The sequence below is a fragment of the Hippocampus bargibanti genome, linkage group LG10 (assembly GCF_051943395.1).
Source record: "Hippocampus bargibanti isolate YZ-2025 linkage group LG10, ASM5194339v1, whole genome shotgun sequence".
Taxonomy (NCBI): domain Eukaryota; kingdom Metazoa; phylum Chordata; class Actinopteri; order Syngnathiformes; family Syngnathidae; genus Hippocampus; species Hippocampus bargibanti.
Genome location: NC_142743.1, coordinates 14,908,786 through 15,052,964, shown reverse-complemented (window position 1 = coordinate 15,052,964; position 144,179 = coordinate 14,908,786). Strand labels below are relative to the sequence as shown.

At 39.7% G+C, this 144,179-nt stretch overlaps 6 protein-coding genes across 10 annotated transcripts; 4 read left to right on the top strand and 2 right to left on the bottom strand.

The window, feature by feature from the left end:
* Positions 1-31,199: 31,199 nt before the first annotated feature.
* Positions 31,200-59,814, bottom strand: ccdc85al (coiled-coil domain containing 85A, like). Of its 2 annotated transcripts, XR_016116299.1 has the most exons (6): positions 59,192-59,814; positions 57,194-58,277; positions 38,664-38,721; positions 33,475-33,677; positions 32,116-32,181; positions 31,200-31,990 (listed from the first exon to the last, which is right to left on the bottom strand). XR_016116299.1 is itself a non-coding variant. In XM_089006829.1 (4 exons), exons 1-4 carry the CDS (start codon positions 59,435-59,437, stop codon positions 33,659-33,661), a joined length of 1,407 nt encoding a protein of 468 aa, XP_088862955.1. In that variant the 5' UTR covers positions 59,438-59,814; the 3' UTR covers positions 32,626-33,658. The 2 variants fall into 2 exon arrangements, 1 of the variants encoding a protein (XP_088862955.1); XM_089006829.1 differs by lacking the exons at positions 31,200-31,990; positions 32,116-32,181 and having other exon boundaries at positions 32,626-33,677.
* A 625-nt stretch (positions 59,815-60,439) lies between these two features.
* On the top strand, positions 60,440-74,281 carry sec23b (SEC23 homolog B, coat complex II component). Its single transcript, XM_089005423.1, has 19 exons — positions 60,440-60,578; positions 61,631-61,935; positions 62,893-62,950; positions 63,031-63,117; positions 63,448-63,684; positions 64,029-64,111; positions 64,225-64,369; positions 65,538-65,696; positions 65,806-65,921; positions 68,093-68,216; positions 68,367-68,447; positions 68,520-68,609; positions 68,922-69,028; positions 69,366-69,519; positions 69,629-69,706; positions 70,168-70,329; positions 70,437-70,523; positions 71,084-71,305; positions 72,538-74,281. Exons 2-19 carry the CDS (start codon positions 61,715-61,717, stop codon positions 72,625-72,627), a joined length of 2,301 nt encoding a protein of 766 aa, XP_088861549.1. The 5' UTR covers positions 60,440-60,578; positions 61,631-61,714; the 3' UTR covers positions 72,628-74,281.
* A 3,837-nt stretch (positions 74,282-78,118) lies between these two features.
* LOC148892599 (germ cell-specific gene 1-like protein) lies at positions 78,119-86,382 on the top strand. Its single transcript, XM_089005424.1, has 5 exons — positions 78,119-78,835; positions 81,504-81,551; positions 82,980-83,132; positions 83,924-84,035; positions 84,692-86,382. Exons 1-5 carry the CDS (start codon positions 78,547-78,549, stop codon positions 84,984-84,986), a joined length of 897 nt encoding a protein of 298 aa, XP_088861550.1. The 5' UTR covers positions 78,119-78,546; the 3' UTR covers positions 84,987-86,382.
* Positions 86,383-86,525: 143 nt separating this feature from the next.
* tmc5 (transmembrane channel like 5) lies at positions 86,526-96,268 on the bottom strand. 2 transcript variants are annotated; one of them, XM_089005422.1, is made up of 21 exons: positions 96,118-96,268; positions 95,218-95,320; positions 94,724-94,944; positions 94,565-94,642; positions 94,082-94,192; positions 92,894-92,996; positions 92,641-92,716; positions 91,598-91,858; positions 91,273-91,415; positions 90,879-91,023; positions 90,295-90,447; positions 89,923-90,089; positions 89,095-89,170; positions 88,913-89,010; positions 88,741-88,836; positions 88,596-88,671; positions 88,128-88,261; positions 87,776-87,949; positions 87,525-87,603; positions 87,339-87,431; positions 86,526-87,266 (listed from the first exon to the last, which is right to left on the bottom strand). In XM_089005422.1, exons 2-21 carry the CDS (start codon positions 95,286-95,288, stop codon positions 86,691-86,693), a joined length of 2,931 nt encoding a protein of 976 aa, XP_088861548.1. In that variant the 5' UTR covers positions 95,289-95,320; positions 96,118-96,268; the 3' UTR covers positions 86,526-86,690. The 2 variants fall into 2 exon arrangements, with proteins under 2 accessions (XP_088861548.1, XP_088861547.1); XM_089005421.1 differs by lacking the exon at positions 96,118-96,268 and having other exon boundaries at positions 95,218-95,330.
* Positions 96,269-98,124: 1,856 nt separating this feature from the next.
* On the top strand, positions 98,125-105,902 carry tmc7 (transmembrane channel like 7). 2 transcript variants are annotated; one of them, XM_089005827.1, is made up of 16 exons: positions 98,125-98,281; positions 99,489-99,753; positions 99,835-99,983; positions 101,103-101,258; positions 101,340-101,425; positions 101,502-101,647; positions 101,724-101,871; positions 101,983-102,165; positions 102,247-102,392; positions 102,634-102,748; positions 102,839-102,936; positions 103,068-103,251; positions 103,329-103,459; positions 104,004-104,159; positions 104,245-104,323; positions 104,864-105,902. In XM_089005827.1, exons 1-16 carry the CDS (start codon positions 98,266-98,268, stop codon positions 105,056-105,058), a joined length of 2,253 nt encoding a protein of 750 aa, XP_088861953.1. In that variant the 5' UTR covers positions 98,125-98,265; the 3' UTR covers positions 105,059-105,902. The 2 variants fall into 2 exon arrangements, with proteins under 2 accessions (XP_088861953.1, XP_088861954.1); XM_089005828.1 differs by having other exon boundaries at positions 98,138-98,281; positions 99,574-99,753.
* Positions 105,903-105,933: 31 nt separating this feature from the next.
* nomo (nodal modulator) lies at positions 105,934-121,923 on the top strand. Of its 2 annotated transcripts, none has more exons than XM_089005825.1 (31): positions 105,934-106,227; positions 106,525-106,614; positions 106,690-106,735; positions 106,806-106,906; positions 107,995-108,101; positions 108,795-108,867; positions 109,937-110,089; positions 110,180-110,317; positions 110,404-110,493; positions 110,581-110,686; positions 110,789-110,939; positions 111,404-111,578; positions 112,383-112,524; positions 112,610-112,741; positions 112,975-113,111; positions 113,190-113,277; positions 113,354-113,417; positions 113,550-113,645; positions 114,348-114,569; positions 115,009-115,091; positions 115,284-115,443; positions 115,875-116,001; positions 116,685-116,798; positions 117,100-117,227; positions 117,328-117,469; positions 117,640-117,723; positions 118,484-118,594; positions 118,704-118,805; positions 119,131-119,250; positions 119,330-119,422; positions 119,509-121,923. In XM_089005825.1, exons 1-31 carry the CDS (start codon positions 105,934-105,936, stop codon positions 119,638-119,640), a joined length of 3,801 nt encoding a protein of 1,266 aa, XP_088861951.1. In that variant the 3' UTR covers positions 119,641-121,923. The 2 variants fall into 2 exon arrangements, with proteins under 2 accessions (XP_088861951.1, XP_088861952.1); XM_089005826.1 differs by having other exon boundaries at positions 106,033-106,227; positions 110,792-110,939.
* The last annotated feature ends 22,256 nt before the right edge of the window (positions 121,924-144,179 follow it).

Sequence of the window (144,179 nt, the reverse complement as noted above, 5' to 3'; positions counted from 1 at the left end):
GTCCACTGCTGAAGAGACGCTTTGATCCTCTCCTCTTTCATGTGGAACTGCTTTGTATAACAAAGAGAGTACAGAAAGTGCTTCAGAATGAATGACTCTCTGTGTCTTTGTGTTGTCATGTTATTTGTTATTTAGTTTTTTTTTTTGTTCTTTTGACTTCAAGACGGCGCCGCGAGAGTGGCTGCCTTTCCAGCAGCTCATGTATTTTGTTTTTCTACTTTCATTCCTTTCATAACTTTGCTGCTGGAAAATGTAAATTTCTCCACTGCGAGACTAATAAAGGCAAACCCAATCCAATCTAGTGTCAAGCATTCATCCTTCCATCATGATTGTCGATTGCTGTGTGCATCAAAGGGAAAGTTGCTTAGAAGACAGTAATTGTGTTGATTAATATATTTTAAGGCTGGATACATCCATATGTGAACTAAACTTCTTTAATATGGACTTAATTAATATGGACTGTATATTGGTACAGATATTAGCTGGTGTTCCGTGTCTTATCCAATTATGCTTAAGCCTATTTTATTTCGGAACAATTTTGTTTGGTATGATGAATGTATATTGTTTACACTCATACACTTAAGCCAGAGCACATTATTGCATGTGTTTTTTGGGGGAGTGGGGCACAGCTTGGTTGACCTTATTTTTTGCTGAGTCAGTGCCTTACCTGGCTTCGAATAACAGGATGATGGAAAGCAATGTGCGTTAAGTTGAAAGATTATGTTGCTATCAGCAAAACCTGAAGTATTTGAATTTGGGAAGCAATGTAATTATTCCTAATAGTATTCAATGTGTTAGCAGGCAATATGATAACACGCTCAGATTTGTTTTCAATACCTAAGGTGTTGGCAGTTCTCCAACAAGACAGGATGCAGAATACCTCTGCCAGGGAATGTGATTGTGGCTCTGCTGCAGTCTACCAGTTTAAGCCGGCCATGCTGCATGTAAATGTGAACAGCTCTGTCAGAATGACTGACTATCCAATTCAGCAGGACCTCAACACTGTATGTGTGGTTCTGCAATTCAAATCATCATACATGAATTGCAAGCAAGCTTTTCATTTGTGTCAGTTCACTATAAAAGAGTCAGTATGTTAAACTGTTGTATACACATACACTGTTTGGACTAAAGTATTGGAACTGACCATTTCAATTAAGGGAACTGAAAACTAGAAGTATATATAAATACACTCTTCACTCAGAGTGAGTAAGGTGTATAGTTGGTGGTGTAGTTTTACTAACAAATCAAACTTTTAAATGGTCCTGTTCAGAATCATAAGTGGTTAAGTAATCTATTTTAGGACATTTTGGTCATGCACAATTTACAAAAAAATGAATAATTGCATTAAAAAAATCTATTTTAGGGCGGCCCAGTAGGCGAATGGTTAGCATGTCCACCTTACAGTGCAGAGCTGTGTTTCAATTCTGGCTGTGTGGAGGTTAATGGGTTGGAAGTGATCGTTCGTTCCTGGTTCATAGCTTTTCAGGGTGTTGATGGCAGAGGATGGTTAAATCAGCAGGAAGCCAGGTGTTGGACAGAATGAGTTAATTTAATCTTATGGACAAAAGGGGCATCGCGGCGTATCGGCCGAGGAGGGTCAGAAAGGAAACAAGAGAAAGGAGGAAGAGGGCAGAGGCGCGGACTGGGAGAGCATTTAGATGACAGACAGGGTGCGACACAATAGGATGTGACGTAATGGGATGTGACATCATGTAAAGGCAGGCAGGATGATGTATCAGGAAGTCCAAACCAAAACAAAATGATGCAAATAGATGTTTAAAGATGTTCGTATAGCGAATTACCCCAACAGAGATCATGTCCCCCGCACCACACCTGCACAGGTTTTATCGACTCTGGTTCCCTCACGCATTCCAAAAACACAAAATGCAAGTTAATGGAACACTCTAAATTGTTCCCGGGTGTGACAGAAGACAGCTGGGATGGGCTGCAGCACCTGCACATCCTCTTGAGGATATATGAATCAGGCAATGGATAGATAGATATTCCCAGGTCATATGGTAACTCAAATCAGGGTCCAGGCAGTAAAAACCCTGCCACAGTTTGGCTTCAGCCAAAGTTTCTTTGACTCAACCGAGTGGTTGTGCCAGAACAACAAATGACAGAATGACCAACAGGTGTGCAGCTGCAGGCAGAGTCTTTCAGTGCCATCTGTTGGTCACAAACAGAACCATGACAGAAGACAGTTGGGATAGGCTCCAGGATGCCATATGACCCTTATGAGTATAATTCAATGGATGGATAATTCAATTACATAACTTGAAAAAGCATGCCACCAGTCATGTGCGTGTGCGGCTCCAAAAAAAGGTACATATCGAGTTAAGTTGCAGTATACCGTTTGTCCATCTGAATGGATTACTCGCAGATTTACAAAGGGTTAATTTACTGCTGGATTATGAGTCACACTCAGCTCATTTAAGATCTTACACCCAACAGAAAACAGCAGTGCCCCAGAACAACAGGCACCAATGGTAGTAAAATTATGCTCAGATTAGAATCGCATTGGCAGCATTGCAACATTGTAGGTTTTATGACAGCAGCAGCAGCAGCCCCGTTTTATCACTCACCATTATAAAATGTGAGAGATTGTCAACCATGAAGAGAAAATTACAACAAAATCCACTTGATGTTCCATTTGAGCACTGTCTTTTGTTTTCGTTGATTCATGAGAGCAAGCGGGAGATACACAAAAATCTGGAAGTACTTTGTAATAACTGTAGTAACAAATCAGAATTGGAAACTGCAGTTGGCGATTAGAGATGAAAGCAACCGGCTCAAGGGGGTAAATGGATGTGAGGAAAGAATGGGATGAGTAATGGTAATTTATGACTGCCATGTGGCCCTGATATCCATTAGGAGCGCTATAACAAATGGTTGGTCGCTGGAAGTGACACCTCCTGGAGCCTGGCCAGATTAAGATGTGATCAAAGCAGTCCACTGTTGCTGCCTGCAATGCTAGAAACCCCTCAGTGGATGACATTTGTACGTCATTGTACATTTATAAAGTCGGCCCTGGCTTTTACCTTTCTCGCTGCCCATCTATCCCTGCTATTTGTGTCAATTTTTTACCACCTTTTTTTACCCATCTATTTTATCGAATGGTGCTGTGTCATTTTCATGGAGAAATGGAGGCTAAAAGTATAGGCATTTTTTGAACTTTAAATAATTTAATGATGTTACCCCCGTGTTAAAATTAACCCCTACCAATTGAGGAATTTCAAATATTTGGACTCCATTGGTATGTTCTATGCAGATGTATGCCAAGGACAGTCATTCATCCTCGTCAGGTGATGTTTGGTGACAGAGCTACATGAGAGCCAGAGGTTATCACAAGCACTTCGCTCCGGTCTGTCGGCCTCTTGTTTTATTAGTGTAATATGTGTTTTGGCCTTGATCCAGAGCAGGGAAGAGCAGCTATAATACGATTATGAGTGAGTCCAAATTCCATCACCTGTATGCTGCAGTGATGGCAAAGATAAAGTGTTGAAGTCATGAATGACCTAAAATAACACGTGAGAGCAAATTATTGAGCTTGATTATGAAAGAATTGTGAATTGAGAATGAAATTATTATGGGCACTATAAATGGCTTTTCTTTACCATGTTCTTATTTTTTTCAAGCTTCTACCATAAATCGTTCAAAAGAACTTTAACGTGGAACCTTTGTGGTCAAAACGATCTAGTCTTTCTAGACTTTCTTATGCTACAGTAATACCCCAGCTTACAAAATTAATTGGTTCCTAGAAAGTGTGTGTAAGGCGAAAGGTTCGTCTGCCAAACATTTATTTCCCATAAGAAACCATTAAAAATGAGGATAATCCGTTCCCAGATCCCAATAAAACATAGTTTTCTATGAAATAAACCTTCAAACTACACAAAATATACCTTATTTTATGTATAATAAATGTGATATTGTATTGTAATTAAAGAAATAAACTGTACTATATAATAAAGTCAGTTTATTTACCTTGAAGTGAAGCTTTCTCGGCGATAATACCCTCACTCACAACCCTGCTAGCTTCTTTTCGTTAATCCAAATCAACAGAAGTTTTTCAACCTCTTCTATTGCCTGAGACCCTTGCTTATACAACACAGAAACACCCTTAGCCACAAGTAGCAATGGTCGACTTAGCATACTAGTAGTGAGTCACACAAACGCACATCTCGTTCGTGTTTTTCGATGATCTCCTTCTTCTGCTTGACCGTAATTTTCTTTTGTGTCCTCTTCGGCTGAACACTAGCCTGTGATGGGGTCTTTTTCGGTACCATAATATCAAACGTATCCTTGATACCAAACCACATATGTACTCAAGGAAAGGGGTGATGAAAACTAGTCTGCCAGCCACCGTGGCGCTGTTCGACCATGTGGTTTGGTGTTCTTCCGCCGAACACTAGTCCGTCAGCCGCTGTGTTACTCCGTGACGTTTGGTTCGTTTGCCGAAATCTAGTTCGGATGCCAAGATTATATTCGTGCAAATTTAATGTTCGTAAGGCGAAAAGTTTGTAAGCTAAAGTGTTCGTAATGTATTTCTTAATGTAATACGTCTGTGTAAGCTCTCAGTCGTACAGGAGTGGTCCATCGATGAGAAGGTTTATTCAGCCGTCATCTGTACAAAAGTGAAGGTTTCGGACGTTTCGCCTCCTATCCAAGAGGCTTCGTCAGCGAACTAAAGTCTGACTGGTCGTATCGGCCCCATTTATATATCCCTAATGTCCAGACCTGGTGGCGCCGGACACAGCTATGATAGGTCCCTACTCTCAGGTTGGGGGAGGCGCGGGACCCCCCCCTGTGGCCCCACTGATTGTTCCTACATTCCTGACTAACGATTGGCCTATTACACCCACTCCCCCCGGTATCACCTCATCAGCATAACGACCCTCATCAGCATTGCGAAAGTTGCCTAACCTGTTTTGCCTGAGCAGGCTATTGTATGAACGATCCAAATTGAACCTCACACCACCAGACCGGTTTAATGAAGGATTTTGTTGTTTTATAAGAATCGCCTCTTTTACCCCCCTTTCAAACCATCTATGTTCTTTCGCTAAGATTTTAACCTCATTGTCGTCAAATGAGTGGTTAGTAGCTTTTAGGTGCAAATGTACTGCCGATTGATGTAATGTCTTAATGTAATGGTTTTTTTTTCATGATTTAATACATACACACACAAAAGTCCCTACTCGGGACGCACATGCACACACACTCAAGCACGCACACACGCACGCACCCACGCATACACACGCTCGTCATAGGACGTGCAGGGTCTGAGGGCGGCCAAGGGAGGTACACCGTCGAAGCAGGGTTATTGGGCGGAAGCAGGATGTGTGGTGTGGGAGCAGGTCGAAGTGACAGATGCAGTAAGTGCACCCCTGGAGCAAGGTCAGGTGGCAACCGCAGGACATGTGATGCCACAACATGGACAGGAGATTGTTGCAAGTTGGGACATGGACTGGGCACAGAACATGTCCACCTGTGCAACCAGGCTGTTCAAAAGCTACTACTGTGTTACATCACCTTTCCTTTCAACAACACTTAATAAGTGTTTGAGAAATGAGGACTCTTGTGGCCTTATTTTCAGTCATGCACAGTGAAGAGGTTTTTTTCTTCTTCTATTATTTTCATGGACCGGTACAATTACAAAAGGGAGTTTTAAACTTTTGAGGGAGTTAGCACTGCAAGCTCACTTCCTTGCCAAAGAAAGTAGTCATGCAAAATTGGCCTGGGCATCACAGATCATCGCTGTGAAGGGGGCATAAGGAGAATGCCTTCCACCATGGTTTTTCAGTGACACTCCACAGTGATGACACAGTTGATGGCAGTTTTTAATTTAATGCCACCTCAGGGATTGAAGGTCCCAAGGCATTCAGTTTTGGTCTGCAGTGCGTTTATGTGCAAGAGACTTCTCAAGAGCCTCCAAATATTTTCATGATATTATGGACATATTGTGAAATCCCTTAAAACGTCTGGCAGTTAAGCGTAAGGAAACGTTCTTAAACTTTTCAGATTTGTACACAAAGTGTTGAAGGTTCTTGGTCCCTCCTTGTTTTTGAATATACGATGTTTTGAAAATCATTGCATTCTGTTATTTTATGTATATTTTTGTGGATATGTGTCTGCGTCTCTGCTTGCCAATTTATCATTGCACACTTCAGTTGCCGAAGTGGTGAAAATGCACTTTCTGTTTGTGTGCCAACTCACATAACGCAGAATATGCGTCAGCTCTTGGAATCATGGAACCACATTTAATTTCTCTTTTCATAACACAATTATTCTTTAACACTGAGTAATTCTGACAATTCTGGGGACTAAGTAGTATTTTCAACAATCAGCAAAATTGTTTCATCTTATTTTTGGCATAAATAACGTATTTTTCTCCTTGTCACAATTTCTCAATATAATTTGGTAAATGTATCCGTTTTTGGGTGCTCACAAAAAAAGAGTGAAAAGAAACACACATTTGCTCTGCATTTTACTGGCGTTAAGAAGAGCCCCTGTTCATCCAAAATCGTCACAAAATGGCATGTTTGTTCAATCATGACAATAGCATTGTCTCAGAAAACAAGCCATTTTCATCACCAGATTGGTCAGTGATTTGTAAAAATAACAATCACACATGAGGAATTAATACTGATGTTTTTCTAGCATTGCAGAAATCTTTTGCTTCAGTCTTTTCCTTTGTGTATTAAATTTAAGCTACACAACATTTGAGTGAAGTTGTGAATTACTTTGAAATTGAACAAGACGTTCTCTTGGAGAGCTGCAAAGCCACTTCAAGGTGGAGGCCAATCTCTGTTCCTCAATCACCCCTTGCCCCTTACAATACACATTGCTTTGTTGAACATTCAGGGTTAACTCTCCTCCAAATAACAGAAAATAGGGGAAAGAATACGGGGGGAAAAAAATCAATATTGGCCAAGGTGGCTTTGGTCGAAACTATGTTTTCTTTGCAAAACTATAAATGAGGTGGAGGAAAATGAAACCAATCTGCAGTCAAGCATTTTTAGAGAATACATCCACACAAATTATTGGCAAGAAAACCGAAAGTATATTTTACGTCTCTGCTACTCTAGTAGAATAAGAATTCTTGTTATATCAATGAAAAAGATATAACATAATTCAAATTTCATTCTTCTAAGAGGCCATATATGTATATATGCTTTATAAACTTCCAAAGTAAGAACTCCTGGTGATCATGACAAATGTTTTTAAATACTTTCCATCTGGTCTAGTTGATGAGAAGGTTTCTTCAGCCGTCATCTGTACAAAAGTGAAGGTTTCGGACGTTTCGCCTCCTATCCAAGAGGCTTCGTCAGCGAACTAAAGTCTGACTGGTCGTATCGGCCCCATTTATATATCCCTAATGTCCAGACCTGGTGGCGCCGGACACAGCTATGATAGGTCCCTACTCTCAGGTTGGGGGGGGGCGCGGGACCCCCCCCCTGTGGCCCCACTGATTGTTCCTACATTCCTGACTAACGATTGGCCTATTACACCCACTCCCCCCGGTATCACCTCATCAGCATAACGACCCTCATCAGCACGTCTGTGTAAGCTCTCAGTCGTACAGGAGTGGTCCATCGATGAGAAGGTTTCTTCAGCCGTCATCTGTACAAAAGTGAAGGTTTCGGACGTTTCGCCTCCTATCCAAGAGGCTTCGTCAGCGAACTAAAGTCTGACTGGTCGTATCGGCCCCATTTATATATCCCTAATGTCCAGACCTGGTGGCGCCGGACACAGCTATGATAGGTCCCTACTCTCAGGTTGGGGGAGGCGCGGGACCCCCCCCTGTGGCCCCACTGATTGTTCCTACATTCCTGACTAACGATTGGCCTATTACACCCACTCCCCCCGGTATCCCTCATCAGCATAACGACCCTCATCAGCATTGCGAAAGTTGCCTAACCTGTTTTGCCTGAGCAGGCTATTGTATGAACGATCCAAATTGAACCTCACACCACCAGACCGGTTTAATGAAGGATTTTGTTGTTTTATAAGAATCGCCTCTTTTACCCCCCTTTCAAACCATCTATGTTCTTTCGCTAAGATTTTAACCTCATTGTCGTCAAATGAGTGGTTAGTAGCTTTTAGGTGCAAATGTACTGCCGATTGAGGCCCACTCGTATTATCCCTGCGATGTTGATAAAGTCTTTTTTTGAGAATTTGTTGAGTCTCCCCAATGTACTGCTCTTTACAATTTTCATTCTTACAATGTATGGAACTACATTACTTTGTTTTTCATTTGGTAGCCTATCTTTTGGATGCACTAATTTTTGCCTTAACGTGTTTATCGGTTTGAAATAGGTAGGAATTTTATGTTGCCAAAGGACTCTTTGTAATTTTTCAGAAACTCCTGCAATGTACGGTACTGCTACTCCTCTCCTTTTAGAATCTTGAGAATTATTGGTTTCGTTCGCTATTCTTTCTTTCTGACATTTGTTGAATGACCACTGAGGGTACCCACAGTTAGTGAGTGCTCTCCTGATATGTTTTGACTCCTTTTCTCTACCTTCAGTGCTAGTTGGTATTAGTTTAGCCCTATGCTGGAGGGTTCTTATAACTCCTAGTTTATGTTGTAAAGGGTGGTTAGAGTCAAAAAGTAAGTATTGGTCAGTGTGCGTAGCCTTCCTAAAGACTTCTGTTTTTAGCGCTCTGTCCTCTTTTATAATTACTTTACAATCCAAGAAGGCCAGTTGGTTCTCTTGAATGTCCTCACGAGTAAATTTAATGTTGAAGTCTACAGAGTTGAGATGATCTGTGAAGGATTGAATTTCTTGTTTCTTAATTATGACAAAAGTATCGTCCACATATCTAAACCAGTGTCTAGGTTTTGTCCCTGGGAAGGATGTGAGGGCCTGTTTCTCCATCTCTTCCATGTAAAGATTAGCCACTATGGGTGAAACTGGTGAGCCCATAGCACAACCATGGATTTGTTTATAAAATTTTTCCCGAAATTGAAAATACGTAGTATTAAGGCAGATTTCTAATAATTGGCAGATGTGATCCGGTTTCAGTTTGGTTCTTTCATGCAGAGAAACATCCGCCAGCAGCCTCGTCCTCACCACTGAGACTGCTGCTGGGGTTGGGACAGATGTAAAGAGAGAAGTCACATCGTATGATGCCAAAGTTTCCTCAGGTTCCAATATGAGGTCTTTGATCCTCTCTACAAACCCTGTGGTGTTCTCTACGTGGTATTCTGTGTTACCAACCAACGGAGCTAAAATAGTTTTTAAATATTTGGCTACATTGTATGTAGAGGAGTCAATGCTACAAACAATGGGTCGGAGGGGGAACCCTTCTTTATGTATTTTTGGCAGGCCATAGATACATGGCGTCAAGATAGGCTACCAAATGAAAAACAAAGTAATGTAGTTTATTCCATACATTGTAAGAATGAAAATTGTAAAGAGCAGTACATTGGGGAGACTCAACAAATTCTCAAAAAAAGACTTTATCAACATCGCAGGGATAATACGAGTGGGCCTCAATCGGCAGTACATTTGCACCTAAAAGCTACTAACCACTCATTTGACGACAATGAGGTTAAAATCTTAGCGAAAGAACATAGATGGTTTGAAAGGGGGGTAAAAGAGGCGATTCTTATAAAACAACAAAATCCTTCATTAAACCGGTCTGGTGGTGTGAGGTTCAATTTAGATCGTTCATACAATAGCCTGCTCAGGCAAAACAGGTTAGGCAACTTTCGCAATGCTGATGAGGGTCGTTATGCTGATGAGGTGATACCGGGGGGAGTGGGTGTAATAGGCCAATCGTTAGTCAGGAATGTAGGAACAATCAGTGGGGCCACAGGGGGGGGTCCCGCGCCTCCCCCAACCTGAGAGTAGGGACCTATCATAGCTGTGTCCGGCGCCACCAGGTCTGGACATTAGGGATATATAAATGGGGCCGATACGACCAGTCAGACTTTAGTTCGCTGACGAAGCCTCTTGGATAGGAGGCGAAACGTCCGAAACCTTCACTTTTGTACAGATGACGGCTGAAGAAACCTTCTCATCGATGGACCACTCCTGTACGACTGAGAGCTTACACAGACGTATTGCTGCCAACTTTGGGAGAGACATCCTTCTGCTGGTACGTAACTTAGAAAAGGCCACCTTTAAATTAGCTGATTTAAAGAACCACCTCAGATTCAATCTTAGATGTAGACAGAGCCGGTTAATTCCTAAATGCTTGAAGCAAGCACCCCTGGAACCCGGATACTTAGCCGATAAAATGCAACAAAATTATACCAGGAAAATTCTAAATTTGCGAATTAGGAGACTTAACATAGAGATAAAAAACAAACAGTCAGAAATAGAAACTTACTATCAGCGATTACAAACTAATCTTACCCACAAAATCTATCAGGAAGTGTGTGAATTTACTAAATCCGGTTATATGAGGCACCACAGCAAAACCAAAGAGAGACAAAAGGGTAAATTTCAAAAATTACTTTTACTGAAACAATCTCAGCTACTGGTAAACACGCGTAAAATTAGGTATGAACAGTTTGCAAGGGAGAATTGGATCAAAAATTTGTCAGACAGAGATCTCTCAGAGACAGAAAAGGCGGTACTTACCAAAGGTTTAAATTTCTCAGTGACTCCTAAAACTATACCTACAATAGATTATATCACAGCTACTGAATCGGCTATTAAAAATAACAAACTTTCGTATGCAGAGGCAGATGATCTACGCATTAAAATATCAGCTCTTCTCAGTAGTGCCAAACTTCCTCCGTCCAACATAACATTAGAAGAGAGAAAGGCGTTAACTACTCTACAAAAAGACAAAAATATTACTATTTTGCCAGCAGACAAGGGCAGATGCACAGTGCTGCTCAACACATTGGATTATGAAGACAAAATAAATAGGTTAATCAGTGATTCTAACACGTATGAGCAACTAAAAAGGGACCCTTCCAATAGATACAAGAAAGAAATGATTGACTGTCTCCAAAAGCTAGAGAAAGGAAAACATATAGACAAACAGATGTATTTTAGATTATACCCGGGAGAGGCCACGCCATGTATCTATGGCCTGCCAAAAATACATAAAGAAGGGTTCCCCCTCCGACCCATTGTTTGTAGCATTGACTCCTCTACATACAATGTAGCCAAATATTTAAAAACTATTTTAGCTCCGTTGGTTGGTAACACAGAATACCACGTAGAGAACACCACAGGGTTTGTAGAGAGGATCAAAGACCTCATATTGGAACCTGAGGAAACTTTGGCATCATACGATGTGACTTCTCTCTTTACATCTGTCCCAACCCCAGCAGCAGTCTCAGTGGTGAGGACGAGGCTGCTGGCGGATGTTTCTCTGCATGAAAGAACCAAACTGAAACCGGATCACATCTGCCAATTATTAGAAATCTGCCTTAATACTACGTATTTTCAATTTCGGGAAAAATTTTATAAACAAATCCATGGTTGTGCTATGGGCTCACCAGTTTCACCCATAGTGGCTAATCTTTACATGGAAGAGATGGAGAAACAGGCCCTCACATCCTTCCCAGGGACAAAACCTAGACACTGGTTTAGATATGTGGACGATACTTTTGTCATAATTAAGAAACAAGAAATTCAATCCTTCACAGATCATCTCAACTCTGTAGACTTCAACATTAAATTTACTCGTGAGGACATTCAAGAGAACCAACTGGCCTTCTTGGATTGTAAAGTAATTATAAAAGAGGACAGAGCGCTAAAAACAGAAGTCTTTAGGAAGGCTACGCACACTGACCAATACTTACTTTTTGACTCTAACCACCCTTTACAACATAAACTAGGAGTTATAAGAACCCTCCAGCATAGGGCTAAACTAATACCAACTAGCACTGAAGGTAGAGAAAAGGAGTCAAAACATATCAGGAGAGCACTCACTAACTGTGGGTACCCTCAGTGGTCATTCAACAAATGTCAGAAAGAAAGAATAGCGAACGAAACCAATAATTCTCAAGATTCTAAAAGGAGAGGAGTAGCAGTACCGTACATTGCAGGAGTTTCTGAAAAATTACAAAGAGTCCTTTGGCAACATAAAATTCCTACCTATTTCAAACCGATAAACACGTTAAGGCAAAAATTAGTGCATCCAAAAGATAGGCTACCAAATGAAAAACAAAGTAATGTAGTTTATTCCATACATTGTAAGAATGAAAATTGTAAAGAGCAGTACATTGGGGAGACTCAACAAATTCTCAAAAAAAGACTTTATCAACATCGCAGGGATAATACGAGTGGGCCTCAATCGGCAGTACATTTGCACCTAAAAGCTACTAACCACTCATTTGACGACAATGAGGTTAAAATCTTAGCGAAAGAACATAGATGGTTTGAAAGGGGGGTAAAAGAGGCGATTCTTATAAAACAACAAAATCCTTCATTAAACCGGTCTGGTGGTGTGAGGTTCAATTTGGATCGTTCATACAATAGCCTGCTCAGGCAAAACAGGTTAGGCAACTTTCGCAATGCTGATGAGGGTCGTTATGCTGATGAGGTGATACCGGGGGGAGTGGGTGTAATAGGCCAATCGTTAGTCAGGAATGTAGGAACAATCAGTGGGGCCACAGGGGGGGGGTCCCGCGCCTCCCCCAACCTGAGAGTAGGGACCTATCATAGCTGTGTCCGGCGCCACCAGGTCTGGACATTAGGGATATATAAATGGGGCCGATACGACCAGTCAGACTTTAGTTCGCTGACGAAGCCTCTTGGATAGGAGGCGAAACGTCCGAAACCTTCACTTTTGTACAGATGACGGCTGAAGAAACCTTCTCATCGATGGACCCTCATCAGCATTGCGAAAGTAGCCTAACCTGTTTTGCCTGAGCAGGCTATTGTATGAACGATCCAAATTGAACCTCACACCACCAGACCGGTTTAATGAAGGATTTTGTTGTTTTATAAGAATCGCCTCTTTCACCCCCCTTTCAAACCATCTATGTTCTTTCGCTAAGATTTTAACCTCATTGTCGTCAAATGAGTGGTTGCTAGCTTTTAGGTGCAAATGTACTGCCGATTGAGGCCCACTAGTATTATCCCTGCGATGTTGATAAAGTCTTTTTTTGAGAATTTGTTGAGTCTCCCCAATGTACTGCTCTTTACAATTTTCATTCTTACAATGTATGGAATAAACTACATTACTTTGTTTTTCATTTGGTAGCCTATCTTTTGGATGCACTAATTTTTGCCTTAACGTGTTTATCGGTTTGAAATAAGTAGGAATTTTATGTTGCCAAAGGACTCTTTGTAATTTTTCAGAAACTCCTGCAATGTACGGTACTGCTACTCCTCTCCTTTTAGAATCTTGAGAATTATTGGTTTCGTTCGCTATTCTTTCTTTCTGACATTTGGGACCCCCCCCCACAGGGGGGGGGTCCCGCGCCCCCCCCCAACCTGAGAGTAGGGACCTATCATAGCTGTGTCCGGCGCCACCAGGTCTGGACATTAGGGATATATAAATGGGGCCGATACGACCAGTCAGACTTTAGTTCGCTGACGAAGCCTCTTGGATAGGAGGCGAAACGTCCGAAACCTTCACTTTTGTACAGATGACGGCTGAAGAAACCTTCTCATCGATGGACCACTCCTGTACGACTGAGAGCTTACACAGACGTATCTGGTCTAGTTATTTCCGCTCCCCTTATGTCCTAGCCATTCGACTCTCCACCTACCTATTTTTTTCATCCAGGTACGCCAAGTTGTCTCTACAAAATATGTTGTATTTAGTTGATGATTCTTCTTCACTCACGGTTAGTTCAAGGTCCTTGAGTCATCAGTATCTCGAGCTGTAGGAAAATAAAAATACTGGGTTTGAGAACAAACGAAACACCTGAAAGTTGAGGAAAGAGTTGGAATTAATTAATTAGTGCCTCCCCATTTCTTGTCTGGGTGTGCCACATTGTCTTTGCAATATGTTTTCTATTTAGTTTAACCCGTTTCATGAGTAATTAGGTTTTGCACCATCAAAATCCATTTTCCCCACTGTTTTATGCATAGCAACAGGCAAAATGAGTCATCTATGCTGTTTTACATTGGCATGCAACAGCTTTTGAAAGGAGAAGGGCAAACAGATATGAATTTGGCATCGATACACGTGACATAATGATTGTAATACCTCTCTATTTTGTTGTAATTAATCAACAGGTTAACTCAGTAAAACTTGGGGGAAATGCCTCCTTGGTCCGGTAAAACTTCGCATCATTTGCAACCGTGGATTAATCCAGGAATGAATGTCTTCAATTTTCATTTTGGAGAAATGGCCAAGCATGTCAGAACCATAATTGTGCTGCTTTTGTTCACATTTTGGGTCATATAGTAGAAGTAATCTTTAACACACCCTAAAAACACACCTCTAGTTGAATATTGTAAAACTGCTGCTGGTCATTTGTATGTCTCTCGCCAAAAAGACTGATTGAGTCAATATTTTTGAATAAAAATCCATGCTTACAACATGACTATATTTTAATTGTCGTCACTGTTGCTATTGGGAGGTCAAGTGTGGTTTTAGGTGGTACTATGTGTAGAAATGAGGGAACTACTGATTTATCCGATGGGAGCTTTGCAAACATTATTGGCATGGCTTTGCAAACATTATGGGCAAGGTCTTTGACTCATTTTCACATCAAGAAAAGTAGAAAAGTATGGCTAATAATATACAGTTTCTAATATACAGTAAAGTCTCGTTATATCGATATTCAAGGGAGTCCAAAAAAATATCGATATAACCGGGACTATCGATATATCCGACCCTGTTTGCATGTAATTTTCTCTGTGCGTGCATAGAAATAGTATCGATATAACCGGGACTATCGATATATCCGATATCGATATAACGAGACTTTACTGTATTTCTTATTGTTGTCCCTCAGCTGGCTTCAGCAGATATGGACCATGTCTGTCTGTCTGTCTGCCTGTCTGTCTGTCCAGAATGGTTTCAGCAGGTGGAGGAGGGATGGCCAAGGTTGGGCGAGTGCAAGTATCAGAACCTTGATTGCAGTGGACAGGCTATCAGGAAGTAGTCCTCAACCCAACCTAATCTTTGATTGGCTAAGACTGCGTGAATGGCTGCTGCAGATAGGGCATCGTCCTCTAGTTGTTACACAGAGGACACACAGTCTCTTCAACATCTCAAGATTCAAGAAAAGAAAAGTCAAAACACAGGGTTTCGGGACAAACGTACGGATTTCCTGAATTTGAAGTTACAGTACTCACGTTTGAGTTAACCACACAGTACCATAAGAGAGAACATTATTAAAAAGAACTATATACCGGCATACTGTCATACAGTCATGTTTTCAAAATTCCCCCTGTTTTTGTCGGATTGTAATTGTTGTCTTTGTTTCTTGTGCAGATAAAGTAACTGATGGAAGGTGCACATAACTACTATATGTACAACAAGCATACGATCATACATTACAAATCATTGATCAACATGTGTAAGTCTTACGTCTGTGTAAGCTCTCAGTCGTACAGGAGTGGTCCATCGATGAAAAGGTTTCTTCAGCCGTCATCTGTACTTCTTTGAAGGTGTCGGACGTTTCTTGGATAAGAAGCGAAACGTCAGACACCTTCAAAGAAGTACAGATGACGGCTGAAGAAACCTTTTCATCGATGTGTAAGTCTTACATTGCTGTTAAATAATATCAGCGCACGTTGCCAAATGTGCAGACAGGTCCTCCGAGAAGTACGTTCTTCAAAGCAGTACAACTGTAAAATAGTTATGTAAACCAGATGAAGTCGAACATTTGTGCCAAGAGCCCAAGATAGTATATCATTTCAATAAATCTAAGGGGTGGGAAGAAAATCACAGCCGTCAATTTGGGCTCATTTTTTACATCAGAGGGAGGCAGGCAGCTTGGAATTCTTTCTGTAAGCTTGTTGTTCCTGGCAGCAGTGTATGAGAGTGGTGGTACTAGTAGGAAGGCATGCAACTATATCTGTACCTCACATGACCAGTGTACATGTGCTGTCTCCTTGAAAAGAAGAGTTTGAGGGGAGCACAATAGTGACAGCTCTGAGATGATGTATGGGTTATTGCTCACACCGTTATTAGACTGGAGATGCAGGGATGGCTTCTGTGTGTGCGTGTGTCTGTTAAGATAATGTTATAAAGTATGTATGTTGTATCTAGGCTTTACATGATCGCAATTATTGGCATTGATAACCAATTTAATCAGAAATTGGAGCAATATACGGTGTCTAAACAATTGAAATATTTTCTCTACAGATGAAACAGATGAAACTGTTGTGAAAATCCATTGATTTTGCTCCATATTCAAAATGTGTATTAAGATAAGGTTGGGCTTTCCACATTTCGGACTCATGCAATAACAGAAACCCAAGTCACAATGCAACACAGGAATGCATACTTACTGAGCTCATGGCATTTTGGAGGAAATAAGTCCTGGCTCATTCCATGTTTTACGTGCTAAAAACGGGTACCTTATCAAGACAACAAGGTTGTCAGAAAACATCCACCATGTGAGGTGTGTGATACAGAATAACAAATATAATGGCATCGTTTGTTCATGTCTTACTTGAACCCAACTGTTACACTTATGTGTCCTTGAACTGTTTGCGAGTGTTGCATCATTAATCATTTTCATTCACACGGCTAGTTAATTAGTTCAAATTGTTTACATTGGTAGGGTGACAGAGTAACCGTACCTATAATTACCCTTGAGAAAGCAGTATCATTTTATTGGGCTTCGCTGACATATGAACAGTCAAAGTTAAATTGGAAACTGGATTGCATGAGGTGTACAGTATCTAAAAGACGGACTTCAAGGGCTCATGTTTTCTTTTTGCTTGAGACACTTTGGAGTTACAAAGAGACTTACATTTGTTTTAAGGTGCACAATGAAATGACATTATATTGCACATTGCTTAGAGCACTATTACCACCAGAGGTAATCATGTCAGCCCATTCATCGACTAACAATGATTCACCAATAAGTGGCATGTTAAGACCCAGCTTTAGGGGTAAATGGATACCAAGAAAATTAAAACAAATCCCGGTGGCACCCTGGCCTGTGACAACCTAAAAGAAATCAATCAGGGTTCTCTCATTAAAACAATAATCAACTCTCTGCAGGAGTTAGAGTGATTGGAAAACACTTTGAGTGACAGTCTTGCCAGCCTCTGGGGCAGTTCGAGATGAGTCATGGTGAGTGGGGCTTTTGAAGTATTGCGTGTCACTTGTCATCTCCTCCCTTTGAGCCGGTCGGATGCTTCAGGTTCCATATTGTGAAGCTGTCTGCAGATGATAGACTAATAGAAATGTAGAAGCTTTTGGAAAACAGCTTTTTCTGATGTCTTCACCTTTTTCTCGGACAACGTGCTTTCAACCTACTTGTCTGAATATTTTCCCACAGAAGTTATTGCACAGACTGTATCTCCCTCCAGTCATGACAGTATTGACTCATCACCTGTGAATGGCTTTGAGTTTGTCTTTGTGTGTGTGTGTTTGTGTGTGTCTGAAAGGCAGCTGAATAACAGTTCACAAGGGAAATCACTGTCAGGCTGTGGGAGAAGTGTGTCAGCCCTGACCCCAAAGGATGACGAGTTGACTTAGCAGTGTCACATGATCATTTAGTGTGTGTGGATGGCAGGACTACGTCAGTACGTGACATCCATGTGCTTCAACATGTTGGAGTTCATTGTATTCAGATGGAACACTACCAAGATTCATGCTCGCCTCCACCTTTTTAGCCGAAAACGAAGTGGATGAGGTCGCAGATGAACAACATGAGTCTCACAAAGGACTGTAGATTTCAATCGGAGGTTTTTCCCTAACTGGGTGTGTGGTTTTAACCATGGCAAGTCTAAAACTAATATTGACTGTACTGGCATGGCAAACAGATAGACTTGTGATGAGTAGTGTTTGTGATGTAGATCCTTCTAAAAGGCATCATCATTCCAGAAAATGCATCGGATACTTAAACTGCTCAACTATTACATCCTATATATTGTCATTAGCACCGAATGCAATCAGCGGCATTGCCTTGGCACTAAAACCAACAAATGAAACAACCTCTTAAGATCTGTCCCACTCGCATTCAAGTTTGTGGTTGTGTAACTGGATGCCGAGATGATTTCCTCCAGCCCAGCGGTTTCATCCCAGGCCACCACTTGGTCCTTAACTTGAGAATTTAGGCCTCACCGAAAAGTGTACACGTTCCCTTCAATGCCAAATTTGACTGCCAAAATGCTCCATGTGATGGTAAAATCTGCAACAGTTTGATTGTTTTGTGATTCAAGAGTCTACTTCTGGCATGTTTATCATTTGTGTATGTGCAATTTAGCAACATAGACCACAAAATAACACAAAAGGGTGGAGACTAAGACTAGAAAAACGCATTTAAAAAATAGCTGAATCCAAGTTATCCAGCTTCACGAACAAAAACAGCTGATAAAATACGGAACAAAAAATCTGATCGCTAAACCAGTACATAACATTTCTGAGAAAATGGTAGTAAACAATTTTCAATCCTCTTCATCTACCTTTTCTTCTGTCATTTATCCAGGGGTTACAAACGTAACAAATGATGATGCAGAGAGTATTTAAGTCTTCCGCCCATCCACTCAACCAGGCACTGGGAAATAACCGAAACCATACACCACAAAATGGTCATGACAGGAATGACTTTCTGAAAGACCCGTTGAAAAATATTTGACTGTCAGGTTATACAGATAATTTTAATCAGCAGCATGTGACAAAAAAAGCATTTATAATTTTGATTCATGGTATCAAAAAAAAAAAGAGATTATTGCAAAACACAGTGACTGCACTGACAGACTCGTGGATGGAAGTAGATAATAATAATAATAATAATAACAATAATAATAATAATAAAATTACATGTATAAGCACCTTTCAAAACTCTCAATGTCACTTTACAGTCATAGGTTAACTTTTTCTGAGGGTGAGCAGCGGCAGCCACACGCGCCAGCGTTCACTCGACCCGGAAGTAACTCAAATAGCTGCTCATTGTATCTCATAGGATTGGCTTGAGCTTGCAATGATCTTGTTGCATTGCAAGTTTTCATTTGAGTTTTGAAGATGGTTTTTGAACATAGAGGTTTCACTGTTTGTCTTAAAAATGTCTTCATTTTCTACAAATCAAACAACCCGCCTTGTCGGCTAAACCTTCTCTTGAGTATAATAAAGTGTTTGAGCCATTTTCATGTGCTAACGGAAATAGAATAACACTTTCATCGACAGTATCTACCGCTCTCCCTTTGAAAGAACCAATACATCATCCAAGTATATCACTTTGAAAGAATATTGGTTGTGTGGTGAAGCAGACTACATGAGCTTCTTAAATCGGAATCAGAATCATCTAAAGCCGATCTAGAGGGAAATGCTCATGAAAGTGCAACAAAAGTCAACTCGCAGATACTTCTTTCTGTCTATTAACCACATTAAAACACTTAAATAAGAAGAATTATCTAGCAGAATGGGGGTCAGACAACTTACTAGAGTAATTGTGACTCATTTATGCTTTGAGTTAGCTTCGAAATTACTTTCACAGCTATGCCAGCATCTCATTTAGTAACATTTACAAATAGACTTGATCATATACTGTATTAAATAAATACAGTAAAGTCTCGTTATATCGATATTCTCGGGAGTCGGAAGAAAATATCGATATAACCGGACTATCGATATATCCGATCCTGCGGCATGTACATTTTCTCATTGCGTTCATAGAAATAGTATCGTAATAAGCAGTACTATCGATATAACGAGACTTTACTGTATATGACAACAAATATTGTTGCTTCCTTGAGTAGTTAAGGGGTGTGTGGGGGGGGGTGCGTGAATGTGTGTGTGTGAGAGAGAGAGAGAGAGAGAGAGAGAGAGAGAGTGAGAGAGAGAGAGACGTTAGTGGTCATTAGTTATTCACAAGTTAACCCCTAAACGGCTAATAAACACTATTGCTAAGATATGAAGTCAAATAGAACATGGTATGTTATATTTTGATGGAAAAAAATATGTAATATATCATTAACTAATACAGTAATAGATTCTAATTTAATTAGTATATATACTAATCGAATAAAAGTAATACAAAGTAAAAAACAGATCTTGTTTCACTCTTTCTTGGTACTTTCCTTGTTATGCATTTGCCGCCTGTGTTTTCATAATGTAAAAAGCACTGATTTTGAATCTTTAATTATCATGACACATAAGTGCCCGGTTCTGTTGTAAGCACATTTAAGAGGAGCATCAATTATCCCTCTCAACATCTCATTAGATATTCTACCCACAGGGAACTTGCACCTTTGCAGGTGCAACTTCCCTTCCCCAACCACAAAGCAAAGTGCTTAGTGATTAGGAAGAAAATGTATCATGGCTTTTCTCTGTCACTCATTTTCACACCATGTTTACTTTCCAGTCAGAATTGGAAGCTGCTGTATTGTAATAAGCAACAATATGTCAAATTTGCATGTGTTTTATCATAGAGATACAGTACTTAACAACAACTGTGATTCATTTTGACCTCATTTTCAGAAGGACTTTTTTAGGGTGTTTTGCATCCCTAACTCGACAATGAAAGTTGAAAGGGATTAACCTTTGATCCACTGACTCACAATCAGTGAATTTTCAGTCCATTTGTGAACTACAGGTCATAAAAAAAAAATCACCTCTGGATGGGTTGTTAAAATGGACACCAACAATAAAACACGAGGACACCCACTACTACGTATTTCAAGGCTCACTTTTTGACTAAACCACTTGAAAAGTAATTTCTATTTAAAGCAACGTGGGGAGCTCTGTTGCCTGCAGCCATGCAGCAACTCTTAGAGCCAGGCCCTCCAGGATACCTTGTGAGCCAAACAAAGCCTGACACTCCTCAAGACAAGCATTGTAGAATTGTGTTGCAAAACAATGCAGTTAGGGCTTCATTTGCTTAAAGTTCACTCTCGTGAGCCCACAACTGAAGGGGACATTTGGACAAATATGAACAGACGGATGGGTTTCATAACACGTCAGACTGAAATAATGAAAGGTTCCGTTCACTGCTGTGGCTTACAACACTGCAGCTGTCGAGGCAGCAATTATAATTCAGACAACTTATTATCAACCAGACATGGAATTTTGTGTTGCGGATTCCCAAGAGTCCAGAACCCGTCACAGTCAAGCAGCCAAGGAACTCATGTCGCTGTTGCCATCTTCTTTGAGAAAAGGTGGTATTTAATCGAATCAGTTCAATCACATAGGAAACAATTCCATTGATCTTGCATTTTATCAATTTTGTGTTAAAAAAGACAACAAAAGAAACCACTCAGCGTACATTGACCCTGATTCATCTGTAGCTCATTCATGTGAAAAGCGTATTTGATTAGAATGGATGCTTGGAGATGGGCCAACACAAAGATGTGTCCATTAGAGCACGAATGGTTTCTTGTTATTTGATGACTAATTAGTGGTCATCATAACATTTTCAATACTACTTATCCTGTAGTTATCTCAGGTTGGAACTGAGGAAGAGCCTTTCCCGACTGGCTTTGGGTGAGAGACAGTGCCCACCATGAACACAGGGCACATCAAGACAAGTAGCCATTCACTCACATATTCACACAGTCTCTTGTTGGGAATTACACCTATGTTACCTTGACTGAAATCAAGCAGGTGACTTATTGATAAAACAAAACAATTACATAAAAATGTTCTCACAAGAAATAGCAAACACATCTGCCTCACTGTTGAGAGGTAAAGCTCACTTCCCCTATGGAGTTTGCTTGTTTTTCCTCTGATGTGTGTGGGATTTTTCCAGGAAAGTAGTCTGACTTCGTCTTGCAATCAGCTGGCAAGCAGTCCGCGTTGTACACCATCCCTCGGCCAAAATCACATTGTATAAGCTCTAGCTAATCAAAAACCAAGTGGGATTAAAGATAGACAGTAAAGAAAACGAATGCCTGTGTGAAGCAGCCCTGTCAGAAGCCAGTGCAGCTCAACTACATTACTGTCTCTATTTTGTTTTCAGCACGTTCCATAATTGTGAGGCCATATTATTGCATAGCTAGGGAAATGTGATGCATTGTCAGATTATTGTCTACATCAGGAATGGCCATTACGTCGATCACAATCGGCCAGCAGTTCGCAGAGTGGCCCCAAGGCGACCATGCGGTGTGTAGAGAAGGGAAATAAAACAACAACCATTTGAGTGCCTTGGTGCATATTAGTCATTTATATTTTTTGTGTTCATGTTCAATGTATCCGAATCATCCAGTCACACTTATTTTCACAAAATATATTTAAAATTTAAAAATCTTTAACCAACGGTGGTAAGACTCGGTTGTAAGACTCTACAATTCACTGAAGGCAAGGGAAAAGAAAAGGAATCTAGAGAGTCGCGGGAAGAACTTTAAAACTACGCTAGTTAACAGGCTGCAAAACTGCATTGCATGCCTGCATGTCAGGCTGTTGCTCAGCATCCCGTGCATGTGCACAGTAAAGGGTCGATCATGGGAGGTTGTTGAAATGAGAAGTCTCTCTTCAGTCAAAAAGTTTGGCCATCCCCCCCATAATAATAAATTAAAACAAAAAAAGTATAACTGACACGCTTATCAGATGACTCATTTTACTTTAAAAGTAACAAACCAGTGACACGTTGCAACTCGGCAATGAATGAATAATGCGAATCTTGGACATAATGAGCATATGAGAGCAGGGATCGCCAACGATAATATCAAGGGTCAGTGAATGAGACTTTGCTGTGAGCATGCATGGCAAATAGATGAACTTGATAGCATGCTCTGGCATACCGAAGCAGCAGTGGAATTTGCATGCCATGCACTCGAGTGTGTAAGTACTGAATCAGCATAGAGGAATGCATTATCTGCTCAGAGTGGGAATAAACCAGTGAAAAATCTTCTATCGTGATTATGTCCAACACAATCTCTCTCTCTCACTCTCATATATATATATATATATATATATATATATATATATATATATATATATATATATATATATATATATATATATATATATATATATATATATATATATACATGTACATACATATACATATACATACATATACATATATACATATACAGTAAAGTCTCGTTATATCGATATCGGATATATCGATAGTCCCGGTTATATCGATACTATTTCTATGCACGCACTGAGAAAATTACATGCAAACAGGGTCGGATATATCGATAGTCCCGGTTATATCGATATTTTTTCGGACTCCCTTGAATATCGATATAACGAGACTTTACTGTATATATATATATATATATATATATATATATATATATATATATATATATATATATATATATATATATATATAGTGTGTGTGTCTATATACATCGGCTCCCCACCTTACGAACGAGATACGTTCTGAGCGGTCGTTCGTTTGGTGAATTCGTTCGTAAGAATTCGTTCACACTGCTATATTTTGTATAGAATGTATGTTTTGAAATCAAACACTGAATGGGGAAGTATAAGACGCAGACGCTCTAAAAGTCATAAAATAAATTCACATCTACTGTAGTACGACGACATATATCCTTGGGTCATCAGTCAGCCATTACTGAAGCTGCTGGCGCGTAATTACTGAATTACATGCCATCAGCCATTACTTTTTGTTATACATCGCCTCCTCCTCAGAGCGTCATCTGGGAAGAGGGATTTCCTCCCCGCCCACATACTCTACGCAGCCAATCGTAAGCAAGCTCGGTGCCTGAATTCGTTGGCAACACTTCAGCATAACCGGGCGCTGATTGGTCAGCCTTGGTGTCCATCGCGTAAACATGCAGCCCTTGAAACCTCCAATGTATCTGTGTGCGTGTGCGTTAAGCACAGTTTGCATTGGATTTGGATTTGGATTCGCCTTTATTAGTCTCACAGTGGATATTTTTATATTTCACAGCAGCAAATGGTTGCCAGCCAATTGCAGGGCACACATAGTTTCTATCTCATTTTATTCAGTGCAGCAGCCTTTATTGGTCTCACAGTTGAGAAATTTACATTTCACAGCAGCAAAGCAGGCAATAGCAAGCGAGCTTGGCCGGAAAATGGCACACAATACAAAATGTAACTTACAGAATCTCTGTCCAAACATTTTTCGACATACAGTACCCACAAAAAATGTTTGTATATCCCGTTTTGTCGTAACTAGAATGTTCGTAAGCTGGGGAGCGTCTGTACTGTGGTTACTTTGATGATGTTGACAAAAATAAACATTGCTATAATAACTTCTCATGGCTGTTATGGTAAATGAAAAATCATGTGAACTTGTGCTCATTAAGCTTTTGAGAAGTATTCCTCTAGCGTATTTCAGAGGTACACAGCATAATGAAGGGGCGGGGACGAGATAGTGTAAGCAAATAAATAAATAAATAATAAATCCCTATACATGCCGATAACACACGCCGTCAGAGAAATTCAGCTGAAAGAATGAAGCATCTGCTTCTAGCTATCAGGCCTCCCGGCTAGTGCAAGCTGAATACTTTGGATTCTAATAAGGCAGGTGTCATCTGGGCAAAAGTGTGCTTGTTCTGGTCCATTTCTGGCTGTCAGGTTGTTCTTCTAGAGCACCTCAGCCTCTGCTCACAGCATCCTGACTATTTTCAAACACATCGGTGTGTTCTCATTGTGTTTGTTTGCCCTTTAGAGTCATCAGAGAGAAAATGGATCTGAAATTTATTGTCAACTACCAGAAGAATTTTTTAAATAAAAACATGTTTTACGATTTAAAATGTGTGATAAGGCAAACACTGGCAACACTGATTACTCTATGATTACTTGGCCATTCTATTCACTTCAAATGTCTTGGAAACTGCTCCAAAAACAAATGCCCCCCAAATAAACCAGTCCACCATGTTGCCATACATAACCCACAGCATACAAATCCGAAGTAGATCAATGATTTGAATTTCACTACTGTACTTTCTGCTGTTTTTTTAAAATATATTTTTAAATGTAATATTCCATCCATCCAGACCGCCTAATCATCATTAGGGTTGCGGGGGGTGCTGGAGCCTATCCCAGCCGTCCTTGGGCACTAGGCTGGAGACACCCTGAATTGGTTGCCAGTCATTCACAGGGCACACAGAGTTTCTATCTCATTTTATTCAGTGCAACAGTGCCATCAGAATGTCACGTCCGCACGAAGAGTGGCAACAGATCTCGTAGGACACCACACAGTATTTTGCCAGAAGTTTCTCATTCTTGCTTGACGATTTATTGAGTCACATAATTTGTCGCGTTCTTTTAAAATGACACATTTTATACACATCAGGAGGCATGCTGTCCATTTTGAGGAGAATTTAGATTTTTTTCCCAAAATCAGATCAGAAAACCTTTGATAGTGCCACAATGGGGAAATGTTCAATGTTCAACATCAAAATAGAACGGGGGGATGGGGGGGGGGGGTGAAAAGATAAAACCAGTATTCTGTGCATAAAGAAATGTCAGAAGACTAAAATGTTTGACTGTGCAAAAATGTTTCATAAAAAGAACATCGTGCAAGTATAAAAAAGCATATTTGATATTTTTCCCACTCCATTTGCACATGTATACAGGCATGTCATTCCCTCTGATGTAATCCGTCTCAGATGAATTACTACTAAAATAGAGCTGGAGTGAGAATCATCCTGTCATATGAATGACAAATGTACCTTTTTGCCAAAGATCATGTGCTTGCCTCTGTCCCCGGATTCTAAGCAGGCAATTAAGAGTGTAATTGGAAAATGACACTAAGGAATTTTTTTTGTTAATCACAGAATGCAAATGTGCATTGCCTCTGCCGTTGCCCCAGCTGCTATGCGTGCAGCTACCTAAGTACATCCTAGACTGTACAACAGTGCAGTGAGTGCCACAAGCTACAGTCTAATATGCACGTTCTTAATTGCTTCACATCTGGCTGAAGGCTGAGGCACTCTCTTTGAATTTGTAGTAGTGAGGAGTGTATAACACCTGTCATGGATTTGACACGTTCACGGTACATACTGTATGTGTTCACCTTGGTTTTCTCTCGCATCCAAAGACAGGCCAAAAGCGATAAAAGCAATCATATCGATGGTATGGTAAAACACGGTATTTGTTATGACCTTTTATTCCCTTTGAGACGTGAAAAATTGGTCTTAACATGTCAAATTATTCTGTAATTTGGTTTTCAACCGTAACTGGAGTGAAGGGTGGTTAAATCCAATTGCCGCACGTTTCAGATAAACATTTGTCTTGTACAGGCTGACCCAAAAAGATGCATACCCATAAAAAATTCAATTGTGGCTTTGATTAAAAAGCTATTTATTTCAAATTACAACCACAAATTATTTAGTTTATCGGAGACAATGTTGTCAATCATTTTTACACACTCCTTTTTCGGGAGGGTGACTTTTGCAAGCGCTTTTTGCTTATGCATTGTTTTTCCTGCTGTCTCGTGACCAGCGATTTTTATTTGCACTTTGTCGGTGCGCTCTTTGGATATTAAATATTTTCGCTTGAGTCTGCCTTTCTGGAATCTAAACACTTTATTTTTTTCAGTTCTGAACCGAACAAAAAATGTCTGAAATTGACTCCCTGCCTTGCACTGTATATAACATTTATGAGGTAATTTATGACTGTTATTCAATTTAATTTTCCCAAAACTGCAACCACATGACATATATTTTACTCCACTCCACTTTGAGTGAAAACATGGAAAAGAAAAGAATCAGAATAAATCACAGGTGTTGGAGTACAGTATTTTAAAAGGTGTGGTCCCTCTCCTCTGGCCTGTCTTTACCAATTAGTCCTGAGTTTGAGTTCTGTTCCAACTGCACCTTGGTGTGCCTCTACAACTGTCACCGCATATCATATCACACTTCAACTGGTTCACAGTCACACCTTGGGTCAATTTGGAGTGTTCAATCAGCCTATGGAATGTGGAAGGAAACCGGAATACTCGTGGGAAACCCATGCAGGCATGAGGATGACATGTAAACTCCACGCAGGAAGAACGGAGCCAGAATGAAACCCTGCATGCCCCTCTGCAATGTGAGTGGGTGTGCATTTGCTCCTCAGATTTTATCCCATAAGTCTTTTTGGGACAGACTTTGTACGGTTTGAACTTTATGGTCACCAACCGATCGCAGAGCATGTATAATATGAAATACGTTAACATTTCAATCACAAGCATTTTGGGAATGTTTTATGAACACGTGAATGTCATGCAAATGCCACATAAAAAGGTCTGGCCCAAAAAGTTGTTCTTTTCAATGTCAGATGTGCTTAGCGCCCCCCCCCCCCCCCCCCCCCCCCGCTTACCTCCATTGCACACATTTGAATGTGCTGTTTTCATGAAGACCAGCAACATCACAAACGGTAATCTAATTTGAACACTGATTTTTTTCTTTTTCCTCATAGGAGTCACATAAGTGTAGCAATTGTCCCCTCCAATGAAGTAGGAAAAGTTGGTTTCATAAATCTTCCATTTCGTACAAGATATGTGAAGGGGGGTAATTAGAGATCGTTTATCTCTGTTGGCCATTAGTCTTAGTGTATGAAGTAATTAACCAATGTAATTAACTCATGTTAAACTAAGATGAGAAGCATGTGGAGTTGATGTGAGTTTCTGACTGTGACCTACTTAAAAGGAGGATTTAAAATTGTTTGTTGATGCTGTATAAAGGGGACCACCATCCTGGTTATAGAGAAGAATAAAATTTAGTGTGAATCTTACACAACATGGACACATTGATGCATTTTGTAAAATTAGTGTACCATAAAAAAGCCATTTAAAGACCCCAAAGTCACACTGCAGTATGTAATAGGTGTTTTCTCCCATTACTGTTGGAACACAAGATTACCATGTATATATTAAACCCTATAACCAGTATTATCCTTTGGATTTTACAATTATTTTCACAAGAATAGAGGGTGAGACAAATCCGTGATTCGCAGATGGAACAAAGAAAAGTCAATTAACAATGTTTAAAAATCAATCATTAATAGCGTAATGGTTATTGAAAGACACAGTAGAGCAGACAATTGATCAATTTAATAACTGCTTTTGAGTTTGATCTGTTTTTGATATGCATACGAGCTCAATGTGAATATTCAGCACTACACGATGAAATAGCAAAATATTTAATTCTTTTGGCTGTTTGGTAAATTAGGAAACCCTTTTTGCAGTGCCTGAAACTCATGACAAAAAGTTACTGGACACCAGGGCAGACAACTCTGAAAAGTTGCCTGCCCGGCCAAAAAGTTGCCTACCCGATTTTTCACAACTTAAAACACAACAAGACGAATAATCGCAAAAAAAACACTGTTGCAAAGTATTAAGGATTGATAATCAGAATTAAAATTAAGTAAGAGCTGTACCTACCACAAATGCTCCCTTGCTCAATTTGTCGAAATATTCTTTGCTGATAATTTTGTCGTTTGTCCATACACTTCCCGGCAGGTTGCACAGTGCAATATTTGCGTTGCGTCGTCTGCTGCAAGCCACGTAAACTACTCTTTCCACGATGCTCTCAATGTACTTTTACGTTTTGGAGCGTCATAAATTTTGTTAGCTTCTTTTGAGTCTCTCTTCTGGGGCTGGGGTTTTGGCTTGATTCCTAACCAATTATCCATTTTTCTTGTGTTCTCTGTGCGTCTATTTTTTAAAATGATATGCAAACGTACCCGGAAGCACGAAGTTATTCGATGCAGGCTTATGATTGGCTGCTGAGTATGTCAATTGCCAAACGAACCAAAATTAAAAACTGGCAAACGAACCGAAATTCAAAACTTTCAAACCGAACGAATATTTCGAAATCGGAATAAAGCAAATGTTTAATTTGAAAAAAAAAAATCTTTCGGTTTTTTTGTAGTTTTATTTGTTTTTTTTTCTGGAAAAAGTGGTCGGCCACCCGGGCATAGAAGTTCTGGAAGTTGTACGCCCTGCATAAAAATTCCACGCCTCGGGCATCCGGGCATACGTTATTTCAAACACTGCTTTTTTGACAAAGTAATATTTTTACTGTTTGTATTGATAGAAAAACATTGAATTTCGATAAAGGTCCAGTTTTTGATGTGAATAGGAACTGAGCCCTGCCGCAAATCGTGAAAAGACATAAATGAAATGACCCCCCATATTATGATAATAATAATAATAATAATAATAATAATAATAATAATAATAATAATAATAATAATAATAATAATAATTATTATTATTATTATTATTATTATTATTATTATTATTATTATTATTATTATTATTATTATTATATATTTTAATGACAGTGCTACCTTGACCTACGAAGTGCATCAAATATTAGGAGTTCAGAGTCTTCACCCATTAGATTTTCTTTTTTTGGGGGTTGTGTTGCCAGCTAAAATTCAGTATAAATGCTAACACCAAAATATCCACCTCATTTCAAATAACATATCCATCCCACTCAAAATTTAAGGCAGAAGTGGATAGAGATAAATGCTTAGTCACAATGAAACAAATCATGATTCCCACCCTGACAAGTAAATGAGTTAAATGTGTGACAGTTGCCGGCATATTATAAGGCTACTGTGTATTTTCTGCACACAAACACTGGTAAATGTGTGTTACTTTTACAAAGCCAATATAAAACCAGTTGAAACTATTCATGTAATAATGCTATTTGCCACATTTCAGCGACAAATTAAAGTAGAAAGTAAAGTTCAAATGCCCAAGCCTGACTTTTGCATTCATCTATCACAGTGACAAATTATTGGCACTGGCATCCATTCATCCATTACCTAAACCATTTATCCTCACGGATGTTATGGGTGTGTTTCAGCGAATCCATGTTGAATAGAAATTGACTTTGTGCCAACACACCAAAGGTTTATCCATCATCATCTATGAACATTGGTTGTAATCCAATGCCTGGAATTAAATGGACAGCATTTGATTTTCAGACCTTGAAATTTCAACTTGTCCCTTTGCAGATTTGATCGAATTTCACAGCCGCTTTCGGGGGATTGTTCTCCGTACAGTGTTTTGTGTTAATTAAGAATGTCTCAGAGAAAGAAATATTATATTTCTTGATTCTGAAATAGCTTATATTCATACTCATTTTTAGCTGTGTGTGTTTTTATTGGAATGCCTCATTTGTGCATAGAACACTTTGTTTATATTTGGACCCCCCCCCCCCCCCCACACCCCTCTCAATTTTGCTGCTGCAAATTGCAAATTTCCCCATTGTGGGACTATTAAAGGCTTTCTGATTCTGATTGTCTTTGGATTGTGGTTGAGAAGAAAGAAATATGTATCTATGCTATATCTTGTACATAGAGCATATTTGACAATAAAGATCACTGACTTCACTTGACTAACATTGCACACATGTAAATTCTAAAATTTGGAAGCTGTCCATTTGCTGTGACTCCTTGTTGCCCCCGATTGTTTTAGTTGCTGTGCAATTGCTGTGGCTCTTTCATGCTATGCATTCTATCATATAGACATGATGTCTCACAGTATATAAACTGGAATACTCAGTGACAAGTTGTCTGGACAGTGAGCTTCTTACCAAAATGTCAGTTCTTTCGTAGGTCCTGCATCGAGCCCTGCGCTCTGTATTTCTTTGTATTTTTATATATACTTTTACTTTGAAACTTCCGTGTCATATGTGCTGGGTCCTAATTCCACTTCTCGTGTGACACTGTCTACTTCAAATACATTTTAAATTCAGATGATTCTATTTGGTGCAGCCAATTGACAAAATAAAATTAAGTAAATACAACCATATTTTTCCCATTGTATGCATCACTGATGTCCTGTGTCCATGGCAGGCGACAGATTTGGGTTGGTATTGAAGATTTAACCTCGTAATAGCTGGCTGTGCAGATGGGAAGGATTGACCTGCTGTGACCTTGGAGGAGTGCCCTGCTCAGCGACGATGGCGACCTCGTGATGCAAAACATGCTGCAATGCACCAAAGCGGATCAGTGCCGATGCGGACGCACACACCCAAAAACAAACACTGCCTGCTGCTCACTTTTACCCATATATATATATATATATATATATATATATATATATATGCAAACATGAAATTGAACGCTGCAGTTCTGCACTGTGAAGTCAATGTGCTTACCAGTCGACCACCGGGCCACCAAGCCTTATTTCTGCTAATCCAAAAACAAAACAAAGCCATTTTTTCCAATTCTGTAAAATTATGAGGCCCTTTGAAAGTATCAATGTGCTTGTTTATCAAGATTCAAGATTTAACAGCTTGAATCTTGCTTCTTTCTTCTTTGCTCATTTTTTGTTTTGCCAAAAGCTTAAGTGCAACTTGATAACTATGCTTTTAGCCTTCTGTTTTGTGCTCCTGTGTGACTTATTGAAGTGTTTGACATAAACTACACAACAAAGGGATTTAATATCATATGTTCGATTGTTGTATCAGACTATGAACACACAAATGAATTTAGATAATCACAAGGGTTACAAAGGTAAAACTAATTTACTTACTTTCTATATACTGCTCGCCGTGAACTAAGATACATTATACTGTATTGAAAAAATTCCCACATTACCGTACAAATACCTACCAAATACCTACCACACCCCGACTGATACACTATGAGCACACAGTATATCTTTTAGGAGTGGACTTTGCTCAAAAAGCTTTGGTTTCATAATCTTGTAAAACCACAGAAGACTGCCTCTCAAACAGGGCACTAAATGCAGTAAAGCAAATAAACACCCTCGGCTTCTGTTTTAGGAATGAGTTCCACATTAAATTTCAAGAAAAAAAAGCTAAAGAAAAAAAAATCTGTAAATGCATTACAGCTTTTTTATCGTGTTTTGTTATACGGTATAAGTATTACTCATGAGTACATTGCATCCGATATCTGAGGATACAGATGTTAAGCCCCGATTGTTTGTACAGGATGTAATGGAAGGTGATAGCTGCACAGGAAGGGGAGCTTCCTCTTCCAGTTCCATTATTTAACAGGAAATCCTGCCTTGTTCAACTCAGTTGTTTCCCACCTGGAAGAATCAAACAGGCTCCAATGTTGAGATCATATTTGCCACGAGTTGAGGAATTGCACATCAGAAAAGCTAGAATTAAACTTGTGTTCCGTGTAACGCGGGTTACCATCACTTTTCCTTACATGGATTTCCATTTGTCTTCTTAAAAATGTCTTTGCACTGAGACATGAGTTCTCCATACTGGCAGACTGTAAGAATTGCACAAAAGCACTTTTAAATACAGAAATCTGTTTAATATATGATATATATCCTATACATTTTGTTATATTAGTTCTAATACCCGGAGGTCAAAAATAATGGTCATAATATATTCATATATATTGATATATAGAAAACTAATCCAATAATCTACAATAACTTGGATGTTGTTTTCGAGTAAAAAAGAGAAAAAAAAAACACACAAAAAACATCCTAGCTTAAATTTAGGCGCTTTATCTGAGATGTTAATACAAAATTAAATGTCACCTGGGCATTGCATTTAATACAACTACAACTTTTTATATAAGATCATCTTGGTTTAAGACACAGGACAATTGTCTGAAAAAAAGATATTTTTCTTTTGACATGATTTAAAGGTACGTTGAAACAGAATAAGAAATGTATCGTGATGCTTGGCATGGATTTGACATTGGTACATCGGATGACACGTCATTTAATGTCACACTTTAAAATGAACAAAGTTAAAGAAGAGGAGAGGCAAAATGGAATCGGGTGAGATGAGGGGAAAAACATATGATGGTGCATGATGTGCTTCTCCACCAATGAGCTATTATATGTAAACAAATGGTAGGCAACACACACACACGCGCACACACGCAGACGCGCACGCACGCACACACACAAACACACACACACACGCACACACACACACACACACACGCACACGCACACACACACACACACAAACACACACACGCACACACACGCACACACACACACACAAGCCTGTTATTCTGAGAACTTGGTATAATTTTGCATGTAACGTTACGCTTTGTAATTATCAAAAATTGATAAGGAAGCAAGCATATTTTGGCGGTTACTTGACAAAGCTTGTTATACGTTTGCTGCTTATTTATTTTGAATTAAAGTAATACCAAAATCCTCAGTGTGGCTTTCAAATTATTCGAACCACAAATTGAGGTAAAATAAATCATTTCAGAACACCATGGCCGAAAGCATTTGTTGAAGTAGGGCTAGCGTTCTGTTTCTGTTTTTTAACATGTCACTGCATTTGTTTACTCAACCACATGGAGGTTGTGCAGACACAGTGATGTTCATGTTGTGGGAAAATAGTCAGTAGAGTTTAACTTTTTGTACAATTTCCTTCTACATTGTCATTAAACACAGCAAATAACACAGCTGTATCGTCCAAATCTCCCAGCATGCATCTATTTATTTCTCAGATCAGAATTGGCAAGGAGAAACCACCATTCAAATACATGTATCGGCAGCATTTTTTTAATAAACACAACTAATCTCACCCTCCCCAAAGTGCTCAATAGTGTAGTAGAGATGACAACACAAAGGCAGGTTGTTTTCAGGCGTGGTGAATGAGGCCATGGATGGACAGCAGACCATCTTTGCAGCGATCAAGTCCACGGATGCACAAAGGCTGAACCGCTGTGGTCTTTTTCCTTCTGAGGAGCCAGGCTGTCGACTGCGAGGTCAAGATGAGGCATCAAAGCTAGACATCAATTGAAGAGAAATGACAGAGAGATAAGATAAGAAGCCTTTATTTGTCTCACAATGAAGAAATTCTCAACACACAGCAGCAGAGTCATGAAAGAAAAAAGGAGAACAGCAGAAAGGAAACTATTATTAAACTAACATAGAAAGGAAAAAAATTGATGTAGCATCCATTTGTAACAAAAACAAAAAATATCTAATATTTCTTGGCATGATACGGTGTAGCTCCGCACCACTGTGAATGACAATAAAATGTATTAACAGACAGATACATTCACTGCCATTCCCAAATTTGTTCGGGGATTGAAAAGCATGACGTACAGCGCCATTCCCGAATTTGCTCAGGTTTTGTTTTTTTCTTTGTAATAGAGCTCTCGCAATGTTTTTTTCTCCCACAAGGGGCCAAATTTCCCTTTTATACAGCCTTTCAATAACTCTACAACCGAGTAAAGTCGAAAGGTCTCTTATGTTGTGATGAATATTTATGTCATCCTCAAACTCAATATTCTATGGGTCCTGCAATTTGACTTAAAATGACAAAAACCCTGGCACTGGAGTGGACACGTACTGTATTTGCACATTGTCTGGCAGTAAATGAGTTAAAACCACTGACAGTGTCGGTCAAAGAACAATATTATTAGCTTGTTAATTTTACTGAAAGCTTGTACTCTGAAAACGAATTTGACCACCGTATTTTCTGGTGTGTAAGGCGCACAGGAGTATAAGGTGAACCCAATGAATAATGTATTTTCAAACTTTTTAAAATATAAGGCGCACCGGAGTGTAAGGCATACCTTAAATGAATGAAAAAAAATCGTAATATAATTTGGAAATATATATATATATATATATATATATATATATATATATATATATATATATATATATATATATATATATATTTTTTTTTTTTTTTTTCCTAATATAAGACACACATCATTAGAAGGCGCTAAAGCGGAGGCTGGTGTTACATACTACTGCTACAAGTGGAAATGGAGTCGGTGGGCGCTGTAGTAATTGAGAGACTTGTTCTGCCTCAATATTGACATATATATGACAATAAAACTACAACAAAAAACCTGGACTCTTGCATTGTAAAAAGTCAGCCATCTTATGTCGACTCAATACAGTTACAGATATCAAATACATTTTTTTTATACTTTCACTATGTACAGTTCTTTTTATGAAACACTTTTGCGCAGTTATGCATTTCAGTCTTCTGACATTTTTTATGCATAGAATACTTGTTTTTATCTTTTCATCCATTTCCCACTGACCCACCCCTTTCAATTTGCTGCTGTAGATTGCAAATTTCACTATTGTGGGACTATTAAAGGCTTTCTGATTCTGATCACTTCACACACTGTATAAGGCGCACCCGCCTCTAAGGCGCAGGGTCATCTTTTGAACAAAATCAATGCTTTTGGGTGTGCCTTGTACATCGGAAAATACGGTAAATTAAAGCAGCCAAAGCTCCTTTTCAGAATCAGAATCATCTTTATTGCCAAGTATGTAGACCACACAAGGAATTTGTTTCCGGTAGAACACGCTGCACAAGTATCATCAGTATCATCACACAGTTCCATTTGGGCTACTGTTCAGAGAGTTAATGGTTTGGGGGAAGAAGCTGTTTAAATGTTTGCTGGATTTGGTGCGCATGGATCGGTAGCGCCTGCCTGAGGGGAGTAGCTGTTAAGGTGGTGGGCAGGGTGCGGAGGGTCCAGTAGGATTTTCCGCGCCCTTGTTTGGATTCTTGCAGTGTGCAAGTCCTCGAGAGTGGGTGCCAATGATTTTTTTCTGCCGTCCTAACTGTCCGTTGAAGTCGGATTTTGTCCGGCCGCGAACCAAACGGTGATGGAAGAACACAGGATGGATTCGATGACAGCCGTGTAGAAATGTTGTAGCACCTCCTGTGGCAGGCCATGCTTCTTTAGCAGCCTCAGGGAGTACATTCTCTGTTGGGCCTTTCTCAGGATAGAGTTGGTGTTGACCTCCCACTTCATGTCATTTAGTTTGACTATAATATGCTAACATTTACCTAACTTGTCATGAAAGGTGATTGGATATCTGATTTGAACAGTTACACCGGCACGATTCCACAAAAAAAAATGATCCCACTTCTGACACCAAGGACAACCTGGAGAGCGGTGTTACCTGGGGCCTGCCGAAAACTGATATCAACTTCAAATAAAGAAAACTCACAATACCCTTCCTGCATCTGGCTGAGTGAACTTTTATCAACTTTCCACCTGCTTGCTGTATCGCCGCACGACAATTGGTGGCAGTGGCGGGATCGTTTCACCCTGCATGAAGAAGGTGGGATCGTTACGCCTTGCTGAAGTGGAAAAGATAAGAGGAAGCCGAGAGGAAGAAGGTGGGACGAGTAAGAAGTTGTGTAGCACGGGCCAACCAAACTGGACTGAAGAGTTCTGAAGGGGATCAAGGAAACCAGAAGCTTGAGTTGCCCCAAGAGGATGCCGTTCTTCTTTTCCATGAGGCGTCTGACAGTTGCCAAGCCAAGGATGGAACTGAGCAGAGTGAGATGGAACCAGTGGTGAAGCCTAAGACTCAGACAAGAGGTGATGTTGATTGAACAGATCTAGAGATCAGATGCACCAAACAAGTAAGAATGGACATTTGACAGTCGATCTAGTCAACATTGTCCTCCTCTGGGACCGCACCCCCAGGGCGCTGACTCTCGAACATCCAGGCCAACGAACCTTCCTCCCGCACAAGAAACTCCCAAGTTGGGTTACCTAACATGCCCAACCTCCACAGTTTCATCATCTAAGACAAGCTGCAATTCCAATGCTTTCTGAACCCAGAATTCCAGAAAGAAACGGAAGATGCAGAACGTCAGGAGCTGGAAGAGGATCTCCAGCGAGAATAACGGCAAGAATTTATCAGGGAGAGATTGGCACCCTGGACAGAAGGTGTTAATATTGTTGCATATGGGATCAAGTAAGCTACTGGCAAAGTGGCAGGGCCCATACGCTGTGACTAGGAGAATAGGACCTGTCACATATGACATTCTCTGCCCTGACAACAAATGTTATTGCTGATTATTTGACAAGAATGTCTGAACTCTGAGGAGAGGGGGTGAATGATGTCATGATGCTAAAAGAAATGTTAAATAATTTTGTGTGTTCTGGATTTTGGATGGGAGAAAGGTGCACATTTCTCCCCATCCAAAACAGTAGAGTTGGGCGACCACTAATTGATTTAGACTGATTGAGAAGGTGATTGCAACCACCTGGGAATGGCCAATTGCCGCTGGGACCTGATTGGCCAGAAGCTCAGGTGAAGCACCTTTAAAGCCAGCCTGAGCCAGTCTCTTGGAGGAGGAAGAAGAGGGACAAAGGACAAGCTGGAGAGCGGTGTTACCTGTGGTCTGCCGAAAACTGATATCAACTTCAAATAAAGAAAACTCACAATACCCTTCCTGCATCTGGCTGAGTGAACTTTTATCCTCTTTCCACCTGCTTGCTGTCTCGCCGCACGACAAACATATACACTACAGGAAGAGATACTGTCCTGTATCTGCATGTGTACGCTGGCCCTTTTGTAAGCTTCTCGCAATGAATGTCTGCAAAGATAAAACTGAGTCTCAAAGTAATTTTCCCCTGGAGCCATTAACACTAGTATAGTATAACCATGTTTTCACTTAGAATAAAAGAGCATATTCATGCATCCCACTGCACTGCTTACCTGTTCATAGCAATATCCAATATTAGCAGGATTCACGCCTGCATGTTATTTCACAGCTACTGTATGAAATACATCACTTGCATGGCATATCATTGAACAAACACTGTGAACGTTACGGTGCATTTAAACTCGTCTTTTACAGCCATGTGAGCAGAAAGAGACCAGGTCACCATCACAAACTCCCCAGTTAGATTGTGTGACTTCTCAATGAGGAGTGATTTTTAAATTGATTTCAAATGTGATCAAGGAAATGTCAATAATCGGGACTTGAGTATTTGGAGAAAGTACAACAAGTTTTTGAAAAATAGTTCTGAATTGTTTGACAAAAGAAAATGGTTTTTTAAACTAATTAAAAGCAGATTGTGAATATTATTGAAGTTAAGAGAAAAAAGTACTTTTATGAAAATGTGGCAGAGTATTAGAGGTATATAAACATTTACTTCACACTACTGTAAAAAGTGGGATTATAAGTGATAGGTTACGTACAAAAAGTTTTTGAAAAATAGTTCAGAATTGCTTGACAAAAGATTTTTTTTTTATGTCAGTGACATATCCTCCTACTCCTGCCTGCGTCAAAACTGCATCAGAGAGAGGGGCTGGCCCGAGAGTTTTGTGGGCTCACACAAAATGCCAATATGTGAGCATATTGGCAGACATTTTTGCACAGGATGCAAAGGAGGCAGCATCAGGTGCTTGTTAAATTGCATAAAATGAGAGAACGAGTATCTGTCAAACGTATTGCTGTCATTATCCAAGGTAATTCGTGGCTGCTTTCCTGAAATAGGAAGAACCTGTAAGACTTTGTGAGAGGATATGCTTTTTTGTCTTCCAGTCATTAAATATTAAGACAGCCATATGACCCTGCCCCCCATTGAGGTCTGATTGAAATTTTATTGCAAATAGAGATGGGATATGTTCACCCAATACTGTGTCCTCCTGCAGTGATGAAACGAGGTCAAAACTAAGTTAAAGTCAATATCATCAAATTACCGGTACTTGAATGACAACAGCATGAAGATTTTCAGAGATCAGTTCATGATTTGTTGAAAATCTAATGAAAAAAATCATCTTTTACTTGGCAGCAAGTACAAAGTACTGCCAGACCTCTAAATTCAATCTGATAGTTTCAAAGAAAGCAGTTGAAGGAACACCACATAATGGCATTGAACTACATGACCCTAGGTGATCAGAACAGAAAGTCATTTGCCATTGTTCTTCTTATCTGATTAAAACAAAGGACATTATAGAGAAGGGGAACAAGGAAGGAAGTTCTTACCTGTCCCATAGCTTGACATTTCTGCAGTTGTTGGTGCAGCAGCCGGCTGATATCAAGGCTGAGATTAAAGACATGAAAGGGAACAGGAGTGGGGATGTGATGGAAGAAAAGAAACAGGTACATGAATGTTTCTTACACATGGGAGTAACAACTCATTAATCTCATGATTTAGATATGACGAGCTTGGAGTGCCACAAAAACAAAACTCAGTATAAATAAAACACCAGTTCTCATCAAAGGAACACAGTACATGAGGGGATATACTTTTGATATGATAGAACATGACAAATACAACATGAAACCTGATTGGTGTGTCATTTAAGGGAATATATTTCCTGCTGTTTCGACAAGAAGTGAGTATACTTTCATGTCTTAGCATTTCTGCTCAAACTGGGAGTTCAGTAAAACGTCGTTAGTTCATCACAACTGATTCTGTCTAACATGTCATCCAATATCATAGTATATATGGTGTACACAAACTGGCATGCCAGAATGACAGTTAAAAGGCTTTCGTTTGCAGTGCACCATAGTTTCAGGAGCAAATACGAAAGTGGATGCTCAAAAATCGATGAGCATGCACACGCACACACACACACACACGCACACACACACACACACACACACACACACCAACACACGCACACACACGCACGCATGCACGCGCACACACTCACACACACCACACACACACACACGCACGTACACACACACAAACACACAAATAGCATCTTAGTTAGAGGTTGCCATCAGATATCCTTTTAGTAATGTATCCATGCGGAACAGGAAGTCTGGGATGTACTTGGCTTCGTTCTATGCAAGAAAAAGAAATCAAGGTGGAGAGCTAATATAAAGCTGGCACATTATTTACTCTGGCCTGCCTCACTGGGCAATTCATATTTGATCATTTTACCTATCACGTTTCTGCCAAATGATGAATGATGAAAAATTGACAGACTATGCACTGACTGGAATGGGTTTTTGTATTTACATTATATTTATAAGCGCCTTTCAAAACTCTCAAGGACATTTTACAGTCACAGAATAAAAAATTACTCTGCGGGGAAGTAACGCTCACACCACCAACTCAATTATAAACTGGTCATCCAAATAAAATTTTGGCTGTTTTAATCTACCCTTTTGATGTCAGATATCAGTGTGTTCGTTTGATGGTCTAAAATGGATAGCATTTTTATCTATCCATCTATTCATCTATCCATCCATCCATCCGTCTATCCATCTGTCCATCCATCCATCCACCCGTCCATCCATCCATCCATCCGTCCGTCCATCCATCCATCCATCCATCCATCCATCCATCCATCCAACACCCACGCCATCCACCCATACACATATATGTGTATGGTTTTTGTCGGTCACCAGAGTGGTCATTCATCGGGTACGTACTAACGGACCATCTCAGTCCGCCCGTGACAGAACACCATTTCATTGACGACTGACGGAAATATGTTGCATGTGTCTATAATTGTAACTGGCCTTAGTACAGTATTATATTTTAGTGGTTGCCATGACTACTGAAATCGAGAATATTTGTTTGAGTTCAATCTTGTATGTATAAGTATTTATTTGTCCCATATAATCCTTCATCGCGATGGTTTTCCAGTAAAATTATTCATTTCGAGAATATTTTGTGAATGATTCGTTTGTGGTTCGTGTCATTTTCTAGATTGGGTGGGAAAGGGTGAATACTGGTTTACATGCATATTTGGTTAACACTATTGATCAAATGTTTGACTCAGTGAGATGACTGCAAACATTGATTGTGAATACTTTGGAATATTTTTGTTTGACTTTTTAGTTTAATCATGGACAAGCAATAAAACAAGTGTGGATATCTAGTATGAAGATTCTTTACCGGAGTAGAGATGCACTGCTAGTGCTGCTAATGCGAGGAACATACTGTAGTAGGTAGGAAGTTCTCAGCGCTACCGCTAATGAAGCAGAAGTTTTGTTTTTGACATGTTTAAGGCTACCGATATGTTAATACTTTAGGTCAGTTCAGATTTTTTTTTACTGAAATACTGTATGACATGTATCAGATTTTTCAATTTGATTTCAGGAGAATTCTATTTTTTTTCTTATCTGACCAAGGCTTCTTGTGTATGGAGATATAAATCACATATTGAGACTAGATTATGATACTTATGATACTGCTGAAATTCCCTTGGCCCCTCCCACTTCAGTCACTGTACTAAATTGTATAATTCTCTGGTTTTGACTCTGATTACAAGTCAAATGTTTAATAATAATAATAATAATAATAATAATAGTAATAATAATAATAATAATAATACATTTTATTTCAAGTGCCTTTCAAAGCGCTCAAGGACACTTTACAGTCATAGACAAGCATGGGTACAATAATAAATAAAATACAATTATAAATAGAAACAAGAGACAAAGCTCCAAAGAAAATGCCATTTTAAATAGGTGGGTTTAAATAAATAAATAAATAAATAAATAAATAACCCCTTCTTTTGCCATGGGGGAAAATAACAAAATAATAATAAACTGTCTCTCTCAATCTCTCTCTGTCTCCCTCTCTCTATTTCTCTCTGTCTCCCTCTCTGTCTCTTTCTTGTTTTCTCTCTCCCTCTTTCTCTCCTCCCTGTCTCTCTCTCTCTCTCTCTCTCTCTCTCTCTCTCTCTCTCTCTCTCTCTCTCTCTCTCTCTCTCTCTCTCTCTCTCTCTCTCTCTCTCTCTCTCTGTCTCTCTGTCTATCTCTCGCTCCTCTCTGACCTTCAATGGTTCCCTCCCTGTGAGTCTTTAATCATGTTTTCAGCACACTTCCTCTCTTTCTTCACTAACATCTCGCATTAAAGATTCATAGCACTCTTGTGACCGCATACTTTCCTAAAGATTCCTCAAGCCACCATTAATACTGCGGCCGGCCGGCACCTTTCCACCCATCTGTTTATCTTTGCAGAAGTGGAGGAATGAGGGACAATGACAGATATGGAAACTCCTTTAAAGGGCCATGGGCCTGTGCGTATTTGCTTTTCAAGGTCAGCGTTCTTGATGAAGGAGTGATTTTTAGGACTTGGCGAGGTGGTTTTATTTGCATAGTTAACATCACTGTTCATTGTAACAAAAAAAAAAAAAAACAATAAAACACATTAAGACTAAGATGAAAATAAATGTTGGAAGTGTATGTCTATGTTTATTTCAAGCAAACACTCAAATTCAGGGAACATTTTCTGGGTATAAAATGGGTGTACTGTTTTCGTATGATGAATGATGGGCAGTCGTTACAAGTCTCAAGTTGTTAACTTCAAGTTTCAAGCAAGTCTAATGTCACTATAAGTGGTTGGTGGCATTGGCCGTCACACAGTTCGATCAGCCTGGAAATAGACTGGCTGTATGGGAAAATCAATGGCCAACTTCAAATGAATGACTCGCACAGTTGCTTCCATCGCTGTTTGTGTTAAATCGAATCGCCACTTCACACCAACAAGTGACGGTGATTTGGGTGCCAATTTAGTGTGAATGAAACTAAAATCTTTTTTTTCTTTCTTACCAGAAAAAAAAGAAAATTCAGATTTCAAACTAGAAACAAGATGACTTTTTACTTCACGTATCGTGATCGTTCCCCACTTTGGGCTTCAAATTTTGCAGCTGCAGTGTTTGGTGTTGTTGTTTTTAATTCATGCAGAAAAATAAAAGAAAACAGGATGTTGGTTGTTGTTTCAGGTTAACGTGAGTCCAAGTCTTTGTCCACGTCCGTTCTATACTTTCATGCCCACTTAAACAAGGCACATGATTGTCTTGCGATACATCGACCAATGAGAATACAAGTGGATTTACCCCGTAAATTGATTGGCTGCACATTGTGCAGCCTCTTTCAGCATTTTGGATTACCTTACATACTGTATTTTAGAGTTGTGCTTGCGATTTTGATGACTGTAATTTCCGGACTAAAGTACGCACCTGATTATAAGCCTCACCCACTACATTTTTAGAGGAAAACCGATTTTGTACATACACATGCCGCACCTGTATATAAGCCGCATTTGCCCATATTAAATCATGTAAACATATATACAAAGAAAGACGTTTTTTTCAAAGTTTTAATAATATAACCTAACAATAATAATATACAGTAAAGTCTCGTTATATCGATATTCAAGGGAGTCCGAAAAAATATCGATATAACCGGGACTATCGATATATCCGACCCTGTTTGCATGTAATTTTCTCCGTGCGTGCATAGAAATAGTATCGATATAACCGGGACTATTGATATATCCGATATCGATATAACGAGACTTTACTGTAACTTTCTTCCCAAACAATGCCTGTGACACGGTAGCAACATGGTAACAACACGCTACCAACACAAATGCAACACAGTACCGATAAAAATCACGGTAAGCCGTCTTCATCTTCCTCCTTTGAATTGAAGCCATCGAAGTTATTGTCCTCAGTGACGGAATGAAGCAGCATCATATAGAAATCGTTACACACTCCCTCAGCCTCTCTCTCGCTGTCACTGTCACGTTTCCAGCTTCTCACCATAATTTTTTTAATGCTAAGTTTACGTGCAGCAGCTCTGTTTCCTTCTTTATCAGAAAGCTGGATTGCTTTTAGCTTGAAAGCTGCGTCATATGCCTTTCTTTTTGCATTTTCCATGGTGAAGGTATGTTCATGCTAATTTAATTCATGCACAAGACAAGAAGTTGCAGTCTTCCTCGACGCATATATTCCATCTGTCTTAATCTTACCTTTTCTACTCGAGCGCCACTGGCGGCCGTTAGAAAAATGACATAAATTGGCCGCATCAATGAATAAGCCGCAGGGTTGAAAGTTTGGGGAAAAAGTGGCCGCTTATAGTACGGAATTCACGGTAGTTAAACTGTGTCCTAACCACTTGCCACTGCCAAAGCAATGCGTCACCGCTGTGTGAGAGCATGTTAGTCCGCTTGTCAGAGATGGCGCCATCAAAAGGGACACATTGCTTCAACGGCAACAGCGGGGAGTTAGTTTGCAGCCTTGACCGGTTCAGGGAGCCTTAATTTGAAGGTTGACAGATGGAGTCAGATTTGTTTTTTTTAGTACACGTCACAAAGAAGCAGTGACTCAGACATGGGCTGAAGTGACAGCCGAAACTGTCAGTTCAGTCAGAGTTTTTTTTTTCTTCGCGAAAACATGACGACTGTATGACTGACGACTACAATTAAAATATGTATTTTATTTGATATAAAGACAGTCAGCTACTTCAGCAGAAAAGTCTTCGAGTGAACCAAAAGACTACGAGTCAAGTGAGAGCCGCATTGGACACCACCAACGCAAGCCTCTTCGCTTCTCTCAGGGAGCAATGGTGATGTTAATGTCTGCATTAGGTTCTATTGTTAATGCTTTATATATTTTAAACATGCTGATTCCAACATACACAGAGACGAAAAGGGTGGTGGGGGAAATTCTAAATTGCAGTTTTCATCTATGATGTTGGGTTTCTTGTTTTCGTTAAACACAAACAAAGAAACAAAAAATGAGGGATACACATATTTACTGGTGTATAAGGTGCAAGGAGTATAAGGTCCACCACCAATGAAAGGTATATCTTCAAACTGTTTCCATATATAAGGCACACCGGAATATAAGACGCAGCTTCAATGAATGAAAATGGTTTTCCAAATCTAACCAGTGTTTGAAATAACGTCTGCCCGGATGCCCCGGGCGTGCAACTTTTACGTTGGGCGTACAACTTACAGAACGTCTCCGCCCGGGTGGCTGACAACTTTTTCAAGGGAGAAAAAAAAGAAGTTTTTTTTTTTTCAAATCAAACGTTTACTTTATTCCGATTTCGAAATCTTCATTCAGGTTTGGAAATTTTGGAATTTCGGTTCGTTTGGCAATTTGCATAATCTTGCAGCCAATCAGAAGCCTGCATCGAATAACTTCGTGTTTCCGGGGGCATTTGCATATCATTTTACAAAGTAGACTCACAGAGAACACAAGAAAAATGGATAAGTCGTTAGGAATCATGGCAAAACCTCAGCCCCAGAAGATTCAAAAGAAGCTTACAAAATACAAGATGCTACGAAACGTAAACGTACATTTAAAGCATTGTGGAAAGATGAGTTCACGTGGCTTGTAGCAGATGACGAAACGCAAACATTGCATTGTGCAACATGCCGAACAGTGTATGGACAAACGACAACTGGAGCAAAATCATCACCAAGGGATATTTACCATAAATTAAGCAAGGGCGCATTTGTGGTAGGTACGTACATCAATTACTTAATTTTAAAGTGTTGTTCTGTTATATATTCTGATTATCAATCCTTAATACTTTGCAACAATGTTTTTTTTTTTTTTTTGCGATTAGTCGTCTTATTGTGTTTCAAGTTGTGAAAAATGGGGCAGGCAACTTTATGACTGGGCAGGCAACTTTTCAGCGTTGTCTGAAATAGCCTGCCATGCATGTTTTTGGAATGTGGGAGGAAACCGGAGGACCCGGAGAAAATCTACGCAGGCCCAGGGAGAACATGCAAACTCCACACAGGGAGGCCGGACCGGGTCTTGAACTCATGACCTCTGCACTGCGAAGCCGGCATGCTAACCACACGACTACTGGGCCACCCAGATTTCAAATATTCTTTACACAAATCAATATTATTGGTCAGTTCATATGTATTTGTGTTACGTACTATTTTTGACAATTTAATAGTACATGTAATAATAATAGATTGAATTTCGAAGCGCCTTTCATTTAATGTTAATGATTCAATAAACCTGAACTCCTCAAAAGTGTTGATTTTGGAGATACAAACCAACAACAATTTTTTGCAACGTGTTGTTTTGGCGTTATGCCTCGTGACCTTGTGAAAATTGTAAAGAGCAATACATTGGGGAGACTAAACAAATTCTCAAAAAAAGACTTTATCAACATTGCAGGGATAATACTAGTGGGCCTCAATCGGCAGTACATATTCACCTAAAAGCACCCACTCATTTGACGACAATGAGGTTAAAATCTTAGCGAAAGAACATAGATGGTTTGAAAGGGGAGTAAAAGAAGTGATTTTCATAAAACAGCTCAATCCTTCTTTAAACCGATATGGTGGGGTGAGGTTCAATTTGGATCGTTCGTATAACAGCCTGCTTAGGCAAAATAGGATTAGTAATACTGATGAGGTGATACCGGTGGAAGTGGGGCAATCAGGCCAGTCGTTAGTCAGAGCAATAGGAACAATCAGTGGAGCTGCAGGATGTAGTCCTCTGCTCCCCCCAACCCGAGAGCAGGGACCTATCATAGCAGAGTCCGGCACCGCCATGTCTGGACAGTAGGGATATATATATAGGGCCGAAATTACCATTAAGACTTTAGTTCGCTGACGAAGCCTCTTGGATAAGAAGCGAAACGTCCGACACCTTCAAAGAAGTACAGATGATGGCTGAAGAAACCTTCTCATCGATTGACCACTCCTGTACGACTCAGAGTTTACACAGACGTGACTTTTAAAGTTGAAAATGTCTCGTCTCAGTAAAAGTTGGCAAACACTGGCTCAGTGTTTGTGCCATCTTATTTTCTAGTTGAATAAGGCAGATTTGCTGGAGTTGAGATGTGTTTTGAGGAATAATAAACAATTTATTGCAAGATAAATTGGCATCCCTTGGAATAAAGCATTAGGCCTCAGAGTTGAGTAAGGGGTACACTGGCTAAAATGTATTTTGCTGTCAACAGTCATGCGTTAAAATGATTATAATCTGCTATATTCGTGAAATATACTCGCTACGCATTCAAAATCCCTGTCAAGCAAATTCCATTTTTTATGACAAGCAACAAATTCTGTCTGGGGTCTTATCAAGGATATGTATCATTTCTTTTTTATAACACCCTTGGACTGTTTTTGTGGATTTGGGTATGAGCAGGATGTCAATGGCAAAACAAAATTTAATGTGATGTCACTAGTTTGTCTAGGGGAATGATTTTGCTGTCGGTCAAAGCCTGAGTGTATAGATGACAAGATTATTCCAGAATAATATGAATCCCTCTCAACAATCCTCTACTAAAATGATACATGGGGTTGACTCGGAAGTTAGTGCTGTCACTGTTCACTTTGTAAGCAAGGATCATTCATCAAAAATATAGTATATTGGTCTATACCATGAGTTCATAATCCATTGAAGACATTCACAAATATTTTTCGAGGAGATTTAAACTCAATGGGTTAATCAATGTCCATAAAATAAGTTGATTTATAGGGTGATTAATGACAGATGACTGAGGTATAAGAACCGTTTGTCAAATCTGGTAAACTGCAGGGAAAGCCTGTGAAGATGCACCATTGATTAGCCATCTTCTGTTTATTATGATCTGAATTATTATGAAGGGCACTTATCTTACGGACTGGCAAAATAGGATAAAGTGCCAATCGCTGAATAATACTAAAACTAAAATAAAGAAAGTTTAAATAAGACTACTTTATTTTTTACATGGTATGACAAAGAAAAATAAAATATTATTTCCCATAATCGTGTTTCCTTGTATGTGTTGTCTCACTTTGAAGAAAAAGTAGACTGTAGAGAGATGAGAGCATGAAGCTCAGTCAAGTAGAGCTGGATAATTGGAACCCCGTTGGGTGATCATGCCTGAGAACACTTTGTATGTTGTACATGTACAGTTCTTTTGCCTTTGTGTTTTTATTGAAGCATGCAGCAATATGCACATATTAAATGAAAACATTCTCTTGCATCCGTACTTACTATTGATGAGTGTTTTTTAACATTTAAATGTTTTTAGGGTTGTTTGCACAAATGTAAAATTTATAAGAGAATAATAATTTGTGCATCCAATATGATTTACCTCTGGAATATTTATTGTTTCATGAGACATATGAAGTTATCTGCACACTAAAACGAAATACGTTGTGAGATTCATCACGCGATGTGTCACATAAACCTGCATTTTTTTGCTTATGTGTGTGTGCGTGTGTGTGTGTGCATGTCTGTGTTTAGACTTTTCAATGTCTGCATAAATCAGCAACTACTACACAGGTCTGTTGTGAGCAATATTGGCAGAGATTAAATAACTAAGCAAACGTTTGCAATATGAACTACTTTTTTTTCCAATTTAATATGTGAGCAACAAACAACTCGATGCTTATAAATAAAACATGATAAAGGGCATACCACAGGGAAGGTGAAGACTATGTGCTCCTACTGCATTGTTTTAGTATTTATGTTCATTTTAGATGTGTTTGACGACAGAACAATGGATTCAAATTCCGCAGTTATAAGGACCTCTCCATCACACAGAATCGCACAATGTTCTTCACCGTTAAATCGAAATTCCAGGGAAAAAGAGGACAGGAAGGGGAAGAAAAGAAATAAGTAAAAAAAAATACAGGAGCTGCTGTAAAGGCATTTGATGTTGGGCTTTGGCCTCACCGCTAAAGTGCAAATATTTCTCCAGATTCCCTGAATAATTTCATAATTTTCTCAACAGTTGATGATTAAACACCAAAATTCCTTCACAGAGTGGTAACCCTTGCTTGTAAACAGCTATGACTTTTGCAGATGCTTCCAATGACACTCACGTTTCCATTTAACCTGGTAATTTGGGGAAAGTTTTTTTTTTTTTTTACATCCGTTGACTTTCAGTCATTTCTTGACCAAGAGAAGCTTAATGGAAAGTGTTGTTGGCATCATAGTTCAGAATTTGCGAATATTTGGGGGCAGAGTTTGGGCGAGGATTAATCAGTTTGTCCATGACGTATTTATTATTATTAGGATTTGTACATACTGTAAATCCAGTAACTTGCATGTTAAGATAATAGAATACTAATATTGCTCTTTGATATAAATATGACTCTACAGGTTTGTTTGTCTTGACATGACCTGCTTTTAGATTACTGGCAGAAATTCCATTATGTACCTGGCCTCTCACCCAAAGTTATGTCAGATCGGAGCCAACTCACCCTCAATGAAGCTAAGCCATATGGCTGGATGAACAGATGGGTTTTTATGTTTGTATCTCAAGAAAATGACAAACGTGTCAATTAAAAATCAAAGCCTCTATGCCGCTGAAAGCCAGCATACTGTGCATCATGACATCAGCCTCCGCTTTGCAGTTCCACTTGTCCTTCACTCATCTGATCATCTGATGCATCCAGGCTGACAGCTCTCAGGACGGCACTCAACTTCACCTCAACCGAACGTGACACACACACACACACACACACACACACACACACACACACACACACACACACACACACACAAAAATACGGTTCCTGCTGGTGACTTTGGGACAGACGGTTTCCCTGCGGCCCAGTTGTACCCCTGCTAAATGAAAGCTATGTCGCAACTTCCAGTTAATTACCTGGCCTCGCAAGCTAATTTCCTTTCAGCTCACTGAGCCATTCCCCGATGGCACTATGTGAAAAGGACAAAGACCCTTCTCCAGTCCACTGAGGTTGCGTGTCTACCGGTTGACTGGGGTTACTGTGGAACAGTTGTCACATACCTCAGGGGTTTGTGCCGGAGTGATGCGAGTACACGGAAAGCCGCCTACTCGCAAATTCACACAGCTACTAAAGTCAGAATATTTTCATTCATTCTACATGAGTTCATGAATTATGGATGGAGTGATTCTCTCCGATTTTATTCTCAATACCAATCAAATCTTTACAGTCCAATGGTATGCTTAGACAAAGTGCTGCCCACATTCAGTCTCTGTATTTTTATTTTTGATTTCTTTACTACATATAACCACTTGGGTGACCAAATGTCTTTATTTTTATTTTTTTTCCTGCGGACGTGCCTACATCTTAACACCATGTCTGGTCATCTGGCGCCGTTTTATAACAGCATGAAAATGTCTTTAATTGTTTTACAATGGGACCAATTAGTGTCTGTTTAATTTAACAGTCATGTACTAAACAAATCACTGCAATTGGCCGGTAACTGGTCGCCCACATATTGCCTGAAGACAGCTAGGATAGGCTCCAGCACCCCAAGCCAACCATGTGAGAATAAATCGGATCGGAAAATGGATAGATATAGGCTTTTTTTAATGAGATGCGCAGTGCACTATTATTGGTGAAGTGTTTTCACCACGTGCACTCAGTAATTAGTCAGAGTGCCGTGTAGAAAATTGCTTGCTACTGCAATGGGATGGAATGGGTCCCCATTAGAATAAGCAAGGGATACAACATCAGTTTCATTCATTTGTGCTTCATCGCTGAGGTTGAAGTCACTATACCGAGAGGTCATGATGAGTTATGATTACAGTTCAGAGTAACAGCATGCAAAGCTTGCATTTTTATATTTTTCAATGTCTAATAAAGGGCAATGCTCATTTGGACCTATACATGCGCAAAACAAAGCTGTATGAGGAGAGAAAGCATCTGCAAATGTGAAGGGTTCTTAATTTTTAGACCCTAGAACACAGGATAGTGTTGAAAACAATTACGAAGAAGAAAAATAATACTGAAGAGACATTTTCAGTGCGCTGCCATGAGTATTTCAGGTCGACCTAATCTGTCCAAGTCCGAGATGTCAGTCAAATGGCATAGAGAGGATCTACTGGTACTATGCCACACACAGTTACAGGACACTTGACTTGCAGCAAAACACAGAACGAAAGAATAATAGTAACTGTACCTTTGAATCCCACAGATCTCCATGACTGAAGAAGACTTAAAAAAAACCTACTGCCATGTTGTTGTAATTTATTTGCTACTCATAGACACACCCAGATGCAATCTCAAATGTGCATCACCAGTAGACAAGGGAGCAATATCTTGAGGCAAAATGTTTTTGTTCATTTGATAATAAACATGCAACATAATAATTATTGCAACATAAATGTTGCAATAATATCGCTCTTGCAGTAGTCAACGGCCATGTCACATCGTGCATGTTTTTTTCAATATCATGCAGCCTCATTCAAATATATTAGTTGTAATTTATGGCCTCTTTGTGTAACACTTCAGTATCTTGAGGCTGGTCAGAGTGCACCTCCTTTTTGGAAATCAAAATTTGTTCACTGTAAAATCTGCGAAACTTGATTTTATGCATAATCATAATTGAGCTTCACAAAATTCTATTTGTTTCCTTGATAGTGACGTAAAACACTTTGACCCCAGTTGTCAATGCTGCAGTCTGAAATTAATGTTTACCATGCAGCAAAGAAGCACAATCACACTGGTTGTACCATTCATGAATTGGATGGAGGTGAAGCTAGCTGCATTTTGATTTAAAGGACAACCGACATAAGTTTTTTGTTTCTTAACTGACATCAGAAAAACGTTTTATAGCATCTAAAATACCCAAAACACGCAGTATGATATTTTTATTCAAATGCAAAACACCAATAAAAATGCCTTAAAGTGTCCAAAATCTGCAAAAAAATTGAGCTGCGTATTGGGCATTTTCAGAAAGTCCCGCCCCCAGTTTGTGACGTCACGCCAAGACGTCTTGCATTGCTGGAGAATCAAAACGATGGCTTCAGATTCGGAGAATATGCTTTCTTGTTACACATCCAGTTATGAATATGATTCAAATAGTTCTGAAGAGGAAAGCATACATGTCTGCAATCGATTAAATAATTTATTCCGTGCCATTTTGAGCCAACATTGAGGGGAAATGTCTCACCGAAAAAGAGGCACAAAATGGCGACCTCTTGTGGCCACCTCCGTTTCCACAGGCTGATAAATTCCTTATATGGAGCTTGGACGCCCTCTTCTGGTGGCTTTTGGGTGCAACACGAGGTCCCCAGACCAAACAAGTACAGCAAAATACATTGACGTTATGTCATTTTTTCGGTCAGTGGCGTTCCTTTAGTGACATCACATACGGACTCGTCACCAACTCAAAAACAAGACTTCCTGAATATTCAGCGCGAGTCTTAAAACGTAAAATATAGCTATATGCGGTGGAATCTTATTAAAATATGCTCAGTATAAGTCATTTGAAGCCATTTTACAAATTATGGACACAACTTGTCCGGAGACGTCGGTTGTCCTTTAATATGACAATGATGTGCATCCGAATGAGTTAACAAAATGCCCAATTATGCATTCCTAATGGCTTACATACAAGGTTGTTGGGGATAATTCATCTCAGGTGTGATACAAATTCAAATACCAAGATAGCTGTTTTAGTAACTTTTAGATAGACATCCACCTTGAGAATCTCAAGTCTCTCTTTACTGCATGCAAAGCGATTACACCTTAAATTTAAAAGTGAAATGAGCTTCAGCAGACTGTGTGGATATGTTTTAAATTAAGCTGTAGGCAATAAAAACACGAATTCATTTTACTGACTAAGCTAATCTAGACAATATCATGTTATTATTGCGAGTTTACGGCCTCGGAACAGCAGGGCTGACATACTGTAATAGCTGTCCAGATGAGCTTTTCCGCTAATAATACTACTCCATTCCAGTTCCAGCGCCAAATACTTCTCAAACAATTTTTAGCTGAGCAGCTGTGACAAACATTTGGGTTTCTTCATGAGTTGCAAAAGATGTGACACTCCACAATTTATCGGGAAGGCTTTACATCCAACAAGTGGAAAGGAAGTAGACAGAGTGGAGTGTGAAGAAGAAAGAAATAAGTGAAGAAGGCGGAAAACTGGAGGGAAGGGGATGGGAGAGGGAAAGCCATAATCCACTCAAATACATATTCAATCCTCTTCCCCTTGCTTAGCCTGCCAATCAGTCCATCCGCCCGCATCCTGCAGAAAGAGTGCTTTGTCATCTTTTTTTTTTTTTTGCTCTTAATCGAACAGCTGTATTCAACCCTACAAACCAATTATGATGGAAGGAAGACGGAGAAGGAGCAGCCAGATAAAAGCTTCTGGCCTGCAAAAGGTTTAAACTTCACTCGGCACAAAAGCAAACATTTCATTTTTATACCACACTTAACAAGTTTAAAACCAATACTGCAACCAGTGTATTACTTCATCAAAGTATACCACTCTTAATTTAGATAATCCCCTTTTATTATCCTCGGATGGGAAATTTGGGCGCGACATCAGTTTGAACAAAAATATAATGAAAATGAATGAATGAATTAAAAATGGATCAGAATCAGAAAGCCTTTAATAGTCCCACAATGGGAAAATATGCAATCTACAGCAGCAAAATGGAAAGGGGTGGGGAGGGGGGGTCAAAAATAAAAATAAAATAAAAAATTGCCCAAGCCGCTACACATAAAATAGATACTTTAAGTGATCACCACCAGCCACCCGCTATAAATGTCTTCCTATTGTTTAGCTCTCAAATGAATAGCTCAAGGTATTGCTATTTTAACATGAATGTAAAAAGTAACAACTTTGAAATCTGAATGTCTTTTGGCCTAGATGTGTGCTTTTGCACAATACCTGCTCACTGATAAACACAGGGAGTACTTTGTGGTCCTGTATTTTATTGCTGAAAAGACCTTTTCATGAAAGTGAATGGTCTATGATGCTCGGAGGAAATCTAATTTTAGCAACTGACTCAATGTGACTGATACAGTATGAAAAAAATATTTGACCTTTTTTTCATGCGCAATAGCATATTGTGTATTTATTTTATGATTTTATAATTTCGGGCCTGTCATTTGTTTTATTATATGTATTGGTACGGTATGGTATTGGTATGTGTTGGTATATGTATATGTATTATTGAGTAAATCTCAAATCCCCCAAAGCCCTGCCTAATAGAATTTCTCCATGCAGTGTTTGAATGAGATGGAAGAATTATTCTTTCAAAAGGTGGTGTTTTTGGTGGTTTGGAGAATTCCATAAATTTTGCTCTTTTCCACAAATAAATAAATAAATAAATAAATCTATCTAATCTATCTATCTATCTATCTATCTATCTATCTATCTATCTATCTATCTATCTATATATATATATATATCTATATATATATATATATATATATATATATATATATAGAGAGAGAGAGAGAAGAGAGAGAGGGGGGGAGAGAGAGAGCGATAGATAGATAGATAGATAGATAGATAGATAGATAGATAGATAGATAGATAGATAGATAGATAGATAGATAGATAGATAGATAGATAGATAGATAGATAGATGGATGGATGGATGGATGGATGGATGGATGGATGGATGGATGGATGGATGGATGGATGGATGGATGGATGGATAGATGGATAGATAGATAGATAGATAGATAGATAGATAGATAGATAGATAGATAGATAGATAGATAGATAGATAGATAGATAGATAGATAGATAGATAGATAGATAGATAGATAGATAGATAGATAGATAGATAGATAGATAGATAGATAGATTTAAATAAATCAATAAATAAACACATAAATAAATTAATTACTTTTAAGAAAATTGAGAAGCCTCGCAGAAGTTACAACAGCAGAGCAGAGGTCGGGGTATTGTTTTTGTCCAGAATTTAAAAGGCTTAAACTGGTGCACTGTTGAGTACCACAAGAACATGCGACTTTCATTTGTCAACAACAACACAGTGACAGAGACAGTCATCTCTCTCATCTCTCTCTCTCTCTCTCTCTCTCACACACACACACACACACACACACGCACACAAGTTCATAAAAATTTAAATAATACTGTGCAAAGAGCTTACGGGATTATCCCAGAAAGTGGAATGCACTACAACGTCATAGGAATTAAATTCCTTCTTCATCCCCCCCCAAAAAAAGAACATGCAAGGATGGCTGAGGGGATGACTCAAACAGAGATCGACACGACAGCCTTCAATAAATGGGTATTACTAGAACCCTTTTTAAACGTAATATTTTGAAAGATCTTGTTGCTTCATGTTCACCTTAAAAAAACAATAATGAACCGTTACATGAACATCTGTGGTAGTCTATTCACTGTTCATCAGATTTTTAGTGAGAGCTGTATATCATGATCAAAGTGAAAATATAGTACAGTGATCTACTTGGATTGGATTGGATTGGATATGCCTTTATTAGTCTCACAGTGGAGAAATTTACATTTCACAGCAGCAAAGTGATGAAAGGAATGAAAGTAGAAAAACGAACTTCTGTGTCCTTGTGAGGCCAGCGAATAGAAAGCAGTCCCAGAGGGCTCATGATTTTGGGAGATAACTCACCAGGGTAACGAATAACCATTATACAATCTGACTTTAACACAACTCATTAATGACTAACTCATGGTAGCAGGTTTAATGAAGTTCATTTGGACTTGGATAAACACTATTTGCTTCACATGTTTCTCTTTGAGTTCGATTCACAGCTGCTTTGTCAATTGGTGAATCAGATGATCTGAAAGCCAGCGAGTGTCCATAGCACTTCGATTTGACAATTGAGGGATATGGCAATCCACTTTGCACACAGATCACTTCAAGGATGATATATTGTAAAATACCAGATTAAGGAGTGCACTTTGGAATCCACCAAAAGAAGAAACAGGAAGATGACCCAAATGAGAAGTTGTGTGTGTTTTTACAATAATCCACTGCAATCCACAGAGATTGCAAAATGACAAACTGTGGAAATGTTTACAACTGTATTAGACAATAATCTCTGAAGCAAAATAGTTTAAATTCAATCCAGAGCAATTTAAGGTTTTAACATCAGGGCACTCAAATAAATTAAAGACCATGGTAACAACAAAAACTGCAGATGATTTAAAATATAAATGGGTTTTGTAAACCAAAGAACAGCATTTTCCACTGCGGAAATGAACAACTGCATTAATGCAATAACGCAAGAAGATAGGAATGTTGTAACAGATCATTGCCGATCTTTTGTTTTGACAAACCATCCTCCATAATGTTATGCATGTTTAGGATACGTTAGGACATTTCGACATTGCCTTGTGTTCCGGTTGAATATTCTCTCCATAAAAAAGCAATAAAACAAACAAACAAAACAAACTGTGTGTGTGTGTGTGTATTGTAATTAAGGAAATAAATTGTACTATATATGTAATAAAGTCGTTTTATTTACCTTTGTGATGGTCGTTGATGTCGTTGCCTGTGCTTTCTCGGCGATAATACACTCACTCACACTGTCCCCTGCTAGCTGCTTTTCGTTAATCCAAATCAACAGCAGTTTTTCAACCTCTTCTATTGTCTGTCACCGTTGCTTACACAACACAGAAACACCCTTAGCCACACGCAGCAATGGCCGACTTAGCATATTGGTACTTGGACGCTAAGTCACATAAACGAACACCTCGTTCATGTTTTTCGATAATCTCCTTCTTCTGCTCGACCGTAATGTTCGTATGGCTAGTTCGTATGCCGAGATTATATTCTCGCGAATTTAATGTTCGTCAGGCAAAAAGTTTGTGAGCTAAAGCGTTTGTAAGCCGTCATTCATTGTATCATTGTCATTGTCAATCATTGTATATGGGACTGCATAGACGAGCATGCATTTCACCTTGAGAACACATTTAGTGTCTGCTAGCTCTGTATCGCTCAGCGCCTTTTTTCCCCGGACTCCACAAATGATTATCAGCCACTGTGGGGTATTTTAACACCGGCCAACTTGGTAGGCTGCATTTGATATTTCTCCACCATATATTCTCATAAAATTGCACCATAAATAATAACTTTGCATGCTTGTGCTTTGGGTCATTGTGACATTTTAGCATAATGAGGAAATGTGTCCTTTAAGTGACACATTTTTGTGGCTTGCGTGATTATAACAAGACTTTATTCATAAACCGTAATGAAGAAATGTGTTCCAAAGTCACACTGTTCATGCTTGTGTTAGTTGTTAAATTAACTTGTGGAATTACAATTGGGGGTTTATTTCGAAAGAATTATTCCAAGAACAAGTTGTGTGCCTTGGAGGGTGTACAACACGCCACAATTGAATCTTTTGAACACAGATTAAAAAAATAAACAAAAACAAACATACAAAAAAATATTTCTTCTTGGTTGTTTGGAACCTTTTAAAGAGGAAGTAAAAACTCCAAATGCTCTTTACAATACTGTATTATATGGAGCCCCACTAGTCTAAATAAGGTATTCTCATTACCTTGTAAAATTGTGCTTTTAGAGCAATTTTTGGTGGATTGTTTCCTGAGCCCTGAGCAACTGTGTTGCCATTTTCAGTTGACAGCAAGTAGCAAAATGGGATCAAAACTGAGAGGGATCAAAACTGGTTTCCTGCTCAATTCATATTCAACAAATGCAATGTCAAAGAGACTGCCATGTTTAGACAAGTGGAGTTGCATCCAAAATATAATTTTCAAGGTTTGGATGTTTACTTCCGCTTTCAGGCCACATTGCTTTCTGAACCAAAATGCAAGTAAAGTGTCAAACTCCCATCAGCAAAATCTTTCTGGCACTGCATTTGCGAGGTTCTTAAATACCGTAAAGTCTCGTTATATCGATATTCTGTGGAGTCGGAAAAAACATCGATATAACCAGACTATCGATATATCCGATCCTGTAAATTTTCTCCTTGCGTTCATAGAAATAGTATCGTAATAAGCAGTACTATCGATATAACCGATATCGATATAACGAGACTTTACTGTATTACTTTACAATCAAAGGATTCATTCACGTGCCTGTAAACGTACCATTCATTCCGTTATAGATGCTGCGATGATGGGGTGACAACTCGTCTCCAGCGGTCCTCCTCTGTGCGTCTCTAATTGGGCTGCCGAACTTCCCATGGTCAGGACTCAAACTGTATTGGTGCCTATGAGTCTCGGGACTGCTCCTCTGGACCGCACACATTTTTTCAACATGTTCACTGGTCCCTAAATGTGCATGGCGAGGCTCAGGGCTCTCACAACCGGTACTGCTAATGCTGCTCCTGTGGTGCCTCAGGTAGAGGTCACCGCTGCCACCCGGGCTCAAGTAGTGCTGCCTCTGGCCTAAAACAAGGTCAGAGCTGCAGTGTTTTGGATGTTGCTCTGGACTACTGCGTCCTACGTTCGTTCCATATTTCTCTGGGCTCAAGCCTCGCATGGCCCGGCTGTGATCAGGCACTGATATCGAGCCGCAACGTGGTCGACAGAGTTGGGGCAAAGTGTACGGGTACTCCAGACTTGTGCTCCGGTTGCGCCCGGCCGGGTGGTCGGGGCTGGACACCTCTCTGTCTGCCATTGCTCCTCCTATGGCACTGATACTGCTACATCTGGGTTTATGCGTCAGCTCAGGACTCCCTTTTTCCCCTGAAATTCCGAGACCGCCTAATCCAACGGCCATGTGACTTTGCTTATGCTGATGGTGATCTGAGCTGTCAGCACTCCCTGCGCTAGAGGTGCTGCTCCCATCCCCAACATCCCTCATTAGGAACCCCTGCCCGGGAACCAGCAGCAAACTATTCTGACTGTCTATGGAGTTACGAGATCCCACGCCCATTCCAACACTCCCGCCACTTCCTCCACTTCCACTTACTATTTCTTTGTCCTCATCCAGGAGGAGACAAAGTTCTTTCATCTCCAGGTTTTCACGAATAACCTCCTCCTGTCGAACCTCTAATTCCTTGAGTTTTTGAAGATAGAGGGTCACCTCTTTCCGCATAATGCTCGAGCTGTAACGGCCCAGACGTTGCCACTCCCTGGACACTCGCTTTCCTTTTTGGCGGTCATCATCCAGGAAGCAGCACAAGTCTCTCAATTCGCGGTTGTCTTCCTGCAGCTTCTGATTGATGTCCTGACAGGAAGAAATCAAAGCATGAGAGGCAGGCAGATTCATTGATGTGACCCCTGGGCCCAAGGACTGGTAGCATTGTCAGAGACAAAAGACATTATACATGTGGTTATGTTTTCATACAATCTTGAATTATTTTTTTCTATGTCAAAGTACAGTGCTAAAAGTGATTTCCACTCGGATTCCATTGCATTGTTCTTTCATGCATTAACCACCAAATGCAAAAATATGTAAAGGAAACCCTAATTCTTTTTCTCTTACCCAGAATTGCACTTGTTATGTGGCATTCATTCGATAAGACATCACAAAAATCTATTGGAGCCTCGCCTTCAAGTAAAACCCTCAAACGGTGCAATTTATAACCTTGGTGCTATGCCCTTAAATGTAACCTTCTTTCCTCTTTGTGCAACAATGTAACTCTTAAATTGGGACTGTCCAGCTCTCTTGTTTCCCTCTGGCCTCCGATTCTTTCCATTGTAATTGGGTAGCTTGGATGGGTGGGAAAGTGACAATACGTATATCCTTGAAAGGCGACCGATTCTAGAGTCATGCTGCACCAATATGTCTTTCTGCTTAAACTGTAAACAATGTCCACATTGTGTCACTTTTGTCATGGTAAAATCCCCAAAAGATTCACGAGATGTTTCTAATAGTTTTATAAGAATATATTATTACACTAGCAGTGTTACAGAAACGCTAGTGGCTGAGCTATAATGTGCAGGTGGAATATTTGTAAGCTACTCTACTCGGTAAAAGTAACCACAAGCAGACCCACAGAATGGCCCAATGAACTTCGGCATAACCTCGTGTCTGATACCATGTTTACAGCTCATCACACCCACTACTGTGCGTGCACTCAGATACACCCTCAGGTTACAGCTACATGATCTCATCCCTCACGAAATGTTCCTCCTCACCTTCAGCCCCCTGATCTCGTTCAAGTGCAACTGTAAGCTGCGATTGACCTCTCGAATGAGATTTCCGTGGTCCAGAATCACGCTCATCTTGTCGGCCTCGGAGCGTCTCAGACGCCTCACGAGCTCCTCTTTGGTCCATTTGAGCAGGTCCTCGTCTGATAAACCGGAGACGTCGTCCGCCGGACTGTCGGTCTTGGCTATTGAAAGCTGCACCTGAGGCTGGGGCGGTGTAGTCGCTTTCTCCATTGGCACAGCTCCACCAAAGGGGGGGTAATACTCAGTGGCTGGGTGGTAGTCTTTGCTCGCATCAGCTCGCCGATTGATTCGTCAATAAAGGTTATCGTTTTAACATCCGTGGCATAGTTTTTCGACACGGCTGCTGCTCACCACTCTCTGCAGGCGCAACAGCTGACGATGCCGGCTCAGTGCAGGGAGGACGCTCTTGCGTCACTGCAACATCCCCACGGTCGAAGTGGATGCCTCTTTTCGTTTTGCTTCCCCCGCCCCCCAGCTACAGTTCGCGAGAACGCGAGAAAAAAGTGGCCCTTAGGATCACGCCTGCTCTCACAATGAGAGTTGGGGATGAGATTCCGCGGTCTCACTATGTATCAGCCCACTCTCTTTCTCTTTCTCTCCCTCTCTCACTTTCTTTCTTCTGTCCGATTACCTTGCAAAATAAAGAGTAGTCGCAGCGCCATCTAATGTCATCCAGTGTTTTATGTTTATCTTTGCTTCTACTGGGACCGTGCGTTTTCAATAAAAGCAGAGATATTTGTGTTACTGTTAGTTACTCTTACTGTTACTGACCAAATATTCTGCAGCTCTGATTGTTTGACATTTGTAAAATGTATACAGTAATAAAAGACATGTTCTATATTTCAAGTCACATAAGTACGTATACGATTACATAATTATAACCATACAAATTATTTTAAACGTTGAAGTGTCTAAGACACAGCTAAAGGTCAAATTTCAATTGTTGTTTTACTATACTTTAATAAAACACGGAAAGCAGTTTTTCTTTCGATTGATACTGGAAGCTCGAGTCGGGGTTGTAAATATTATTGAGTGACTTAATCATAGAAATTCCAACTTCCAACAAGAATTGGAATGTACAGTACTGTACAATCACTCGTGTTGGGTGGACGGCAACTTCCTGTTCCGAATCGTAGCAGACACGCCCCTCTACGTCACTGATATTGAAACCAATCGGAACCGTCAAATCTTAGACTTACACGTCACTTTACTGAAAAGACAAGCCGGCCGGTTAGGGAACGTTCGCAGTTGCTTGTGTTCAGTTCCTTATCGATCTTGTGTTTTAAGAGCCAAATGTTGCATTTGTTTGGATAGAATAAACGCTGATACGGACCTCAACCTGATAATCAAGGTAAGATGATTTTCACCACAAGTCAACGAATATCAGATTGAAAGTGTTGTCAGAAGACATGCTAATGCTAAATTCCGTTAGCGGTGTAGCGTACCGGAGTGCCTATGTTATGTTACAGGTCGTGTAGCAAAGCAAGGATAGAAAACGTTTTTGGCACTAGTTCTAACTATATTTTGTTCACAATAAAGCGTTTGTTACCTTTTGTATTAAAAGGATAACACGAAGCGTTCGGTCTCGTGTACTTTATGGGATGTTGATGGTGTACAGTTCTGTACTTTAGGATGGTGAAACCTTTTCCTTGCACAATATTTTTTGTGTCACGGCTTTAAATCTGAAATATGTTTTTATTATCCTCACGAACATTACGTTTGCAATGGAACATTAGTACACTCTCTGATCGTTTGGGTTATTTCCATTTTTTCAGACAGTGTATTCCACAAGTAGTATATAAGACTGAAATGTATTGCCTAATGATATAATGTACTAATATCGACATTTGAATTTCAATTCTTCGCCTTCAAACGTACGTGTACGATCTAGACATTAAACACATCTCGGCAATGTAGTGAGACAGTGCTGATGTTGCAGTAAATCCACAGAAATTGATAGGCTAACATTGCAATGAAAATAAAATGTTGACAACTGAGTACAGTAATTTGTGAGCAAACACATTAAATATCTTTAAAGAGGTGGCTTTATTCAAATGTGCCAACTTCAGGGAAATACATGTGATAAAATGGGTAACAAGTTAAGACCACAAATTTTGACAACACAAAAATTATTTTCTTGAGTTTAGTTTTTCTTCCAATCCATATTTGGGAATGCTAACAGTGTGTCCTCTACTCGCAATTAGTTTCCCGGTATAGCAGAAAGACAATAATTTCCTTGCTCAAGGCGTAACAATTATTCAAACAAAGGTGGAGTACAACATTATTAAAATGTCTCAGACACCGTAACCCGTTCATCAAGTTTTTTTGTAGGGTGCATTTGTGCGTCATATTCGCAAATTAGGCATTGAAATGTAATGCAAACACATCTTCTCTTTGTTTAAGACTAGATAAAACTGGAAGCATTTTTTTGGGAGTGCCATCTTCATATTGTCCTCTGTTGACTGTCTACTCTGCTGAAGCTTGCTGATGGCCACCTACCAGGAATTCATCCAACAGAATGAGGACAGGGATGGCGTAAGATTCAGTTGGAACCTTTGGCCTTCCAGCCGACTAGAAGCCACCAGGCTAGTGGTGCCTGTCTCATGTCTCCTCACACCACTCAAGGAAAGGCCTGACCTACCCCCAGTCCAATATGAGCCTGTCATGTGCAGCCGAGCCAACTGCAAGGCAGTGCTCAATCCACTGTGGTGAGTTATACCTGCACAACGTGTTTACTAACTCCTGTAGTTTATTTTATTTTTAGATTTTTGCTGACCCTTTGTGGTTGGCCAAAAAGGTTGAACTAATACATGGTTCCTAGTTAATATTATGATCTAAAAGCAAATTCTGACATGATACTGATGTGACACGTTTCATGGAATCTCACATCTACTGTGTGTTATGTTATGTTTTGTTGTCTGGTTAAACTCTTATTTGTTGAAACGGTGTTCTTCATTTGGAATATATGTCACAAAACAAACCAAACGTATATCACATTTTCCTGAAATACGATAAGCTGTGTGCTGACTTGACATCATGCACGTCAACAGTATCAGCAATTTATTTATTTAGCTATTTTTCTTTCTATTTATTTATTTTGGGATAGAGTTAAAAAAAGCCTTGTAAAGCTAAAGAAAATAGTTTAGATTAGACAAGTTTCTATTCTGTAAACATTTTCGTCAAATTCAGAATTATGCCATGTGCATATGACTTGGGTGCTTCTAGCGTACAATAAATATTAAGTGAGCGAAAAGATGTTTAAAATGTGTTCGTATAGCGAATTGCCCCAACATTCAAGTGCATTATTTATGATCAAAACAATTCATTTATTTTAGCTTTTTCACCTGAAACATATGGTAGCATGAGTGGAGTGTGGCATTTTGCTGAGTGGATGTGGCACGCTAAACTAGTCGGTGATTTCAAGTTTTGCTTATTGGTTTTGTTAGTAATCATTATGTATATTTTTCTGGTGTGCTTTCAAGGGAATAGCAGAAAAATACATTGTATTTCATGTTTACTTCGTTACGCGTCACATATTTACTCATCGTTAACAAACAGCAACAAATGCTGAAATTCAATTTGGCCAAAGAAGGTAAAACACATTCTACTTTCTGTGTTTAGATGCATACCAAACATGTTTGTTTTTCCATCCATTTTTTTAACAGCCAAGTTGACTTCAGGGCAAAGATTTGGGCCTGTAACTTCTGCTTCCAGAGAAACCCAGTAAGTCTTGATGGATGTTTTCAAACATAAGTAGCTTTGTCTTACTTGGTTTGTCTACGTACATCTGTGTGTGTTTGCAGTTCCCTCCTTCCTATGCGGGAATATCAGAAGTGAACCAACCAGCTGAACTCATGCCACAGTTTTCCACCATTGAATACATTGTACAGGTGCATACGACATATTTTGTTACTATGACCACATCTCGTGCATGGACCAAGGCTTAGTACAGTGTGAACCATGGACATTGTATTTTGAACATTGGCATACCACACATTTCTGAAGAATGAATGACTCTCTGTGTCTCTGTGTTGTCATATTATTTATTACTTCTGGGTTCAGTGAATGCTGGCGCGTGTGACTGCAACTGCTCACCCGCAGTAAAGTGTCCTTGAGAGTTTTGAAAGGCGCTTATAAATGATATGTATTATTATTATTATTATTATTATTATTTATTTCGAAACAATGCTGAATCGTGTGCAATTTTCTCCATTTTACAGCGGGGACCCTCAGCTCCACTGATCTTCCTTTATGTAGTAGACACGTGCTTAGAAGAAGAAGACCTGCAGGCTTTGAAAGAGTCCCTCCAAATGTCCCTCAGTCTTCTGCCTTCCAATGCTTTGGTGGGCCTCATCACGTTTGGGCGAATGGTCCAGGTTCATGAGCTTAGTTGCGAGTTGATCTCCAAGAGCTACGTATTCAGGGGCACCAAGGATCTCACCTCAAAACAGATTCAGGTGAGTGACATAGGACTGTGATGAATTAGTAACTATTGAAACATTACCCCCCCAAAAAAAGCTGAAATACATGGAAAACAGACTGAGATGCTATTTTGCTTCTTGCTAAGATGAGTCACAGAAGAATTCCTGATAGCAAGTTTGCCGACGGTTTGCACTCTTCGATTTTGTTTCGCTGCAGATTGTTGTTTCCCCTCCAACTTGAGTCAGTATCAGCATGCATACGGTTCATACTTGCCTTGAAGCAGACTTTGGTGCCACCATTTATTGCATGTAATGCTGAATACATCGATACTACAAAATGTCAAGCATGCCACATAACAAAATTTCTTCTTTTTTTCCAGGAGATGTTGGGTTTAACAAAGCCTACTGCAGCAGGACAGCCAGGACGCCCCCCTGCACCCCAAGATGCTGCAGCATCTTGCAGGTACGTACAACGGAGTAGCCACAACCCATATGCTGGATTTCCTATGTAAATGTAAGCAGTTTCCAAAAATGTCACCATTACAACGTAACAATTGTCTCATCCTTAATTTTCAGGTTCCTTCAGCCTGTGCACAAAGTTGATATGAATCTGACCGATTTACTGGGGGAGCTCCAGAGAGACCCCTGGCCTGTACCCCAGGGTAAAAGACCACTCCGATCTACCGGTGTTGCGCTCTCTGTTGCTGTTGGTCTTCTGGAGGTATGATATTCTCTTTACCAAAGTTGCAAAACAAATACAATATCATATCTATATTAAAGAAGGTGCCATTATGGGAGAGAAAAGTTTCATGATGCATTTATTGTTTGTACCCAATTTAGATAGACAATCACTAGAATGTGATAATTTTTAATCTGGCAAATCAGAGCTTTTCTTTTTTTATGGAAGCGCCATGGCCACTGTACTTTAACCTCTTTCTGTTGATTTCACCACGTGAAGTGTTCACAGTGATGCACTCTGCAGAATCGTTATCTTGTGCAGAAACAGTACATGTCATTCTCTAGCTCAAAGGCCAGTTATGTTTGCCTTCTGTCTTTTCCCTTCATTATCCTCTCATCTGTATGATTATATAATGCAAGAGCAATCAACCACTCTCCTTTAGCAAAGCAAAAAGGCCTGATTAGATTAAATTTAGGTTTCATCCACAACCTCTCACCAAATTGTTTGTCCGGAAGCATACCAGCCTTACACTCGTGAGGCAACAAAGACAAAAACTATTGTTCTCTCTAATGAGGTCTTCTTATATTTCTTCCCACATAACCTAAATTAAACATTTAAGTGCGTGTTTCACTATTTTTGCATATTCCTGAGGGCTGTTTTTGCTTAACCTGGTGTCCTGAAAGACGTTGCGTTTTAACATGCCTTCACATTGGACATCAACAAGATTCCTTCTCTCCTGTAATACAAAACAATGTCATTAATAAAATTCCAAGTGTTAACTCGGCTGCTAAAATAATACTTTAATCCATTAATCTCTATTTTGTCAATTATCAGATTAAAAAAAATGTAAACAGGACATTTCAAATTGACAGTGCTCTGTGATTCAATTGCCGATTTGTGTCAGAAAATTGAAAGATTGCTTTTCCATTGTCAGATCAGATGTTTGCAAATGTCAAGACAAAGTATGTCAGTCTGCTTTCTTAGAGGATTGCAGATATCTTCAAATATTTCCTGTTAATGTGCTGAAATGTCAAGGATTTGGGCTGTCTGAACACAATTACTCGGTTAAATAATTCTCGGTAAATTTGCTTATAGATTGAGTCATAGATTGGGCCATTGCAGCTGTCATGTTCCAATGCTCCGATTCGCTGTTTCATTAAATGTGATTCTTGCACTTGATGCCTGGATTTATGTTGTAACAATCTTGTAGGGCACGTTCCCCAACACGGGTGCTCGCGTGATGCTCTTCATCGGTGGGCCCCCCACGCAGGGGCCCGGAATGGTGGTGGGAGACGAGCTTAAAACCCCCATCCGCTCCTGGCATGACATCCAGAAGGATAACGCTCGCCACTTGAAGAAGGCTACAAAGGTGAGTCAAAACATGGCTAACACTGTTGTTGAATGATAAGATCCTTTGAACTCGACATGGTATCAAAAATATAATCCCCACTGTCTTCATATTCTTTTTTAAAATGCAGTACTATGAAGCCTTAGCCAACCGATCAGCGGTAAATGGCCACAATATTGACATCTACGCCTGCGCTTTGGACCAGACTGGGCTGCTGGAAATGAAATGTTTATCTAATCTCACTGGGTACGTCACCACATGACAGCCAAACACTTGATGCCAGGGTTTATTTATTTGAGTGTTACGTACACAAGATTATGCAAACTGACAGGTATTCCTCTTTTCTTTACTTTTGTGGTCTGTACTTGTTTAGCAAGATGGGTCAGGAAGATTGTGAAATTTGCTATCCCTCCTTCCAAATTTGGGACCCAATTTAACACATTTAACACTCTTCATTATTTCGAAATATTCCACACTTTTTATTCATCTGAACATGACTTGAATGGTATTCATATGAAATGAGCACTTCTAACAGTTATTTATAGAGCTTATTTCAAATTTAAAAACACAACACAAAAAAACTCATAAGACACAAATGCGACGTCCTCCTCACCACCTGTAGTGTCTGACTATTACTCCTGGGACACCCAACACCAATGCATAAAAGTACCACTAGGTACAATTTATAAAGATGATCAAATCAATGAAACAGATGCTGAGACATAATGTAACCCCAAACCCTAGGGCCACGGCGACTTTAATTAAATGATTAATTATACTGGATAGAGACACAGGTAACAGTACGACCACCTGTACTTACGACCACGACCCCCAGACCCTATTTTTGAAATTGTAATTCTACGCCTGGCACCGCAACGCACTAGCAGGCCGGCAACGCATATGACAATTATGGCCGGCCAGCCAGCATCTCACTCTTGCACAGCAATCGACCCTGTGATGGCACCCGATGGGGGGGGGGGGGGGGTTGTGATGGACAATAAGAAGTTATCATGTTTAAAAGTGCTTAGCTGGCCAACCAAACAATAGGCCCACAGTCAAGGCGCAGATGGCCACAGTAAATCTGAGTGAAACAGACACAGCAAGGTAAAATGGAGATCCTGCCTTGACTTGGGATACTCCTTTATCACCAAAGTTATTTACGGCTTGAACATCCTGCACAAGCATAGCCAGGTTACAAACGTATCAGTTAATGGAAAAGACAACCAATTAAAATATCTGTTTTTTTGCTGGCATTATAATCAAGAAAACTATGTTTTACTAATGTATCACCTTTACTTGCATACACTCTCAGTAAATAGCTTGGCAGAGGGGCGCAGAATTCAGACGCATGTCATGAAGACTGCGTTTCCTGCCGGCAGTAGGGACAATCTTTCTGGTTCCGAGTCTCTGTCCACAGTGTCTGACTGTCATATCCCTGACAGTTTGCGAGTTATTTAGCCTCCGAGTCTCTATTCAACATTTTAAATTGATTTCAACTTATGACCATTTTGACTTACAACCATTTGGTTGGAACGCAACTCGGTGGTAAGTCGGATGTTACCTGTATATGTATTTCAGTAACCGGTAGCCATGTATTATGGCATTGACGCAAGTATTCCCATTCATATTATTTTTTTTTTGCTCATCTTCAACATTCTTTGCCAGATTACAAAAATCAATAGGTGCCTACTAAGGCTTAGATGAAGAACCACTTAATACATTGAAACTGTCATTGTCAACCATCCTGCTCTTGTTTTACATGGGTATTTTCTGCTTTGCTCCCAGCTGCATACCTTAATTCATGATGTATCTTGTGTATGAAGACATGTGTACTCTCTTTGTAGTTGTAGTAAGTGTTATTGCTAATACTACATATGTATTTTATGAAATATTCATCGGCAGGCTCGGCTAAGGGCAACACGAAGTGTTAGTTTTTAGGTGTCAGTGTGTGTTTAATGATGTTGTATTAGTCTGTGGATTTAACTTTTTATGATTATTCAACATACTATTATTTGTATGTATGTGTTGAAAGGCTCCCCCCATCCCCACTCAAAAATGGGATGATGCCTCTTAAGGGGCTGTCCTTTAAAAAACAAAAAGTGGAAAGCACTGCGGCTAATTTGCAGATGCCAAATTGATCGGACTGGCAAAGTAAGCCATAAAAGACACCCACAAAATGTGCATGCAATGCAAACTATTTGCCAATCTGATATAGACAATCAGGACGTTTGGACATCTATCAGCCGCAAAAGCACTCTTTCCTGGAATCCATTCTGTTCTACTGCCTCTGTGTTTTGAAACCAGTGGCTTTTTGTGATGCTATGTTTCAAAAAACACGCACATTCAATACTATTAATCTGGTTCGTTAAAATGCAAACTGCAAATGATGAAAACATATATCTCTGCTCTACTCTCAGGGGACACATTGTCATGGGAGACTCCTTTAATACCTCGTTGTTCAAGCAAACCTTCCAGCGAGTTTTCAACAAAGATTATAACGGCGACTTCCGCATGGCCTTCGGAGGCATCATGGAGGTCAAGGTAAATAAGTGATGCTTTTGTTCATGATTCTCACCCAAATCTATTTGTGCGAGCAATATTCCTCTGTATAATGTTGACGTTTCGATCAGTGGTCACGTTTCCATGTTTGCATATTCCAAAGCCTTACAATGTGTCATTTTATCTGCGCAGACCTCACGAGAACTGAAGGTTTGCGGGGCCATTGGACCTTGTGTATCGCTCAACTCAAAGGGCTCCTGTGTATCAGAGAATGTAAGTTATTGTATTCTATTCCTGTCATTCGGGGGCTCGTTGTCACTCTTAACAATTCACTGTTTTGTGTAGGAGATGGGCGTTGGTGGCACAAGTCAGTGGAAAGTGTGCAGTCTGAGTCCTTCTACCACTTTGGGCATTTATTTTGAAGTGGTGAATCAGGTAGAGCATATTTGCTTGAGCCTCAAGCTCAGGAATATTCATTTATTTCGACTGCGTAAACACAACATTAGTTAATACAATACAGTTGAACCTCATTACGACGTACCGCGAGAGACATAACGAATCTGTAGTAGATAACGGCAGTTCATTGTAACTATTTTCAATAAAATGGCCACTTTTGAGGTATACATTATAAAGGTGTTCATTGCCTGCGAAATTGGAAAATAAATCACATGAAATCGAGACTTTGTATTATGAACGTTAAAGGTGTGAAAACCTAACCATAGTTATATGCTGTCTTGTTGTATGCAGCACAATGCACCAATCCCACAAGGAGGCCGAGGGGCCGTACAGTTTGTGACCCAGTACCAGCACTCCAATACTCAGAGGAGGATACGTGTCACCACAATTGCCAGAAAGTAAGAACACTTTTTTAGGGGGGAGGGGGAGAGACAGAGGGAGAGAGAAAACAAAGAAAGAGACAGAGAGGGAGACAGAGAGAGCGTTATCATCTCAGGTTTTGGACAGGTGTGACGTTAGTTTGTCTGCCGTATACAGTGTATGTTTGTCAAATATGATGCCACTAAATCATAATATTGGTGACATAAAAATAAAAACATGATCCACAGTCTGTTTGTTATAGTTTCTAAGAACATGTGTCATCATTAAAATATGTAATTGTGACAGGCCCAACCTACACCACACCTGTGTTTAATTATACTCAGTGTCTTCTTGTCCTATGTGTCCCCACCCAAGCTGGGCAGATGCACAGTCCCAAATTCAGCACATTGAGTCATCATTTGATCAAGAAGCAGCCGCGGTGCTCATGGCTCGCCTGGGCGTCTTCCGAGCAGAATCAGAGGAGGGGCCCGATGTGCTGCGCTGGCTGGACAGGCAGTTAATTCGCCTGGTGAGTTACTCATCGCACAATCTGACGAACACTACGCAATTACTCTTTAATGAGAAAAAATATACTCCGTGGTTCTGTTGTTTTTCACGTGTGCTTTCATGTGTTGCAGTGCCAAAAGTTTGGTCAATTCAATAAAGATGATCCGACATCCTTCAAGCTGTCAGAGTCCTTGTCACTTTACCCTCAGGTACATTATCTTGAGAGTTTTGAAAGGCGCTTAGAAATTAAATGTATTATTATTATTACACACACCTGTGAGTGATTCTTGAAAGTAGAAAAACAAGATTAATGTGGAGAATTTACTTGACACAAAATGGTTTCAGGCTCAACTGCTAAATCAAATGCCATCAATACTTTGTCCGTTCAAAAAGCTATGTCGGCTTGTCAGCTGAATATTTATTGAGGTGATTGATTGAATGCCCTCTTGTGTACGTAGAGAATAAAGAATGTAAAAAACAAAAATGAATGAATCTGAATTGTAATTTCTACATGCCCATAAAGATAAGATAAGAAAACCTTTATTTGTCTCACTATGTAAAAATTCCCAATTCACAGCATTTATGAAATGAAGTGCTGTCGTAGCAGCCAGTCTCGCGCCGTCACTATTTTTGTCACTAATTCAAATGATGTTTTGTTTCTGACTTGCAGTTTATGTTCCACCTGCGGCGGTCGCCCTTCCTGCAGGTATTCAACAACAGTCCGGATGAGTCGTCTTATTACAGGCACCACTTTGTCAGGCAGGACTTGACACAGTCGCTCATCATGATCCAACCAATCCTTTACTCGTACTCCTTTCATGGCCCACCAGAGGTCAGCCTTACACATTTTAGACTCTTGATCCTTGTGAGATGTGATTTGTTCGATGTAAATGTGACCATCAAAACAAATAAGACATCAGTGATTCTTCTCCCTCTCAGCCTGTCCTCCTGGACAGCAGCAGCATCCTTCCAGATCGCATCTTGCTGATGGACACCTTTTTTCAGCTTGTTATCTACCATGGAGAGGTACGCAGAAAAATACAATCCACTACATCGGAACATTTAACATAAAATAATTATCATACAACCGAACACGCAAAACATTGATGATCATATGTTGAAACGTGTTGTTATTCCTGAATTTATTCTAATGGATAAAAATCAAGATCTGAGAAGGTTCCCACACATCCACGAATTCTGGAAATAATTTTTCAAATCCTAGAAAACACATGAAAAAGGCTAAATGTCATGGAAAGGTTGTCCTGGAAAATTATTTCCCCACATTGTGTTTCTGTTTTCCATTTGGGGGAATGCAAACAGATTTAACAGATATGTATTTCTGCCTTCAGCTCCATTCAATGGGCAACATTATTGCATGATATGATAACTTGACTCGTACTGTAGCAAATGAAAAAGTCTCAAAGTCCTGGAAAATCATTTCAAGAAAAGAATGTGAGCGTGACCCTGTGAGCGTTTGTTTAATTAGTCTTGGCTCGTTTAAAAGTTTCTCTGGTTTAGACACTTGATTTCACGTGATTTCACTCAAGGTTACCCAATATCTGTTTTCGTTCTCTTTTTGACCCCAGACCATAGCCCAATGGCGGAAAGCAGGATACCAGGAAATGGCAGAGTATGAAAACTTCAAACAGTTGCTCCAGGCACCTTTGGATGACGCGCAGGAGATTCTACAGACACGTTTTCCCATGCCTCGCTATGTCGATACTGAGCACGGAGGTTCGCAGGCCCGTTTCCTTCTCTCAAAGGTCAACCCTTCACAGACCCACAACAACCTCTACGCTTGGGGACAGGTACCCTTTTTGCCTTTTTTTAAATGTGTCTGGAAATATACATACATACACTTTCATACATATATACATATACATACATACACACGTATGTATGTATGTATGTATGTATGTATGTATATGTGTATGTATGTATGTATGTATGTATGTATGTACGTATATGTATATGTCATCTGTTGTTTGGCATTACACAAATTCTCCCATTAGCACATTGTTTTGGGAACACATACACTGAAAACTGCCCTTTCGCTATTATATGCAGTTTTAATGCTCAGGTCAATTCTTCTTCTTTTCCTTTCGGATTTTCCCTACAAGGGGTCGCCACAGCAAATCAGTGTCCTCCATCTTTGGATGTTTGATCCGCATGTTTGTTTTGGCCAAGCTTTTACGTCAGATGCTCAGGTCAATTAATAACGACAAAAAAAATCACCACACGTAAATCCGGATATGATGCGCACACACACACTCAAACACACGTCTACTTGTGCACACGTGAGGAGAGACGTCAGTATGAAAAAGACACTGTGCTGCAATTGAACCGTGATCAAAGCCTAACTGTAGTCCTAAAATTGTCCCAGAAAATGCAAAAGATGGCGCCAAAGCTCCGTTGGAAATGGGCTGATTTGTCTGCTGGGAATTTGTGTCAGCGAATATCAAATAGTAGTCTTGGTGCAACACACAACGATTCACCATCACATTATTTATGTAGTTTTCCTTCTAATTTTGCGATCAACACGGTGTTTTCAGACAAAGAAAAGTACCCAAAATGCATTGTACGTCGCTTTCTCGGTCAGGGGCGTTCCGAATGTCACGTCACTTCGAGCATCATCATCAACTCCAAAACAAGACTTCATAAATATTCAGCGCAAGTCTTAAAACGTTAAATATAGCTATATGCGGTGGAATCTTTGTAAAATGCGCTCAGTAGAAGTAATTTGTCCGCAGGTGTCGGTTGTCCTTTAAAGGAGACTAGGATAAAATAAAAAATAGATTTATTCTCCAATTTGCCAAATCGAGAAATATTTGCCTGATTTGGAGTATGGCTCCAGAAGCCTTGGATTGAGATTGTTAAGTGCACTTGCATAAACTAGTCTTACTGACAAATGCATTTAGGTCAATTAAAATGATTCAAGGATTAGAGTCATAAATGAGATTGCATAGTCAGAATGAGTCGGCAAGGAGGCGGCTCCTGTTCATCATTGTTTTCATCATTTTTGTTTGGTGTGCAACTACAGGAGACCGGAGCGCCAATCCTAACTGATGACGTCAGCCTGCAGGTCTTCATGGACCACTTGAAAAAACTGGCTGTGACCAGCTCCGTGTAGACCTGTCAACATGTCACCTTACCACTGAATACAAGGACACAAGGAATTGACTCGACATTCCAGTTCAGTTATCAGCATCCACCAAGTGTCTGCCTCCAAATGTTTTTGCTTTTATTTTTCCCTGTCTCCACTCCTGTCACATTTTAAGTGTCTCAATATCAAAATCTCCCTTTTTGTTATATGGTTGACCTGACAAAGCAATGCTTGATGCAAATACAGGTTTCCTTTGTCTTGAAAAATGAAGTGTAGAAAATGTAATTGATGCTCTGAATGAATTGTAACGAATGTACATGTAACTGTGTCTCTTAAAGGACAACCGACATCTCCGGACAAGTTGTGTCCATAATTTGTAAAATGGCTTCAAATGACTTCTACTGAGCGTATTTTACAAAGATTCCACCGCATATAGCTCTATTTTACGTTTTAAGACTCACGCTGAATATTTCAGAAGTCTTGTTTTTGAGTTGGTGACGAGTCCTCACCCTACGTCACTGAAGGAACGGCCTCACCGAGAAAGGACATACCTTGCATCACCTCAATGCATTTTGCGGTACTTTGTTTGGTCTGAAAACTTCGTGTTGATGGCGAAATTAGAAGGAAAACACATAAATAACGCGATGGTGAATCGTGTGTGTTGCGCCAAGACTTCTGCAGTGTATTTGATGTTCGCTGACAAAACGTCCCAGAAGACAATTTACACAGAGCTTTGTCGCCCTCTTCTGCCTTTATTTGGGTAGTGTGAGTACGAAAGAGTTTGTCACTACATTTCTCTCCAGATGCATCAAAATGACCGGAATAAATTCTTTAATCGATTGCAAACGTGTATGCTTTCCTCTTCAGAACTATTTGAATCATATTCATAACTGGATGAGTAACAAGAAAGCATCTTTTCCGAATCTGAAGCCATTGTTTTGATTCTCCAGCAAGGCAAGACGTCTTGTGGTGACACCACGAACAAGGGGGCGGGACCTTCTGAAACTGGCCACTTCCGGGTTTAATTTGAAGTAGTTTTTGGACACTTTAAGTCATTTTTATTGGTATTTTGCATTTGACTAAGAATATCATACTGCTTGTTTTGGGTATTTTAGATGCTATAAAACGTTTTTCTGATGTCAGTTAGGAAACAAAAAAGTGACGTCGGTTGTCCTTTAAAACAGTGACCAGGCTGGTTGCACTTATTTACTGTTTGAAAGGGTGAAAAGTGCACGGCGGATTGCCCTTGAGTGTTTTCTACGAAAATTCCATCAGGGCGGATTATTGTTGCAAGGAATTGAAGTTTGTCACATCTTGTTTTGGGGGGAAAAACATTTGGATTGATTTGGAACTTAATTTGATCGTGGTCCATTCAGGCTATCTTGATTGCCATCTGGTATTTTGCACCCGATTGGTGTGCAGATATCTTTGTAATCAAACGTTTTAATTTAGTTAGAGGAAACCATATGATTTAGGATGCGTCTGGGTCATTAATGTGACCCAGTTAAATGCTTGTTGCCTCTGTGTTCCTTTAATTTTGTTCGATGTGTCTCATGAACAGTTGGTCACGATCCAGTTGAACGCTGCAAATGGTTCTATCATACAAAACAGTTTTTATACATACATACTCCAATGAAGTTGGGATGTTGTGTTGAACACGAATAAAGACACAATATAATGATTTGCAAAATCATGTTCATCCTATACTCAACAGTATTCACTGACCACTTTCGAACGACCACCATGGTATACAAAATACTATACATGAAGCAAAAACAAATCCTAAAACTGTTTTTAATCTTATTTAAAAAAAAAGCTCAAAAATGGTAAAATTAAACCAAGTGCAATGCTGAGTCAAAAGCCAGCGAATGAAAATAAAAGTGACGGATCGGCGGCGGACAAAGATCAATCCCCCCTTGGGCTGTTTCGCAGACGTGAGGCACCTGCTGGGTGTGCCGTAGATGGAGGAGCTTCGAGAAACAAGGTGGAGGACAAATCCTAAAATCTTAACGAACTCTTAAAATGATCATGGAGCCAGTGAATGCATACCAGAGTAGGAGTTATGTGCTCCATCTTGTAAGTACCTGCCAGTTAAGAGGTTAACAGCAACATTTGCATCAACTGGAGATGCATCAGAATCAGATTGAATGATAGAGGATTGGTCCACCCCAAAATAAAGTACATGTTCACCTGTGATAAAGCTCGCTTTCTCAACAGCACTTTGAAACAGTAATGTATGCATTTGTCACATTATGACAGAAGCGATTGAGAAAAATGACTGAGGGGTGACAACAGATCTTATTGTCACGAAAATTCTGGGATTGATTTCCTCTTTAACGATTGCTAAGTGTATCAATGTGTCACTGCCATCGAAGCTTTATTTCCTGTTGAGTGTCGTCCAATCGTATCAACTCTTATTTACACTAGATAAATGGTACAATTATGGTGACAGAGCATGTTTGGAATGTCACTGTGTAGTAGGGGCAGTGAGGCGGAACTAACAAATCTGCACAGAATCATGTTTATAAAAACCTTCCTTAGCCTCTGTAGGTGTCAAGTGATATTGCTCCTATTCGTTTTATTTCGAACGTTGCAATTTTTGTCACCTGGGGCTTCGTCCAACCACTGCTCCGTCCTCATCGCCAACCCATGCTCCTGTTAAACCATTGTCATGTTGTCATTTATTGCCACAGTACGCGCCGGCCGGCATGCAGCTGCAATCATAAAACCACTCGCACACCATCTACTGTCACTGTAAGCTGATTTCTGAGCACCCAGACAGTATGATTTCGAGGATCAGTGGACCACAGATTATGAGGACTAATCCTCAAGGGCTATCTGTTTAGGGGAAAATTCTACTCTTAGCAGCTTTGAGCGTGGATTGCCGCAGGAATACAAATGAAGTCTGTCTATCAAAAGCTTAGGACTAAAACGTTGCACTCTGAATCCACATATGCTTTATAAGGTATTCAAAGCCAAATAAAAAGTTGCCATGTTGCCCACGCTTAATCTCTTTGGACATGGATACTTCTTTTAGAGACATCCAATGTTGCACCATATTGAATTTAGGACCTTTTGGTACATTAACATGAAATGATTCTCTCAAGGGACAATAATCACATTATTGGTCCTGGCCTGTATACTTAATCTGTTTGTTCCTGCTGGGACATTGATGCATGCAAAGACAGCAGCTGTGCTGACATTAAGTGTAACAAAAGAGCATTACAATGTCTTTCTGACCACTTTTTTTTGGGTGATCTTTCACGATGCTCATGTGACCCACCGGCTTAGACAAAGCTGTCAGGAAATGTGTGTTTTACTATTTCCTGTCAAATCAGAAAGGATCAGTTCTCATACATCCGCCTGATGAATTGCCAAAGAATTTGTTATGGATTGTTTCCTAGCGTATGGATTAACAATGATGGGCTGCTGTCATCAGTGCATGCAAAAAAACCTATTTGTGACCAGTTATCCCCACGAGTGGCGACACCTCGTAAGTTTTGCCTTCTGTCTCTGTTCTGGTGTTCTTTCCCTTGTGTTGTGAGAGTAGAGTGACAGTACGGTGGCAATTGGGTTTTTTTCAGACAGGGTGCGTAGTGTAGGGAAGACAGCACTAATTAAAGCAGATAAAGCACTCTTGTACAGTGTGAAGGATTTATTTTTGTCTATTTGGATGTATTCTGCTGTTTGGCTTGCAACTCATCCAGGGTGTACCCAACCCCTTGCCCAAACTCATCTGGGATAAGCTGGAGAATTCAAAAGAAATAATAATAATAATAATAATAATAATAATAATAATAATAATCATCATCATCATCATCATCATCATCATCATCATCATCATCATAATCATAATCATAATCATAATCATAATCATAATAATAATACATTTCATTTATAAGCAGCTTTCAAAACTCTCAAGGTCACTTTACAGTCACAGGATGAATTTTTCTGTGGGTGAGCAGTGGCAGCCACACGCACCAGCGTTCACACAACCCGGAAGTAACTCAAATAGAATAGTAAGACAAATAGATAGAAAGCTAACGAGCAAGCCAATAGATAGCTAATAGCTAGCCAGCTAGATAGCTAGCCAGCCAGCCAGATAGTTATTGTACAGTATTACAGAAAAGACAAAGAGAATGGACGCAGCACAATATTTCTTACTAATGTCTCCATATACAAAATTCAAACAAAGAAAACTAAACAAATAACATATCACAAAGACACAGAGAGTCATTCATTCTTCAGCACTTGCTGTACCCTCTTTGTGACATGAAACATAAAGTCAAACCATTTCATATTGAGCTGTTTATGTTGCAGCAGTATTTATGATTTAAAGGACAACCGACATCACTTTTTTGTTTCCTAACTGACATCAGAGAAACCTTTTATAGCATCTAAAATACCCAAAACACGTAGTAGGATATTTTTATTCAAATGCAACACACCAATAAAAATGACTTAAAGTGTCTAAAATCTGCAAAAAATGGAGCTGGGAATTGGGCATTTTCAGAAAGTCCCACACCCAGTTCGTGACGTCACGCCAAGACGTCTTGCATTGCTGGAGAATCAAAACAATGGCTTCAGATTCGGAGAATATGCTTTCTTGTTACACATCCAGTTATGAATATGATTCAAATAGTTCTGAAGAGGAAAGCATACATGTTTGCAATCGATTAAAGAATTTATTCCGTGCCATTTTGAGTCAACATTGGGGGGTAATGTCTCACCCAAAAAGGAAGAAAATGGCCACCGAGCTCCTGTGAGGAATTAATCAGCCCGTTTCCACGGGCTGATAAATTGCTTACATGGAGCTTGTATGCCCTCTTCTGGCTTTTTCTGGTGCAACACGAGGTTTTCAGACCAAACAAGCATTGACGTGATGGAAGGACTGCTACAATGTGTCCTTTTTTTTGGTCAGGGGCATTGCTTCAGTAACGTCACGTACGGACTCGTCACCAACTCAAAAACAAGACTTCCGGAATATTCAGCACGAGTCTTAAAACGTAAAACATAGCTATATGCAGTGGGATCTTTGTAAAATACGCTCAGTTGAAGTCATTTGAAACCATTTTACAAATTATGGACACAACTTGTCCGGAGACGTCGGTTGTCCTTTAAACTGAATCAATGTTACAAACTCCACTTGTTTCAAATTAGAACACCTGTTTAAACTGTATTTTTCCCAGGCTTGATTGAGTCTGGTTGAAATTCAAATGCATGCAAATGTGGTCTGTAGTTGTGGATATTACAGACCTGCCAAAAAGGGCTGCCATAAAGCTGCTCATGTTAAATCTTTTCGCTTGTAACTAAATGTAAGGGTGTAGGATAGCAAATACAGTGTACAGTACACATGTTTACCAATGGAATGAATTGCAATGACATTCATACATGTTTGGATGTGACTGCCACCCCCCCCCCCCCCCTACAAAACATGTTTTAATCAAGAAAATTAGAAATGTGCTGTACTATAAAAATGACAGTCAATACAAGGAAGAGAATGAAGAGAACTGGTTTGATAGAGTCCAAATAAGATAAAAGTCCCACAAACACTCTAAACTCTTTCACAATTTTACTGCTATAGATAGGGAATGTCTCCACTGTGAGACAAATAAAGATTTTCTGATCGTATCTCAATTCGGTGTGACGCTTTACAACGTCATCAGACCGAGGGAGGGGAGGCGTCCTCATGACGCAAACGCCTGCGCGTGCGGATGAGAAGAAAATCCCACACTGGACGCAAGAGTCAAATCCTTTGACAACGTGACTTCCTATCAGACACTCATTGGCCAGCAAATGTGAAATAGAAGAGGGGTCCAAATGCAAACCCTTGGCGAAGGGGGCGATGCGTGTGTCTTGCACTTAAATGGATACTTTCCGGAAAAGTGGAACAATGTGATGCATGTGGGATATTACCTCTATTCTTTCACCACCTTCTCCTAGACAATGAAGACAACTCGCAGATGCAGAACTCTTCTGTCGGTGGGCTTGAACTTTTTTGCCTTGCTCTTCGCCATCACAGCTTTCATCACCACTTACTGGTGCGTGGGAACGCAGAGGGTCCCCAAGCCCAAATGCAGCAAACTTCGGACCCACCAGTGCATCGACTACGGCGTCAACGAGACCGACCCAAACAAGGTGGTCTACAGCTGGGAGACCGGGGACGACCGTTTCCTCTTTCGACAGTTCCACACTGGAATTTGGTTCTCGTGTGAGGAAAACATCCACGATGAAAGTAAGACCACTGAAGCGCATGTGTGTGTGCGCGCTCATGCGCGCCCCTGTCTGTCAAAGTTGTAGAATTGTTGCGAAGGGCATGCCTCACGACAACATCATGAAAGAATATTGAATAGTTTTGTCTGTCACGATATGTCACCAACATGGATACACAAAGATAGTTGTCGTGAATGTTTGGAACAATTACATGAAATACTAGTTACATTTCCTGCAGTTCACGTGATGACCTCTTGCAGCACACAAGGGTGCCGCTGCCCCCGGCTTGGGTATTTCTGTGGTGGTTTGTCCACTTGTTTTTGCTTTCTTTTTGTGTAGCTTGTAACTAAGAGTTTTTCACCCATTTTTACAGTTATGTTTCCATTTTTTGGAAGGACCAGAACAATCACTGAACATTATTGTCTTTGTATTATTAATTGTATTATATATTGTATTAAACCTCATTTAGTTCTGACAAGTGTCCTTTTAATGAAGTATTTATGTAGGTCCTTTAAATATAGAAATTTAGCGTTTTACATATTTTATAGGGGTTTCTTTGATTAAATCATTGTTTTGGGAGATAAATTAATCTGTAGATACAACATTTAAAATTAGTCCCAAAAAGGATATCACAATTAACAATAGTTACCCTTGAAATGATACCACAATACTACAGTAACATTGTTTTCTCATCCATTTTTCACCCAGAGAAATATCATTGAAACAAAACACATCCAGAGCTTGTAATTGCGGGGAAGTCAACCACAATTGTTTTTATTTTCAATCATATTTATTATGTGCACCCACTAGTCTTAACACAGCATGATTAATGGGGTTTATATAACGTCTATGGAACATGAGGTTGCAGAGATATCGGGTTCAATTCCAGCCCCAGTGGAGTTTGCATGTTCTCTCCAGGCCAGGGTGGGTTTTCTCCATGTACTCTGGTTTCCTCCACATTCCAAAAAAAACATGCATGGCAGCTTGATTGAAGCCTCCAAATTTTGCTTTGGTGAGAGGGTGAGTGCGGATGGTTGCTTTTCTCTGTGTGCCCTGTGATTGGCTGGCAACAGGTTCAGGGTGCCTGCCCGAAGACAGCTGGAATAGGCTCAAGCACCCCAACGACTCGAGTGAGGATAAAGCAGTTCATGAAAATGGATGGATGCATTAAATGTGACTTAAGCAGCGAATTTTGGTCATCTTTGTCCATCTCAATAGGTGACCATTTTGTCACTTGCTGTCGACTTGAAATAGCATCACAGTTGCTCAGGGCTCAGGTAATAAATTACCAATCACGGCTCAGGTGCTTCAGGCGTATTTCACAAGTGCAATATTAGTCACGATAATAATAATAATAATAATAATAATAATAATAATAATAATAATAATAATAATAATAATAATAATAATAATAATAATAATACATTTCATGAGCGGGGCTGCATAGAACATTTTATGTTAAATAAACAATCTGGTTTGGCTTCCCCTTTAAAGAACAAGAGTGAGGATGAGTGTAAAGCCATTGTGTGTATGTATTTAGAGGTCATGACAAGCATGGTCAAAGCCCTTCTCTGGCCAGATTATTCCCCCGTAGCTGGCAATGTAGAATCTGTGGAAAAATAAGTGGAGTCCAGTTTACTTTTGATGTGATAACAATTAATAATAATAATAAATTGCATTTATAAGCACATTTCAAAACTCTCAAGGACACTTTACAGGCATAGGATAAGAACATTTGTATTATTAGTTAAGACTTGTCCCGTATGTAGTTACTTTCCGTTGCTCAGTAATCAGAATCAGAAAGCCTTGAATTGTCCCACAATGGGGACATTTTCAATCCACAACAGCAGTTTGAGGGGGGTTGGGGGTGGGTTGAAAAGATAAAAACAAGATATTCTAAGTATAATAAAACATATCAGAAGACTGTGGTGTATACAGTAACTGTGCAAGAATGTTTCATAAAAAAACTGTACACAGTGCAAGTATGAATGAAAAATCATATTGATATACTGTATGTAGCTGCATGTATTGCATCAACATAAGGTGGCTGCGCTATGCTATTTCCAGTACAAGAGTCCATTATTTTTCTTTTTTAAATAAAAACAACAAATTAATTGACATGATTCCTGAGGGCACTGCTCGGACATGTCTATCCATCTCATCAAGTGGCTGTACGTTGGAGGGAGAGCTGAGACAGCTTGAGTTAATAAGGATTATGTAACAGTGGCCTTGATGAGTTTTTCCTCAAAACAGCTGTTGCCAGCCTCTGACTACCTGATTAAAGTGTTCCTTTGCATCAACTCCATAAACAAATTCAACTTAAAAGATGAGGCATATCTTTGTTTGCCTCAGTGCAAGTCTTTGTCTCTTTCCAAAAAGTTTTTTCCCCTCCAAAACAGTTCAGTATCAGTAGTTCAGCCATGCTCGTACTCTGTGAAAGGATTGTAACACACCTGGAGAAGAACCTGCTCTAATAGCTCTTGCCAATAAATGGCCCTCTGCTTTTGAGTGAGTGCAAATCATATCCACTTTTGAATCAATAATCTCGTCAAATTCCATGCAACAAAGTGAATGGATTATTCATGTCCCTTCTATTTGCTCTGTCGGAAATGCACAATGGAAAGTCAACTGCTTCTTGTGTGCTTGATCACAACAACAAAAGATCATCGTATTATTCTTTGTGGTCCTAGGTGAACGATGCCGCAGCTTCATTGATTTGGCTCCTGCATCAGAGAAAGGTGCGTGTTCTTTGATGGATGTGACATTTTATTCTTCCTCCGCATGTTCATTGAATTTCGGAAAGTGAGGATGTTGTTTTTCCAAATGCAGGCTGGAAATGTTGAACAGTACCTTTGAAAGATTTTATTCTTTTCTGCAGTTACAAATCGATTCGGGGAACTGAGACTTTCAGGTTTCGTCAGGGAAAAGCATAGAAAACAAACAGACACACATTTATATTGCGATCATATATTAACGAGAGGCAGGCTGTCCTGCCCCCTATGTAAATGTCTTGAAAAGGTGAGGCAATTCTCCTGAGGCATGAGGAGAAGGTCCACACGTCCTTTCCTGTGCGTACATCCCAAAATAAGAGTTTAAACAGAGATTAAACAGATGTTCAGGGGACAGACTGCTACTAATACTACTCATAATAAGGCTACATTCCTCAACACAACCTAAAATGTTTTGTCCATTGTAGCCCTCATTGACAGTTACAAATTTTATATCTTCTTCTTCTTTTCCTTTCGCCTTTTCCCTTCAAGGGGTCGCCACAGCAAATCAGTGTCCTCCATCTTTAGATGTTGGATCCGCATGTTTGTTTTGGCCAAGCTTTTACGTCGGATGCCCTTTCTGACTCAACCCTCTGTTATTTATCCGGGCTTGGGACCGGCACAAGAATACTTATGTCCCTTTGTGGCTACAGAACAAGCAACTCGCTCAGTTAAAAGGCTCCCAAACACACATTTTATATAATAATAATAATAATAATAATAATAATAATAATAATAATAATAATAATAATAATAATAATACATGATAAGAAAAATACTACTAATGCTACTACTACTGCTCCTACTACTACTACTACTACTACTACTACTACAACTACTACTACTACTACTACTACTACTACTACTACTACTACTACTACTACTACTAGTACTACTACTACTAATAATAATAATAATACATTCAACTTATACGCGCCTTTCAAAACTCTCAAGGACACTTTACAGTCACATGATAAAAACAAAAATGTTTTTCTAAATGCCTGTTTTGCTTGAGACATTTTATGTCCTTTGTTACTGTTGAATGAAATGCAATACATGTATTTGTTTTGTTAAAAAATGCAACGTGACAAAACAATAAAGCATTGCTCATATGGGTTAATCACAAATAAATAATTTAATTTTAAGCAGATTCTTTACTTACAGACAGTGCAGGTGTTCAAATATCTGACATGTTTCGGCAACTACTTCCGCCTTCGTCCAAATAAATAAAATAAAACAAAATACATAAAATAAATAAATAAAAAAAAATAAATAAATAAATAACTTTCCTCCAAAAGGTGTACAGTATGTCTGGATTGTAATTGCCAAAGTGCAAGAGGCTACATATATAAAAGCTATCACATTTATTTAATTTAAGTTGTGTATCTTATTTATCAGGGATGCTGTGGCTGTCGCTGGTTTCTGAGATGCTCTACATTGTTTTGCTGGTGGTGGGCTTCAGCCTCATGTGTTTGGAACTTGTCCATTCCAGCAACATCATTGATGGACTCAAGCTCAATGCATTTGCTGCAGTCTTCACTGTGCTATCAGGTTGTATCGTATTTTACTCATATATGCATCAATATTCGGACTTCTTGAATGAAGTACAGTAAAGTCTCGTTATATCGATATCGGATATATCGATAGTCCTGGTTATATCAATACTATTTCTATGCACGCACTGAGAAAATTACATGCAAACAGGGTCGGATATAGCGATAGTCCCGGTTATATCGATATTTTTTCGGACTCCCTTGAATATCGATATAACGAGACTTTACTGTATTTGAAATATTTACTTTAGGTGCTTTGTTTTACCTTCAGTGGTTGTGAAAGCTCAACATCAATACAGTTGTTTGTATTATACCGTATTGTATTCCATTAGTGTTCCTCCATCTAGTGCATGCAGAACACAACTGCAAGCACCATTGTCACTTTTACTCATTCTGTGCCCCTTATATAATACCCTATTTATGTAAGCCATTCATTCAAGGTGCACCTAGTACTCAAAAACAGCGTTATATTGCGGAAAATGCAGTATGTTACAGCAAACTAGAAACTTGTAAATAAGAAGTGTTAAATAAATAGTGTATCGTCTTAAACATGTAAAGGAAGCGGTTCACATAGAGCTCTTGCACTGGATGTCATTAAATTGTGTGGTGTGTAATAAACACTGTGGATTGTGTGTTAACATGCTGCATCCAATTCTGTGTTCAAGAATCTCTTTCCAAAAGTTTAATTGAAGTATTTTCGAATTGTCGTATTCACGACTCAAGTCGGATAACTTTTAACGACTTAAGTAGGAATAGTTTTGGATCTTTCTAACCTCCATTTGATTGCAGGTCTTCTGGGCATGGTGGCTCATGTGATGTACACGCAGGTCTTCCAAGTCACCGTCAGTCTGGGGCCTCCCGATTGGAGGCCTTATAACTGGGACTATGGCTGGTCTTTCTGGTATGACTCAGTATACAAATGGTTATTATTTGATCCCTTAACATTAACATATACTTGATAGAAATCCAGCACAAAGAGAAAGTCAGCAAAGTAAAAAAAAGTCCATGCAACCACTTGAAATTGTGTTTTAGGTCCACTCTCACCTCTCCTCTGCATCACTATCACTAATGGGAAAAAAAAAACAAAAAACAAAGCTCTGTTATTCAGGATTAGGCTTTGATGCCAAAGCTCTGATGCAGGCGCAATTGGGATTGCATAACGGGATTAGATTTCACGCCTTTACAATACGTGCAGTGTGAGGAAAAATTAATCTGTGAGCCTAAACAATTTTTGACCTTTTAGAAGCTTCTGACCAACCTGAGCGATCAGTACACGAAATGATGATTTGATTGTCTGACCTCACACATGACCGTCTTTGCTTGAGGAGAGCAGAGGGATTTAAAGGGATTGACACTAATCTAGGCAAACACTATAACGATATTGGGGGGGGGCTATCACAATGTGATTTGGATTGAGCACTTGGCACTTTTTACCCGGAGGATAAAATTGGTAACTAACTCTCTTTGTGTGTGTGTGTGTGTGTGTGTGTGTGTGTGTGTGTGTGTGTGTGTGTGTGTGTGTGTGTGTGTGTGTGTGTGTGTGCGTTATAACATTAGCATGGCCTGGGCATCCTTCACCTGCTGCATGGGTGCATCAGTAACCACGCTCAACTCCTATACAAAAACTGTCATTGAGTTCAGACACAAGCGCAAGACCTTTGAGCAGAGCATTCGAGAGGAACACGCAAGAGAGGCTTTTGAATATTTCCGAGATCCGTCGGTGCATTCCATTTCTAAGACTGTCGAGGTCTATTCCAGTCCGAGCCTTAAGAGCGGCAGGAAAACACCCATCCCAGCCGACTCCTTAGACCTGACTGATATACGGGCCTCATTGGGGGAAGAGCAGTGCTGAAACTGTGAGGACAACTTCATTTGAAGATGCATGGTGGATGGATGAAGCCTGGTGGTGTTCATTTCGAAATAGCGGCACCAATGTGCACTTTGAGCCCGGTATTTAAACATTGCCTTAATGGAATCTATTTCTTGGAAGATGGAAATGCTGAACAATCCAAAACAACAGAGAAAAAAAAGACTGAAATGTGATGATCTTGTATTGTAAAATGTATATATTAAGTGAAGTTAAAGAATATATATTCCCATGATTCCAGCAAATGTCACAGATGTGTGCTTCTCGCCTTACTGAACATGTTGTGAAAGTGCTGTATTAATAAGGTTGTGTTGAGTTCTTCCATTTAAAAAAATACAAATAAAAAAATCAATGTGACTGAATGTTGAACCATAGCATGCAATGGTTTTCAATGCACAATGAAAGCAACACTTGCTTGGAGGAAGTCTTGTGCCTAAAATTGTGCTGTTGTATATCACGTGGATTGTTCTTGGTATGTTTTTCCAAAGTATGATGATGATCTGGGTGTTTACAATTGCAAATCTCTCACGTTATCTTGATCTGAGCGGGAAACCACAACACTTTGCTTGAAACTATTTGTGTGACAAAAAGAAATGAGGCATATACTTTGTGAAGGATTTTCATTTCTTTATGTTTCTGTTCAATGTAGTCTGCTTCAGTTTGAAGACAATAAATTCAAAATTGGAAGATGTATCGTTAATTAATTGTCAGACCAAATTTGAAATCTCATGAATGGATGAAGTGTTTTTCTTTATGTTTGTGTTAAAATTTCATCGGTAGTTATTTCAGCATACACAGTTTCTTTATAAATGACACCTTCGGAGCCCAAAATATTTCATATTGTGGATAAAATTGTGAGTTTTGTATCTTCTGGCTGTCACATTGCTCAATTGTTTTTTGCAAATGGAAAAGTATGTATACTGTAGTTATATTGTAGTTCTGCCATATAATTTTCCAGAACTGCTCAACCTCATTAGGTTCATGAATTACTGAAGCCATATCTCACCTGACATTTATGTTTCAGTAAAATGTGAATAAACTGAAGCACTTGGAAGAAACTCAAACAAGTGCAGGAAAGAAAACACACACAACACATACACACACACACACACACACACACACACACACACACACACACACACACACACACACACACACACACACACACACACACACACACACACACACACACACACACACACACACAAATGGTGAGTAGTTTTACTTTATTTTAATGTTGATGTAGTGAAGACCATTTTGTGTTTGGAAGCCTTTTCCTGAGCATCTTCATCTTTATCAAGTCCATACATAGAGTTGCTTGTTCTGTAGCCACAAGGAGGAACAAGCCAGTGTCTTATTGTGCTGGTTCCAAGCCCATAAATACAGGTTGTGTCAGGAAGGGCATCCGATGTAAAAGCTTGGCCAAAACCAATATGCAAATCAAACCCCTGAAGATGGAGTGCACTGATTCAGGGTGGTGACCCCTGAAGGGAAAAGCCCAAAGGAAAAGAAGATGAGTCCAGCTCGATGTGCAGCTGTATGGTTTATACATTATGGCATTATTGATTTTTTTTTTTCAATACAGTCCAAGTATTTGAATGATGAAGTACTGACACCGTTTATCAGAGGAACAACCTCATATTTGCTTAGTATTATAGTCTTAGTATTAAATACTTTTAAATCTTTATTTTAATAGCCGTCATCATACTCATTCTGGACTTGTTGCCGGGCTAACATAGCTTGTATGAGGGCACTGGAACTAGCAGGAGGAATATTTTGAGAAGGGGTAATGCTCCATTGAAGACCCTCATCTCTTTCTGCTCTTCGCCTTGCTTGCATGACTTGGATCATAGCATTTGACAAAGATGATGGCAAGCCATCTATTTCTCGTGCTGAATCTTCTTCCGCTTGTTCTGCTTGCCTTGCTGGGATTACAGCCATGAATCTGTCATGTGGGTTTTCAGGAAATTTGGCTGCACTGCAGTTTTCATCTGTTACGGTATCTTCGTACACGTTGCTGGCACGCATCCCAGGTATGAAAGACGACTCATGAATTGGGTAATGTTCTTCCATTTGCCCCTCAGCTCTCCGCTGGGTCATCATGGCTACAGCGTCAGAAGTGGACACATCTGAGGGAAGCTGCATCCCATTGGGGAAATGCCTCTCCTCTTGCTCAAGTCCTTGGTCAAAAGGTAAAGCCTGGACCATGGGGTTGGCGCGTGATTGACCACATGTTGAACGGTCACCCAAGCGCCCTTTGGTGTGCTGAAATAGAAAAACAGACAGACATTTTGTTCAAACAAAGCAAGGTTAGTATATGTTTCTGTCGAAATGTACCGTTTTTCCATTCTTCTGTTTGTGCTTCTTATGAGAACTAGATTTCTGGAGGTTTTGCAGTTTCTCCAACAAGAAGGACTTATCTTTCCCTTCCTGGTTAGACAAACAGAAAAGTTAATGGGGTAAAGTTTCAACCGAAAGGATGGACAAATAAAACACTCCCATGAAAGTTTGATCTGTACTCACATTAGCAATTAGCTGTCTCAGTCGACCAATAAGGTGCTTGCGGCCCTGAGAGACTTGCCAGAAGATATAAATGATGATTCTGATGAGGAAATCAGGGCCGTCAAGTTGAACAGAAAGTGTTAAGATGAGTTACAATGTAGGATGGTATTAACAGGAATACACTTTGATGTTGCCTTTATTGGGGGGGGGGGGGTTGTAACACAGCAATATAGCAACAATAATATACACATTATGCAATTGTGTACACTTACAAGATGATGAGAGTGCCAAGGAAGTAAACAATTTCACTTCTGATAACATTATCATAGATCCAAATGGCCCCTTGAGAACCAGGGATATCTTCCATGCCATCAATCCAGATGCCAACCACACTGAATGTGTTGTTTAGCCCTCGAAAGGGGCCACATTGCTGAGAGGGAATAAGTCTACAGAGAATGTGAAAAGGAAAAGAGATTTTTCCTGTCAAGGAAGAAAAATCTGGATTTTTGATTAGTTCAATGTCCATTGGATCTTCACTTATATAAATGACATATACGTATATATTGCAATGTACTGTATACGATGCACACACATTTTAAAGGATCAACTGTAAAAGGGCCATACCGCCATGCAGTGTAGGCAACGATTGACAGGGCTCCCACAAAGAAAGGGAAGAAAAGGAGAGCAATGAAGATGGTTTGCATCTGAGCTGCTCTGCCTGTTCGCCGAGGAGGCTGACAGTTGTGAGTCAGGCTGACCTGGGGATAAACATATGCTAGTATTGGACATATCAGAATGCCAATCTAATGTCATTTGCACGCCGTCATGGAAAACCCAACGGGGTATTCCCTACTTAGAGTGTTGCTTCAAAGGCCATTCAGTGTGCATGAAAGATTCAACAATGTCCCAGACACAGACCAGTGTCCAATTACTACCAGCAATCATCTAGAGTTCAGTTGTTGTGCGACTTTAGAGGACCTCAGGAGAAAATTTGTATTTGCTTAAAGAAACCATGCGTTGCATCATTGTGCAATAAGATAATACCGGTGATTTTAAAAAATATTAGGGGTAAAAAAAGTCGATATAATTTACCTTTTTAATGAAAAACAGGACAAAAAACTTGACAATCTGAATGGCAGGCAACAGTGGCGAAAAGTAGATCCCGATCCTACAGTGAGAAGAACAAACCACTTATCATGGGCTTTAAATAGACTAATGACAAAGATATTTCACCCACCAGACTAGGGTCTGTGCATAGATGAGTTCAAGAACATTCCTGGCAACATCAAACTCTGGAACCCCGAGTCGTAGAAGCAATTTTGTTCCAATCAAACTGCAATAGATCAGAGAAATAAACAAAAGTGCCATCTGAGGTGATATTTAAACATTTCTATAACAGCATAACTCACTTGCTGAGAAATTCTCCAAAGAAGGATCCCAACATGAGAAAGAAAAAGTCAAAGATAACCAAGCGATACAATGCCTGTCCGACCATGGATTCCCAACACTGTGGGAAAACCATCACAAAGATAAAAGAAGACTGTGCCACTGATTAGATTGATGCTTAAAAAAAGGTTTGCGCTTAACCTACCAAAAACTTCTGAGCCACCACATTCATCCAGTAGTAGCATAAAACTCCCAGAATAAACATCTTGAGTAAAACATTCCTGGAAGCAGGAAAAAACAACATTTAACGATAAATAGAAGTAACACAATTACCGTATTTTCCTGTGTATAAGGCGCACTGGAATATAAAGCACAACCCCAATGAATTGTGTATTTTCAAAATTGGTCCACATAATAGACGCACGGGACTATAAGGCGTACCTTCAATGAATGAAAAAAAGAATTCCAAATACACGTATAATGTATAAATATATAACATTTTCCAAATATAAGGCAAAACACATTATAAGGCTACATTAGAGGTTGGGGTTTCACATTACTTCCTCTACAGGGGGAAATGGAGTCAGTGGCAGCTGACAGTAGTTGTGAGACCTGTTGTGGCTCAACTTGACTTCACATATAAAGTGCACCTGCGTATATGGTGGAGGGGTAATCTTTTGAAGAAAATTAAAGCTTTTGGATGTGTCATATACACTGGAAAATATGATACATGAATACAGAAATTACTGCAGAATTAGAAGACACAGAAGAAGGAAATAATTCTAGTTTTGCTCGTGATTGCACGTGCAAAAGGAAAGAGAATTTCAATTTAAAAAATGACAAATACATAAGGCACACTGAAATATAAGGTGCACTGTTTTGATTTTGAAGAACATTTAGGGAAATGGTAAGTGGTATAAAATGGATGAATGAATGGATATAAGGTTATACTGTAAGACACATTTTAACTGTATCACACTGGAGAAATCTGCAAATACTGTACACTATTGTTCAAAAAAACCTGCTGTCAGACCTTAGCAACAGTGTGTAGATCTGTCTCCGTTGACTGGAATATTGCTCAAATTTATTGAAAAGAGAATAGAAGAGTGGAACCACCAGGTTCATCAAAGAGACCACAAAGGGGACAAGGAGTGTCTCTGCCTCTTGAAGCAGTGACCAGTTTGAAGCATCTGTTGTGTTCTGCAAAGAAAGGGGACACACATATGGTTGTTCACTAATATAGTCTGCGTAATGAAAAGGATTCATTTACATTAGAATTTCCTCCCCTACCCACACTTCGTATTGTGCGAATGCTCAGAGGATTTATGTTATATGTGAATTACATCTGCTATATGAAAAAAAAATGTAAAAATGTATGTATATATATATACATACACATGAGTACCTGTTGTTCATACTGGCAGAGAAAGTAGATGCTGGCGGCACAGCCAACAGCAATGCCGGTGGAGAGAAGCCACGAGCACAGATGAATCCCAATCTGCTTGAAGTTTTCAGTGAGGGTTAGCAGATCTCTCTGGGCCTTCTCTGACATTGATTCCTAGAAGGATACCAGAGGTTAAAATGGTACCAAAAGATAGTAAGACATTTAATCTGAAATCTGAAGCAGATTGTTTTTTTAATTTTTTGACATTTATAAACCACACTATTCTGTAGCTAAAAATACTGAGCTGTCGTAAAAAGGGGGTATGGAGCACACCTTTTCCTTTGCAAAAGTTGCACATACACTAAACGCATCACATACAGTTTTTAATTCCTGTTTTATTATTTGCCAGTGACACCCATGAGTTCATATATGGGTCGAATGATTGTTTTAGGATGTGATCAGGTTATTTTATTTGGATGGTTTATTATTTTTGACTCTGTGTGGTTAGAATGTATAGTTTTTGCATTACTTTGTTTGTCTAAAAGGAAAAAACAAACAAACAGTATGTTCTGATATTGAAAGGGATTGTATTTGGCAAAATTCACCTTTAGCTGTACACGGAGGTTGTCCTTGCGCTGTCTCACCGCTCTCTCATTGATGATGTAAAAATCCCAGCTGCACAAAAGCTGCCATGCACTGTTTGAAACTTGATCCGCAAGCATATAGTTTGTCTTGAAAGAGTTAGCCATGCTGTCGCGGACAAAACAAACGTTTACTGTACATAGGGGGATGTATGCACTTTAAAGTCTCAAATATTTACCATAAATACATTAATAATCATAATAATAATAATCATCATCATCATACTAAACATAATCATAATCATGATAGTAATCGTAATCATAATCATAATCATATGAATTAATGTTATTTATAAGCGCCTTTCAAAACTCTCAAGGACACTTTACAGGCAAAGGATATTAAGCAAACTCGACCCACCTTGTGATAAGTGCAATGCCACACAACACCATATAAATGGCAATCGTGAAAAAGTACGCAAGCTGCATGTTGTATTCCACCACATCTACATGGGTTTCATTGCTGTAACCACCGTAGTACATGACAGTGTAGTTGAAGAAACCCTGGTGGAGTTTAAACATTTTCTGAGCGCAATGAAAATTATTTGAAGATGAAGTACATGAGCTGATATAAGAGTTCAGTGTTGTTAATGAATGACCAATACACAAAATAGGATGGTTTAAATAAAGTTGATGTTGTATGACAATCATGACGGAGCTGTGAATGAATATGAAGCTACACTTACAGCTCCGGTAAGAATCTCCAGTCCTTTGAAGCTGACATTTGGAGGTATGTTGGGGGAGATCTCATAAACCAGCAGCGGGATGGTGATGAAGCCAAAGTTAATCAGGAAGGAAAATATGTTGAACATGAGCAACCACTTGAGAAATACAAAGTAGGTCAGCACGCTGGTGCCAAACTTGCCACCGATCTCTTTCATGATGTCTTGCCACAGTTCCAAGGTCTGCCGAATTGACCGGATACTGTAGCCACACCTGCGTAGAAACTGCAAGGACAAAGCACATAATCACATGGCATGCTTCAAGTCCAAGATGACAAGGGTTCAAAGAAGTATCCGTCTATCTATCCATCCATCCATCTATCCAATATCTGCCGCATATCCGAGGTCGGGTCGCGGGTCAGTAGCTTCAGTAGGGAAGCCCAGACTTCCCTCTCCCAAGCTACTTCTTCCAGCTCTTCCTGGAGGATCCCGATGCGTTCCCAGTCCTGGGTCATCCCCGGGGTCTTCTGCCAGTGGTGCATGCCCGGAACACCTCACCAGGGAGGCGTCCAGGAGGCATCCTAATCAGATGCCCGAGCCATCATATCTGGCTCCACTCTATGCGGCTTGACTCTGTGCCTCTCCCAGATGACCAAGCTTCTCACCTTATCTCTAAGGGAGAGCCCGGACACCCTACGAAGAAAGCTCAATTTGGCCGCTTGTATCCGGGATCTCGTTCTTTCGGTCATGACCCATAGCTCGTGACCATAGATGAGGGTTATGATGTAAATCGACCGTTAAATGGCAAGCTTTGCCTTTTAGCTCAGATCCCTCTTCACCACGACAGATTGGTACAAAGTCCGCATCACAGCGGACGTCGCACCAATTCGCCTGTCGATCTCTCGCTCCCTGCTACCCTCATTCGTGAACAAGATTCCCAGATACTGAAACTCCTCCACTTGGGAAAAGATCTCCTCCTCGACCCGGAGAGGGAACTCCACCCTTTTCCGACTGAGAACTATTGTCTCAGATTTGGAGGTGCTGATTGATCTTATATACAAACTCACCAGTGATGTTCTTTCTGAACAGTCTGCAAAACAGGTGAACCTGCGAGACTGAGAGTCAAACGCCAGCACTTCACTCCTGTGAAGGTCATTCAAAATATTAATTGCTGTTACTGGTAATTTGCATTGATAAAAAAAGGATTTCAGGATTGCTTGCAGTCTTTTGTAATTCTGGAACCATCAGGGAAAAAATCTTCGGAAATCACGTGGACACAAAGGAAGTACGGAGCATGGCAAAGTTTAGTGTTTTACTCACCTAATATGTTTTTTCTCTTGAAAGCTCATTGGAAGGTCCCGTATGGCCTTGATTCTTTCTCGTGTTGACATGGCAACAAGTTCTTTGACTAGGCTCTGCTGCTCTGTTACACAGGAAAAGAAAGACAGACACACTGTTGTTTACCTTGAAGTCACAATTTTCAAACAAACAAACAAACAAACAAACAAACAAACAAACAAACAAACAAACAAACAAACACATAAATAAATACATACATGAATAAATAAATAAATAAATCAGTACATAAATACATACATACAATGTAGCTACAAGGGAACACAAGCCAGTGTCTTATTGTGCCAGTCCCAAATAAATACAGAGGGTTGTGTCAGGAAGGGTATCCGACGTAAATTTTTTTGCCAAAACAATTATTATTATGTGAATCAAACTTCAGGTGTGATGTGTGATAGAAGGGGTTCAGCTCGGATGAAAGGAAAGGTATATAAAACGGTGGTGAGACAATCCATGATGTTTGGACTGGAGACAGTGCCACTGAAGAAAAGACAGGAAACAGAGCCGGAGTTAGCAGAGATGAAGATCTTGAGGTTTTCTTTGGGAGTGACCAGGTTGGACAGGATTAGAAATTAGTATATTAGAGGGACAACACATATTGAGGCTTTGGAGAGAAAGTCAGAGAAGCCAGACTGAGATGGTTTGGACATGTCCAGGGGAGAGAGAGTGACTATATCGGGAGAAGGATGCTGAGCCTTGAACTGCCAGGCAGGAGACCGAGAGGAAGACCAAAGAGGAGGTTTATGGATGTTGTCAAAGAAGACATGAAGGTAGCTGGTGTGAGAGAAGAGTATGCACAAAACCGGGTTAGGTGCGGGCACTGATTTGCTGTGGCGACCCCGAAAGGGAAAACTGAAAAGAAAAGAAGATAAATACATACGTACATGAAAACACAAATACATAAATACAGTAAAGTCTCGTTATATCGATATTCAAGGGAGTCCGAAAAAATATCGATATAACAGGGACTATCGATATATCTGACCCTGTTTGCATGTAATTTTCTCAGTGCGTGCATAGAAATAGTATCGATATAACCGGGACTATCGATATATCCGATATCGATATAACGAGACTTTACTGTACATACATTTTAAAAATAGTTTCTAATGTCATTGATAACTGTGCAGAGGTCATAAAAATGATTTGTATTACCATTTTGCATCTGATTCTTGATGGCCTCCGCTAACCCTAAATGAGCAAGATCATGGTCTAATGGCATGTTCATCCTTAATCCGACTCCCCTCCATCTCATAGTCATTGTGCCTGAAAGATTGATGGAAGCAAAATAATTATTACAAAATTCAGCCATCCATCCATTCATTCATTCATTCATTCATTTTCCGAACCGCTTTAGCCTGACGAGAGTCCCGTGGCTAGCTGTCTACGGGCTTTGGATGGGGGGCACCCTGAACCCGTTGCCCACCAATATATATATATATATATATATATATATATATATATATATATATATATATATATATATATATATATATATATATATATATATATATATATATATATATATATATATATATATATATATATATATATTGAAAATCTATACAGTATAGAGGTTGAAATAGATAAACATTTATTAATTTGTTATAACAATAGGAAAACTGGTTTAACCATTACCTGATGAAACAGAAGGAAGTCTGTTCTGAGGCACTCGATCACATTGAAAGTCACGATCCATTCGAATTGGACTTTGATCTGCTTTGAAATAAGTGAATTAATGTAATATGATACGAATATAATATTTTGTGTTTTGGCATGAGAATAAGCCCCACTTACGAAAGTCATGCTGGATTACAGGGCTTTCTGGGCGTCTTGACTGGAGTCCCATCGGTATATTTTCTCTCCGTCTCCAGCCCTCCTCCTGCCAACCCCCCCAGGGTACTCTCACTCCAGCATCAAAATCATTGCTTTGACGAATCTCTGAGTCATACGTCTCCTCTCTGTCCTTCCACCAGTCCTGTCTTCTTCGGACATAGGGGTTAGTATGCTGTGGTTTTCTGAAGGACCAAAATACCAGACAGAATAAACAATAAGAAATATAACATATTAAACAACAATTCACATGACCTTAGCTAACAGATCAATTATGTTAATTCCATTGAAAGTTCCTCTGGCATAATTTGTGAGAATACCTATTTGTGAGCGTTATTGTATATACTCATGTATAAATACAGGTATTACAAAATCTCATAAGTGATGAATTCAAAATAAAAGTGTGAATGTTGTGCTAAATGACAGAGTTTTCCTGCATTTTATATTACCACACACACCGATCAATTTCCAGAGTCTCGTTGTCATGGTAGGCAGGGTTGAATAGTCCTCCATTGCTGAAAGTTGACATGAGGGTCTTCAAATTGTTGATCCTTTCACTCTCTGTTAGCATATGCATTAAATTCAGTTCCAGACCTGCTCAAGTATGGGAAACATTCAGTATCTGATTAAAATCTTGTATATTGTTGTGTTGCTTGTGAGTCTCAGTCTGGATGAGACTAAATCGCAAGTTTGAAGTAAGTTCACATTTTGTGGGAGAAGCATGTCATTTAATCTGCCTGTCTCGTCCCCGTTGGCTCATCATTAATTTATACAATAGGTTTGAGTAATTTCCAACAAGGGTGCCATGGTACCCTCACTTACTGTGAGAGTTAATCAACAGTGTTCTGGGAAATTTCCATTCATGTGTGCAAATGATTGGTTTGGAAGTATGTGTGCTGAAGTGAATAGTGGGCAAATGGTTTCCCTTCAAAAAGAAGATGTGCATCTCCTGGTCGCCATTAGTTCAAAAGAAAAGGATATTACCTTTTACTTCATTAAAAATGACCGGAGTTCTAAATGAATAAATCAATTTGTGTGTAAAATGAGATGAGATCCTCCTTATTTCAGCATTCATAATGTTTGTGATATTTTTACTCTGTGGTGTGCTTTTGCATTTTTCTTTTAATTTTAAATGACTCAGTAGAGCCTGGTAACATTTACACAATGCATGCTATGCCAAAAGTATGAGATTGCTTCATCAAGTATAATTCATCAGGGTAAGAAACCAAAATTAATACTTGAAATGATTCTTATAAGACAATAACCTATTGAATAGAGAATGGGAATGTAGTGTTGAATTATAATTACATTATAATGTATCAAACAGATATATACATTGCATAAAAAAAAAACATTACCTTAGCTGGTGAATCTGTGGAAATAGAAACAAATCCACTAGAAATTAAGAGGACCATGTCAATCAGACTAAAAGACAAAAGAAACCTGTGTGTCCAATAACAACCATCACAAAAAGTGACTAACCAGGAAGTGTTTGTCGAAGTCATAAAGGTAAAAGTCCATAGGACATGTATAGAGCAGGTGGGTCTCGGACTGACAATGTCTATTGTGAACAACTCATAAATTCCAAAGACACAACGTATTCAACTTCAGGACTATCAAACAGATCTCCATGTGAAATTGGATATGTAGAGCCGTACACTGTGCTGCTCTTCTTGCTTACACAGAGAAAAATAATGAAAAAAGTATACATGCGCTACCTGTATTTTATGCGGTTTGAACATTACTGTATGTCGATTTTGTAAACCGTCAATAGCTATTGTAATTTGTTGGGACAACATTTGGACACTTTAGTATGAATTTCAGAGTTGCACCACACAGTTGACAACTTCTGTAAAATGGAGTTTTACACTTCACTTGTATTCAGCTAGCTTTCACTTGAAAACCATCCTAATATCAACTACATAAAGTGCATTCGCACAATTGAGAGCCAAACAAGAGTTGTGAACGTTAAGCTCTTTTAACTGTGTAGTCAAATATATGTCCTATACGAGAATTTTTTTTTCATATTATTAGAAATTAAGATGTACCAACCAAAGTAAAAAATTGCTTTAGTGATTTTTGAAACTTCCAGACAGTATATTTTAAGTGTAGGTCATACATGTTAAGTTTCAGAAATCATAAATCGGAGATTTTCGTACTCGCGACTTTGTAGTGCGTGTTAAAATAATGTCAGTGTTACAAAAGTGTAAATTATAAGTAAATAAAACATAAAAATGCTTTCATTGTTTATTTATACATTCAATTACTATAAATATGTATTTTGTTTTTTACATTTTCTTCTGTTTCGCCTACAAATTATTGTGAGTATTGTGGTCAGAATCGTGAGACTTAAAGGACAACCAATGTCACTTTTTTGTTTTTTAACTGTCACCAGAAAAACGTTTTATAGCATCTAAAATACCCAAAACACGCAGTATGATATTTTTAGTCAAATGCAAAACACCAATAAAAATGACTTAAAGTGTCCAAAATTTGCAAAAAATTGAGCTGTTCGTGACGTCACGCCAAGACGTCTTGCATTGCTAGTGAATCAAAACAATGGCTTCAGATTTGGAGAATATGCTTTCTTGTTCCACATCCAGGCGTGAATATGATTCAAATAGTTCTGAAGAGGAAAGCATACATGTTTGCAATCGATTAAAGAATTTATTTGTGCCATTTTGAGGCAACATTGGGGGAAAATCTCTCACCCTCCTGTGGCCACCTCCGTTTCCACAGGCTGATAAATTCATTACATGGCGCTTGGACGCCCTCTTCTGGCCTTCTGGCGGCTTTTGGGTGCAACACGAGGTCCCCAGAACAAAACAAGTACAGCAAAATACATTGACGTGATGGAAGGACCGCTACAATGCGTCTTTTTTACGGTAAAGGGCGGTCCTTTAGTGACGTCACGTACGGACTCGTCACCAACTCAAAAACAAGACTTCCTGAATCTTCAGGGCGAGTCTTAAAACGTAAAATATAGCTATATTCGGTGGAATCTTTGTAAAATACGCTCAGTAGAAGTCATTTGAAGCCCTTTTACAATTTTTGGACACAACTTGTCCGGAGACGTCGGTTGTCCTTTAACACGCATGGAGCTTCAGTTTGCAACATCTTTACGAACTTGTTCCAAGTGTTGGAACGTCGTCTTAGGGTGGAAAATTTCCACTGAATTGTGGGAAATATAGTCCAGGATGTTTTGAGGTTAAAACAACTGTCCAGATTTGTGTTTTTTATGTTGCTATTATCACGTATTCCTTATATATTGGATGAATTCATGCAAAAAAAAACATTTCTCATGAAAAGTGAAGACATTAAATAAAAACCGTAGGGGTGATCGAGAGTTCAGGAAGTTGTTGCTGCCACTCTCTATGTGTCTCAACCTGATGTTTTCAACCTGATGCATACTAGACGTCTAACAGTAGTTGAAGCTAATAGCTTTATTGTTGTTCAGCATAATACTATTCAAGATCCATCCATTTTGTCCGACAGAAAACAACGCAATGGATTCTGATTCAGGTAAAATTAGTTTAGGATAATATGTGCCTGACTTTACCTGTCGCGGTCGTCTTTCCAGTTAACTTTTCAGCTAACTAGCTAATGCTATATAGTGGAATGCATTCGACAGGAAAAAAGACGAAAACATATTCGTGTTTTACGGTTTTAAAAAGGTTGAACCGCGCGCTATCCAAACTAGATATGAACAATATTTTTTTTCGGGTTAAGGGGTTGTCCTGGTTATTTTCGATTGAGTGGGGGTGGAGGTGAAGATAAAGGTTTTGTTAACTATTGTGTTATTTCCTTGTCGTGAAGATCTATTACTCTGATACACGTTTGCATTTTTAAATCAGCTTATTTAAACACGTTCGACGTTGCTGAACTTTTTTCATACTGTAACGACCTCACTAAAATACAAATGCAATAGTATAAAATCTAAAAGAAAACTTTGGTGTCGGTTTTGTAATGTTACTATTAGTCTTTTTATTATAACCATACGTTCGATGACGACACACGTGTTTCATCCTGAATAACTGGAATTTACAGTTATTTTATTATGCCATTGTAGAGGTGATTTAGCACTCTCTATAATAGAGGAGTCTCCTAATATTGCGACAAATATAAATCATCTGGATAAAATAACTAGTTCAAAATTAACAGATTTGACAATCACTTTGTAAACCATTTCCAATTCATGCTATTTCATTTAAACAAAATATAAAATGGATAAATAGGTGAATTGTTATTTTTTATGAATTCATTCATTCAGTCATTCATCTTCCTCAACACTTTATCCTCATGAGGGTCAAGGGAGTGGCTGGAGCCTATCCCAGGTACTAGGTAGTACCAGGTAGGAACTAACGAACATAGAAAAGTTTGTTTATTTTATGTATGAATAAATTATTCGACTTGATTTAAAATTGTTTATATGTGTTAGAAAAATAGATTTTAGTGAAATAATGTCAAATATCATGCTCCAATGAATGTATTTTGGTTTATTTCAATCAGTTTTGGATACTTCGACAATCTGGTTAATTCAGGCCCATCAATTTTAGAATTTAGCCCCCTTTTAAGACACAAGGGGGGCCCCCATTTTTTAATTTCCCAGATGCATCCCTGATGTTATATGTGCCCTCCAAGTAAAGTAAACAACTGTCGTATGTATAATCAACTAGCAATTAATTAGCACATCATTTGCATTCTCTTTTTATTTTTTAACCGTATACAGTGTTCTACACTGATCGAAGTGGAAAAGTCACCAGTAATCCACTGCTGGACCAACTCCCCAGTTACCAGTCCCTGCTGTACCGCAGGAAGCCATCAAACACTGGCACCAAGAGGAGAAGCAGCTCTCGGGCTCGTGTTGTCTCTTCTGGCAGTGGGAAATGGACTCTGAGTACTGTAAACAGGCATGATGAGCAACAGAAGAGCCAAGTAGAGCAGAGACCACTAAGAGAGGTTGCCCAGACCATGGCTGAGAAACGCAGGGACAAGTGAGAACCGTTTATCCTCACTCATCTCATTTTGTGTGGTGATATAGTGATCCTGTTGTGTTTGACTGTACTTGATGTTAGAGCGCTACACCTAGAAGAGGATACAGACCTCACCAGCTGCAGACAGTGGAGGCAAAACACCCTAAGATATCTCCGCAGGCTGCAAGATGGTGTCCATGAGTGGCTGACTGCCTTGCAGCTCTGGAGGAGCGACATCCACATGATAGAGGGTGAGGGAGGTGTTAAAATTTGATCTCACAAATAATGTTCCTTCTAATTTTACATGTGACTGTGCTTCCACACAAACTGCTTGAGCCTTCCTTGGACATCATGAGCAACATTAGACGTGCTCACAGTGGGCAAACCGTGAGATCATAATAACACAATGTTCCCCCAAAAAATGAAACCATCTATATATTAAATTTAGAGGATATCATTGAATCTATATATGTACCATTGATAAAATTAGCCTGATGGTGGAAGAATCAGATTTTTAAGCTACTTAATATGCCATGATAGGCCCAGATTGACTTGTCCAGTCAAATTAAATATATGTATTGTATGTAGGGACTTGTGGATAAATATGGTTTCAATGTTTGATATTAATAATACAAAGTATGTGAAGTTAAGCGTGAACTCAGTGATGCTTTTTATCAACAATATGGGATGGTAGTCATGTATTTACATCAAATGATGAGTCGTTTTACTTTATTTAAATGTTGCCGATGTTGTTGCCTTTTTATCAAGCATCTTCATCTTTATTAAGTTTAGTATTGAGTTAAGAGTTGCCTGTTCTGTAGCCACAGGGGGACACAAGCCAGTTTCTTATTGTGCCAGTCCCAAGCCCGGAGGGTTGTGACAGCAAGGGCATCCGATGTAAAAGCTTGGCCAAAACAAACATGCGAATCAAACCTCTGAAGATGGAGGACACTGATTCGCTGTGGCGACCACTGAAGGGAAAAGCCGAAAGGAAAAGAAGAAGTCATGTATTTAGCACAAATCTATCGCTCTGCAAGGATCAAATTAACCTGGTGGATGTCTTTTATAGAGAGCATGTTCCATGATTAGATGACATGGTGCACATTTCACTCTGAAAAACTCAAACTTTCATCATTTTCTGTCTGTTTTTGACATGTCATTTTCATATAAGGTGAATATGAAAATGCAAATGTTTCTGGGGTTTGATTTTTTATTTTATTTTTATTTTTTTTGTGCTGATATGTTTAGTGCAGTGTCCAATTGCCTGCGTGAGCGGCTTAGATGGATCATTGTTCATAACCAGAGGTCTGGTGGGTACATTATGATTGTGAAAAACAATTATTGATTGTTAATTTTTTTTGTTTGTCTAGGAATGTTTGGCACAGGGATCCTGTCCTACTTTTTTTTCCTGCGCTTTCTTGTCATGCTCAACCTGATCATCTTCACGCTCATGTTCAGTTTCGTCTTGCTGCCCATCATCATTGCCCCACATGCTTCAGGGAACATCACCTACAACCGGAATGATGGTCAGTAAGCGCTTGCTTGTTTTCGGACCAAAGAGCACATTCATCAATGTTCATCTTACACCTCATCTTGTTTGACAACAGGTAGTATTTGCAGTGTTTATCCAACCAGTGCTCGCCGAGGTCTTGTCATTTTTCACGAGCACATTGCAGACCTCTTATCTGGCGGAGTAAGTATCTTTACCTTAGGCAAACAATAACACTGTATTGCAGGTTCTTTACTCACCATGTGTGCTTTTTCTGTAGGGGTTTCTCGAGCAGACCTATCTGTTTTATGGCTATTACAAAGCGGACAGAATCTACTTCCCCGGGACCACCTATAATTTGCCCCTAGCCTACCTCCTAGTCACTGTAGCATATTTGTTCCTCAGTCTGATCTGGATTGTTAAAAGGTTCTGAAAGAGTCTTTAAGGTGTCTTTTTTAAAATGCTTCAAGTGCTGCTGACTACAGAAAACCTATTTTCCCAGGTCTGCCAATGGTTTCAAGCGTAACCTGGTTCAAGATGAAGACCGTTTCCAGAGTTTTTGCAATAAGATATTTGCCGGTTGGGACTTCTGCATCTCCAACACGAACGCAGCAAAGCTCAAAAGAAGCAGTCTACTTTATGAACTTCGGGTAATTTAATCAGAATATTATTATTTAGGAGTCACGCCTCATTTTCCAGAAATTCTGATTTTTCTTTCTGAATCTGTTCTCCAATTGTGTGTCTTTGTTTTTCTTCTCCAGACTGATTTGGAGGAAGAAAGGATCAAACAGAAAATAGCAGATCGGACCCGTGAAGAGAAATGTCGCATTTATCTCATTCGTGTCATCCTCAACCTGTTTGTCATTGCTGTATTGGCTTGTTGCTTCTACAGCATTTATATTGCTACCATTTTCTCCCAGGAAGCACAGATGAATGAAGTCAAGGTAAACACAGGCCTCTATGCCATAAATATTATATACTATTGGTGTATAAAGCCATCCTGAGTCAATTTTTATGATGCGTAGGTCAATTTTATTGTGGATCTCATCCACGAATACCTGCCATCAATTGTTATCACTTTGGCCAACTTCATCACTCCTCTCCTCTTCTCTGTCGTCATCAACTATGAAGACTACTCGCCTGCTTTTGAGATCCGTTTTACTCTCATGAGGTGCGCACAATGTCATGGAATTACAATACCCATTTATCATCGAATCGTTGTTGACTCCCATGAAAGGTGCACTTGTCAAAGACATGATTATTGTGTTCTTGCTACTTTTACAGTTCATAAAAATAGTCAATCAAGGCATTTGCATCAAGACTTTTGCCAAATTGGAAATGGCGGCATGCATAAATGACCCGTGGAAAGAAGTGGCTTCATTTTTTTTTCATTTTCTTTTTCAAATACCCAGGTGTGTATTCATGCGTCTGACCAGTATTGGAGTTTTGCTCTTCTCTCTCTGGTCTCATATCACTACATGCAAAGAAGACCCGTGTGTCTGCGGTTATAATCATGTACTCTACTCGGTAAGTCACTTCATTTCGAAACCTTGACATGTAGCAAATGTGAAATGTGAAATCACTGTGCCTGAAATATAAGTTTGTGTCTTCCTACAGTGTTGGGAGACACGCATTGGCCAGGAAATGTACAAACTCGCCATCTTTGACTTTATAATTATTGTGGCGGTCACCATGTTTGTGGAGTTTCCCCGAAAGTAGGTCCAAATCAAACTCAATGCGGTTTCTCAATCTGTGTTAGTGTTGATATTTATGTTATTATTTTACATCTAATGTGATCCAGGCTATCCTTTTTAGTGTCATAACATCCAGCCCTCTCTTTGCTCAGGCTGATAGTCAAATACTGTGACTGTGGCCTTGCAAAGTGGTGGGGTCAGCAGGAGTTTGCTATCCCTCAGAATGTTCTTGAGATCGTCTATGGCCAGACCATCTGCTGGATTGGTGCATTCTACTCACCAATGTTGCCTGCAATCTGCACCATCAAGTACTTTTTTATCTTTTACATCAAAAAGGTAAGTTATATTGACCTTTTTTAAATAAAAGTAAACCAGACCACAAGTGTGAATTATATATAATTCATGTTTACTAGGTGTCACTTATGAAAAACTGCCGTCCAGCAACACGTCCATTCAGAGCCTCAAGTTCAAACTTTTTCTTCCTCGGTGTGCTCCTGATCGGCTTGAGTTTGGCCTGCGTGCCTGTCATTGTTAGTGTTGCACAGTAAGTAATGTTACTGCCTGCGCCTTTTGTCTCAGATCAGCAGCTCTCTCTCTCTCTCTCTCTCTCTCTCTCTCTCTCTCTCTCTCTCTCTCTCTCTCTCTCTCTCTCTCTCTCTCTCTCTCTCTCTCTCTCTCTCTCTCTCTCTCTCTCTCTCTCTCTCTCTCTCTCTCTCTATCTCTCTCTCTCTCTCTCTCTCTCTCTATCCATCTATATATATATATCTTATATATATATACATACATACGAGTATATATATATATATATATATATATATATATATATATATATATACACACACACAGTAAAGTCTCGTTATATCGATATTCAAGGGAGTCCGAAAAAATATCGATATAACCGGGACTATTGATATATCCGACCCTGTTTGCCTGTAATTTTCCCCGTGCGTGCATAGAAATAGTATCGATATAACAGGGACTATCGATATATCCGATATTGATATAACGAGACTTTACTGTGTGTATATATATATATATAAAAAAAAAATATTCATTTATCTGTCCATGTTTGTACATGGGCATTGTAGAATAAACTGTTCCCAGGCGTGCGGCCCCTTTGTGAATTACACCACCTCATGGGAGGTGGTACCAACTGCCATATCCCAGCTACCCAGTGGGATCCAGACGCTCCTCTTCACTGTCTCATCTGAGGCTTTTGCTGTGTCCTTCTTTGTTATTACATGGTATGTGATACTCAGGCGATTGATGAGCTCGTGTCAGAATCCAATAACAGTGCTGACAGGAACTATCTTTTGTCCGATGCTGCAGTTTAGCCATGTTTTATGTGATCGCACTGGCCGGAGCACACAAGAGGGTGATCAAACAACTTAGGGAGCAGCTCGCCATGGTGAGTACATTGAATCATTTTTTAACCAGTAAACCATGGTGCAATTTGACACTTTTTGTCATAGATTAATTTAATGATGTAAACTTGTATACATGTTTTGGGTGTGTCATTCGCTATATTGTTGCATTGCACTGGATATTCAGCAGGCCATTGTGGCTTCATGAGAAGAGCCACATTTGAGCAAAGTTAAAAACTGCACTTTTAGGAGGCTGTTATGTCATCTCTTGGATTGTGAAGGTTTTGCCTAATGTCCTGTGAGTGGAATATCAGAATCAGAATCAGAATCAGAATACCTTTATTCGTCCCGCAATGGGGAAATTTGCAGTCCACAGCAGCAATTGAAGAGGGATGGGGTTGGGGTGGGAGTGAAAGGATAGAAAACAAGATATTCTAAGCATAACAAAAATAAAAATGTCAACTGTATACTGTGCAAATGTAGATGTGCAAAAACCGTTCTATAAACATGAATACATGTTTGACTTGAAATTACTGCCAAAGCCTTAACTGTAATACACTATTTGTATAAACTATGTTGTTTAGGAGGGTCGAGACAAGCATTTCCTGATCCAGAAACTGTGTCAGGCCCAGAAACTCTCCGCTTTCACATCGCCTGGCCCGCAAAGTCAACGGCAGTCCAGCAGTCACAGCCCCACTTACCACACCAGCTTCTCCAACAATTTTCCTGAAGGGGTGTTTTTGGCACATGCACCTCTTGACACTTACACACATGTGTGACGCAAGACCTCGAGGTTCTGGAGTCACAAGCCACCATAACACTGGACAAGCAAGCTGCAGTTGGATGGAACCAAAATTTGTTTTTTTAATATAGACGGGTTCTTAACTTTTTCTTTTCACTGTGTATTTGCTGAACAAAATATATTTTTTCTTCCATTATCTTTTCCTTCTGAGAAGGACTCAACTTCATACACCTGATTTTTATTAACCGACTTTTAGTACTGCATTGTGCACTTTAGATGAATTATTGCTCAACACTTTAGAACATGTGGATTGGTATAAATTATTATGCAAAAACTGATAGTATACAACACAATGCAAACCTGTCCGTTCAATTGAATATTGTTGTTATTATTTAAGTCTTTGTCTTATTTCAAAATAAGTGCTTTGCTACAGCTTCATCTCGCTTCGCTTTGATCCTCTCCTCTTTCATCTAGAACTGCTTCATGTCATCACAAAGAGGGTACAGCAAGTCCTGAAGAATGAATGTCTCTCTGTGTCTTTGTTTTGTCATATTGCTGTCATATTGAATCTATGCTGTCATATTATTTGTTATTTAGTTTTTTTTTTGTTCTTTTGACTTCAAGACGGCGCCCCGAGAGTGGCTGCCTTTCCAGCAGCTCATGTATTTTGTTTTTCTACTTTCATTCCTTTCATCACTTTGCTCCTGTGAAATGTAAATTTCTCCACTGTGAGACTAATAAAGGCAAATCCAATCCAATCCAATTTGTTATATATGTTCAACTGCTATATAAATCACGATGTATTGTATTGTAAAATGTTAACTCTTATTTTGACATCCCGTGTGTTTTAAATGTAAAGGTAAATAAACCTTTAAAATACGTTTTTGACATCGAATTTTTCTAATTGTGGAGATGACCTCTGTGGCCTCCACACCAGAAGAAGGCGCTGCTTTCATTGCTTGTGAGAGATTCATTGACAGTAAGTCAGCCGGTGCGGAACCGGAAGCAGCGTGTATTTTCACGGTTAGTCGGAGGACCAGTCAGGCGAAAATGTTGAGAATAACAATTCGAGCTCAATTAAGTACTCTTTGGGTCTTGTTTTGGATCACATATTCTCAGTTTTCGGCCGTGTCCTCTGATGAGATTGTGGTTGCATGCGGGGGGTTTGTGAAGTCTGACGTTGAAATCAATTATTCTTTGATCGAGGTGAGTGAAAATGCGCTTAAAGCTATCTAGCTGCTTGCTAAAATTTTGAGATTAATATATACAACAGAGCATACATTTTTTCATATGATACGTCGTCGACATATGGCTGCATTTTTCAACCTCGAACCACTTAGATAATCGTAGAAGGAACGTGTCGCTAAGGCACCAGAGTTAATCCTTGTTGTCCATTCACAGCCTCGATGAGATAAACTGTCATCTGTATTTAATGCTCCTCACCGACTCTTACGTCCACGCACGCCAGCCCTTTATATTTGCTTTGCTTATATTTTCAAACAGATTAAACTCTACACCAAACAAGGGTCTTTGAAATACCACACTGATTGTGCTCCAAATAATGGCTACTTTATGATTCCTCTTTATGACAAGGTAGAAAATGCACACATTTTTATTCATCCATTTCATTTGTTGATAGTAATGCACACGTTTGATTTTTCTGCAAAGGGCGATTTTGTTTTGAAGATTGAACCGCCTCTTGGGTGGAGCTTTGGTAAGTGTTGAATTGTAACTTTGCAAGCGAATTCTTACTTTTTAAACATGCTTGTCTTTACATTGATCAGAGCCCACCAGTGTAGATCTCCATGTGGATGGCGTCACTGACATATGTAAAAAAGAAGAGGACATCAACTTTGTTTTCACCGGATTTTCAATCTCGGGAATGGTGGGTGTTTGCTCTAATAATAATAATAATAATAATAATAATGATGATGATGAAATTATTATTATTAGATACTATATTATATGGGATAGATTACAGTGAGACCTCAATTTACGAACTTAATTGGTTCCTAGACAGAGTGTGTAAGGCGAAAAGTGTGTATCTAAAAAAAAAAATCCCATAGGAAACCATTAAAAGGGGAATAATCCGTTCCCGGGTTTCTATAAAATATAGTTTTTAAATAAATAAGCCTCAAAACTACACACAACATACCTTATTCTATGTATAATAAATGTGCTATCGTATTGTAATGAAAAAAATACACTGCATTGTATCAAAGTCGCAAAGAGAGGCACATTACATGAGGACTGTAATTAAATAAACTGTGCTGTAAAATGATTTTTTTTTTCAACTTCTTCGATTGCCCGAGACTGTCGCTTTGAGAGCACGGAAACACCTTTTGCAACAGACGCACCTTTGATGGCTTCTGTGTTCCGGAGAATGGGAGCAATGGTTGACTTAGCATTGCCGTGCTCGGCCACTAAATCACACAAAAGCACACCTCGTTCGTGGTTTTCAATTATCTCCTTCGTCTCAGCAACGGTGATCTTATTTTGTGTCTTCCTGGGCTGAACACGAGCCTCTGGTGGGTTTTTTTTTGCGGTCCCATCATAGTAAAATTATCAGCAAAAAGCTCCAAGTAGGCGATCGACGTGTGCATTCAATGAGAAGGGGTGTGCAAAGTAGCGCCGGCTGGAGCGCCGTTCGGTCGTGTGCTTCCGCCGAAGATCACTCCGCCAGCCGTGGTGGGTGTGTATTATGAAAATAGTGCTTATTATAAGGTGTAATTTTCATAAATTAGAGGTTCTTAAGATGTAAAGTTTGTAAGATAAGGTGTTTGTAAGTTGAGGTCTCACTGTATTTGATTTTTGGGAACTGTGTTTCCTAATAATTTGCAAAAAGAAAAAATAAACCTGTCCAATGTTCATTGAAGTGTTTATGTAGAAGGAATAACTGAACACGTTGCTGACACTTCTACATCCGTGGCGTCAGTTTTTCTTGACTTTTTCTATGCTCTTTACACTGCCAAGGTTTTGAGTAAAGGACATCTTCTTGGACCAACTGGAGTAGAGGTTAAATTGAGCAGATCCGGAAGAGACGAGAAACCTCAAACTGTCATTACCCAGCCTGGAGGAGCGTATGTGGCTTTCACTTTTCAAAGTAGACTTTGGTTCACAGTCAACACTGGCTGATTTTAGATTTTCATGGAATGTTAACGCGAAAAGTATTGTGTTATCACATTTTTAAAATTAAAACTGTAAAATACAATTCCCCCATTGGACACCTTGTGTATAAATATTGAATATTTTGCTATACTGTATTTAGAAATGTGTAAGTAGTTAAGTTTTAAAAAAGAAATGTGTTCATTCCCTCTTAATTATTCATAAGTCACTGTGACCCACAACCAGGCCCATAGGCTACTCACATTGTCCTTAGGGCCAAAAAGTGCCTTTTTTTTTTTTTTTTTTTTTTTTTTTTTTTTTTTTCATTTTATTGACGGACATAAAACATTAATTCACAGAACAGAAAGCTATGTGTCATTGTATGCTAGGGTTTGCAGTTTTGTATCATCCTTTCCCGTTTAACAGCCCGCCCTCCCCTCTCGAACACAGATGTCACACATTGGTTGTTGAGGGCCATTGTATGCTGATCATTTAAATCGGTTGTGTTTAAGCAAGGAGAGGAGGAAAATGTGCAGGAAAGTGCCCCTCAATGACTCAGAGTTTGACCCTTATGTTCGCGAAAGAGTGGCTTATGTCTAGTTTACACTTCTTATCCTGTACCAATCAAAGCTTTCAGTTTTCTTTCCCTTGCAATTCTTGAAACACAGGTATACATTTCACAAAGTGCTCCCTGGAACATATGACATCGTTGCGACCCATCCTTCCTGGATTTTGGAGAAGGTTGGTGGTATTACAGAAACAATACAATATATTTTTATTTAAAAAGCACTTACTACAGCTGCAGTTAAAACAAAGGACAGAACATGTAACAATGATTCACAAAATATGGTAATACAACACAGCGCATCGGACTACTAACATTTCTGAATTCGCCTTGTTTGAAGCAGTTAGATAAAGAGGAGAAAATCAAAATGTCCTTTCACTCGTGGATCCGAAATGTCATGCTCAACTTGTACATCTGGTCCTAGCTGAGTTTGAAAAACAAGAAGCCATTGAAAAAGAAAAGAATAAATTTATAATAATAATAATACATTTCATTTATAAGTGGCTTTCAAAACTCTCAAGGACACTTTACAGACACAGGATATTTACTCTGCGGGTGAGCAGCGGCAGCCACAAGCGCCAGCATTCACTCAACCTGGAAGTAACAAAGTAAAAAAAAAAAACTAAATAACAAATAATATGACAACAAAAATACACAGTCATTCATTCTTCAGCACTTTCTGTACCCTCTTTGTGCCATGAAGCAGTACTAGATGAAACGGGAGGATCAAAGCATCCTCTTCAGCAGTGGCTCAGGGACGTCATGGTGGAATGTGCACGTCTACTACAAGCTAAATGTTGAAAGCAAACACGCAGCTGTAGCATCCATTGACGAAAAGAGATTGTCTCACATCTCCTGTCCCACATAAATCCGCTTCAATTCCAAGCCGCGACAGTTCCACATACACATTGGCACTCTGCGCAGACGCTCTTTTCTTCTTATCGTGAGCTCCTCAAGCCATGCATCCATCCAGCCGCAGACTGTCCAACAGCACTGACCTTTCCGCTGAACAAAGATGCTGTGAAAAAAAATAATTTCTTAATTTCTTTTGTCCCATGTAAATCCGCTTGAATTCCATCGGGCATATGTGTTGAAGTATCGACACACTTAAATGGAGTGATTGTTATTCAATGAGTAAAGAGTGCGTAAGTCTTGAACTTGAACTTAAACAATTACGTGAGCTTATTATGTCCTTGTAGACTTAGTATTATGACCTTCATTGCAACTTTTGCTTTCTTCTTGCAGAGTACCACAACGGTGCACATTTCCACAGCCAATGCACCGGCTGCTGACCATCTGGTGGTCGGAGGCTACGATGTCTCTGGTGAAGTCCGCAGTGATGGGGAGCCCATGAAAGAGGTCACATTCCTGCTTTACTCTGCCTTCGTCAAAAGAGAGGTAAATTGACCCATAATTGAGCACCCTCATGTAATGAGTAATTTGTAATAAAAAATCTTATTGGGGCTGCATTTTTGTTGTGATTCTCAGAATGTGAACGGTTGCAACTTTTCTCCTGTGGAGGGTGCAGAATCTGGGGACAGCTCCCTCATCTACCTTTGCAGTGCCCTCTCCGGGGAGGATGGCACCTTTACCTTCCCCTCATTATCCAGTGGGGAGTACACTGTGGTCAGCCGTTTATGAAAACCCATCCCACTTTAAGTATTTTTGTGCAAAAGCTCATTTTGAACTGATTTCAGAACTTTCCTATTCAGGTGCCCTTTTACAGAGGAGAAAGGATCACTTTTGATGTTGCACCTTCCCGAATGAATTTCAAGGTGGAGCACAACAGTTTGATGCTAGAGGTACAGAGACATTTTCTTTTAGTCATATAAACATGAAAATATTCAGTTCACCTCATTTTGGACCATGATTCTCTTTGTCACATTTAGCCCATCTTTCGTGTCATGGGTTTTTCTGTAACCGGTCGGGTCCTCAATACTATTGATGGGGAAGGCGTAGTTAACGCCGCGGTCTCTATCAACAATCAGATTAAAGGTAAGCAAACCTGAGATGACAGCATGCTTTATTTGTATTGATTGCCTTTTATTTTACCACTCTTTACCTCATCTTTCTTTATCTTTGTTTATTCATTCATAGTAGTCAGCAAAGAGGATGGATCTTACAGGCTGGAGAACATGACAGCTGGCACTTACACCATCCGTGTCCACAAGGATCTCATGTTTTTTGAGCCAGTAACTGTGAAAATCGCCCCTAACACTCCACAACTTCCTGACATCATCACTGCAGGGTATGCCTGAATGATTTAACAAACTGGCCAAACTGGCTTCTACGCGAAAAAAACATGAATTGGCGTTCACTTTCAGTTAAGGTTCACTTTCATTCAGTGCACCTACACCACAAGCATGTGTGCACATCTTTTTTGCTGCTTTGGTCGCTTCAACTTCGGAAGTCACGATGTGAGCACTTGGCAAGCAAGGCTGACAAAAAAAACTGTACATGTCCTCCGTGTTTCCCCTTCTGTGCCTAAAATTATAATTTGTAACATTATATCAAATGTGTTTCCTTTTCGTATTCATTCACCTCATTTTGTCACAAAACATTGATAATGATTTATTTCCGAGACTAATAATGTATTTTGTAAACTATGCATGCATTGTTTTGCTTTTAATAATAATAATAATACTAAGCGCTGGTGCTAACATACAGAATGTTGATAACAAAAGCTTTATGATCCGCATTGTTTTTATGCAGGTTCAGCGTTTGTGGACTGATCTCTCTCAGCCGTCTGCCCGAGGGCATGAAGCAAGGTCGCTACAAGGTCACCCTGACACACCAGGGCCAAGATAAGAGCTCAGGCCGGATCACTGACTCGGATACCCAGGGAGCTTTCTGCTTTCAGGCAAAACCTGGAGACTACAGTGTCCATGTACGAGAGTGGGAGCTTTTGATTTAAATTCTCCATCCATTTGCTTCCATATATCTGGGGTTTGGTCATCGGGGCGTCAGCCAGAATTTTCCCAAAGCTGTCCAGATGTCACTCTCCATGGCCTCAGCAAATTCTTCCCACACCCAAATGTTTGCCTCACTGACAACCAAAGCTACATTCAATGAGACCAGCCGGTACCCATCAGGTATCCTCACAGGCCCAAAAAAAGGCCACTAGTGTTCCTCCTTCACCATGACAACATCCTTCACGGTGTCTACCAGCATGTTGCCGCCATGATAGGCACAGAACATCTGAGGGCAATAATTGGTCACCCCCCACAACCACGGGGGTGTGGAAAGTGGTTGACTTGGACTTCCTTTGGGACTTTGAAAAGGTTTTGCCGCAGGCGTGAATTGAAACTCCTTTGGAGATTCTGCCTGACTTATCCCAACCATTTCTCCCAATGGGTTTAGGCATGCTCGGTTAGACTAGCGTCATCACCAACCGCCATCATCTCAGCGAGGTGGTGGTCATTTGATAGCTTGACCACTGTGTTGTTCTAAGTCTCCAAAGTCATTTGGTGATGGATTCAGAAGGGGTGATTGGAATTCTCTCTGAAAATGATTTATATCATTCATACTAAAGTGTAGATGGTTATTACGTTCCTGTCCCAGAATTCTTAATTCCATGTTATTGCCTTTGTCTAACAGGTATACTCTACAATGAGAAAAAAAACACCTTCGACCTGCTAACATGGCCACTTTGTGTTTGCGTGTATGCGTGTGCCTGTGTGTGTGTTTGTAGGTGTCTCTCCCTGAAATTGATGTGAAAGCGGGCCTGGCTCTGCAGCCTCAGGTGCTGGAGTTCTCACTTGTGGACCAGCCTCTAACAGATCTTCTTTTTACTCAGTTCATGGCCTCTGTCTCTGGAAAGGTCTACTGTTTGGGTAAAGTCTGCCTTTTTAAAATATTTAAAATTGCTATATTTGTATGCAGGATTCATTTGACCAAAAAATCTTTCTTTAATTATAGCATCTTGTGATGACATGTCAGTCACACTCCACCCAGTAAGCCGTCAAGGAGAGAGAAGAACGATGCCTTTGACTGGCAGCAGTGACATTCTCAGCTTCTCCTTTGATAATGTTCTACCTGGGAAGTATAAAGGTCAGGAACCATAAACAGTATACTTGGTTCTAAAGCTTTTCACATCTCATGTTGGTTTATGCATGGTAGACATCAGACAGTATCTAAATATTGTAAAATCGAGACCCAATGTAAACATTCATTAACGTTCACTCCTTTAAGAAAACAAGTTTGGCGTAATTTTTTTTCGGCTTCTGGAACTATTAACATTTTTTGTTTTATGATTCTTAATAGTTTTTTCCCCCGTTGATTAGTAAGCATTTCTCATGAGGAGTGGTGTTGGAAACATAAATCCATGGAAGTTGAGGTTGAGGATGCTGACATATTGGGGGTCGAGTTCCGGCAGATTGGATACATCCTACGTTGTTCCCTCTCCCATGCCATTACTTTGGTCAGTTACTACCCACTTATATGTTGATGATGCAACATTGTGATTAGATTCTTACATTCACTGTTTGTTGCCTTGCAGGAGTTCTTTCAGGATGGCAGCAAACCTGAGAATGTGGGTATCTACAATCTCTCCAAGGGAGTCAACCGTTTCTGCCTCTCCAAACCTGGTTAGCTTCATTACACTTCACAAAAATAAACAGTCGTGCCAGTTTGGGGGTAGTTACCTAAAAGTGTCTTATCTAGGCGTGTACAAAGTCACTCCTCGCTCCTGCCACCAGTTCGAGCAGGATTTTTACATTTATGATACGTAAGTAAAACTATACAAAGTGTCCTTGAGAGCTTTGAAAGGTGCTTAGAAATAAAATGTATTGTTATTATTATACAGACTTATTTACCTGCATCAAGTTCCATGTTGTGATATGTGACCTTGTCTTAACAGTTCAGCACCTAGCATCCTGACTCTTACTGCAGTACGCCATCACATGACGGGGCTTATCACCACTGACAAGATCTTAGACGTCACAGTCACCATCAGGTAAGAATCATTAATACGTGGAAGTGGCATCCTTTCAACAATGAGTCTACTTTTATTGTATGAAGCACTTCACTGAATGATTAAAGGATAACTAAATTGCTATGATCCATCTATTCATTTTCTGTCACTCATCCGGGGTAGGGTTGTTCAGCTTTAGCAAGGAAGTCCAGAATTCACTCTCCGCAGCCACGTCGTCCAGCTTTTCCGTGCAAATCTCATTGCTTTCACAGGCAGGTCTTGACATATGCGTATCCCGAACAAAGTCGTGGAGAGTCGCTGGAGCATATGAAATTTTGAATAAATAAATAAAATATATTTTATTTACATAATGTCAATGTTAGATTTTAGTTGATAACAATAAAAAGGTGCATTTATTGAAATTAAATAGAATTTCACAAATGTACTTTACCTTATTTAAAAGAAAAACGTTTGTGGTACTTTATTATACTGCCCAGTTGAACATTTCACTCGTGATTCATTCGCTTACTCATAATGCTACGAGGTACAACACTTTGGGAACTACAGTACTGCAGTAGATATAATCGCAAATAGACATAATGTAAGAATTAAAAATATATTCTTTCTAAGTACCGTCTGAGTAATACCTCAAAGCCATAATAATGTACACATCTCAGCTGCTCTGTAACAGTGTTTCAATACTCATCTGGGACTGTATTTTTAAATCCCTGCAATGTCTATCAGATCATCTATTGAGAGTGAGCCCGCGCTGGTTCTTGGTCCCTTACGGAGTCTGGAGGAGCAGCGGCAGGAGCAGCAGCTGCAGGAGATACAGTTGCGACGACAAGAACGAGAACGGCGAGCTGCTGAAGAGGAAGGGGCTACCAAGGATGATAGTCCTCCGATTCAAGAAAAGGCTGACGAGCTGACAGGCCCCTTCCACTATGAGTTCTCCTACTGGGCAAGGTCGGTTGGATTTGGATTTGCCTTTATTTGAAAGCGGAGAAATTTACATTTCACAGCAATAAAGTGATGAAAGGAATGAATGAAGGTAGAAAAACAAAATATATGAGCTGCTGGAAAGTAGCCACTCTCGCGGCGCCGTCTTGAAGTGAAAAGAACAAAAAAAAACTAAATAACAAATAATATGACAACACAAAGACAATATGACAACACAAGAAACAGAGAGTCATTCATTCTTAAGCACTTTCTAATATTCACGTCAAAATAATAAAATTTTTGTTAAATCAGTTCTTTACTGCACTTATACATAGTCTGCTATTTGATGGTTTACACGGGAAAATAAGAGTTTTTTTCCCCCTTCAAATAATTTCTGAAGTGTGTCTATTTAACAGATTGGTGCTAACACATTAATCTATAATTCATATTTTATGGTCCTTTGCAGAGCTGGAGAGAAAATTACGGTGACTCCTTCCTCCAAGGAGCTGCTCTTCTATCCCCCTGAAGTGGAGGCCACGATCACAGGAGGTATGATTCGAGCCAATTACAGTCAAATAAATTCCCACTCACAAATGTATTGAATTTGTTTGTCATACTAACATAACAGTATTCAACCAGCTATGAGTACCTGCAAGTGGATGGCACATGATTGACAACCCCATCAGTCATTCAATATGTGTCTGTTTATTTAATAAATTCCCATTTAATTGTATCCTACAGAGACCTGTCCTGGTCGCATGGTGGACATCATGGGTCGCGCAGGGCTCTTCCTCGAGGGCAAAGTGTCACCGGAGCTCCAAGGTGTAGAAGTCTCCATCAGTGAAAGAGGAGCTCCTTCACCACTCATCACTGTGGCCACCAATGAGAATGGAGCATACAGGTACAAGAAGCCAACACTGCTTGACGAAGACACCCTTGGAGTCCTCCATTGTCAATACGTTTAAACCTGTAGTGAATGACTTTTTTCAGCAAAGTATATTATCAAGCACTTTTCCAGATTTGTACAAATTCAAGACCAATCTCCTAATTCAACGTAAAAAAAATATTAACATGGGCAACGACTCATGTCAGAGACAGTGATACAGAAAACTCATTAAAGGCCACTATTTATGCGAACATTGACACTGATCTTGGTGTCTGCAGAATAGAAACACCCCTCAAAACAGACTCATTGGTAATTTTAGGGTTGTTTTCTGATTATTTTCATCAGATTTTTGCCCGCCCACAGAAAAGTTAAACCCTGTGTTATCATATCTGCTAAAGTTTAAAGTTTCTGATGTATAATGATATTTTCTTTGCATGTCTTGGCAGTGTGGGTCCTCTCCACAGTGACAGACAGTATGACATCAGTGCCAGTAAAGAGGGCTTTGTCCTGAGTCACATGGAAGGAACACGGGGAGATTTTAAGGCTTTTGCTCTGGCTGGAATCACCTTCAAGGTAGACTTGCCTGACATATTTTACAACTCAGTAATTCAGCTGTTTTTACCTCTGTAATTGAGACTACTTTAACCTGCTTTCGAAACCAGCTACATATATCTTTCCGGATTAAGTCAACTGACTAAAAAAAAAAGCAATATTTAATGTATTATAGTGGGCATACTACTTACCCAGTCCAAGTATTATGAGGCGGAGGAAAAGAAATTACAGGATTCCCTTCATAATGGCAAGATAAAACTAACACTATAAACCAGCGGTCCCCAAGAGACTCATTGGTAATTTTAGGGTTGTTTATTATTTTTATCTGATTATTTTCATCAGATTTTGGCCCGCCCATCCCCAAGCTTCATGCCACGGACTCGTAAAATGAATGAATGAATCAATCAATCAATTAATCTGGTCCCTGGGGCAAAAAAGGTTGGGGACCTCTGCGATAAATGATTGAGGAGTATGTCTTACATTGGACATTTTATGTCAACTCTACTGTATGATACTTCGCACAGCTGTCATCAAATAATAATAGATAAACCTTGCTTTTAGTTAACTGCAACTCTGGTGATAATCACACCCTTTTTATTGTAGTAATATAAGAGATTAAAAACAAGTTCAACATTTGTTTTTCAAACAAATATGACATTTTTCATATTGTAACACGCTTTTTCCTTTGTGTTCATGTACTGTAGATAAAAACTGAGGACGGTCATCCGTTGTCAGGAGTACTTCTGTCTCTCAGTGGCGGACAATTTCGTTCCAACCTGTTGACTCAGGACACCGGCCTCCTCACATTCAATAACCTGGTGCGGGATTCATTTTACATTTCATGAATGTACATTTTAATACTAATAGCAATTGTGTTGAATCAGGTAGAATTTTGTGCAAGTCCACGATATTGATAGTTGTTGCCTTGTGTGTGTGTGTGTGTGTGTGTGTGTGTGTGTGTGTGTGTGTGTGTGTGTGTGTGTGTATATATATATATATATATATATATATATATAGTCCTCTGCCATTGCTTAGAATATTTAGTTTTTATCTTTTGCTTGTTGTTTTTATCATTTGATTTGATATTAATTTTCCGTGCAATTTGTCCATCCTCTGCAGAGTCCAGGTCAGTACTATTTCAAACCCATGATGAAAGAATTCCGGTTTGAGCCAGCATCCCAGATGATTACGGTGGAAGAGGGTCAAATCCTCACTATCGATATAACGGGAATTAAGACCGCATATAGGTACTGCCAGTTCTCTTCATCTTTACTGTAACAAGCACAAGAAACAATCAAAAAAAGTTGTTATCCATTCCATTTCCCGTTACTGTGCTTTTGTGCGCAGTTGTTACGGAGCAGTGCAGTCTTTGAGTGGTGATGCAGAGAAGGACGTTGCCGTGGAAGCGGTGGGTCAAGGAGAATGTAGCATCTACAGTGAGGACACTGTCACTGACGAGGAAGGTCGCTTCAGACTTCGAGGTCTGCTGGTAAGGATGTCAATGAGCTGATTCTACATATCCACTAATCTGATAACATTGGCACCTGAACTGCTCGTTGGCCTACATATTTTGGTTTGTACTTGAAGACATTTTTTACAGACGATTAGCATTTGTGACGATTAATTTTTTTCTGTCCACTATTTCCTATATTTTTGCAGCCTGGTTGCAAGTACCTGATTCAGCTGCGTGCTGAAGGCAATGACCACATAGAGAGGGCCTTACCCCAATACAGAGCCATAGAGGTAGGTAGAAACATCATTTTGTATGTCAGCAATGCACTTATGTCTGTGTTAGCATGAGAGCACACGCACCGTTGGTGGCTTTGGGCAGCCACCGGACGAGCCGTGCCTTTTCCGTTAAAACTGTACTTTGGACTTTTGCTGCTGGAATTATATTTTCAACAATGTGAAGCACTACGTGTTACAACGATGATGTCTGAAACGTGCTTTTCACATTTGATTGATTGATTGATTGATTGATTGATTGGTTGGTTGGTTGGTGAAACAAACCAAGGGAAAAAAACAGGACAAATGTTTTTATGGAGAGCACTTGAACATTCACATGACAGAGTAAATACAGGAGCAACTTGTTTTTAGATTTGTTATAGAGTCCTTTTTTTGATTTTGCTGTGGAATATTCAACTGCGCCAAACTATGGTGTGCAGGTGGTGTTTGCTTTAAGGTGTCGCTCAGTTGTGACGTTGTTTGATATTTTTTCCGTGCTTATGAAATTGGTTGCGTGGGAACGTATTTCATGGCTCCATTCCGAACACCGAAACAAAAGCACAGATAATCCCATAGCAAATTGGAAACCTTTCACTTTGTAATTTGGCCTATTTGAGAAGTGCCGCCCTTCTAATCTCTCTTGCAAGGCCGAAAAGGCCTTAATTCTTGTCAAGTCTCCATTATTCTTTCACACTGCCTGACTTGTTTGCAGTTTTATCTCAAATTGGAGTCCAAGCTGTATCTGCCCATTCTGCACCATGTTCATTCCCATATTCAGGTCGGCAGTAGTGACGTTGAGGGAGTCAACATCATCGCCTTCCGACAAATCAATCAGTTTGACCTAAGTGGGAATGTCATTACATCCCCAGAACACCTTGCAACATTATCGGTATGTTCATCTTTAAATTATCATTATATAAATGCTTGAGATTATATGTGTTGCAAAAATATGAGATCAATATTGAGTCAGTCATTTTATTTATCTCTCCCTGCTTCAGGTAAAGCTATACAGGAGTGACAATTTGGATAATCCCCTTCACAGCGTTTCACTAGGCCAGTCCCTCTTCTTCCATTTCCCCCCACTGGACCGTGATGGAGAGGTATCATTCTGTCTGTATTGGTGCAACTGAAATATGAATTATAAAGTATTGTGCAGAGCAACACCGGAGTTTCATTCACTTTGAATCTTCCGAGTTGCAAGCCATCAGAACAGTTTGAACAAATAAACTCAGACTTATTAGATGATTGAGGAAACATTTCTTTAACATTTAAATATTTTTGGATAAAGCCCTTTGCCCCAGAAGGAACGGGCATAACAATTTCAAATAGCATCTCCTTTCTGCCCAGTGTGATGCGGAGAACCTTAAGATTCCTTCTTCTCTTTGCAATCAATGATATGATGCTGTGTTGTTCTCCTTTCTTCAGGGCTACATTCTGATGCTGTACTCCACACTGTCTCGCACGCAGTATGACTTCACTCTACCCCAGGTGTCCTTTACTTCCACTGGATACCACAAGCATGTCACTCTCACCTTCAACCCAACAGTAAGTAATATGTGATACATCTTTTTTTTCTAAATAATTGTGGTGTCCTCATTTTGCGCTTATCTGTCTTTCTCTGCAGCGCAAAGTGCCAGACCAAGACGTTGCCCAGGGCTCCTACATTGCTCTACCCCTCACGCTGCTACTTCTATTAGCAGCGTACAACCATGAAAAGGTATCTTAGCGCCACATGTCAGCAACCACCATGTTCAACTGTATGTCTTAATTCTTGTCCTGATTTCATCCTGATATCTGTTTTAGGTGATCCCCTTCCTCCAACAGACGATTATTCGTATTCAAGGCGTAAGGAGCATGGCCCAGACCACCACTGAGAGTGCTGTCTTGGATGAAGCCAAACGCCAGGCCAAGAGGCAGAAAGCCCGACGGACATGATACAGAACTCACTTTCCCCAGCACATTTTACAGTCTGCTGACCATCATGGCCACTTTTCATCAAGTCAGTTTGGTTACACTAAATCTTCACCGTTGCATTAATTGCAAGTTTAAATCGATGCATTGAACTCTTCAATTGGTTAGTAGACTATCGGACTAAATGTGTTTTACTTAAAAGAGGCCACCCAAAACAACTAACCTACGTCGACCTCTTCGGCTTCTCAAATGCACTGGAGTATTTTTTTTAGGTGGTGGGTGCGTCATTTAATTAATTGTTTCACACAGTTGTGATCAAGTTATGTACCTGTACTTCGTTAAGACAACGGAAACACTTGATTATATACTGTCTGCCATCGGGGCCAGACCACCCAAAAATAATAACACAATCACATGTGATTCCATGTTGTGGTTTCCTTTTCCTCTAAATTCACTTTTACTGTTCTTGTAACATAAGCCACAAAATACGGTAATAATTTAGTCAGGCTAAAGGGCAACTCTTCAATTGGTTACAATTTTAATGAAAATTCAATGGTAATGCAGTTTTTCCATTATTCTCCCAAACTGGCATGATGCTGCTGTCAGGGGGACATTTACAAAACCATTTTCAGTTCTCAGGAAAACAACGTTGTATCGTTGTTTAGGCATTACCATCAAACTAGGTGAGCCCTTTTCAACGCATAAGATTGGTCAGTAAATTGTAATAAATCAATAACCTACCCATGTGAAGGACTGACCAGTTGTATAGATTTGTGAAAATCACCACATTGACACTGTTTTCTGACAACTTTGATAATTCCTGGAAATTGACTGCTTGAGTGAGTGGCATTTGTCCAGTGCCTCGTCACATGTAGCCATACTTTTGACAGAAACATTCTCATGATGTTCTGTTTAAATTTCTGGGTATTCATAGAAAAACAAAATGTAGATGTTGATTTTGATACGTGTGAAGATTTGTTATTGTTGCTCCTTGGTTGCTGGAAATTAACTGGGACTGAGATCTTATTTATTCGTATGACTGATTAAATGTGACCGCGTTATCTATTAGTACAGGAAAATTACTTTACTGACTGGTGAGGTTGAGAACACTCAACCGGAAATTGGATATTAATTTGAATTAAAGAAAAATACTTCAAATCTGATGTTTATTATATCAACTGTGAAAAACCTGTCTGTCTCTCATTCTCTCTCTTTCTCTCTCTCTTTCACTCTCTCTCTGCCCCCCCACATCCTCCCATTCACGAGAATGCACGTGTGTCATGTTTCAATCGTTTTGTTGCGATAACCAGGGAATTCGGTAAATGGGGTGAAAATGACAACCATGTTATGTTTGGTCTTTTTAAAAAATAGTACGCATTTAAAACCGCCCAGGCATAAATTTTACTCGGCATTTGTAAACTGTCGCCTCCAGGTGGCAATGCAGTACAAGACTCATAAATGAAATAAATATATGGACAGAACCACGTTTCAAAATTACAATTTTTGGTTCAACTACAAGAATATACGCATTCCTAAAATCATATACATATACTTTACTTATTCATTGTCCTCTTATGTGAAGAAGATGTGTTAATGTGGAAAAAAACTTATCTGCGCAACATGTCTCAAGGGCTTTTCTTCTCCACTGCATAGTTTAAATGTCACAGCCATGAGTGTGATGGTATGATATTCGTGGATATCTCTGAAGGACAATGATAGGGACGATGGCCTCAGAAATAAGTCTTAACATTGCAAGGTTAGTTGTCAAGCATATTACGGGAGGATTGTATCAGGTCAATATATACACTAGCCATTCACTTTCTCCAGCTGTTTAATTCAGGACCTAATATGAATGTGGGATCGGCATGTGATAGAGTGTTTATGCACATTAGTAAACATATTACGTTATTTCATGTTCAGATTAGTAAACATATGTTTTTTCATGTTTAGCTTAGTATACATTATAATTAGTGCACGTTTAATTTCAGTCTAATTTAGTTAAATAAAATTATCAGTCTTATTAGTTCAATAGTCGTTGCAAAGAAGCAACAGCTCCAACGACAATCTAAGACCCTCCCAACACTGAGTTGTTCGTAACCGATTGGACGGGAAAGATCGACTTGTCCCCAACTGATTGGACAACAGATCGCCACTGTGTATGTTTAAAAACTTGTCAGAGCGGGAGCTCGTTCTCTTTTGCTCTCTCTCTTTGTTCTATCTTTGTCCGTGTGCTCATGTCTTCGTCCCACCGAGACGAGAAGTGCTTTTTCTGTCTCATTAGAATAAAGTAGTTTTTTGTTCACCATCTATCGTTGTTGCTGATATTTTTATCAAGTGAACTTCGGACAATACCGAACCAGGAAAGACGAACAAGAATTTTAACCGAACAGCATGAGTTCCTAATTTGTACTGCCGTGTTCACTGGAGGACAATATAATCACCTGGAAAACCAACACAAACGACCACAATAACAGTAAATACTGTGACTATGTATTATGACCATGCCAAGGCAAGCGTAAGGCTCACAGATTTCAAAAGAACAATTATAAACAATTACAATTTGTTCGCAACCTGGTAATGACAATTATGAGGAAATACTGTAGGAGTGAGGGAGGATGGTGGTCAGTCGTGGAAAATAAACCTGCAACCATTTGGGCTCCTTAACTGAAGAGAGAAAATATACAGCATGGATGCAAGATTGCTGGAATAGGCCAATGCAATTACAACAGTGCCCATGCATCTGCAGGGAGAATAGGTTGTAAGTAGGTATTTTGAGAAATACTGCTCGAGCCTTGCATGTATACTTTAAAAAGCAGGTGCGTAATTAACATCAGTCTGTAATATTCACATAATTTTAGGCAAGCAGAGAAGGCCTTGCAGGCCCTGATGGCCCACCACTGCTTGTTTTGCTAACCAAGGATGAATGACGAGAAACGTGAAAATAAATGACCGGTTAAGCACCAACAGTCCGTCACTGTAATCATCACTACTTAGGTCGAGTACCGACACTGACGCTTGACGGAAGCACGCCCCGTCTGTCTCACATGTGTTGGTTGTGGGGGTGAATACTGAAGCCTTGCTTGGAGTGGACTGCATTGACGAAAGAAGGGAACCGTTTTCTGTGTCCTGTACTATAGGAGCCGTAATCCTCCAATAAATTGGGGAGAACAAGATGAGAAAAAAATGGAAGAACTCAACAGGCTAATCTCATAACTAACTGCCTGTTCCTCGTCCCTTGCTCCTCACTCATCTGCTTGCACCTTCGACCAGCAAAGAAGATATTGACAAATGAGCAAGGCGAGAACAGATGCTTAGGGGTAATGAGATGATCACTTCTCCTTGTTGTCATTTCAGCAAAATATTATTGATAAAGGCAGTTGATGTTAACAGTCAAATCTCATCCGAAAGACGCACTACTTGGAAGCCTTTTCTCAAGAGTCCCAGCTCTCTTACACGTTGGGGATGACTTTGCTCAAAGACTTCTATAACTCCAAATCATTGTTTTTTTTTTCCCCGGCGTTTTCAGAGTCAGACATGGTTCTGTTTTGGTCTGCTCACCACGTCTCACTCCTCCTCCCACTTTTGTCAAGCTCCGTTGACCATACAGATGATAACGTAGAGTACGGCCGGCACCAGTGTATTGGAACTAAGAGCTGAGGTGAGCGGCGAGTGCAGAGAGAAGTTTTATAAAATAATACAAGATGGATATGTACAGGGGTAAATCAGACGGCCTGTCAGCATTTATATCACCATGATGCTGCTGCTGTGAAATGTAAATTTCTCCACTGCGAGACTAATAAAGGCAAATCCATCCATCCATGTCAAAAACAACAATATGTCACCGGGTGCAGAGACCTTGATGAATGGTGATTAGGCAAATGTAAGCTACTCTTAATCACCCAAGTCAGCTTTCAGTTTCCCAAATGTTCTGAGTGTAGCAAAGTTTAAGAGCTGAGAAAAAGGGATTTGGGAGATATCGTATGCCCACTGAAAATATTCACTATTACTTTGGTCAGAATTATGAGTAACTTTCTCAATAATAATAATAACAATAATAATAATAATGGGGGGGACAGAAACACAAACCCACACACAGGAAAGGGAGACGACAGCTTGAAACAAAAACAAACGTGAAAAAAAACAAAAGTGAAATGGTGAGACAATGGATAGAAAACACCGTTAAATTTGGACTTGTTTCAATTTTATTGATAGTTTTAAGGCAGAGTGTAGACTGCATGGTTAAAGTATCCCATCAATCAGGCTCCACAAATAACCTGCACAAGCCATCTGTACAATTTGAAGAGAACATACAAGGAAGGGAACCAGCTATTAATGAGGTTTCTAGTGTGTCTGCCTGCATTTGTGGCTGTTGCAATGTCACAACTCCTAAAATGTACAACCCAGAGCTCCTTGAGACACTTTATGCAAAAAGCTATCCATTTCATTAAGCGATCAACAACCTCCACAAAAGTAAATAAATTGACTTTATTATAGGGTCGATGAGAAGGTTTCTTCAGCCGTCATCTGTACAAAAGTGAAGGTTTCGGACGTTTCGCCTCCTATCCAAGAGGCTTCGTCAGCGAACTAAAGTCTGACTGGTCGTATCGGCCCCATTTATATATCCCTAATGTCCAGACCTGTACAGATGACGGCTGAAGAAACCTTCTCATCGATGGACCACTCCTGTACGACTGAGAGCTTACACAGACGTATTTATTATACGGTACCATTTATTTCTTTAATTACAATACCATAGCACATTTATTATATGTAAAATAGGGATTATTGTGTGTAGTTTCAAGGTTTATTTAATTGGAAATTATGTTTTATGGGAACCTGGGAACGCATTATTGTCATTTTAATGGTTTCCTATGGGAAATTAATGTTTGGAATACACACTTTTCGCCACACACTTTCTGGGAACCAATTAAGTTCGTAAGCCAAGGTATCACTGTATGTAGCTCAGGCATGAGTTCCACTTCCTGCCCCAGTCCCAATATGTTATATGTATAATACAGTATGTATATCTATAATATGTATGCGAAAAATTCAAAATCAGAATATTTGTTCCATTCAGCCCCTTACTAGATCCACTTCCATTCCATTCGTCAGGGCATAGCCACCTCAGCTATAATTACACATGGCATACAGCAAGTAGGCATTAAGTTTCACAAAGGGGTGACATGACCCACTTCCTGTTCTGATATCAACTGGCAATGAGAGTCTGCCTGGGTCATGTCTTTGCACACTTGGATTCGAGTGCCCACAAAAGCTGCCAGTAGATAATGTTACACATCATCCTCACCACTACCCATCTTGTCATCATCTTTCATGAATATTTCATCCTTCTACTGCGTTCTGGTCTTTCCATCGTATTTTGCTCCTCATAATATGTTATGCAATATACAACATTGCCTCCCTCTGCACAAATGTGACTTGAATTGTGTGTTTTATTTTGGTTTTTTTGGGGACTCGTCTACGAGAGAGATCGAGTGTAGGTTGATTTGGGTGTTGGCATTGTATTCATGCAAACAAAAATATATACCATAGCCATATATACCAATACCATAGCACATTTATTATACATACAATAATGTATATTTTGTGTCATTTTAAGGCTTATTTAGTAGAAAATTATGTTTTATGAGGACCTGGGAATGGATTATTCTCATTTTAATGGTTTTCTATGGCAAATTAATGTTTGGAAGACACATTTTTCGCCTTACACACACTTTCTGGGAACCAATTACGTTCGTAAGACAAGGTATCCCTGTATTTAATAAGAATTCATGGACAAAATATAATTCGCATGAGTCTGCGATTCAGATATTTTTAGGCCAGTACAGAAGGCCTTGCAGGCCCTGATGGCCTAACACTGATGTGTACGCCTCATTGGCAAACACTTTTATAATTCATGCTGATTTTGATTTGCAACTTTATTTGGATTGAAAATAGTCACGTTAGATTAATAGTTACTCAAAAAAGGGCCATTTTTGAGGAAAGCGATATTCGCTTACAGGCAACACTGCCCAGCGTCCATGAATAGCATTATATAGCCATAAAAGCACAATGGCTCAATCACCTGACACTAATGCAAGCAGACTGAAAAGTAAATTCCTCAATCTGTGTCGTGATCCAGATCTTAAGGAAAATGTTCTAAGTTCTTTTGGCGACCGTGCCCAATCATTTCATTTGGCAGTATACATCTGCTGAAAAGACAAGATTGCAAATGTACCCACAAGACCCAAAACTAGCTACAGTACGTCCAAACACTAAGGTGTTAAATCGCACAAGAAATTGATTCTCGCATAGGTGAGACTGTAATGTGCACAGGGAGCCTTTATGGTGACTATTTGCGAATAAAATCAACAGGATGCTCAGCAAGTGTTTCCTGATGGATGCCCACAGGGATGCTGGCATGAGTGGCAGCTTGGCAGGCCAGTGCTGGAGAGATCCATCATGCCGTGACAGGGGGGAGAGGGCGCTGATGTCAAGGCTTGCCCTGAGAGGCTAACGCCTGTCAGATTAATGAGCCACTCAATGACAGGTGATGTGGTTATGTTATGTTATGTTATGTTATGTTATGTTATGTTATGTGTGTGTATGTATATACATATATATATGTGTGTGTGTGCGTGTGTGTGTGTGTGTGTGTGTGTGTGTGTGTGTGTGTGTGTTGAAATGTCTCTCATCTCCGCTGTTTGTCGCCTTTATTTGTTTCCAAGGAGAATCCTGATCCTATGCTTTGAAAACATTCTCCTTTAGAACGACGGTTCAGCATCAAATCACGCCCTGAAAGGCACGCAAGCCAGATAGTTTCTCTAACTTGTCTGAGTGCACATGAAAGTTTCCAACTCTTTGACCTCTCTGTTTTGTACTTACTTTTTCCCCTTCTGTACGTCACCCTGCCTCTGAACTTGTCTCACCCCTTCCTTCAATCCACCCACTCATCTTCCTCCCCCCACCTCCCTCGCTGTGAGGGCATTCTGTTCACGCAGTAGAATATAGATGAATCCAGCATGGACACTTGTATTGATTTCTCCCACAACGCAGACACCAGGGAAATAAATGTGCGCTTCCCTCCAAGCAGCCTTGCATCATATTTCTTTAGTTTAGAAGGTCTGGAAGTGGGAGACAAATTGATAGGATTCAATCCTGATGTGGTTGAGTATCAGGTTTGTTCACGTCGACTGAGGTGTGTGGCTTGCACTGTAAACATCAACTGTGGCTGATGAAATCAATTTATTTATAATATTCTCTATCAAGAAATATCATCGGAATAATCTTTTATTTTCCTGTCTGCTACTACTGGCGCCTGGCACCATTCTGAGAAGTCAATCTTTAGTTTGTCTCCAGTTTTATGAATGAGCTTTTCTCATTTGATTCTTAAAAAAGAACTACATTTGCTCCTGAGTTAAATTGTCACCTTCTGTCACCACTTATCACAAGGGCTTGCTGGAGCTTATACCAGCAGTCTGTGTAGGTGGAGTACAACCTGAACTGGTTGCTAGCTAATCGCAGGGCACACACAGGAAAACCACCATCCACAGTGATGTCCAAACCTCAGGAGCGGCGGTGTCAAACTCATTTTTATCCCGGGTCACACTGTGATGACCTTTTGCCTTGGGGGGCTGTTATGAATGTAAAACCAAATAAAGTAGTCAACGACTGCAATGAGGGTTTTAACAAAAAACGCTGACAACATCTCTCATATTTATTACATGTGAGAAGTTGACATTTGAATCCAGATTTTAGCAATCATTGTAGAAGTGGACAAGTTTGACTTGCTTTCGCGGGACTAATAAAATTATGTTGCAGGCTGGCCGCCCCGAGTCTTGTGTTTGATCCATGTGATTTAGTGTTCCATTTGCCTGCCTCGCATGTTTTTATAATGTGAGAGGAAACTGGAGTACCCAGAGAAAACCCACGTCAGGGGACCGTGCAAACGCCATACAGGAAGCCCAAAGGCAGAATAGTGTAAGCTCTCCGTCGTACAGGAGTGGTCCATCGATGAAAAGGTTTCTTCAGCCGTCATCTGTCCTTCTTTGAAGGTGTCAGACGTTTCACTTCTCATCCAAAAGGCTTCGTCAGTGATCTAAAATTTTGCTGGTAGCTCTGGCCCTATATATATATATATATATATATATATATATATATCCCTACTGTCCAGAGGTGGCGGTGCCAGAGCACTGCTATGATAGGTCCCTGAACTAAGGTTGGAGGGGAGCAGAGGACTATTTCCTGAGGCTACACTGATTACTTATATTGTCCTGACTGTCCCCATTTGCCATTGCAGGATCCCTCATCATAATATTAAAATTGTGGCGCCCCATCCTGTATTGTACCTCAAGAAACTCGAGCCACGGAGGGTAATGAATATCGTCGCAATTTAATAGTTAATTGTCGAGTCTTGAGGACTGTTATTGGGAGCAAATAACATGTCATTGATAATACCAGCGAAGGAAGGCTGCTCAAGTCTTTTATCATCACCTCAATAGAAAACATGTCACTCTCGAATTCCGCAGTTGGTGTAATTAATTAGCAATGTTCCAATCTACATAGAAAGCTGCCGATATGTGTTTTGTATAGCCTGGTGGATTCCACATGCACCCGTCCGTACAGGCTGGCTAATCACCTGCAATCCAGCCTGCTGTAATGTAGGTTGTGATGAAAGGCTCAAACAGCCATCTATATTTCTTTCTAGAAAGAGTGATGGCGCCTTCTTGGTTCGGGTGTAGGCTGCTCACCTTCAGCAATGGCCAGAAATAATTCATCAAACATCTTTCTGGTGAGATTCCAAGTCCGAACTAGGTTCTTCCTTGTAATTACCTATTGCCTCTCCCTTGGATCAAACACATCTTCTTAAATTATCACCCTTGTCTTTCACTGTCAAATGTTTTTGAGACAATGGTATGGACCTCCCAGCATATAATCAATAGTAGTGATGGACAACATGAATTGCATTGGAATTGCTTCACCTCATGGCCTTTGAAAACTGCTGAGCTTGTCTTAGGTTGTGAAATTCACTTGGCGGAGAGAGGTCAAGCAAATTTCGAGGTACAGCATATTTATATGTCAAGGCCACAGTCCGAATTCTGTTTTGTGTTTTATTTGTCTTCTCACTGATCCTGACTTCACCTCACAGGTCTATACGTCTGATGGAGAACCATAACTCTTCATCTCTAACTGCAGACTCAGACTAAAACATAAAAAACTCATGTTTGTCTTTATGAAAGGAGTCAGTGTAAAGAACAAACCAAAAAAAACCTCCCCATTTCACAACTCAACTTGCTATTGAAAATTTTCACTGACATAAAAGCTGGTATTTCTAATCTTGCTCAGCCAAGATTGCAAGTATAACTGCCGTTTATGCATATGTTTTAGTGGAATTTCCATACTTCGTCATTTTAAGGTTTGTGCATTCATAATTGTACCTGAAAATAATAACTATATATGTACGCATTTTCATTACGTAAGCCTGTGTGCTGAACATCACATCTGAACACTGTGGTAGGCTATTCGCAGAATGTCATGACCAACCTTTGAAAATGTACAAGCAGGCTTCACGTGTGCGCCACTTTTACTACAGTTTGATGAGTAAATGGTTTCAACCCGAAATTCCAAGTTCTGATGATGGTTTGTTCCTTCATGCAGTGCAACGCCTTGGTGTGCGCTTTGCTTCTACCTTATAAAAAAGAGAACCAGAATTGTTACTTGCTTGACACACGTGACAGTCGCATTCAATGTCAGGTTGCGGCAGAATCATTTGGATTCTGAGCCGAGGATGCCATCACTGCCACTGTCGACATATTGGTGTCCCTTCTTAAGGAATTTGCATTCACGATTTCCCACGATCACCAGACATAAGTTGCCCTATTTGTAATAAGGCTGGCTATACACCCTCACTTGCATATCCTTGCCTGGAGGTCTTCATAAATATCTTTTACATGGCTGACAATACCTGTGTGCATGCCAAGAGTTATGTCCAAATGTATACAAAACGTGATTACACTCCAGAATGTTGCTTGTTATTGCAATACTAGTATAGTCCACACCACAGGAAACAAATGACTGCCATTTTACATACTTGTTCAATAAAACATATTTTGGTACTGATTCTAAACACATGTAGACCAGATGTGGAACATTTTTTTACTCTGTTTTATTGTTCATCAGAGCCTTATCCATGAAAAAAAATCGTAAAATTGACACACGTGACATCATTTATGTGAGTGGCAACCATGGTGGACTCCACCATTTGATTGAATAATTACCGTAATTCCTCAACTTGAATTGTATATTTTTACATATAACCTGTATAAAAACGCTTGTGGTTTTTACCAACAGTATTCACAGTTTTTGGGGATTCATAGCGCAGGATGATTATCAGTTTATGACGGCCGTAACATATGACACTTCAAGGTTATGAATTATGAGAAATGAGTTTCTTAGTGCGGTGGCTGAAGGAGGCGGGGAATTAAATGAAATACACAAATCTCCAACTGTATTCTGCCCCACCTTTAAATAGCAATAAAATGATAACATCATGTAAATACGATTTCTCACATGAAAATGTTTTTGCTCTTGGAGTCATCATTTAGTTCTCTCTGAGCTGAGCTATGAACGTGTGTGACTGGACACACAACAGTGACCTGTGCACACCAGCATATGCGCTCCGAAGTAATTGGTTTAGACTGAAGAATCACCGGTGGAACAACAGAAAGACGCAAAGAGAAAAAAGCAGAAGGAAGGGAAGGTGGTGGTGCTTGCTTCAGATAATTAACCAGCGCCTGTTAGCTCGAAAATAAATTGGGTGAGATTCCACCACTGGTGAGGCTGATTAGTTAATTTTACTTGTACTCCTGAAGAATCAGGTGTTTGTTTGGCGAGACGTGAATGCTCCTCTCTCTCTCTCTCTCTCTCTCTCTCTCTCTCTCTCTCTCTCTCTCTCTCTCTCTCTCTCTCTCTCTCTCTCTCTCTCTCTCTCTCTCTCTCTCTCTCTCTCTCTCTGTCTCTGTCTCTGTCTCTCTCTTTCTCTCTCTTTCTCATCCTTCATCTTTCATCTTGCACACGTGACATACAGTATGAGCACATACTCAAATCAACGGCTGGGCGCCCACAAAGCAGATGAAAATGAGACAGATGTCACATCACATCCCGCCAGCTACAGCTCAAAGGTCACTTTGACCTCCAGTAGTCTCACACTCAGTGTTTGAGGAATGCAACCACTCTGTCATTATAGGGTTTGCAGTGACTTTACTGGAAATGCTCTTCAAACGACAACACAAAACAAAGGCTTTACTTCGTCAGCATTACCATGGCAGAAGAGCCTAAAAGGTACACTTGAGATTAAATTCTGTCAATAGACGAATCATATTAATGTTACAACCACGCTAGCATTTTCATTGTGCTTCTCAATTTTGCAAATATAGAAGAGAGTGTCTCATTTTTTTAATGAGAAAGTGGTGAGATTTTATATTTGGGTCCTCCCATATTCAAAAAACATGCCTGGCTGGTTTACAGAGCACGCTAAATTGTCCCTTGTTTCAGGGTGGACACTGCCTGCTGCCCGAAGACAGCTGGGAAAGGCTTCCACACACCCGCAACACTTGATGATATGCCTGTGTAGGCTCTCAATCGTACAGGAGTGCTCCATCGAGGAAAAGGTTCTTCAGCCGTCATCTGTACTGCTTTGGAGGTGACGGACATTTCTCTCCTCATCCGAAGAGCTTTGTAAGTGAACTAAAGTTGTGCTGATTGGATTGGATTGGATATGCCTTTATTAGTCTCACAGTGGAGAAATTTACATTTCACAGCAGCAAAGTGATGAAAGGAATGAAAGTAGAAAAACGAAATACATGAGCTGCTGGAAAGGCAGCCACTCTCGCGGCGCCGTCTTGAAGTCAAAAGAACAAAAAAAAAAAAAACTAAATAACAAATAATATGACAGCATAGAGACAATATGACAAAACAAAGACACAGAGAGACATTCATTCTTCAGGACTTGCTGTACCCTCTTTGTGATGACATGAAACAGTTTTAGATGAAAGAGGAGAGGATCAAAGCATCTTTCCACCAGTGGATCAGGGACATCATGGTGGAATGTGCATGTCGACTACAAGCTAAATGTTGGATTGGATTGGATTGTATTGGATATGCCTTTATTAGTCTCACAGTGGAGAAATTTACATTTCACAGCAGCAAAGTGATGAAAGTGATGACCTTGGCCCTATATCCCTAATGGACAGAGGTGGCATTAGGCGACATTTTTCCTTGACTTTTGATACATTTGATTATGGATGGATGGAAGGATGGATGGATGGATGGACTACATGACAGCAATGGAATTGGATTAATCCAATTCTCTGCAATGCTGCCAGCCGTTGACAGTCTTGGAAAAGTGAATTCCTCTGCCTCAGGTTAGATTATCAAGCATGATGCACCTTTCATTTTACCAAAATATTCTAAAATCAGTGTTGCATCTGTGCATTATACGTTCACTTTTTCATCCTCACTTTCCCGTTGCATCATAAATTGCTCTTCTGCACACAATACATGTCAGGATGCATGATCTGGGGCACGAGCTGAGTATAGAATATTTCTGAAGAAGTTAGGTATGTTAATGGTTATTGGTGTTTTGAAATGGGCTGTCATCTTTCCTCCTCACACTGCTCCTCCCATCCTAATAAGGCCATTACTCAGGGAGTGTCAGTGTTGCGCTCCGGGTCGATAAACAATTTGGTGCAACATGCCTAATGGAAACCGGAGTCATTTAATATCTTCGCCTGCATATAAATATATTGTACAGTTCTACATCGGGATCCCTGTCAATAAAAGCATCCTTCAATCCATCCATTTTCAACACCACTTGTCCTGAACAGGGTCGCGGACTGCAAATTTCCGCAAAGTGGGCTGAGTAAAGGTTTTCTGATTCTGATTCTGATTATATGGGTGTGAAGTTATCTGAGCTTGAAATGGGGGTGGCTGAACAAAAGGCAAATGCTGCCCCCTCACGGGTGGGAAAAACATTGCCAGAGGTCTGACCAGTGCCTTACCGCAAGAAAAAACAAAACCTGAACACATTTGGGAATGGTGCTCCACGTCATGCTTTTCAATACCCCAAAAAAATCAGGAATTGAAAAAAAAGCATGATTGTTGACCCCCCGGAGCTGTGTTTAAATTTTAAAGAATAATAGTAAATGCTTCTTGTCATCTTATTCAAGTAATGCACCTCAGTGAGGTGCCTGTTCAGTTGAGTTTTGCTTAAGAATACAGACCCTACCCTACTTACAAATATTCAAGTTACGAACAACGGTACATACAAACGTTTTTGTAGTAACATATGTAGTATTCTCTCCAGTTGTACATGTACATATATTTAGCATTTATGTTATTAAATGTTTATTTTTCAGTACAAACCAATCCACGTTACTTCTACAAGGCTGAAACATACTTATATGAACCTTAACATACCTACATAAGCCTTAAACATACATTCCATACAAAATATAGCACTGGAGCAACTTACGAAAAAATTCACATTACAAACGACCGTTCGGAACGTATCTCGTTCGTCATTTGGGGAGCGTCTGTCATGAATCTCTCCCAATTCATGTTTTATTCCTTATCGCACATTTATTCCTTATCCTTATGATATTCCTTATCCTTTAGAATTTCTGACATACTGTCAAGTAAAAGCAACAATATCGGAGAAGTCCTGTAACAAGTACAGTATGTTATTTTTGATAGTGTGCATAAATGATTTTTCCTTTGAATGGAATCTTGAGAAATGTTGCCAACAATGAGTAAACAAATGCCTTCAGTCCAATCACATCAGTTTAAGAATACTTTTAAAGGACAACCGACGCCCCGGACAAGTTGTGTCCATAATTTGTAAAATCGCTTCAAATGACTTCTACTGAGCGTATTTTACAAAGATTCCACCGCATATAGCTATATTTTACGTTTTAAGACTTGCGCTGAATATTCCGGAAGTCTTGTTTTTGAGTTGGTGACGAGTCCTCACGTCATGTCACGGAAGGAACGCCCCTGACCGAGAAAGGACACATTGTAGCAGTCCTTTCATCACGTAAATGCATTTTGCGGTACTTTGTTTAGTCTGAAAACTTCGTGTTGATGGCAAAATTAGAAGGAAAACTCATAAATAACGTGATGGTGAATCGTTGTGTGTTGCACCGAGCATCTATTCGATATTCGTTGACAAAAATACCAAGGAAAAAAAATCTGCCCATTTCCACGGAGCTTTGTCGCCATCTTCTGCCGTTTTTGGGTGCTACATCCCCCCCCCCCCCCCCCAGATACCTCAAAATGACACGGAATAAATTCTTTAATCGATTACAAACATGTATGCTTTCCTCTTCAGAACTATTTGAATCATATTCATAACTGGATGAGTAACAAGAAAGCATCTTCTTTGAATCTGAAACCATTGTTTTGATTCTCTAGCAAGGCAAGACGTCTTGGCGTGACACCACGAACAAGGGGGAGGGACCTTCTGAAACTGGCCACTTACGGTCATTTTTATTGGTGTTTTGCATTTGACTAAAAATATCACACTGCGTGTTTTGGGTATTTTAGATGCTATAAAACGTTTTTCTGGTGTCAGTTAGGAAACAAAAAGTGGTGTCGGTTGTCCTTTAAGGCAGAACCCTTCATAGATACTTATGGATGTGATAAAAGCAATGGCTCAAAGGAAGCTCTCAATCTCAGAACTAACTGACCAATGATTAACCACGCAGCAGTATCCACCAATTTTGACCACCTCTGAAGATTTCATCTTCGCCCATTTTCTTTTGAGAATCAACCAATCGTAAACAGGTGGGCTACTTTTTGTTTTTGTTTTTTTGCAAGACAGATACAAGTCGTGCTTAACTGCTCCAATGTTTACATTTGACATGTTGTTCAATTATTCTGAGTGTTGCCACAGATTATCTTTGATCCTGATGGATCACACACATGGTTCATCGATTGGTTGGTGAAAGAAAAAACATTTAGTTGTTTGTAATTGGTTTTAATGTATTCTCATGTACAATGGCGAGAATCTAGGCATTGTACATGGGGAGTGTCAGAGTCGAGCTCTGGGTCAATAAACAATTTGGTGCAACATGCCCAATGGAAACCGGAGCCGTTCACCAGAGTCCAAGTACAATGCCTACAATCTAGGCATTGTACATGGATCATTTCGTTCAATAGTTAACGTTTATTATTCAAAATGTTTTTATTTTTTTAATATTTTCTGTGTGTGTATAGGGAGAGTTGGAAGTACATTTTTCATTTCATTGTTTTAATTGTGCAAATGATGCAGTCATCTTTATTATTGAATGTATGGAAAATAGAGTTGAGGCCATCATTATTTTACTATACCTGTCCTGCATATAGTATATATAGAATTTGTGATGTGTTGCTCAAATTTGGATTTAAGTATCATTTACCTGGCTGCAGGTAAATTTCCTTGGTCTCATCTCCAGTTCTACTTAATCCTGTCTCAGCTCCCGAGTGTAGACTGTCGAGGCTTGCTGTGGTGTTTGGCTCATAAGGTCAATTGCTCACAAACACAGATACATGTGCTTCTGTATATTGGAATCAGTCAGCTGGAGCCTTGCAACGCACCTTTTTTCCTCCTAATCTGCATTGCCCTGAAAAGAAATACATACAGAGCAGTTAGGCGAGTCCTTCAACAGCTGGTGTGAAACCTGTATATTAAACAAAAGTTTATTCCCAACTCTGAACTGAAGCAAGCTGAACATTTTATATGTATTCCATTTTGGAATGTTATATTAAAATGTACGGAAACAATTGAATACTGTCTTGGAATCAGAGCGTGTCTTAAACCAACATATTCTCTCCACATTTTCTCTGTGACTCCACATGGAAAACCTGCTTTATTGCAAGTGCATCAAGTCATAGATCTATTGCCTAGCTTCAACTCGACACACTGGAACATACTCCGAGCAACAATAAAGGCTGAGTTTCCTGATGAAGGTGTGGAACATGGCCCATTCTGACACTGTATTTACTGCCACTCTCAAGTAGCAAGTCAAGTTCTGCTGAAGGTTGAGAGTTGAAACTTTTTCCAATTAGTCCCCAATGTCCGAACATTCCCTCACAATACTTTTGGGAACCCCCCCACCCCCCATCATCACAGCATAATACCACAAGGTCAAACGATAGCTCTGTCCCTCTCTTCATTTGAGCGTCCAACACACGCAGCCACGGCTCCAATAAAAAGACCACAGTCAATCATCCAACAGCGGCATCGAGTGCAAGGTGCATAAATCGACTTCCCTGCATTTGAACAATTTATTTGGCTTATATATTTTACTTATATTTATTGAGCATTTCTGCAGATAACGGTTTCACTAGGTGAGCCTCGTCATATTGCCCACTTTACTCGGTATGGCTGCAATGCCAAATGAGGTGGAAAACTTGTTTTCAGATTGTGACGGTCTTATACTGTATTTCTTCCTTCCACACGATGCACTATCTAGTTGGTATTAGACAAACACATTTGATTTTGAAACTCAGACTTAATCAATGAATACCATTGATTTATTTCTAAGCTAAAAGAAATGTGACTGTTAAAAAATCAAACTGGTCAAAATCAACCAGTGTACCATATTTATTCCACTATCTTATTTTTAATTGTACTGGACTGCCATAAGAAATGTGAGTTATTCACAAATACTGCACTGTTTAAAAGATTACATACGGAAGCGTTCATTCAACATGGTCTATTTTACAATTGAAAACAAATTCATGATTTTTTTTTAACGTTATATGTTTGAGAGTCCAAACTGCAATCCTGTCTTCATCTTGTGTATCTCTGTGTTTCCAGAGTCAGTCGTTTTGGGTCACCTTTATGCCCAGCACGACTTGTCTGGGTGATTAGTTGCCCGGTACCGGCTGCTAGCCTTTGCACCCTGTGGATTTATGACAGTGATGGTCTTGGGGGTGTAAACGTATGTTGCTATATACTACTGTGTCAATGAGGCCAAAGGAGACACAGCTGTCCTACTAATGAGGGGGCATAAGGTTGTTTCCAGCAGGGTGGACCGGTGCCGTGGATATGTAGATGATGTAAGGTAAAGGTATTACCGTATTTTTTGGTGTACAAGGAACACTGGACCTCCAAGGAATAGTGTATTTTCAAAAAAAAATCCACATATAAGGCGCACCTTCAATGAATGAAATGTTTAAAAACGTTTTCATATACTATATAAGGAACACCACATTATAAGGCGCTACAGCAGAGGCTGAGGTTACGGGGTGACGGGGTATGTTTTATATATCCCAGGATGGTCCACACATGACTACTTCTACAGAGGGGGAAATGGAGTCGGTGGCTGTTGACAGTAGTTGCGAGACCTGTTGTGGCTCAATATTACTTCACATATAAGGTGCACCGGCGAATGAGGCGCTGGGCCATCTTTTGAAGAAAATGAAGACTTTTTGGTGCGCCTTATACACCGGAAAATACGGTAAATCCTGAGCGAGGCGGGATGCACACAAAGTCTTTAAAGTCCTCACGAGTCTTTAAACTGCTGCAAAATCGTACGAAGACATCTTAATTCAAAGGGTAATGTCTACAGATTGTTTCCAGAGGATGTCATTATTAATACTGTATGCATCAACATTCACATGAACTTGCACAACCTGCTGTTTTTCAACATCTCTCTTGCACTTTATGATACTCGTACTCTAACTGCTCAAGCACCGGGCCGCCTCATTTATCGATTATATATTACATTAAAATAACTCAATGATCTGCTGCCATCCACTGCCTACTTTAAATGGCAACCTCAAATGTATTTGTCTTCTCCTGAATTTAGTCTAAAGGAAGGAACGTACCAATTTATAAGGCATGAGATATGCCAGAACAGAACGAATACATTCATGGCCAAGTGAAGAAAAAATAGCCAATAAGATTTTCAAAATGGATGAAGAGAAAAAAAAAACTTGTCATGAAGGCTACAAACTGCCTTCAACATTAAAGGAGCCACAGGAATTTCTGACGTCTCATATGGCCTACGTGTGATATACGTCTAGTGTAGTGCTTGGTTTGGTGCCATCCAGTGGAACCCTACATGTGGATGGGCACAGACTTGCATATTCGCTGATTTTGGAAAGATTATTATTATTTATTTATTTTTGCTCTCGACTCCTGAGCATCAAATCCCCATACAGGGTTACCTTTTTCCCATTGTAACATGTGGGTAGATGTGGTGTAAAGTGTTAGAGACTAATAATTTTTTCACCAATGCGCATGCTACTTTTCGCCATAACAGTTGGTGTGCGGTGAGACTGTTACTGGTTTACCACTGATGTGACAGAAGCACTCAAGTGGTTGTGAATAAGGGCGATTAAGGCTTGATATTCAAGTGAGATACATTGTGTGTTGATTTTGAGGCACCCCCTCAAAGTAAATCAGTTTAGACTTTTATTTTTTTTCCCCTGTTGTGCTGCAACCTAGGTGCCCGAATCTATAGGCACTGCAAGCTTGATATTTTTTATGTAACATAAACACTATATCTATTTTATACCGTTCGTAAGATAAATATGTAGGAGTGCCATATTCAACATTGCTGAATGCATGCTTGCACGATAGGGGTAGTTGTCGGAATACACCAAGCAGAGTGTTAAAAGCCAGAATACAATATGAAAAGACAAGTGATGACCTGAGAATAAGAAACCAGCTTCGAGAGTCTCCATCATTACCCTGTCACTGTTGAATAATTTAGGTATCTCCTTGCAGACATTAATTTCCTAACGTCTGTGTTGGCTCTAATTCGCAGGAGGATTAATGAGGATTGACATAGCTGCTCTTTCCTGTGCCTTTCAAACATGGAAGTGTTGATAAGCAAGAGGGAACAGCATTATATCCATGGTGCCGCGGGTTTCCGGGAAAAAGTTGCAGAGGAAAACGAGAAAAAAGTCTCCATGACTAAAGATTAATAAATCTAAAGATTAATAAACGTTACAGTAAAGCAATAGAAAGTGGCTTCGCGTGAGTAACTATATCCGTGTCTTCAAAAATACTTAATATGCATGAGCACTAAAAGGTCACTTCTGTTTGGTAAGCATGTCAAGGACAAAAGAAAAGTATGCATGCAACCTGGTACAGTAAGCCGCCTGTTTCCAAGATTGATGGCTTGTTGCCATTACCACTGACCTGCCTGCAGTGAGGTGAACATTATTAGGTCTTCTGTTGTTTTCCATCAGTGGGCAAACATTGACGGGGACAACAGAATGAATGTCAATAATTGCTTTGAAACACAATAATGTAACTTTGAAACATTGTGGTCATAACAGCCCGCAAATGGAAAAACATTTCTAGGAATCGTGGGGTGCGGCTTGAGAGATCCATCATGTTCTGGGGCGACTTTAATGGCCGAGCCAGAGAATGGAGCCGCAGTGATATTCATAGAATCCCGCAGATAAAAAGCCACTAATCCTAATGTCGCGATGCAGAGCAGAAAAGGGGCAGGACTTTAATTTTTTTTACTGCCGTATATCTTCTATGAAAGCACAGTATCTACTTCAATCCTTTTATACCCTTTGAAATATTCTTCTTTATAGGCTTACATCATTTCTCTGTCAGTAGCACTCGAACAGTGTTTTTCACACTTTCAAGTAACACATATTCATTCTCACTGTGAAAAAAAACCAAATTTGATGATATTTGAAGTCAACCATGCTGTTGGAGTTTGTGATGACTATTTAATTGAAATGTCAGTCCAGACAGGCACTTGGAGGATGTGAATACTGTGGTTGTCATCCTGCTTGTACTCTGCACCTCCCTTTTTCATTCCTCTTTTGAATCCTTTAACCCGCACAACAGTAACGACACCATCTTCCCACCACAGCCAAGGCCACGTATGAGTGTGCAATGCATCAGGTGACACACTCATTGCTGCACTCATTTGACCTTTCACCCCCGACAATGGAAGCTGACCCCGAACTGTTCCTCTAATTAATCACCTAACCTTCACTTTGTGCCACAAGCTGCCCTTTACCTTTTCCGCTCGGTTTGAATCAAACTTTGGTCAACCACCTCAGAACGACAGTCGTCGACCATTCTCCATGAGCACCAGTTTAAATGTGACAGAGGTAATTATCCATCAGCCTCTGAAGGCCATGAGTAAGGGTTCCCACCCGCTCTTCAACTTCAGTGGCACTTCCATCTTTTTATGCTCAGCTGGGAGGAGGATTGTGGGGCATGAGTCATATTTAGAGTTAATTTCCTCAGGCAGGTGAGGACATCAGTTCCACTGTGCGAGCACGCAGATGGCTCACCGGAGGCACGTTCGATCAGCTAATTGTACAGGCCTCATAGTGCTTTTGGGATGTATTGACCCTGAACTGGGGGGTGAGGGACAAGACTCCCAAAACTCTGCCGTTGCAGGATTTTTTATTTTTTGCTTCGTTATCATCAGGATGAGACACTGCTGCACTTTGGAAGTTTCCCCTGTCGATGTGATGTCGAATATTTGCAATTCACCTCACACCACTTGAACAAAAGCATGCATAAATACAGACCCGTAAAATGTGGCCAAGCACAGGCACGCGTCGGTGCCTTTATTGTTGAGGGAACAAGGGCTGATGTAAATAAAGTTGTTGGCTGAGGAGAAATTACTCTGCAGGCAAATGTACACGTTCAGGGGGAAAAAATGTGTGAGGGACTCAGACAGTCCAATTGTCAACTTGAATGTGAAAGCAAATTCACTACTTGTTATTAACACATATTTATTATTATTATTATTATTATTATTATTATTATTATTATTATTATACATATTATTGTACATATTATTAAACATATACATATTATTGTACATATTATTAAACATTTTATACATATTATTATTATTATTTATTATTATTATTATTATTATTATTATTATTATTATTATTATTATTATTATCGAGGTCACAGTGAATCTGCTTCGATCCACGTTATATAATCTGAACATTGAACACTGTGGTAATTATTCATTTAAAAAACTTCCACGGGCATACGTATACAATGATCATTCCTTTGCTACTCTTGTTTGCGTCACATCTATCTCACCTCAGGACTTTGTGTACTCGATCTCCATTCATTATTTTGTCCTTCACATTCGCTTAACATACAAAGCATCTGTTTTATTTTTTTTTGTAATTGAAAATAGAAACACTAGAAACACTTAGCTTTGATTTGAAATTATCAAGTGAAAGAGTCTTTGAGAGTGGGTAAAAAAGTTACAAGTCTGAACCCTGACCCCAATTGATATTGACCAATTTAGTCAATTTGGTTGAGATTGAATGTTTTGCCCACAGCATGGTTTGTACAGCATGCAGTGACAGGGCACGAGCATGCGCACAACAGTCACATCAGGCCATTTTCTGATTGCACACTACTTTCCTTGAACAAAGAAGCACAAGCCGTGGCTGCAGCTTCGCTCTGAATTCCTGTAAGCTAGCATTGATGATGATGATGATGATGATAAAATTATTTATTCACGTGGGATAGACCCCTTGAGATGCAACATCTCCTTTGAAAGTGTATCATACACACACGCACACGCACACACACACACACACACACACACACACACACACACACACACACACACACACACACACACACACACACACACACACACACACACACACACACACACACACACACACGTGCACACACACACTGCGGTTATATCCTCTGGCAATTGGTTTTGAGAAAACAAATCAAATGAATTCCCTTCCAACAAGACATTCTACAGTGAAAACAATATCTGGCTGGAATTAATGAAGCAAGACCAAACGGCAAATTTGTGTGATTATCAGGCCCTGCTGATATTTGAATTACTTACTGTATCAGCTGGGATGAATATCAGTAAATCACTGCAGCATCTACTTTGTATCATGTGTCATTGCTTCAAGCAATATTACTTGGGTTAGTTCCCATGCAATGCTATTTTATATCACATCACCACCCAAGAGTGAGAAGCGCTTAGGTAATTCTATCAAAAAGCAATGTTTCATATTGTCAACAGCGTTTCCTGAAATTATTACCATATTACAATAAAGTTATGTGCTTGGCCAATGTAATGACTTTTTGGAATGAACATGGCCATATTTTATTTATTCAATTTTGACACACGATGCTCATACTTCAAAGTCAGCTATAGAGACATCCAACCATCCATCCATTTCCTGATCCGCTTATCCCCACAAGGGTCACGGTGTATGCTGCAGCCAATAGTAGCTCTCTTCGGCGGTAGGTGGGGGACACGTCAACTAGTTGCCAGCACACAGATGAGTAACCATCCTTGATCGCGCTCACATATCGTAACTATTTAGTGTTCTATCAACTTGCCATGTATGTTTTCGAAACCAGAGCACCCAGAGAATACCCGTACAGGCATGGGGAGGAAATTCCAACTCCACACAGGAAGGCCAGAGCCAGATTCAACTTCTGTAGAAGTGCACTGTAAGGCAGACGTGCGAAGCAGTCGACCACTGGGCCACCTACTGTCGCAGCAATACATTTTTTTATTGTTTTATTTTTTTGTCTAAGTTATTCGTCATCAGTTTAAATAGAGTACTTAATGCCACTCAGCAGCTGGCGGCCCCACCATTACACTGACAGAGTATCAGTCATCTAACACAATATTCTTCTATCCCCCACCTCGGCCCCCGCTCACTTATTTAACATTCAGTCCGCTGGCGATCCCTCTATTTGTCATGCGTTATTTGTTGAAATGGACATGGTTGTGGCGATACAACTGATAAACGCTAACGGCTACTCTGCTTGAATCTCACCTTGGTGAGAAGATAAAGATTAGAAACCAGCCACACATGACTAGAACCTCACCTTGACTTTGATGGGTCACAGCGGGGACAAAGGCACAATGAAAATGTTGTGGCTGGGTGAGAAAAATGCTAAAAGTGTCCTGTTGTTGCTGGACTAAGACAGTGATGCTTTGGTCCTTCTTCAACTCACTTGCTGGCTCTCCACCAAAGGCCACTCAAACAAAAACCAGATGATTAATTTAATTAGCTGAAAAGTACAAATTTGATCTCAAGCTTCATCACTTAAGACACCGTGGTGATTCATCCTAAATCTTTTGATTTCCATACTTCATCACAGGTATCCACGGTCAAAGCAAACACATCCGACATCACACACGTGAAGTCTTTTACCTCAACACAGAGCGGGTCACCTGCACTGAGGTGTGACCAGATTTGTAAATCCCGAATCAGGTTCCCAATAAATAGAATTAAAATGAATAAATACTTAGCCATCATCGATGTGGCGTGATTCATTCCACACTTTTACAGAGCTGGCCGAATACCACCAGCAACGTAGAAATCAATATGTAATTACCAACATCCTAGCTTGGGCCGTTTGTCTCTCTGCATCTTACTTCCCCCCCGACCTGAACAACATCACTCTAAAAAATAAACGTCACACCAATGCTGGAACTGAAAAGAGAAACAAGATAGAGTGGACTTCAGTCTGAACAGGGCGGCGTTGTTTATGCATGGAGTTCATCCGTTTTTTCTTCTTCTAAAAAAAATTAACGCTAACTATCATCAATTATGAAAAATTGATCTAATAATATACTGTACGTATGCATTAGTGTGTTTGGGAGCCTTTTCCTGAGCATCTTCATCTTTATTAAGTTCACGGAGTTGCTTGTTCTGTAGCCACAAGGGGACATAAGACAGTGTATTCTTGTGCCGGTCCTAAGCCCGGATAAATACAGAGGGTTGTTTCAGGAAGGGCATCCGACATCAATGCTTGGCCAAAACAAACATGCGAATCAAACCTCTGAAGATGGAGGACACTGATTCGCTGTGGCGACCCCTTGAAGGGAAAAGCCGAAAGGAAAAGAAGAAGACGATGCATTAGTGGTGGAACGGCCAGTAAAATCCACAATTTGGTTCTTATCTTGATTTGGGTTTTAGCTCTGTACACACGGATTCTTTAATTAACGAAGCACCATGTACTTAGGTTGAATGCGAAAGTATGGGTTCACAGCAATGTGATTAATTCCTTGTTCCATGATTGAAGTGTGTTTTCTTCCTGCCAATCCCAGCAGCATATATTGAAAAGCAAAATAAATGAAAGCTGTTCAATTCAGACGGTAAAAGGTACGATCAGAAGAGATCCATCTCCTGGCACTCATTCACAAGAGGATGGCTCCCTGCAAATATCAGCTTTGTGTTCAATTATACAAGCTCAGATGCCACACTAATGAGGTACATGTGTGACTTAATTGAGACAAGGGCATTATTTCAGCTGGCTTACTTCATATTCTTGTCTAGTGGTTCCCCTTGACAATAGTCCTTCAGTAAGACAGATGCTTTGGGTCTATACTGAGGCACATTGTTTCAATATGTACTTCAAGATTCATTTCCTCCCTTAACTTCATGAAAAAAAAACAAAAAAAAATCAACATTTACTCAACTTCAAATTTATAAGAATCAGAAAACATTTATTCATCCCACAATGGTTCCCCATTGTGGGACGAATAAATGTTTCTGATTTGCAATTTAGA

Excerpts from the sequence above, each read along its gene's own strand:
- tmc7 (XM_089005827.1), top strand. Across the intron at positions 101,259-101,339 it reads CACCTACAACCGGAATGATG|GTAGTATTTGCAGTGTTTAT; the intron begins GTCAGTAAGCGC and ends GTTTGACAACAG. Across the intron at positions 104,324-104,863 it reads TTAGGGAGCAGCTCGCCATG|GAGGGTCGAGACAAGCATTT; the intron begins GTGAGTACATTG and ends TATGTTGTTTAG.
- nomo (XM_089005825.1), top strand. The coding sequence starts at position 105,934 with ATGACCTCTGTGGCCTCCACACCAGAAGAAGGCGCTGCTTTCATTGCT. Across the intron at positions 106,615-106,689 it reads TGATTCCTCTTTATGACAAG|GGCGATTTTGTTTTGAAGAT; the intron begins GTAGAAAATGCA and ends TTTTCTGCAAAG. Across the intron at positions 106,907-107,994 it reads GATTTTCAATCTCGGGAATG|GTTTTGAGTAAAGGACATCT; the intron begins GTGGGTGTTTGC and ends TACACTGCCAAG.
- sec23b (XM_089005423.1), top strand. The coding sequence starts at position 61,715 with ATGGCCACCTACCAGGAATTCATCCAACAGAATGAGGACAGGGATGGC. Across the intron at positions 68,610-68,921 it reads ATTTTGAAGTGGTGAATCAG|CACAATGCACCAATCCCACA; the intron begins GTAGAGCATATT and ends TGTTGTATGCAG. Across the intron at positions 69,029-69,365 it reads GTCACCACAATTGCCAGAAA|CTGGGCAGATGCACAGTCCC; the intron begins GTAAGAACACTT and ends TCCCCACCCAAG.
- LOC148892599 (XM_089005424.1), top strand. The coding sequence starts at position 78,547 with ATGAAGACAACTCGCAGATGCAGAACTCTTCTGTCGGTGGGCTTGAAC. Across the intron at positions 78,836-81,503 it reads GGAAAACATCCACGATGAAA|GTGAACGATGCCGCAGCTTC; the intron begins GTAAGACCACTG and ends TTGTGGTCCTAG. Across the intron at positions 84,036-84,691 it reads GACTATGGCTGGTCTTTCTG|CATGGCCTGGGCATCCTTCA; the intron begins GTATGACTCAGT and ends TTATAACATTAG.
- tmc5 (XM_089005421.1), bottom strand. The coding sequence starts at position 95,330 with ATGCTAACAGAGAGTGAAAGGATCAACAATTTGAAGACCCTCATGTCA. Across the intron at positions 88,837-88,912 it reads TTTGGAGAATTTCTCAGCAA|TTTGATTGGAACAAAATTGC; the intron begins GTGAGTTATGCT and ends GATCTATTGCAG. Across the intron at positions 87,950-88,127 it reads GTTGCCTACACTGCATGGCG|ACTTATTCCCTCTCAGCAAT; the intron begins GTATGGCCCTTT and ends CATTCTCTGTAG.
- ccdc85al (XM_089006829.1), bottom strand. The coding sequence starts at position 59,437 with ATGGAGAAAGCGACTACACCGCCCCAGCCTCAGGTGCAGCTTTCAATA. Across the intron at positions 58,278-59,191 it reads ACGAGATCAGGGGGCTGAAG|GACATCAATCAGAAGCTGCA; the intron begins GTGAGGAGGAAC and ends TCTTCCTGTCAG. Across the intron at positions 38,722-57,193 it reads CATCTATAACGGAATGAATG|CCTTGATATCAGCCGGCTGC; the intron begins GTACGTTTACAG and ends CTTTAATCTCAG.